The following is a 123,197-nucleotide window of genomic DNA, read 5'->3' as shown; positions in this document are numbered from 1 at the left end:
TTCTCATATTGATCATGTCCAAAAAATAATAATATCTGTGTTTAACTATAGCCTGCTTGGGGAAGGTTGAGAAGGATGAAAGGGGAAAAAAGATTAAAGTAAAAAAAAAAAGTGTACAGCAGAAAACAAAGAACAATCTACAAGGAAGCAGAGATGGATATTCATGAATATAATTTCTTCTACTATTAGATATCCTTTCTTGAACTGCAATTTATAGACCTTACTGTTCTTCTGAGCACATGACAATATTCTGTTTTGCTGTATTTTGTTTTCCTTTTCTGCCTTTTCTATTTTTTTAATAGAATATTTTAAAAAATAAGATGGAAAAGGCAATTTTCCCCAAGAAAACCCCATATAGGTCTCAGAGAAGTCAAACCCAACTAAGCAACATAAAAAGTGGCTTTTAAATCAGGTTTCCTGACCATGATCTGTGTTAGACCATACTGCCTTTCCATATATAAAGTAGCAGGTGCTTCACAATTATCTGAAAGGTTCTGAAGGTATTTGCAGATTATTCTTTAAAATATAATTAAAGTGAAGTCTTACTTACATTAACCAAGAAAGGGAAAGAGTATGAGATACTTTCTTCTACCTTCTTCTATGAAAGGCCTCTGAAAATAAATATTTTTCCTGTTACTCTCCTAGATCAGTTGCTTAATATAACAACAATTTATCAGTATTATAACAGTAATTTATCACTGTAGGCAATAAGGATCCATAAAATCTGCTTCTGATTTTTATTTATTTTTCTGTCCAAGCGAATCTAGGGTTTTGCATTGGCAGGAATATTTTAAGATGATGGATCAACCTATTAAAATTTGTAACAAAGAGGGAGGAAGATTGTGTTGAAACATTAAGGAGTAAGCTACAGTATAATATATCTGCATTATTTATAATGTATCCCACCTCTTCAGCTGTTCCTGTCCATCTCAGGCTTCTCTGTTCATCTTTAGCAGGTCTTTCTGATCCCTGGGTCGTTCAAACTACTGATTATGTTTAATGTTTTGCATTCAAAAACTTAAAGACTCTTCTTTCTCATTTTGCTGTCATTTAGATCATTTTGCTTTTCTTCTTTTTTTTTTTTTTTTTTTTTTTTTAACATGGCCTTTTTGAAGCATGACAACTTTGGTTTGTCTATATTTAAAAGCTGCAATATAAAAATAATTACCATATTAATCATGGGCACATGTTAAATCACCCCCAGCCCTTAGGAGATATTTGGGGTTAGAATCAATCATGAATGTTAGTACAAATCAATTTGTATGTAGTTGTTATGAATTAGAAAATTTTTAAGCATGTTAAACAGCAAACTTATATGTATGAAATTAACTTTGTCCAGAAAGTGATTTGTATTTAACAATCACTAAAAATGCTATTTTTTCTACTTCTTTAATTGTTCTTTCACATTTTAGCCTCTATATCAGTTTGCTCTATTTCAATACTGAAGAGGCTTTCCAATTTAAGATTTCTCTATTTGAACTCAGTCACTCAGAGCAGGCATACTTTTTAAGAAATGAATTTTATTTCTATAATATTCATATGAGGCTTTAAAACATTCTATCCAGAAATTGATATATTATACCCTATCTCACTTGCAAAAACTGTCATTTTGTGCTAGCATACAATCTGTTACTCTGAGAGCTTAAAAAAAAAATCAAGGTAAAAAAAATCTTCAGAATTTTAATTATTAAGTGTGGAATTATCATTGCTTTTGTAAGAACACATTAAAGCAAAACAAAAAAGTTTAGATATATTCTAATTTAAATGGCATATACAGTAGCCTGTTAATTTATATTGCAAATTACTTTGGTTAAAAATAAGTTGTCATAATTTTTTCTTATTCTCATTCTTTCTTATACTAAGACTTGGTGTTAGCTAAAGATGAAAATGTTGCTGTTTAGTGTTAACACCATGAAAAGAATCTAGGTACTATAAATTATTTGACCTTTCAGTCTCATTTTTAAAAAGTCTTTTTCAAAAAAGGTGATCTTTAAAGGCTGTATGATAGTCAGTTTATTTTACAAATTTCTGGATATATATTCTCTATGTATTGAAGACTTATGAAAGACCTTTTAAAAATAAATTGGTTGCTTCACTTTTTTTTTTTTTTAAATAAATAAGGCACTTTGATTTTTATAATCTTTATATGGCAATCTAAATTGTTAGGAAAAGTTACAGCTTGAGACAAAAGATCCAAGTTCAAATCATGCAACAGACATTAGCTATGTGACATGGGAAAGTTGCAATTATCTATTTGTAAAATGAACATAATAGGGTCTGCCTTCTACACAGGGTTATTGTTGTATAGTTAGTTAAGATTCTTTTCACTCAATTTATCATAGCCAGACCCTTCTATCCTCCATTACCTCTTAACCTGTCCAAGTTCATGATACTATTTATCCATTTCATCTGCCATCCCTTTCGTTTTGCCTTCAATCTTTCTCAACACCAGTGTCTTTTCCAAGGAGTCTCATTTTCTCATTATATGACAAAAATATTTTAGCTTCAGCTTCATTATTTAACCTTCCAGTGAATAGCCTGAATTACTTTCTTAAAAGTATTGACTTATTTGGTCTCCTTGCTGTCTGAATCTCAGAAGTTTTCTTCAGCACTAGTTTCACTGACAGCCAAATGAAATAAAATATTACAAATATATGCAAAATATTTTGCAAACCTTAAAACAGTATAATACAGTTCAAGTATTAACTTGAAACTGCTAGAAAATACCAAGAAGGTTCAGGCAGCACTATTTAAAATGAAAATCTAAATTTTTAGGGTCTTAATTAAAACATAGGGTCTGTCTATTAACACCCAAATTTATTCTGATGTAAATTTATTTTGTTACAATCTATGTAAAGAGCCCTCCATGATATATATTTTCTTTTGTTGTCCTTGGAAAGAATTTAATGAAAGATCTAAAAAAAAAAAAATAAATAAATAAATTCTTGGTTTCCCAAATAATATTAACCTTTTCAGTAGAGCAGCACATTTTAAGCTGGTTGGCATTGATTAGACTCAAAATTCCTGCAGACTTTAAATATATTCTAGGTACTGCCTGTCCTGTCTAAGCATGTAAGTCATACCTGGCAAACATACTGCAATAATAAAGAAAATGATCCTGACTCCAAAAAGCTAAGAGAAAATGAAAATGTCACTTTTTATATCATGAATATACAACAACAATATTCACCACTAGTATCTGATAAACTTCTAAGTATAAAGTGAAATGAGTCTAAAACTTTTCAATTTCATGACTGTTTAACCAAATCAGCTTTCTCCTCAAAAGAAAAAGGAATCCATATCCCACAATCTCATGATCACAATTTCTAAATGGCTATTTTGGTCTTTTTCTTGGCATCACAAGGGATAAGGAAAACTAGGATGATGCAAAAGTTTGATGACCGAGGAAGTAAAGATTGCTGGTTCATTCTTGCAGCTTGCCCATATTAGTTCCAGTTTCTTCATTCTTTCTTGGTAGATTTTAGACATGCTATTTGCAAAATCATAATTTGGAAGAAATAAATGCTTCTTAGATCATACAACAAAGAAAACACATTCTAGAAGGCAAGTCTTCATGTTTGTAAACACGACATTTTATTAGTAAAATGTTTATATCCATTCACAATACAACATAAACCTGGAGTGATTTAACATGTCATTCATTATCATAAAAGTTTGTAGAATGACTCAGCTGAAACAATGAAGTTTAAGATATACCAAATCAACCTTTATTTGCAAACTACCTACAGTATGAGTATAAACAGAAAAATCTTACAGCAATCAAAATTCTGGTTTCTTGGTCAGTTTCTATAAACAACATAGACATCATACTAATGTTTATACATAGACTCTTAGGTCCAGCCTAAGATTAAGACTGTAAAAATAAAGTCTCAAATTATTCATATAAGCTTGGCAACCATCACTAAAATATTTCATCACTAGTAATCGAGCTATATGTCATGCAGTAAAGCAATAGTTGTAGATCTGTGCAGTTTATAGTGCTACAAAGCAACTATAAACAGCTTCTTTTTTCATTATGCTATTATAAAAAGGCACAAATATTTTAATCCTTGCATCAGACTTTGGAAAGGCATAACATTCATAAGAGAAAAAAAGGTTTGCTGGTACAAAGGGCTAACTTTTGATCAACATTTATGGATCTAATTTCAAGACTAATTTTTAGGGGGATATAGCATACTTAAACACTCTGCTAAGAATTAAGCTAATTTTTGATATTTGAAATTACTCTCACTTAACGAGAGAGACTTTAGAAAATAGAATAGATGGTGTGCCATAATTTGGTTTTTACATCTCTCTGAAAAGTGAATTTACTTAAATTAGCCTCTACATTTTCTGACAATGACAGTTGTTTCTTTACTCTTTAGATGGAAGGAGCTGTTAAAAAGCTTACTACTTATCACATAAGGCAGCACAGTGTGGAATGTCAGGACAATAACATGTGTGAAGGTACAATTGACCTTTAGAGGAACTTTCACTGTAAGCATGAGAATGTTAATAAAATAAGGCAAGAAATATTCTTTACACAGAAGGCAAGAGGTAAAATTCTTTAGTACAGAGGAATGCTAAACAATCTTGTGAGTTTCCCCAAAAGTAAAGATCATGACTAGACTTAGGTCAGAATAAAAGGTTTTATATTATAGGACAATAAAGCTCTGTCTACACAATGCCATGACTGTTTGGAAATGAAAATTCTGCCAAGCAGTTGTTTTCTCTTATTGAACATCAACAATTAGTTATGAGAATTGTTTTTCTGGACAATTTACTTGTTATCCTGGCTAAGGTGCACAAGTAGAAACTGAAGATTAGCAGATTATATAATTACACATACTAAAAAAATGATAGAAGTTAAAAAAAATTCACCACCAAGAACAATAGTTGGACCTGTCCTTTCCATCAGCAAATGGTAAAATATATATGTATAATATACCCAGTTTTATTATAAATTTAGAATATTAAATAAAATATATATTTGACCCTATGATCACAGGGCCACAGAATATCAAAACTGTAAGGGACATAAAACTCATAAATCAGATATAGATAGAATTAACAAGTTTTCAAAACATGAAATTAAACTTAGGTAGTTTTGGGAAGTATTCATTTTAACCCCAAAGTTTTGTAAATTTAATGAAAGGATCAAAGATAGGTTTATTATGCTACATTTAAAGAACAGACTGGATTTCTAGAAGTTTTGAGATCCTTCTTTGGGAAGACCAAGATATTTTGAACCTTTATAAATTTATATGGTTAAGATTTTTTGGGAACACAGTTATGTTTCCATTAATACTACAATATTTGTAAAGTAAATTTCTCACCCTAAAAGCTGATAATTCTGGTTATTTCCTCTAACTTTTTCTTCATATAATTTCCTTCATAAATTACTCAAGTACACAAATCAAATCTTGTGATAATATAAGAAAACAATGAGTATTTCTGTCAAATGAGGAAATATATTTAAATTAATTTTCCAAATTTTTTAAGAATTAAAAGTGGCATTTTTGAAGGCATTTATAGGATCCTAAATATTTGTAAAATAGAGGTAAGCCCCGAAGTAAATTCTTAGTTACAGAAAGAATCTCAAGTATTTTGTTTCAATTTAGAAACAAATATTTTGATGATGTATTAGGCACGAATATGTTATTAGAAAATGAACTTGTTAACTATTTTTTTTAAGTTTGTGGTTTCATTTGAATATTTGAATTAATTTGAATTAATTATCGTGATAAATAAAATATGAGGGACATGGATGGAGATAGATCATAAGGATTAAGGCTTTATTTCACTTTTAGGTACTTTGGTTTAGGGGCAACATATCTTTATGATTATCAGTTGCAATCTAAACAGAAAATAAGCATAAGCATATTTCTAATGCTCCAAAATAATAGGCCAATCTATGCTATTTGAAGTTTTGCTAGATTTTGAGAACTGTCTTCTCCTAAAGAGAAGTGGGCAAAAAAAATTCTCAAGAATGTAAAAATTTTGGATGTTTATTTCTCGTTAGGAGAACTTGATCACAAAAGTCTTATTTAGCATTCCTCTGGATATAATGTTCAAAAACTCAGGTCCCTCAAATATATACTTTTATTATCATATGAAACATTATTATGAAATTATCATATGAATAGTTCACATTATTCCATTGCTATTTATTCTAAAGAAGAGGAAATCTTTATTTTTAGAAATTAAAATAAATTTCTGCTAAGTCAGGGTTTGGATGTTTTTTTTTTTAAGAAAGTTTTTTTGACTTTTTTTTTTTTTTTAAACTTTTCTGATCTTTCTATGGAAACACTCATTTTCAAGCTACAAAATAGTTTAAAATGTTAAAAAAAAAATTTGATAATCCCTTGGAAAGGAGTTTTAAATAAATTACCTAAAATTTTATCTTGACTCATTTTATTTTCTGATGAACATAAGATTCTAGATTTTTAAAAAAGCTGGAGTTATGCTGTCCTAAACACGAAAAGTGAATTTTGTTTCTCCCATTTTAATGTTGATTGTTGAGGTAGAGCTCTACTTGCAAGTGAAATGGGAACAGAAGACATGATATTAAGACTCCTATAGAAAAATTTAGATAATTTCAAAGTTTTTTACATTTTTCACATTAGTTTCAGATTAGTCATCCAATAAAACTTAATTTTATGACATCCCTAGGGCTTAGCAGTGTTTGGCATAGAGGAAATGCTTAATAAATGCTTAACAAATTCAACTACTGATTTATACATGTATATATGTGTATATCATATATGTATATTTAAACAAACAAAACAGGCTAAGATTCAATGACTAGTTAAGCATGGATGTGATGAGAATATAATTTTTGGGTTGTTTTTTTTTTTAAAGTCAAACATTTTAACAACATTTAAATGGTGAAATTCCAGAGCAATGCAGTACCTAAAAATAATTGGGATTTTGGTGCTAAGACTTTCCCCCCCAAAAATGTTGAAATGTATAGAACATAGTGGTATGTATATTCACAGAAATATTAAATTTGTTGAGTATGAATTTTTTCCAATAGCTTTTCCTCTGGGAGAAACAGGATTTTAATACTACTTATATTGAAACTCCAAAAGTTATTTACATGCACAAGTTAATATATTGTCACCAATTGCTATTTTAAGAATGTATGTATCAAGTTCTTAGTGTACTGGGAGCAAGAGGCAAGAAAAAAATTCTTCAATATCTGTTTTAATGCAGCCTCATATCGTAAAACAAGCACATAATTAAAGAGCAGAAACCACAATTCTATCTGTTAGGACTCTGACGGCAATTAATTAATAACAACCAGAACTACAACTGCTTTAAAAAGAATAAAGCATTGCCTTTTTACACTTCACATTACGATACGGACTTATTGGTTTGATAATATGTTTAAAGCAACAACATTTAAATAATTCTGCAAATGGTTAGCATAATTAAAAATTTTTACAGTTTCACTTAGAATGCCTAGATCTAGGTCTCTTCTTGAAGATGTCTGAAAATTAGAGTAAGACAAGATTATGAAATATGAAAGTAGTTTTCTTTTTCTTTATGTGAGTAAAGCAAAAAACATTATGCCAAGCAACAAACCACTAATATCTCACACAAAAAAAAATTTGTTCCTTCATAAATGGGTAAGTTAGAGAGAATAGAGAATGATAATCTGTAGGTAGCAATGTGTCTACATACATATCTATTCATATTTTCAAAAAATTATGAATACATAAAGTTAGATGTTGGAATTTCAACTTATTCAAGAAGTATGTGTTTACAAAAAACAAAATAAAACTCTGAATGTTAAAATTTGAATGTGTAACTGCCATTTTCTTTTACAATGTTCCCCTGGAGAGGTTAGAAATTTAGGTTGTGGAATAAGTCCTAATGTTTTCACAACATAGCCCTCTACTTCCATACCCCCAAATTAAAAATTATTTCTAAAAACAATGACTAGTTGTAATAATCACCAAACAAACTGATATTTGTAAATCAGAAAATGTGTAGATTCTAGAGGCTAGCTGTGTTTAGCATTAGGCAGTCAGGTAGGATACAATTCAACTTTTTAAAAAGGAACAAACATACATTTAAAGCAAATTTTTTTTTTAAATCCTCAAAAGCTTTTCAATTCCCTGTCTTTACATGGGAGTTAAAAGGAATTCTATGGCAGGCTGATATGCAATTGTATGATGCTATTTCTTTTTTTTTATACCCAATCTTATGATTTCATTATAAGTAGGATACTCTGAATAAGAAACTCCCTCCCTGTCCCAATGCAGAATGCCATTTTCTTTGCAATTTAGCTTTTCAGAGATCTGCCCAGGACACTGAGAGACTAAGGAATTCTCCCAGGATCCAAGAGGCAGTGTGGATGTATTTATGAGACAGGTATTAAATCCAGGTAATCATGACTTTGAGGCCAAGCTCCTCTCACTATGTTTCCTTTAAATATAGTTGTAACAACATAGTAAAGACTATGCAAAACAGTCTTAATCATTTGTAGTTTGATTTGTAACCATTTAAAAATGTGTAAAATAAACCACTGCCTACAAATTTCAATATCATCTTTGCATGTTAGAAAGGCATTACAAAAATGGACATCATAATTTTTTTTCCCAATGGATAGCTGTTACAGAACATTTTAGGTTCCATTCTATCTCCTACGATTGGAGCATCATATGCAATATTTTGCCAATTTCTTAAATAAGTGGACAGGGAAAAGAGTAAAGAGAGGAAGAGGTCCCTGAAATGCACATGGAAAAGATGCATAAATTTGAAACCATTCATCCTGATAAGATAGGAATATTTTTATATACGGTATAGAAGTAGCAGAAAGTAAACATAGAAATGGTTTGCTAACAGCAGAAGGGATTTACCTGTGTTAAGATATGACATTAAATACTACAATATTATAAACAATGAAGTGCTTTAACATCCTCTATATTTATTTGATGGCAGGAATGTAAAACTTAAAATTTTTTTATCATTCTTTTATAGAAGTAAAAAAGGCAGAAGTGTCACAAAGGCATTCATTGTCTACTCAGTAATCCACCAATTTCAAAGCACAATTTTTATATTTTACTATTTTGTAAGGGCTCACAAAGCAACAGAAATACTAGGGAGAAAGTAGCTAATGTACATAGTAGTATAACAGAAAGTTCCAGTTTCTCCTGAAATTTAAGAGAGGAGCTTGTACATTTTCCTTCCAAGTTTGTTAAATAATGACAAGGAGACATTAGGAAGCTAAATTTAAAAAAAAAAAAATGCTGTCAGAACTTTCACTGTACTGCTTCATTCTGATATTATATATCCCAAAGTCAAAAAGCTTAAAATGTTTGTAATGTTCTAGATAATTTTCTATTAGAATCCATATATACCATGTGTGTACAGAAAGCAATTATTAAAAAATATTTATTGTCTAATACTTATATTGGTAGTTCTGATTTTGCAATTTAGTTTCTAATCCTAGCTGTTTCATTCCTTGTCTTTGACATTTTCCTTTAGTTAAATGACTAAAGATGGAATGACAAATTAGACCAAGAATAAAATTTTCCAGATAGCATAGTTAAATGCTTTATTTTTGGGTTATATGAAAAACTCATTATATCCCTAAGTGGTAGAGAAGATTACCAATAGCATGGTAGGCAAAAATAAAAGGATATTAAAGGCTAAGAGGAACTACTAAAATTAAAGATTCTTAAAACAAACAAACAAAAAAACCGGAAACAAAACAAAACTGGCTTTAAGTTTGCCCCCAGGCTAAAGAATAATTAATTATTACACATATGAGGTAAATGACAGGATTTAGGATCCCTTTCTTTTGTTCTGATCAGGGTTAGAGTGGATGCTGTCAAAGTAGTATATAACCTAATATGCTTACCCACAATGTGATGGGGCCAGCAGATAAACTCTTATAATATTTTCAATTCAAGTGCTATTTATTCTTCTCAAAACATCACAAAAAGTACACTTGTTTCCTCAAGGAAAACTTGAATGGATGAGTATACATAGGCCTCAATGTAAGACTAAATGGGATACTGAATGAAAACCTTTGAATTTTCTATTTATTTACAGAGTTTATAATGCTTTAAGTATGAGTCTCATAAATATAGTATAAAACTTTACATGTGCTCAAAAAAAAATAATTATTTCCCCCCAAAATATTTGGGTTAAATAAAAACATTGACAGCATTTACACTACTGCTTTTTTTTTTTTTTTTTTTTTTTATTGCCAGTCAGTTCTAAATATTTTCAGTTTGCTGTGTTCCAGCTATGTTTTCTACTACTACCATCTTGATCATGAGAGCTTACTTTAAAAGGTGCTAATGATGCATCTGCCTAAACATAAATTATAGTTTACAAAAAAAAAAAAAAAAAAAAAAAAAAGAAAGAAAGAAAGAAAGAAAGGATTATTTAATGTTTTTAATTCATTCCATGTATTCATCCATGGCTAATACCTTCAATGAAAAGTGCTTTAGGGATGGCAGGGGATGAAATCCTTTTCCATCAGTTTTATAAATAACTTATTTTGAGTACAAAGTGACAATTACCCTCCTTTCACTATGAATATGCACTCAAATGTAAAATGGTACAGCTTACTATAGCAATGATAATGGGAAGTAATCCAAGTTTCAAAATTACAATTTCTACAAGGCCTATTCTTTTCCAAGAACCACAAAAGTGCTCATTTTCCCTTTACAAAACATGACATAAAATCTTGATTACAAAACTATTAAACATTTTAATGCTACTATCCATACAATTACAATTCCTCTTCAATAAGGTCAAAATTTCAAATATGTATTCTCTTTGAATACAAGAAATTCTTTACATAATGGAAGTAAACAGATTGAAATTTCACAACTGCTGTCTTCAGGAAGTCAACGATACTAGAAACAATTGGTCGATTTCTGTAGGCTCTCTGTGTACGATGATCAGTCAGGGGAAAATTCAAAACACATATACTCAAAACACCCCCATTAACTTTCAGGACCACCTACTTTATAATAAAGTCTGAACTGCTGAATATCAGTCAACAACAGCTTCGTTTTGGCTCTGAAGGCTGTCTTCTTAATTTGAAGCCTTTACCACTAGATGAGGGATTAGTGTCTGTTGATGGAATTCTTCGACCTACACCAAAAACAGTAAAGACAGGAAATCAGAACTTTTAAAATATTAACTTCACCCTTATGTAAGTAACTAATAACCATCTACAAAAATATAGTCTGAGAGCTTTCTCTTTTTCTAGTTCTTAAAACATAAAGTTAACTTTATGAAAAAAATATTAATTTTAGACAAGAGAAGACCAAAATGAAATAACTTTAAACTATTCATATTTAAGGAAAATTCAAGTTGGGTATTTTCAAAAAATACATTTTAAAGTAATAATCATCAAATACCAGTCAAGATTGCTGTGTTTCTTAGAATCAGAAAAACTGAATTCAATTTCAAAGTTCTTCCTCATCCTAGCTGGAGAGTCTTGTGTTATTTAACCTCTATTTTTTCTTAACCATAAAATGGGGAAATTATCTGCACAATCTACATCATAGGGCTGCTTTAAGGATGAAGTGTAATAATGGATATAAAGCAATTTATACCTCGCAAAGCACAAGTGTTATTCATTAGTGACTAAATAACATTATATATTTCAACTTACTGTGACATTTAAGATACCTTTTCTGAATTTAGACATTTAACTTTTTTTCTTTTTTAACTTTATTAATCCTTTTTTGAGTCCTCATTTTTCATATTCCATCTATTTGCCCTTAATTCTTATGGCCAAATTAAAAAAAAAAAAAAAGTTCAGGAAAATCAGCAACCTATCAATCACTCCTGATAATATATATTAAAAATATATTACTTAGGGGCAGCTAGGTGGTGCAGTGGATAGAGCACCAGCCTTGAATTCAGGACCCCCCCCCCCAGTTCAAATCTGGTCCCAGACACTTAACACTTCCTAGCTGTGTGACCCTGGGCAAGTCACTTAACCCCAGCCTCCCCCCCCCCAAAAAAAAAATATATATATATATGTATGTATATATGTATTACTTTAACAAGTTTTGATTGAAAAGAAAGTTTCTTAAATTGTGATACTAAGCTTTAAATTCTGAATATTTAAGCAAATTCTATACTACTATCCCAAATTAATGTGTAAGAGTTTTTCTCCTTGGTATCTATGTGAGACTTAAGGTCATGAAGCTGATGATATTTAGGAGACATATTCTAGGAAATACAAAATCCTGTTTTGCAATGTCTTTTGAACATACCAAATCTTTGCTATCTAACATAAACATTATTTTTATTGGTAGTTGGGAATTATTTTAAAATTATTAACCTTGTAAGTTTAGATTTTATATCTCAATTTCTTTATAACTTTGGTTATGCACTTTCAACGACCTTGTATAATTAATTGCATTATATTAGCAGTGATAAAGATGGACAGATGACACCTCATGTGACACTAAGGTCAGAAGTGTTTAATACAATATAGGTAGATTATGAGCCACACTCCCAGGTGATTCCAGAAACAGATTACAATGAAATTGGGGAATATTAAAACTCACACACCCACCCTAATAATATTAATTTGTGGTTTTGTTGCTCAATAGTGTAGCTTGCTTAGAACTATTTATATTTGAATTTGACACCACTGATCTAGAGCTTTGGAATCTTTAAGAAACTCACCAGCAATTATAATAATGAAAAACAAAGAAGTTAAACTTATACTTTTAGATTTGTGAATAGAAGAAAACAGAATTCTCTTATCAAAGCAAGAATTTCAAACTAAAAAGACAGATATACTTATTTGCATATATTATACACATTGAGTACAAGAAGACTTACTAATTTCTATAAAGAGTTCATTTATGTTTATCGCATTTTTAGCGCTGGTCTCTACAAAAATTGCATGGATGGAATCAGCATAGTCTTTAGCATCTCTTTCCATTACTTCCCTGAAAAATAATTATAAATGAGGCAAGTTTTATTGAATATTATAAAAGTGCGCTTCACCCAGTAATTAACAAGATTTATAGTTATAGAATGCATTATGAAGACTGATGAATGAGGGTGGTGACTCTCTTTTAATATTTGATCCTCTTGAACTATATCGATTTTACAAATTTATTTTTGTGATACTAGTAATTTATTTAACAACTAAAGACCAGGAAATGGCAATTTGTTTCCCAAATAAGAATCACAGGAGCAAATTAAAAAGTTGTATGAATGACAATCTTTTTGGACCTCAAATTCTTCTCTAAAAAATGATTACTAAAAAATCCCCCTAAAACCCCCCAAAACTGGGCATATTTAGTCTGATGATGAGAACAATTTTATGGAAGAAATGATAGCCATTTTCAACTATTACGTGAAATAGGGATTAGACTTGCTCTAATTGGCTTCAAGTTATAAGAAATGTGGAATTGTAAGAAGCAACATTAGGTTGGACATAATTTCTAACAATAAGTTATTTTGAAATGGACTGGCCAGCTGCAAGAAAATAGAGATCCTAATTCTCCCAAAGATCAAGAAAAGATTGAAGGTCCACTTGAAGGAGATACTGTGGAGCAGCCTCTGGTTGGACTAGAAAGTCTTTCAGATTCTGTGACTAGATGACTTCTAATCATATATGAAACTATGAGAAATAGTTTGTAGATATCTATTTTCTTTAAAAAGGGAGATTAGTGTCCACTTCCTTTATTAATGCAAATCTTTTGGGAAAATAACTGTCACTAAATACATAACTGATTGTGGCAAGTAAATTATTCCTTGTGAGTATCTGTTTCCTCATATGTAAAAAATGAGAAGATTAGGTCCTCTTTAGGGTCCCTTTGAGCATTAAAATTAGAGATGTCTATTAACTCCAGATCAGCATTAACACTATTTAATCAGATTTTAAATGAACTATGCTTACTCATTTCTGTGAAGTATTTTTGCAAAAATTTTATTTAAAGGATTTTAGGACTCATGATAAAAAGTGCTACCTGCTTCCAGAGAAAGAAAAGATGGCATCTTAATACAGACAGAAGCCTGCATACAAGCTTTGTTTTCCTCTTCCTTCCTTCTTTCTGTTTTCTTTCTACTCTTTTTCGTTTGATTTTTCTTCTACAAAATGACTAATGTGGAAAGTTTTACATTACTGCACACAAATAAACTATATCAGATTCTTGTTTCAGGAAGGGCAGGAAAATTTAGAACTCAAAACTTAAAAAAACATGAATGCTAAAATTGTTTTTACATGTAATTTGGAGAAAAAATTATTTAAAAAAAAGGATTTTAGGATTCTAGCTAGGCAAGTATTTAAAAAAATGGAATAAAATAAAAATTGACATATGGGAATTCCTTGCTAATAAAATGCAATTTATTTTTCAACTAAGTTTTCATTCATATAACTTACCGTACGTCAATAAGGTCACACTTATTTCCTGCAATAGCAACAACAATATTAGGTGGCCCATGCTGTCGAAGTTCTTTCACCCAATTCTTTAATGTTGAAAATGTTTCCTATTGAAAAAGAGGAAGGCATTCAGAAGCACAGCAACAAATATAAATTATTCAAAAATTCAAAGACAACCCCTTATATAGACATCATTTATCTAGCATTCTTATTTATAGAAATTATGACATTAAGCAAAACCACATTCCAAGGGCAGTTAGTTTTACAGAAACAATAGAATAAATGTTACAAATGGAAAATTAATTAAGAACATTTCAGCAGGATTCTATAACTTTAAGGTGAAATTCAATAGCATTTCTGCAAAACATCACCACTCAAGACAACTTTATGCTGAGTATGTTTATTTATATCCTTACTTCTTTTGTGATGTCATATACGATTATAGCTGCTGCTGAGCCTCGGTAGTACATTGGTGCTAAGGCACGAAACTGTATGGAGAAAAAAATATGGAAAGCTATTTTAGCACTATGAATTATGAGCATAATATGACAGTGAAGTTTCACTAGGTCTACATTCAATCTGCCCTTAGACAAATGGCCATTTTTGTCATAAATGTCATAATGGAAATTCTGAGAGTAAGTTCCTTCTCCAAAATTTCATTTATGCTTAAGTCACAAATTTTTTGGGCTAATTTTTATTAATCATTTATGTTTGATACATAATATTACATTATTTTAAGTTTTATTTTCTATGAAGTTCCCTCTAAAATATTATATTTTAAAAAACTGTCAAAATGATATGTCTATTTTCCATCCCTACTTTACTTATATCTTCCATGTCTTCATTCCTTTTCAAGCTATCCCCTTGACTTCCTTTATCATTCTCCTGTGCTGTGTAGTTTCATCCTACAATCCCTCCCACACACCTATACACTACCCCTAAGCTTCCTTTTATGTATCATCTTTTTCCATAAATATATCAGTTCTATTTGTATTATCATCCCTACTGTTTAGCAAAGTGCCTAGCACATACTAACTACTTAGTAAGTGACGACTTTCTGACGAATGGAATCCAGCTTGTGATGCTCCAATTGGTATTCTGTCTATGTTGGTCAGCAATTTCTTTAAAGTTAAAATGTGAAATAACCATCAACACATCTTTATCAGTGGATTTAATAGCTCTGAGTAGGAAAAAGACTGGGGTACCCAAATAAGAATAAAGCCATCTCTAGAAAAGGTCAAAGACTTAAACCAACATGAAAATGTCATTAACATTCAGAATATAGTTTGATCTTTAGTTTAAACCTTGAAGAAACTTATACAGAAAATTATATACACAAACACACACACTTACTCGTTCTTGTCCAGCTGTATCCCAAATCAAGAATTTATGCAGCTCATTTTGATATTGGACAGTCTTGGTCATAAAAGATGCTCTATGAAGATGTAATTAAATAATCAATTTGCCATAATAATTATTAATAAACATAACAATAATAAAATCAAAACAATATCAATTATAAAATAATCATAATTATTATGACTGTTTAAAATATAATTGGGCATTCAACAGGTTACATTCTTTGGTCTCAATGCTTAAAAAAAAAAAAAATCCCTCAAATTTTAAAGAGGAAATTAGTAAGATAGAATTTTAGAGCTTGTAGAGTTAGAAGGGACATGAAGTCCCTTCTAAGTTATGCAGTTTAATCTAGATTCCAAAAACAACTTTTACTATAACATACTTAAAGTCATTCAATCTTTGTCTGAAGTTGTCTAATCAGGGGAACCAATACTTTCTAAAGCTGCCCATTCCACTTTTGAATAGTTTTAATTGTTAGGATTTTTTTTCATATATCAAACTTTAGGTTGCCTCTTTCCAACTTTCATCCATTTTCCTAGTCCATCAGAACCAAGAACAAATCTAATCCTTTATCATTTAATGATTTAATGGCTTCTCAAATATTTAAAATTATCACATTCCATCTAAGCCTTCTTTTCTTGAAGATAAGTATATTCCAGCTTCTTGAATTGTTCTTATGCCATGGACTCAAAGTCCTTCACCAACTTGGCTTCCTTACTATAAAAACTTTCTACCTTATATCAAAATCCTTCCTGAAATGTGGTACACATACATTAGAACTATATCTCCAAAAGTCATTAGACTGCTATACCGTATATGACCCAACAATATCACTATTAGACATGTACCCCTGAAGAGTTAAAAATTAGAGAAAGGATTTATATGCACAAAAAATATTTGTAACTATTTATTATGGTCAAGAACTAGAAATAAAGCAGGTGTCTATGCAGTGGGAATGACAACAAATTTTGGTACATATAACTGAATTAGAATACTACTAACATGATAAAAATGTTAAAACATTAAGTTCCATTATTAACAAATTAGAGGAGCAAGAAAGATAATACTTTTCAGATCTACAGATAGAAGAATTTATAACCAAACCAAGAATAAAAAGGATCACAGAAGATAAAATGGAGAAAAACTGAATACATAAAATTTAAAAAGTTTTTGTATAAACAAAACCAATTCAGCTAAAATTAGAAGAAAAACAATTAACTGAGAAAGAATTTTTGCAGCAAACTTCTCTGATAAAGGTCTTTTATATATAAGATAGAGAATTAATTCAAATTTATAAGACTAAGCCATTTCCCAAAAGATAAATGGTTAAAGCATATAAACAGGCAGTATTTAAAGGAGTATGATCCAAGTTATCAAGGATCATGGTGCTCCAATGTATTAAAAATTACTTGAGAAATACAAATTAAATCAACAGTGAGACTCTACTTAATATCCTTGAGATTGGCAAAATTACAAATAGGAAAAAGACAAATGTTTGAGAACCTGAAGGAAAACAATCACACTAATGCATTGAGGATAGAATTGTCAATTGATCCAGTCCCTTTTCATTTTGGAAGTCACTAAACTGTCCATACCCTGTGACCTTGAATTAACACTTTTTGGCCTATAACCTAGAGATTAAACAAAGAGGAAAAGGACCCATATATACAAAAATGCTTTTATGGAAGTTCTGAAAATATGGAAACAGGGGGTGCGCTTACCTTTTGGGGAATGGCTAAACAAATTATGGGATATATTATTATGTTATAAGAAATGAAAAAATGTAAAGTTCAGAGGAAACTGAAAAGACTTTTATGAAATGATATAAAGTAAAATGGGTGAAATTAGAATAATTTATTTCACAATGATATTTGTAAAGGAAATAAATTTTGATCAATGTAATGATAAATTATGAAACAATAAGAACTAAGGATGAAGTATATTACCCAACATCCTTAAGAGAGATGGTGGAATTAAAAATGCAGAAGAGATACAATTTTAAACACAGTCAATATGGAAATCTGTTTTACTATGCATATTTGTTATAAGGATTTTATTTTTACCGTTTTTAATTGTTCAGTAGGGAGAAGAGAAGAGATACACAACAAATATACACATATATGAAATCAGTCTCTCTCCCTTTCCCCCTCCATGATAAATATGGAAAATTAAAAACAAAATAAACAAACAAAAAAAAACTTTGAAATGATAGACCAAGAGAATTTAGAGGATGACCACAATAATATAAAACAAAACAGTAAAATACTTCAGAGATTTGATTGATTCAGTGACCAGTTGTGACCTCAAAATACTTATAATGAAACATTCTTCCTGCTTCTTGGCAGAGATGTTAGAATGGAGTTGCAGAACAAGACATCGATAAGTAAAACAAACAAAAAGGTACAGAAAAAAACAAGTTTAGAAGAGACTTGATGTAACTGTTACGATTATGTAAATTTTAATTGTATACTTAAAAAAAACAACGTAATAGGAATTTAATTTCATAGTCTTTTAAAAAATTTTATATACTATAATGTTTGTGCTTGTTGATTTAAATGAATATAAAAAACTTTTAATGTGCTGGTCACATATAGTTCAACTGGAGAAAAGTATAGCAGGTTTATTACATCTCTATTCCTAGCAGATATATTTCTCTTAACATAGCCAATTACCATTATTTTGGTTATTATATCATAGCATTAATTCAAGTTGAACTTGCAATCTACCACAATCAGTTAAATATTTTTCACCGAGCTGCCGTCTAGCTATGTCCCTCATTCTACCTCACCCCAACATTTACTGAACCCAAATGTAAGGCTCTGTGCTTATTCCAGTAAAATTCCATGCAATTTTTTCTTCTTTTCTAGATTTGGGAACGGACTGCTATCAAGTGTGTCTGTTATCCCTCCTAGATTTGAATCACCTGCAAATCTACTAAATATGATATCTATGTTATCTTCACAACCAGCAAACATTAAACAGTGCCCAACCAAAGATATCTGGGGCACTACAGTTAAGATCTCTAAATTGACAAAGGCCCATCAATGATTTTTTTTGGCAAGGCAATTGGGGAGATTTGTCCAGAGTCACATGGCTAATAAGTAGCAAGTGTTTAAGGCTGGATTTCAACTCAGAACCTCCTGAATCATTGAACACTTAGCTATCCAAAGGGTTACTCATATAAATATAATCAGTTACCCAATTCAGAATTCATCTGGTTATATTATCATCTAATCAATATATTTCCACATAATTCCAGAAAAATAGCATGAGATTACTTTAACAAAGGATTTGCTAAAATCTAGATAAAGTCTATGTACAACATTCTTTCGCTCTATTAGTTTAACTGTTAACAAAAGAAAGAGATTAAGCTTGCATGATCTCGTTGATAGTCATGTAGGTTTGCAACCATAATTTACTTATGTGGATGTTGAATAAGCAACTTATTTTTAATAATATTTTTTTGATATCTTTTGTTTTTACTAACTTTCCTCTTGAATTTCCTTTTATCTTTTCCCTTTGAGAGCCATCACATAGAAGGAAAAAAAAAAATCAGTAAAACTTAAGAATATATTTTTAAAAGTCCAAACATACATGCAGTGTTTCATACATGTGAATTTGCTACCTCTGTAAAGGACTGGAGAGAACTATCTTATCTCTTTTTGAAGGCATGATTGTGTAAATTTTATACCTTTTGTTTTGGATACTTTTGCAGTTATCATTTTTATTTACATTGCAGAGACCTTCATTTGATGGCATTAACTTCAAGAATCTACTTCAATAGAGTACCTTATCCTTAAATGGATGGAAATTGCAACTTTTTTGTACTTTAATGGGCAGATTTATTAAATTGCCATGGTGGAAAAATTCATTACTTGCTGGCTAAAACTTAGTGATGAACCTTTTTAAAAAACAGTTTTGTTGGTTCTCAGATATTAGACAGTGATCATAAAGTTCTTATTTGGTAGAACCATGAGGAATTGTATTCCACTGGAACAAATTTGAAGGACCAGGGGTGACAAACAAACAATAGACTTCAGAAAAGTACTTCAATAGAGTAAATGTTCAATGTATTATTTACAAATTTTTCACTTTCATTTTTGATTTAAAGGAACAAATTTCATTCTAAGGATAATTGATTGGTACAGTTAACAGAAACCAACTCAGTATTTACATTTTGTCTAGAAATTGAGAGCTGGAAACTGCATTCAAAAAGAAAATACTTCTTATAGTTAGAATCTAAACTTTATACACATCATTAAAAAGATAATACTTGTAACCTGGGTAATATGTTTGTTTGTTATATGGGTTGTGAGTCATTTCAGTAATGATTCAGTGTAAACTGTCACTACTGAATCATAAAAACTATTTGCTTCAGTTTTCAATCACTTGTAAGATTTCTCTGCAGGTAGTAACTGGCCATTCTTTATTACTGGAAGACTGACGGAATCATATTTAAAGACGTGTATATACATGTTTTTTCCCTTAAGGATTAAGTAAAGGCAGTCATTTCAGCAAAAGCCAATGGGCTTAATGCTATGCCTTTAATTATGAAGCAACATATTTTGAATAAAAACTAAAACTAAAAATTGGAAATTAAAATTTCTCATGTGAAATATATCAATACTTCAAGGATCTGTAATTCATTAAGTAAGTCTTTCATTAACCCTCTCTCTCTTTTTTTTTTTCTGAGACAATTGGGGTTAAGTGACTTGTTTGGGGTCACACAGCTAGGAAGTGTTAAAATTCATTACTTGCTGGCTAAAACTTAGTGAACCTTTTCAAAAAACAAGTTTTGTTGGTTCTCAGATATTAGACAGTGATCATAAAGTTCTTATTTGGTAGAACCATGAGGAACTGTATTCCACTGGAACAAATTTGAAGGACCAGGGGTAACAAACACACAATAGATTTCAGAAAAGTACATCAATAGAGTAAATGTTCAATGTATTATTTACAAATTTTTCACTTTCATTTTTGATTTAAAGGAACAAATTTCATTCTAAGGATAATTGATTGGTACAGTTAACAGAAACCAACTCAGTATTTACATTTTGTCTAGAAATTGAGAGCTGGAAACTGCATTCAAAAAGAAAATACTTCTTATAGCTAGAATCTAAACTTTATACACATCATTAAAAAGATAATACTTGTAACCTGGGTAATATGTTTGTTTGTTATATGGGTTGTGAGTCATTTCAGTAATGATTCAGTGTAAACTGTCACTACTGAATCATAAAAACTATTTGCTTCAGTTTTCAATCACTTGTAAGATTCCTCTGCAGATAGTAACTGGCCATCCTTTATTACTGAAAGACTGATGGAATCATATATTTAAAGACATGTATATACATGTTTTTTCCCTTAAGGATTAAGTAAAGGCAGTCATTTCAGCAAAAGCCAATGAGCTTAATTCTATGCCTTTAATTATGAAGCAACATATTTTAAATAAAAACTAAAATTAAAAATTGGAAATTAAAATTTATATATATCAAAAAATATATCAATACTTCAAGGATCTGTAATTCACTGAGTATTTCATTGACCCTCTCTCTCTCTTTTTTTTTTTTGGCTGAGACAATTGGGGTTAAGTGACTTGTCTAGGGTCACACAGTTGGGAAATGTTAAGTGCCTGAAACCAGATTTGAACTCAGGTCCTCCTGACTTGGGGCTGGTGCTCTAACCACTGTGCCACTTAGCTGCCCCTCATGAACTCTCTACTACTCAGTTGGGGGTGGGGATGGATGAAAGGGGTTCCTAATCTGGGTTGTTAAAAATACTGTGATAAATGTACTTCAATATTAGTTTTTTCTATAGTCCAATAATTATGCATTTAAAAATACTGTGAGTTGAACACAGGCTTCACTAGATTGCCAAAGAGGTCTACAACACAAAAAAGATTAAGAGGCACTGATTTAAATGGTCTTTAAAGGTTCCTAGTATGGCTAAAAAAAAATTCATCACCCATTCATAAATTGGGGGCAAAGCTTTCTGATCTTAGTTAGCTAAGCTGTTCCTCAGAAGGCAGTCTGGCATAACTTGTACTCAAAGCCCTTTCAGTTTGGGACTGCCAAAGCTTACAATCCACTGGCAATCCCCACCTCTGAGAATCTATGCTCACGTATACAAAATAGTTTTAACAATTCTTTTTTGTAGTGTTAAAAAATTAGAACTAGAAACTAAAATGACCTTCAATTGAAAAATGGTTAAAGTTAGGGTATAGAATAAAAGTAATAAGAAAGATTATTTAAGGGAAAAAAAAATCAGACAAAACTAAGACTTGTTCTTTTAAGAAGTGATTTACAATAAAATGAGCATAACCAACAAAACAATTTTTAATAACAAAAACAATATAAAAGCAACTTTGAAAGACTTAGGAACTCTGATTAATGAAATCATGATTCTAGAGAATGAATAATTATGTATGCTACCTACCTCTTGACGGAGAGTAGTGACAAACTTAAAGAGTATAGAATTAAGACATTTCTAAACATGGTCAGAGAATTTATTTTGCATGAATAAGCCTATGTGTTACTAGAGTTTTTGTTTTTTTACTTTTATACGAGGGTAGGTGTGGGAAGAGGGAAAAAAAATGCTTGTTCACTGAAAAACAAAATTACTATGCAAAAGCCAATCTCCCTCCCCCAAAACCAAAAGCATTAAGAAGCCAAAATCCAGGGTCATCTACAGGCCACAATGAGTTATTAAGGTAAATGTTTAGTGGAGGTTCCAGTATATGATCAAATTTTATTCTCTATCTAAATCATCTTTTAATAGAAAAACAATAAAGGATTTATCTTACTTTAACACAGGGAAAAACTGCAAAGAAATGTAGTAAACACCTTAATTTGTGAATTTGATTACAATAGCTCTATTGCTTTACATGGAGTTCACCATAATGGAAGAAAAATAGTAGAATCCTTTTTCTATAGGAAATATTTAATATTGTAAATAGTTCATAGAATCTTAGATTTTAAGTTGAAAAGGACTTTAAGGAATTCAGTCTAACTCCTTCCCCATCCTATTTTACAAATAAGGCCTGAAGAGGACAGGTGATTTATGTAAGGTCACAAAAGTAAAGTGGCTAATACAGAATTTCAGCCACTTTTCTATCACAACACTGTCCCTTCATTCTTATCTAAAGTTTCTCTTCATGGCTGCCATCTTTTCCTTGTTAACTTTACTGTTGCCAATCATTCAGTCCTTTCCTTCCTACCACATGGATGTGCTTCTGCACACACACACCCTTTCTTTCCTCTTTCTCAGTCTTAGGAGCTGAGATGGTCAAGAGAGAACAAGAGATGAGACACTCAGAATCTCCATGTCTGACACAGAAGAGATCCATCTGCCTCCACCGAGGAGTAAGATCGCATAACCCCCGGAATCTTGGGTCTTCTCTTCTTCCCTCTTGATTAGAAGGAAGACATCCGGGAGTCCTTTCTTCCCAGATACACTAGTTAAGGCCCAGGATTGACATCTCACCAGTTCCTACCTGGCTGTAGCCTTCTTCATAGTATGAGGTTAGGCCCTCACTTTTCAGCTTTTGTTAATGTATTGTCTTTCCCAATCAGAACAGTAGCTCCTTGAGAGAAGGCAGTCTTTTGCTTTTCTTTCATAAATGTTCATTGATTGACTTGTTTCCTCAGCATCTTACCCACAGCCCTCAGGAACAGTTCTCATCTAGCGGCAAAATTTTGTAGCCTGATCCAGAGCTCACTTGAAGCTGAGATTTTAAAAGCTTTCTATAGATGTCATTACTTTATGCTAAGAAATTTAATAGGGATTTTTAGAAAATGAAACTTTTCAAAGAGTTCTCTATGAGCCAGCAAATAGTATTAGTAATGTGTAAATTATGGAATAGGTTTGGAGAGTGAGGTTGCATTTTTCAAGAGTGATAGATATCTTCTAGTTACTTTTAGGAGAACACTTGCCAGAAAGAATATGAATATGTTATGAATAAATCATTTGATTTCCTTTTATCATTGTAAATATTACTACTAATCTGAGGACAGCTAATAAAAATTTTTATTTATGTGCACATCCATACATTGTGAACACATATGTGCAGCAGGAAAGTAGCCCAGATGTCACCTAACCCACTGCCTTTGTTTTATAAATGAAAAAAACTGAACCACAGAAAAGTTAAATACCTGATGACTGGGAAAGCCTAGATTTAAACTCATCAGCACACCAAATCCAGCAGTCTTTCCACTCTTTCATTTACTGGAGTAAGTTTGTTTTATATGAAACTTTCATGTAAGAAAGTATTTTCATAAAGTCAAAAGGATATTCATTTCTACGATAATTTTCAAACTGTGAATATATCCAAAGGCTCTCTGGACCCTGTTCTCTTCTATGCATTCTCATTTGGTAACTTTATCAGTGTTGATGGATTTCATTATCATTTCTATGAAGGTGACTCCCAGAACTATATATGCAATTAATCTCTTTTCTGAACTCAAAATAGGTATTTTGATTGTCTGTTGGACAATTCTACTATAGGAAAATCAATTATGTCTCAAAGGGACTTCATTATAGTTCTGCAAAAGCCCACAATTATTCTAAACTTTTCTATTATTTTCAAGGTCATAACCATCCTTTTAATGTCCAAAACTTCAGAATCACCCTCAACTCCTTACTCTCCCTCATGCTACATATTCAGCCAGTTGCATGTGCCATTTCTATAATCTTCCTCAAATCTGTCTTGTCTCTACTCTGAGTTACCAATCTAATTCAGGTTCCTATCACTTACTTTGGAATACTGCAAACACCTGATAATTGGACTTTCTCACATCACTACTCCATCCTCCACAAATCTGTCAATGTGATTTTTCTAGGAGTTATATCTGACCATGTCACCCTCCTACTAAACCTCCATTGAGTCTCTATTATCTCTAGGATCAAATCTATATTCCTGTTTGGCTCATTTGAAAATATTGGCAACTTGACACCAATCTCTCTTTCCAGACTTACATATTACTTTCTTTTCTACCCTTTGATTTTTGCATTCTATGGACTAGTCTTTTTGTGGTTTCTTACATATGACACTTCATCTTCTGACTATGAATTTGCATTGGTTGTCTTCAAAAATGAGATGCACTTATTTTTTAATTTGTTCTTTCCAGAATTCCTTGTTTCCTTCAACCCCACTGAAATGCCATCTTTACAAGAAGCCTTTCTTGATTTCCTTTCTCCTGGCCTCCCCTTACACCAGTCACTTAATATATTTTTTGCATATGTAAGTTGCATTTCCCAATGGAATATAAGCTTCTTGAGGACAAGGACCACTTCACTTTTGTCTTTATGTCTTCAATGCCTAGCATAGGATGGGCACATAATAAAAAGTGCTTAATGAGTACTCATTTCTTATTTATAAGGGAGTTTCATTAAAGAAAAGGACAGTTCTCTAAATGATTCAAAATGAAAACTGCTTGCTGAATTTTTACAACACTTTCATTCAAAAATATTTTAATATATCTAAAATTGATATTAATTAATTTATTTCTTACCCTATAGTTGGATTGATGTTTGGATCAAAACTGTCTTCTACAAACCGCCATACAATACTTGATTTACCTACACCTGTATCCTGAAAAATAAGAATTTTGTGAGTAAATATTTACTTTTTTTACAATGATAACCACCTTTTTTTGATGAAAGTTTAAATTTCTGATTAACAAAAAAAAACAACAACAAAAACTTTATCAGTGTATATACCAAAGGAAAGTTCATCAAAATTTAGTGAAATAATTAGGAAATTGCGAGACATTTTTAAAAGGTAGGTATTATGTAGCCTATAAATGACAAGATTTTTAAAAAATAACTATTTGTGGAAGAAGTGAAATTTTTTTACGGGTGAAAAATAAATAAAAATTGAGCTCCAGAAACAATCATAGGTAAGCCTTGACTTTTCCCAACTACATCCTATTTAGTAAAAGGTTAGATATAAAACATGTACAAAATGTCTTAGGGACAACTCATCAGACTCCAAATTGCTCCTGTTAGGCTGTGGAAAGTATTCTTCAAATTGCAAATGTGACCAAAAGAGACAGGAAACTGAAAGTTCAACACCAATTATGGATTTCCTGATTAGATAGGAATCACATTTTAAACCCCGAATCTTCACATTTTTTGCTGCACATTAAATTTGTAGTTTCAGAATGCATTCCACAGCCACAAATTCATTTTCTTTAAAAAGGGGCCAAAGAAATTAAAAGGAAAAATAAATCACAACAAAGAACGATTTGGAAACAGGTAGTCCTGTCACTTGCATTTTGTTAAGACTTAATGCACTAATCCTAGTTTATATTAAATTGTTTGGGAAAGTTACTTAAATTTTTTTTTAAGAACTAAAGAATGTGTACTACAGGTAAATAAAATGGTGGGCACAAAACTATGTGATGAGATTCCTTCTCCAGGTGATGAGGAAGTAGGGTATTCATTTTCTTAGCAGGAATTCAGAAAATGAGAACTGGTTGATAAGGTTTCATTTCTTCTCACTGCTAGAGATAGTACTTGTAAAGCACTTAGTCCAATGCTTCATCACATAGGAGACACTTAAATGCCTACTAAAAGTTAAAAAATAAAAAAGAAGAAAAAAAAATGCAAGGGGGAAGAAGAAGAGAAGAGGTGAAGGGGAACATGTACGGGAACGGAGCAATAAAGGTTGGCAGTCACAGGAGTGAGTGCTGGAAGGTGGCAGGTATAAGGCCTGCAGTCACGGGGCAGGGGAGGCTGGAAGGTGGCACGGTAAGAGTTGGCGGAGTCAAAAGGCCAAGTGAGTTGGGAGGATTTCATGTATCAAGGGTTGGAGTCAACGGGGGCTGATGAGGACCATGAGTGGTTCAGAGAAAATGGGGCGGGAGGAGGCCGAAGAACGGGAGGCCGGCAGGAAACCAGGTGTTCCAAGGTGCCATCTGCCTGTCCAGAATGGGGAGCGGTGGCCGGACTCCGGGGGGCGTCCGGCTGGCCTTGGTTTTCGCAGCGAGCCCCTTAAGGTGGACGAGGCCCAGCCGAGAGGAGGCCGGGCTGGGCCGGCGGGGAGGACCAGGCAAGCTTGGCTCCCGCCCCTCCCTCAGCCCCGCCAGGGCGAGGACCACTTACCCCCAGTAGGCAAACTTTCAGCTCCCTCAGCGCCATGTCCAGGGAGCCTGGCCTGCCGCCGTGGCCGCCGCTGCCACCGCCCTAAGGAGGAGAGGGAGTGCCCCGGCCCTGCACGAACATCCCCCGGCCAACCAGGCTCCAGCCCCCGGCAGTAGGGGAGAGGCGGCGTCGGGAGGCCCCAAGCGCCCTCCCCGCCGCCGCCCCGCTGGGGGCCTCTTCAGGCTGGAGCCGCCTCCGCCGCAGCTGCCTCCGCCGCCGCTGCCCCGAGTGAGATGGCCTCTCCTCCTGCGTGGGAGCCGTCCGTCCGCTTTAGCAGCGAGAGCCACAACCGTGCCGGCCGCGTCGCCACCGAGGAGCCGCCGCCGCCGCCGCCATCTTGGGGAGCCCGGCGGGTCACCTGACCTGCCCTCCCACCTCGGGAGCCACCTTCGCCTGCAGGGAGGGGGGGAGAAGGCAGGCCCGGATCTCCGCTTTTCCCAAATTTTTCGCGAGCTCCGGACTGGGAGGAGCCCCCCCAAACTCCCTAGTCCCTCCTCCCCCTCGGCCCCAGCCCGTCGACAGGCTGTGGAGGCGGGGCGAGGGGATGGGTCGGGAGGAGCTGTCCGCTCCTCCCCTACGCCCGGCTCGCCCAGTGGGTCTCCCTCCCTCTCCCCCCGCCCCCGGCCCCCTGCTTCCTTCAGGCCCATTTCAAGATGGCGGGTGAGTGGAGCTGAAGCTCCTTTGGCAGCAGCTGTTGCTACCTATTCCTCCTCCTCCTCGTCCTCGGCTTCCTCCTCCTCCTTCTTCGCTTCCTCCTTCTTCTCCCTGTCCGCCTCTTCTTCGTCCTCCTCTTCCCCCCGCCTCCTCCAACCTCCGCTCGGTTCGGACGGGCGAGGCTCCTGCCGCAGCCCGGTCGTCTCGGAGCCCGGCCGTCCCGGAGTCCGGAGCCCCCGGGTTCCCCCGTCCGCCCTCTCCCCAGCCCTGCTCCCGGTGCTCCCAGCGCCGCTGGTGATCTCTTATCTCTCTTGGTTTTCAGAGATCCCCTTGTATTTTGTGGACTTGCAGGATGACTTAGATGATTGTAAGTAACAGTTCTGGCTTCCTTCCCTCCCTCGTCCTCCTCTTGGTCCCCTGGCCCTCGGAGGGCCCCTCCCTCCCGCTGCCTTCCCTGCAGGTTTTGGGGTGTGATTGAGACGGACGGGGATGACTTCTTCCCCCTCGTTCCCTCTCCCCTCTTCTCCACCTGGATTGTGATGGTGACAGTTTCTTGGTTGATGGAAGTGACGAGCTTCTCACTACTGTCCGGGGTCCTGTTTGGACCTGGAGGCTTGGGGGAGGGGCGTGCACTGGGAGAGGAGGGGAGTCTCCTCCCGACCATTTTGGGGAGTGTACACTATTCTTCCTCTTGAAGGTTTCTCTCCTGCATTCTCCAAGGGGGAATAGGTCGGCGATGAGGGGATGCTCGTGTCCCCTCGCCCGCCTTGTGCTCCCTCGTCCAGCTCCGGGGTGGGACGTGAGCCTTCCAGCAGACGTCCAGATAGTCTCAGCTTAGTTAATGAACTGGGGGAAGGGGAGTGGCTGGGGGAGAGTGGGGAGGCTTCGGTTTCTTGGAGAATTCCTTGTTTGTTCTGCAAAAAGGTGTTTGGATTGCTTTGTGTTTTCCGGGGGCCTTTGGAAGAGTTTTAGACTACGAGTATGATTGAATGAAGAGTTACAATATTGGCAAAGTAATTAGTGATTTATAAAACAGCTCTTGAGAGAAAGAAAGCGTGTGGAATTAGTGTTGGTTTTTGTATCGGAGGCTCCAATCTTGCCTTTGTCCCTCTCTGGATAAATCATCCTAGGCAAGTCACTTTCTTCCCTCTAGAAAGCGATGGGGATGGATTAAAGGCTCGGAAGAGCCCTTCTGGACACCTAATCCAGTGCTTTGGGTCGTTTCTGAATTCTTCGTACCTGCTACTTATGGCTCTAGTGGAATCATTTTAAAGGCAGATCTTGTATTAGAATCTTTGTTGGGAAAATTTTCACACGTGTTTCATAAGGAATTGTAGCTATTTCATTCCATGAAAAAATGGAGAGGTGAGAAAAACATTAAATGCCATTCGCATTGTTAAAAAGTGTTTCCTTTAACAAATACATATATTATCTTCTCTGATGGTGCTTTGCTGTATCTTTAAAGACCATATTATAAATTCTGTTTTGGGGTATGCATGGAATGGAGAGCAGGAGTAACTTTGTAAGAGTATTTAAAGAAAAGCAGTTTTTGTTGATATTCCTCATTGCTCTCTTTGAAAACATTTCTGTCTTTTATAATGGTACCTACTAAGTATCTGAAATTTAAAAACCAATGGTGGTTAAGAAGGCAAATAAAGAAACTTATAAAATAGGACAGACTACATTAACTGGATTCAATATATATATATATATATATAAATATATATTCCCCCATCCCCCCAGGCAAGGGTTAAGTGACTTGCCCAGGGTCACACAGCTAGGAAGTGTAAAGTGTCTCAGACCACATTTGAACTCCTGTCCTTCTGAATTCAAGGTTGGTGCTCTATCCACTGCGCCACCTATCTGCACCCATCCAAGACGCGTTTATGAAGAAGTGGGATAATTTTGTTTACTCATTATCTATGTGCTTTTTAGCATATTTTTAATTAGGTGGGTGCAGTGATATACCTTTTTACTTAAACTCAGAGCATTTAATAGTGCTTACTAAGTATTTGTTGTGTTTGAGATTGCATTTTCTATTAGTCAACTAAATTTGACTTTTTTTGTAGCATGAAATATGAAGACTTGCTTTTTAAGGCAATCATATTACAGAAGTGTATTTTACATTAGCATATAAAACAATCTTATAGAGATAGCTCTATATCTAGTATCATGCTTGGTTTTATATAGGTGAAATGGAGCTTCCACCCTGGAAGCTCCTAAATGCTAAAGACATCCTTTTCAAGATAAAGATGTTTTTGTAATTGGTAGACTAGAACTCTGTACTATGGTCATAAAAAGATGACTTCTGAAAGGTTTTGTGTGAAGACTCAGAATTTAAATTTGTCTGCAAGATGTTTTGTACATGTACAAGTTTTACTTGCACAAATACGTGACATTTTTGTATATTTATGTTTAAAAATTAAATCTTGGATTCAAGTCCTAACATTGGCAAACTTATATGAATATATCACTTCAGTTTTAAATGATTCACTCTAATATTGTTGGAGATAGCTTTTTATGAAGTTTATAATTTGTATTATATGAGTGGCGCTATCAACTGGCAATATTGTTAAGTATGAAAAATGATTGTGCCTACTGTAATAATATCCAGAATCAGGACACAGATTTAAAATTAGGATTAGACAGTGCAATCATATTTGAAATTATAAAACCATAGAATTTTGGAAGTGAGAAGATTCATTCTCAAATAAGATAGACTTTGTGAATAAAACATTCTATTTTAATTGTTCAGTTTGCTCCCAGGTTGTCACTAAGTCGTCAGAATCTGAAAGTAAATGATGGATATAGTTTCAGAAAAATCTAGGAAGAGTTATATAAACCGAACTATAGCAAAATGAACAGGACCAGAACAATTCACGCAATAAGCAGAATCACAAAGATAAAACAATGACTTAGTAACTGATCATCACATTAACCCAGCACAATTCCTGATAGAAACATGTACTCAGAATACAGCAAGAATCATTTTTTCCCTTCTTCTTTTGCTTTTTTCCCCTACCTTCACCCCCTTCCAATATAGACATTTGTTTTAGATAACTTCCTATTTGCAGTGGATTTTCTTTTTCTTATTTTCTCAAAGGGTGGAGGGAGAGAATTTGGAATTGAAAATAAAATAAAATTGAATTTAGAAACAAAAAAAAAAGCTTTAAGAAACAGATTTGTTAAATCTGTGTTGAATTTCCATTACATGACCTTTTACAAATGAGGAAAAATTCTTCTCTGAACTTGTGTTTTAGCCATTCCAGGTAATTCTTTATTCCATTATTCAACAGAGTACCTACTATGTGTGGAAAAACTATAATTGATGATACAATGTAATAACAAACACCTGAAGACATATGCACAAATAAATGATACAGTGGAAGATATATTAAAGTATACCAGAGAAATCTAAGCAGTGCTGTGAGAAATGTGATGAGAAAAATTATTTTCAGTTAGAGCTGAAAAGAAGGTGTTTATAGAGAAAGCAGTATTAGGGAGGGGACTGGACTAGAGCTGCTGAAACACCTAAAAATGGAGTATAGATGTGATGGGTGAAAGACCAAGTATCACATTTTGACTGGAACACTGAGTACATACAAGGGAGTAATATAACAGAAAACTGAAGAGAAAGATTGGAGTCAGATTGTGGGAGATCTTGAATCAAGATTAGAATATTTTGTTTAATATTCTGAGATAAACTAATTAGAGTATTTGAGAAATGTGATCAAAGTATTGCCTTATGAAGACTGTGATCATTAATTTCAAAGACTTTGAATAGGAAAGAGATTGAAGAAAGGAAAAACAGAAGGCAATTACTGTAATTTACAAATGAAGAAGTAAGAGTGATTGTAGTGATTTTGGAAAGGAGATTACCTATAGAAATATGTTTCAGATATAGAATCAATTTTACTTGACAAATGATTAAATGTAGGTAGGGGCTGATGAAGGAAGAATAAAACATACCTTGTTATGAGCTTGGTTAACTGGAATGGTAGTGGTGATATCAGAAATAGAAGATTTGGGGAAAGGGAGGACATTATAAGTTGATTGAATCTGAGTTGTCAGCAGTGCTTTCAATAGGTCTTCTTGTCACAATCTTCTAGATCCAAGCCATCTTCTACTCATCTGACAAAGTGATCTTTCTATATATAGCTCAGGGCTGACCATGTCATTTCCACAATTCCTTAAATAAGTTTTAATGGCACCCTTTTGTTTTTAGGATCAATTATAAAAGCCCTTCATAACCTGTCCCTGCTCTATTTTCTCTTCTTCTTACATTTTATATCCCCCCCCAAATTTTTTTCAGTCCAGTAACATTGGACTTTGTGCTGCTCTTCATACAAGACTCCATCTTCCAACTCTGAGCAATTGCATTGGCTGTGTCCCAGGCCTAGGCTCTCTTCATTTGTCCTTTTGTACCAGGGTTTCTTAAACTTTTTCTATTTGTGACCCTTTTTCTCCTGAGAAATTTTTTCTTGACCCCAGGTATATAATTATATAAATTAGAGAATGCAAATCAAATGTTTGCTGATCAAATCAAATTTTTTGCAACCACTCCCATTCAGTTATGAAACCCACAGTTTAAGATGATTTTGTTTTATACTATTTTATTTGGTGATCTCATCAGCTCCCAAGAATTCAATTATCTGAATGCCAATGATTCTCAAATTTATTTATCCAACCCAAACTCTCTACTGAATTCTAGGCTTTTATCTCCAATTGCCTAACAGATAACTGGACCTGGTTATCCAGAAGACATTGTAAATTCAACATATGCAAAATTGAACTCATTATCTTTCAACCAATTCTCCTCAAACTTTCCTTATACATCCTTCTAGTCTCCAGGACTTACAACCTAAGTGCCAACTCCTCACAATTGCTTGCCCCTCTTCTGTTGCCAAGGCTATTGATTTCTCCTTTACAACCAAATGTCGTCTCTCCCCCTCTCCCCCAATACTGCCATCACCCTGGTGCATGCCTGTATCTCTTCCAGCTGGACTATTTCAATAGTCTTTGGGTTTTATCTGCCTGTGACATCTCTCCCCACTCCAGTTTATGTCTCTTCAGCCACCAAAATGATATTCCTGAAGTCCAGGTTCAACCATGTCACTCCCTTACTCATCAATCTTCATGGCTATCAAGCTTCTCCAGAATCAGTTACATCCTCCGGCATTCAAAACCCTTCACAATCCAACTCCCCTTGCTTAATCCAAAGGTGTTAGTCTCTTTGCTGTTCTTTGAGCAAGTTCCTTCTCTCTGGGTATTTTTTTCCCTCTCTCTCTCTGCCTGGAATGCTCTTTCCTCACTTCCAACTCCTGGCTTCCTTCAAGTCTCACCTTCTATAGGAAGCCTTTCCAAATCCCTCTTAATTCTAATTCCTTTCCTCTTTTGATTATTTCCTATTTCTCCTATAATCTTGTTTATACATATTTGTTTAAGTGTTTCTCATTAGACTGAACTCCTTGAGTTCAAGGGCTGTCTTTTACCTTTCTTTGTATCCCAGTGCACAATGCCTGGTGCATAGTAGGAGGTTAATAAATGTTTATTGACTGATTTGCCAGCAGTTAGGATCCTGAAGCTCTGTGGAGGAATTGAAAGTTAAGATGAAGAAAAGTGCATTCTTCATAGATAGGACAGTTGAAGCCATAGAAATAGGTGAGATCATGGGAAAAGGAAGAGTGGAACATAGTATATAGAGTATAGAAAGAAAAGAAGGTAAGAGAAGGAATTTTGATGGAATGGTTGAAAGAGAATTGAATTTTGTAGTGAATGAAACCTGAAATAACTGAAAAGATAAAGGTTCAAGTTTCTCAGAATATCAGTTTATGTCCTGCCAATTGCAGAACAAATCAGGTACCCAGCCTCCTTTGCTTGGCAGTGGATCTTTCATACAAAGGGAGTCAGATTTTTATTTGATAAAAGAAAACAATTAGGAGGCTATAAATCAAGATTCAAGATTAAGTAACCTGATTTCTAATTGGAGGAAAGATTAGGGGCTTTTGGAGTTGGGAGGGGGAATAAATGAATTTCAAGAGTTGAGAGGGGAGAGGGATCAGATGCAGTTTCCAAAATCAGAAAAAGAGGTGCCTCATTCTCCTTGAAGTGTCTATATTCATTCAAAGGAACAAGGAAAATGTAACATTGACCAATACAGGACTAGTTTTCAGATAAGATATTTGGTTTGCTTGAAATGTATGAATGTGGGAAAGTTCTTACAACAATCTTTGGATCTGACTGGTTTTCGGGTTAGCATAATTTAGTGAAGAGTCTCTAAGAAACAGATAGCCTAGCTTTTCTGCCACACAGAGATATATTCCAAAAATTCAATGATTTTCTCACAGTTCCCTTAATTGAATACAGATTTCTCACAAAACAGAAATTGGACTAGATCCATCATTGAATCCAAAGGGAACTAAGTTAAATCCAGAATTGAATAACAAGATGAAGTCAGAGTGATTTACTCAATTCCCACAATTTGTAGTCAGAGGACCCAATTTTAAATCTACACATTTTATGTATTATCTATATAAACATGAGCAAGCTCTTATCTCTCTTGGACTGTTTTTCTTTATTCGTAAAATAAATGTAAAATTGGTTTGGTAGTATTCTCAAATAGAAATGGATTTTTACTGGCCACATATGAACTTAGAAAACCACAAATTAACATTATTTATTTTGCATTGTATTTTTTTTTTTAATTTTTAAATATTTCCCATTTACATTTTGTAGACTTTTGGGGGGGGGGGCTGAGGCAATTGGGGTTAAGTGACTTGCCCAGGGTCACACAGCTAGGATGTGTTAAATGTCTGAGGTTAAATTTAAACTCGGGTCCTCCTGACTTCAGGGCTAGTGCTCTATCCACTGTGCCACCTAGCTGCCTCTTTCAATTACATTTTAATATAGTTCAGGCTGCACTAGAAAGTTTTGTGGGCACATGGTCTTCAAATTTGATACCTCTAGATTAGGTAACTTATTTTAAGAATTTTTTCAGCTGTAAATTCTGTGATTCATTTTTATTCTATTTAGGGGAGCTTGAACTGAACTATTAACCAAGAACAATAATGAACTATGTTAATTCAAATCCTGAGCTGAGTCCTTTTTTTTTTTTTTTCCTGAAAGTGGAATCAAATAAATTTTTTAAAAATTTAAATCCACTTAGCAAAGCAGAACCTACCTATTTTCTAAATCTATTGAACTAGAATAAATGAAGGACATAAAAATGGTAGACAAATCTAATGTTCCATTTGTTTAAAATCCTTGCATGTTCTGATCAAATGAAAAGCATCTGGAGTTAAGATAGGTTTAGTTAAGAGTCTTGAATTGTTTTACACCTCAACTTTGACTTAGTGACACCTCTGGGCTAACTACTGAATCTTTTCTCATTTACTTTCTTTCCTTCCCTCTTCCTTACCTCCACAGAGGCAAACCATCTTCTATTAAAACGAAGGTAATAATGACCAAAGCATTATAAGAAGTCAAATTTTCCATTGTCTTCCTTTTACTTTTTTTGCACTATATATTTTAATTCCAAGAGGAAACCAGATACTGACAATTTCCTGAAATTTTCCATTTGTTTTAAAAGTAGTATTAAATGGACTCTTTTCATTACAGATAAAGTGTTTTTTTTTTTTTTTTTTTTTTTTTTTTTTTTTTTTTTTTAAGAAAAGTGTTAGGAATAGAACTCTTCATTTAGAATGGCCTAACTCATCTGAGAAAAAAGTGTAAATTGTTGCTTATGGTGCCAATTTCTTATTCTTCATAGGAAAGTTTCTGTTTGGTCATTTAAAGAGTTTCTGTTCCATAATTGAAAGATTTTAGTGATTTTGTCAAGATCGTTAGTCATTAGATTAATTTTGTTCATTAGATTTTTGATATGAGCTAAAATGAAAATCTTTTTTAGATCTGCAGACAGCATTCCTTATTGTAGGGTTGTTTCAAATTTTTGAAACAGTAGGAAAACAAAATAAAAATAGTTGTTATTTTACTTAGCAACACTTAATTTATAAAACTCTTATATGCTGCCTTATATGCTGGAGAGATATTAGGATATTCAGAGTGATGATGTTCACTTATTAGCGACTAGGTAATCTCCTTATATTATATATCAAGGTGGTACTTCAATACTTTGGCTTGACCTAATGAGAAAATAGAACTCATTGGAAGAGATTCTGATGTTGGGAAAGATTGAAGGCAAAAGGAAAAGGGAACAGCAAAGGATTGGATGGTTAATGTCATGGAAAACAACAAACAAGAACCTGAACTGACTTTCAGAGATAGCAGAGGAGAGAATGGCCTGTAGTGCTAGGGTCTGTAGGGTAACAAAGAATCTATCCCTATTGAACAATAACAAGTCTCCTGATAGTCCTTATTTCTTTCCCTCCACTTCCCACCTTCCTGACGGCATATAGACAGGGATCATATCATGTTTGAAACTACTTAAACCCTCCAAGTTCTTAGATCTCAAGTAACTTGAGTCTGTTTCCTATTCACCAGTAGTCTTGAGTTATAAATAATCTTAAGCTTTGGATTCATTGTCCAAAACTACACATTAATGAAGTTGAATAGTGTGGAAATTTCTAAATTTCTTTTGTTGATCATGGATTGAATTGGCATAAATAGCCATAACCATGCATTGAGATAGTAATAGCCATCTATAGTAAATAAAGAATTGTAACATGAAAATACCATATGTCATGCTGTTTGTTATTCACATCAGAGATGTTTAGTTTTTTTTTTTTTTAAGAAATATTTTTAAAAGTTGTTTATATAGAATAGCATGGAGAACAAGAGCCAGACTGGTGATACTTTTTTTTAACTTAAAAAGCATTTATTGATCACCTGCTACTTACCTGGCATAGGAGATACAAAGACAAAAACAGAACAGTGCCTGCAATTAAGTTGATCACATTCTACTGGGAGTTGGGAAGACCATCTCATAAACTGAGAATACATATATTTTACATATTTATGTGTATGTGTGTATGTGTGCGTATATATATACACACACACTTTAAAGGTCATTTAGTCTAAAATTATTTTACATACTGTGAGAGGCAAGAATGGTATTGAGGAAAGAACATTGACTTTGTAGCTTCAGAAGACTTGGGTTTGGGTCTGCCTTTTTATTTCCTGTAATACTCTCTGAACTTCAGTTTTTTTATCTGATGGGCATTGTTCTAAACAATACTTTGAATATAAATAGAGCATGCTATTATGTATATGTCATTTCCAATACAATGTAGTTATCAATACAAAGTCTTCATCTGTTTTGTGCCTTTTGAAAGTGAGTGGTGACAATATGGAACTTATTGCTGAAGAGATTATATTAGACCTGTGCTGTTTGAGCTCTGAATTATTTAGAGAAAAAATAAGTATTTAGATAGTGAATCTTTTAAAAAAATAGTACACCTTTGTTTCTATTATTTTTGTTGCTAAAGACTTTGGTTGATATGAGGTGCCTTATTTTTTTTGCTATTTTAACTTGAACTTTGAATAACACTTTGTTTAGATGAACTTAAATTAGGTTTATTTGCAGAACTCTTTGATAAAATAAGTAAGTAGATTATCAAAAGCTTCATTGTTTTTTATAGGTTCAGATAGTATTTAAAGTTGGATGGAACCTTAGAGACCAATTAAATGGTAATTCAGTAGTAGAATACTGAAGATCAATTTCTGATTTGATGTAGCAATCTAAAGTGTACTCTTTAGCTTCTCTCCTTTTTTATATGAAGAAGATATGAGATTCTCATTTGTCACCAAGCATTTAAGTATTTAATATGTGCCAGGAACTGCTTAGTGTGCTGAGACCTCTCATTCATTGGGAGTGAGAACATGAAAATAACTCAAAACATAAAATCAGTCAGAAAATATTTATTCCTGGCACTGTGCTAAGTGCTAGGAATACAAAGAAAAATAAAAGAATTTCTGCTAACAAGGAGCTTACAGTCTAATGGGGAGACAACATATAAATATCAGTGTACAATGTACAAACTAGCTATATACAGGTTAAATTGGAAATAATACCATTAGAATTTAAAGAGATTGGGAAAGGTAGGATTTTATCTGGTATTTGAAAGAGAACTTAGGGGTTGGAGATAAAGAGGAAAAACATTCTAGAGATGCTATTTGAGTGAAGAACAGCAAGTAGATCAATGGCATTGGACAGATAAGTATATAGGGGAATTTAAAATCCAAGAAGACTGAAAAGATAGGGAGGAAACAAGTTGTGAAAGGCTTTGAATGCCAAACGAATATCATGTTTGATTCTGGAGATGCTAGGGAGCCATTGGAATTTATTGAATGGGCAAGAAGCCTCTGATTTAGGAACAGCAATTTCACAGATGATAAGGGGGGGAGGACTGGAGCAGGGAGACCAAGCAACAGGCTTAGTCTGGATTTGAGGTAATGAGAACCTGCCCCAACATGGTGATAATTTCAGAGCAGAAAAAGACATTATGCAAGAGATATAATAAAGGTAAAAATCAAGAGGCATTAGCAAAACTATGGATGGGGGAGGTAAGAGAGTGAGAAGTCTTATAAGATGCAAGTTAATAACATACAAAATAATAAGCTCATATGTTCTCATTATATATGTAAATTGATAGACATTCTTTCTGCTCTTTCCTTCCCTCCGCCCTTTCTTTCCTTTCTGGCAATCAGGGTTAAGTGACTTGCCCAGAGTTGCAAAACTTGCAAGTGTCTGAAGTCATATTTGAACTTGGGTCCTTTTGACTCCAGGATTCTGTCTACTGTACCACTTAACTGCCCAATAAAACATTTTTTTAATTGTGTAAAGAGTTAATCAATTTTAGATATTCAGTACTGTCGTTTATGCAAGACTTCTCAAAAGAGAAGTTAAAGCTGAATAAATAATTATTTATGTGCATAGAAATGATAATTGAATCCATTTACTAAGATCAAAAGAGATCTGGTATTGAGAGAATAGAAACCTTTAGACAACTCTTGTGGTTAGTGGATATGACTTAAATGAACTTTCAGCAAAGTAAAGTGAGGGAGTGGTTGGGGCACCAGGAGACTTCAGTGTCAGGAAATCCTAGAGAGAAGACAATATTCAGGAGAAGATGTGTTTATGACTTCACAAGAGTCAAGAATGAAGCAGATTGAGAAAAGACCATTAGATCTAGCAAGTAAGAGATCCCTAGTAACTTTAGAGAGCAGTTTCATTTGAGTGAAGAGGTTGAAAGCCAGATTAGAGTTTAAGAGAGAGGAAAGATGAGATAATGGAAACATTTATAAATCTTTTAAAGGTGTTTAGCCAGAAAAAGGGAGGTGAGAGAGAGAAAACAATAGCCAGGATGATCAGATCAAATTATTTTTTTGTTTCTTTGTTTGTTTTGTTTTTTTAGTTTTTTTAAGGAGAAGATTTGGGGTATTTGTAGGTAGCAGAGAAGTACTTGGTAGATAAGAAAATATTGAAGGTTAGTAGGAATCATGTAGGAGAAAATCTAGAAAAAAGAATGGGGTCAAGGGTACATATATAGCAAGGTTTTCTTGGTAAGAAAGGATATATTTTTCTTTATGTAAGACAGGGATGAAAGAGGAGACTACAATCCTTCTTTCCCTAACAATCCTGAGATTTGAAGAATGGGCTTGCTTCTGCCCAAGGAAGATATTATATTGATTCTGCCTCTTCTGGAGACAAAAGCTGACTGTTTTACATTGAGCTGCAAGGGAAACAGGAACAGATGTTTTGGAGGTAGGGAAAGAAAGGAAATAATAAAGACTGAGATGTAGAATCCCAATCAATTAGTAATTTTCTTTTCTAACCTCAGTCACTAGATAACAAAAGGCAGTTGTGGGAGCCAAGGGCTGAAGATCTGACCTAGCCTCTTGCCAATTTTTTACAGGATAGCCTCAGGATTTGCACACCCCAAGGAATCTCTGCATTATTCTACTAAGAGACTTTCCTCTGCCTATTCTTAAGTGTCTTCTTCTAGGTCTACTGAGAGAACCAGTGTAGTGGCCCCAATGGATGAAGCTGAGGCCTTTTGCTTTAAATAACATAAATGACAAATGTTTAAAACTATTATGTTATTTGATAGCGATGGAATTCAGTTCTAATGCTCCTTTGTTGAACTGAGTTTTCTTTGAGTGATCCTCTTAGAGGTATAGGTAATGATAGCTGTTAACTGTGATGCAACAGAGGCAAGGGAATATTGGTCACACAGCTGAGAGAAAACATGGTGGATAGGTATGTGTATTAGATGGGGGACAGTGCTGGTCATAAGTAAGGTATGATTGATTCTTAGGAAGTTAGGAATTAAATTTCCAAATTCCTCATGCTTGAAGTTTTGCCCTGTTTTTTCTTGCTTTGTTCTGATTATTTCTGAAAAGTGAGTTAACTATGCCTGTAAAAGCTAGCTTATGAACTTCATTATAACAGTGACTTTGAAAATTTATGTGCTGGTGCTCAAAAATTATTAGAGGAAAGACTGATATTTTCCACAAGGAAGAATCTTTTAAAAGTTTTTTCTTCTACTGTTAGGAAATAAGAGATCTTGATACAGTATTAATAGAAATAGATTTTCCTAAATAAACTAGATTTACTTGAATTATATTGTTTTCATTAAAAAGTAGGTTGTTTTTTTTTTTTGTTTTTTAAGCACATGTAGGCAATTAAATGAAAACAAGTTTATCATAATAGTTGGATAGAGAACATGTCTTGGGTTCAGGAAAATCTAGGCCCAAATCTTGCCTCTGTCATATATTGACAGAGTTAACCTCTCAATGCTTTAGGTAACTCTTAAGTCTATAAGTCACAAACTAATGTCAGCTTAACTATATCCCTCTGATAAAATCACAAGTATAAATGAAAGAACTAATGCATAAAAAAGTTTGATTTTATAATCTTACAAGCTGAAATATATCTTTTACTTCTAATTTTGATATTTTTAAAATATAAAATGTCAAATGTATCCATATGGCATGAATTTACTGATGTTTCAGAGAATAGGTGTTAACTATTCAATAGTGCACAAGAATGTAGCAATCCTGAGAATATATTTAGCTTAATATTTAGCACTGATCTAAAGCTAGCACTCTCTTAAAATAGTAGAAATTAAAATTCTTCCATATTTTGCAAAGTGTTAACTTTTCAAACTTTGAAATTATTCTTATTTTGGACATCTACAGGGCCTGTATAGGTAGACATCATTCCTGTTCAATTTTATAATTCATGAGGTCCTGCTTAATTACCTTTTTTAAAAGCTAGAATAAAAAATTCAGACATCTATTTCACTTCTAAATTATTCTAATTCTTGGTTTAAAATCTTAATCTTATTTAATGTAATTTGGACTTTATTCACATGAAAAGAATATAATTAAAAAAAAATCTTCCTTTGATTTAAACTGTAGGAGAAACTTATATTTAAAAAAAAAAAAAAAACCAACCGCTCAGAATATAAGCTGCCTAATAATATAAATATGATTATAAATGAATCTCATTAAATTAGACTTCACTTTCAGATGGGGTTCTTTCTGATAGGGGTTGGTATATTATGGTGTAGTAGAAAAATCCATGGAGTCAGAAGATTCATGTATATATTGCTTTGTTCAGGTTATTTTTTTCCCCCTCAGGATTTTGTCATATGTAAAAAATGAGGGGATTAGATTCCTGTGGTCTTAAAATTTTTTTCAAATCACCTAGCTTATGATCTGTTTGTGCTATGAAAATTACCTTTGTAAGATACATTGTTTTTAAGTATTTGGCTGAGGGGGATTCAGTACTGTCTATTGCATATGATAGTGACATTAGGAAATGTGGTGGGGTTTTTTTTTTTCTTGTATAGGTGATTTTTGCTTATCTAATAATTTATGGTTCATAAGAGAGTTGACTAAGGCTATATTCCACCCATGGAACAAAACAGAACAAAATAACTGAATAGTACAATTTCCATGCATACAAATAAGATAAATAAAATGTAAATATAGGCCAACATTATTTATACTATTGTTTTAATATGCTAATTAAAAGAAAATCCATTACATAATATTTAGTTAGCCTAGTTCTAGCTCCTTGAAAATAATTACTTCTTTTGAAATATTTTATAATCTTTTTTTTTTTTTTTACTAATTTAGACATGCTAGTCAGTATACATTTATAGAATATATTTTGTAATCTGAATTGTTAAAGAAGTGACTTAAATATTTTAATGATATTATTAACTGATAAGTAGTATATAAAAAAGTTTTTTGGAATAATATTGTTTCTAACAGCAATTAAATCATGAGTTCCCTCATTAGATTGTGAGCTCCTAGAGTATAAGAACTGTTTTTTTGCTCTGTTTTTTTTTTAGGGTAGGGAAGAAGTATCTCAAATGACTGACAGTGCCTGAGCACAGAGCAAGTACTTAATATATGCTTATTGACTGATTGAAGATGGGCCTTAAATTTTTCTATAAAATGTGGGGATTGGATCTGATAATATGATCTATTAATGTCTATTTCAGTTCTGCTCATTTTACAGATTAGGAACTGAAACAGACAGGGGTAAGTGACTTGCCCAGGTCACACAGCTCAAGTCAGATTTTAATTCACTATCTTCTCTTCCCAAGGCCAACAGTCTATTAACTGTATCATTTAGTAAGGGAAGAAGGGGAGGCTATTGGTGGTTATTTATACTTAACTGATTTTTTTTCTTTGTTATTTGTTCATAACTGATTTTTTTCTTTGTTATGGTGGAGGTAGGATATATCCAGAAATAACTGGAACATAAAAATAAATAATAAAACTTTTTAAGAGCTAAAGATTTTCCAGAGTAAGAGATGGGGACTGTTGTAAAGGATATTTGAATAACATTATTTCTGAGAGTTCAGAAATGTGGATAATTAGGTGCCCTGAGTCTGAGTCTAGCAGATATCAGTTTCAGAGGATTAAAATGCTCTCAGTAATGAAATTCTGATGGTGTAGATATAAATGAGGCAGATAAGGGAGAAAAGAGAATATTATTTTAAAAGGCTGTTGGGAGGGTGTGTTGCAAATAGTAGACATTTACCAAATACTTGTGCATTAGGAATTCATCTTTAAAAGTATAAGCAAAGGCAAGTACAACCCTGATAATGAATACAATTTGATGAATATGATAAATAAGACTTATGACCTTGTAAGAAAGTATTAGAAAGGCTAAAATGTTCTGCAGTCTCTTGGTGCATGTAAAACATAAAAACCATTGCCAGAAGAAAGATAATCAGAAAGACTATCAAATGGGGCAGATAGGGCAATGATAATGAATGACCGCTAGATGGTGCAGTGGGTAGAATGCTGGGCCTGGAGGGTGGCCTCAAGTTTCATCTGTAAAATGAGCTGGAGGAAAAAACCCTAAATAGGATCATGAGAAGTAGACACAACTGAAAGGGATGACTAAAACTATAAGTGGACGATAGAAAGTGGAATGAACCGTTGTTCTGTAAATGCCTGTAGAACAGAAATGATTGGTAGGGAATTAAAACCCAATATAAATAATAAGATCTCAGGGAGTTCAAATCATCAGGTTTAGATGAATTGTAGAGTGGTATATAGTTTAAAGATCAATGGATTTGGAGACCAGGGTTCAAATCCTAGCTCTGTTCCTTAAATCATGTGTGATCTTTAGTCACTTACCTTTTCTGGTCCTCAGTCTTCTTATCTGTAAATGACATGGTTGTACTAGATAATCTCCAGTGATCTGTTCTACTCTAAATCCCATGATTCCATAGCCCAGGCTTCTTAAAGATGTGATTGCTGAACTGCTGTCATTGAGCTTTGAAAAACTAAGAATAGGAGAAGAGCCATAATAGTAGAGAAAGATAAACAATCCTGAATTTCAAAAATGGGAAGAGAATGAATGCTTCAGTTCTCTAAGACAAGTAAGCTTTACTTTTAATTGTTGTCAAAAAGTCTAGAATATATCATTAAAGTTGATTCAAAACTGATTGTACAGTTGGATCCAAAGATCTGTGATTCATATGGAACACTACTAATCTAGAGGAATGTCTCAAGTAGAGTTCTATGTTTGGCTTTGTGCCAAGTATGTTTTGAGTTTAGATCTGTTCTCAGACACTTATTAGCTGTATGATACTGCACAAGTCCTTTAATTTGTGTCTATCTCACTTTCCTCATTGGTAAAATGGTGATTATAATACCACCCACTTTCTAGGTTTATTGTCATGAGAATAAAATTAAATAAAAATTTTAGAGTACATAGCAAATTTATTTATTTATTTATTTATTTTTCCCTGAGGCTGGGGTTAAGTGACTTGCCCAGGGTTACACAGTTAGGAAGTGTTAAGTGTCTGAGACTACATTTGATCTCAGGCCCTCCTGAATTGAGGGCTGTTGCTCTATCCACTGCGCCACCTAGCTGCCCCACTTTGCAAATCTTAAATCTTAAATCTTTTTTTTTTTTTTTTTTTTTTTTTTTTTTTTTTTTTTTTTATTTTAGGCTGGGGTTAAGTGACTTGCCCAGGGTCACACAGCTAGGAAGTGTTAAGTGTCTGAGGCCAGATTTGAACTCGGGTCCTCCTGAATTCAAGGCTGGTGCTCTATCCACTCCGCCACCTAGCTGCCCCCTTAAATCTTAAATCTTAAAATGTTATGTCAGTGCTAGATATTTTTGTGTGTGCACCTAGAGCATAGATATAAATGACATGTTTATTAAATATGGGTATAATTTAAAACTGGCATTTATAAGTACAATATTGGATGACAAAACAAGACTAAAATAATGGCTCCTATGTAATAAAAAATGTAATAGGGTTAAATGTAAAAATCTTATACTTGGGTTTAAAAAAATCAGTTGTACAATTTTATGCAGGAGGTCAGGGTACCTTGTTAATAATATATGTGGAAAAGATCGGAACTAAAAGAAAGCTCAATGTGAGTCACCATTGTGACAAGACAACTTAAAAAGGTTAACCGTGGGTTTCATTTATAAAGGGAGAATGTTCAAAATTGTGAATAGCTTTCTCAAGATGACAGTCCCATTATCCTCTGCCTGAGGAGGACCTAGGAGAATAGATTTAGGATTATAAAAAATGTTAGAATATTCATCTTATAAATGAGGAAACTGAAGGAGAGATCAAGTGAGTTGTCCACAATCATAAACTGGTATCAGAGGCAGGATCACTGGTAGAATCCAGATCTTTCTTACTCAGAAGTTCAGAATTAACCACTTTACCATGCATCCTCTCAAAGAACAATTTAGCAGTCTTTTGAGTTTTTGAGTATTGGGCCTGTCATGTAAAAGAAGGACTAAACTTGTTTTGCTTGACTCCAGAAGTCAGAACTAGGAATCTGAAGTTGTTGAGTGTAAGTTGCAGAAAGGAACATTTTAATTAAGTATAATAAGAAAAAAACAACTTTTAAGTGATTGATGTTGTTCAAAAGTGGAATTAGCTTCCTTAGAAGAGATGAGTCTTCTGGTGGGCTCCAGGAGGAGACTTATATGACTTCTTGTTGAGGTTTTTTAAGAAGATTTTTATTTGACTAGATGAATTCAGAGAGAATTCTTCTCAACTTAAAAGATTCTATTATTAAAGAAAATACTTGTTGTATACCATGGGGCTTGATAATATTCAAGATCCCCATTGTATTTTGCCTGCAAACATTGTAGGTTGTCCCTCAAAGCAGAGTTTGGGATCAGATTGCTATATTTTTAAAATTAATTTTATTTGGAAAAAATAGAATAAGAAAAACAAAAGGAATGCAAAATAAATAAACAAAAGAACATTGTCATGTGTCCATCAGAACATCAGGGAGGGTTCAAAATATATAATTACAAATTACCACATCAAGAAAGTATACATATTAGTAGAAAAATTATATTCATGAATGTCCTGTTTTTTCCTTTACTTTTTTGTAAATTGCTTTTTTGTTCTCTGCTCTGTTCCTTATTTACTTTATTACTTTTCCCCACTTTCATCCTGCACTTCAATCCCAAGCAAGCTGTAGTTTAGAAAAGCAGATTGTTATTTGAACTATATGTTGATATGTACATGGAAATGAGTTATCTAACAGCAACCCAAAGATAAATTTGGACTTTAATTAATCCAGATTCAGCCCAAAGTAGTTATAAGCAGTAAAGTAATTGAAAATAATCCAGATGAGGGACCAACATTCAGAGGGATAGTTTTATAGTATATAGTATATATATATATATATATATATATATATATATATATATATATATATATATATATATATATATATATATATATATATATATATATATATCCAATAGTTCTCTAAATAAAAAAAAAACTTCTAAATAAAATCACAAATTTGAGCTAAATGCAAAATTTCCCCTTAACTATTCACATATTAGAAACAAAAAATTGGGGAAAAATCATATTGTGTGTTTTTTTTTTTCTCCTTCATTTGTCCAAATCCCCATAACTTATCTTTAGAAACAGAGGGTGTTAAACAGCTGGCAACCAAATTCACTTGATCCTTCTTTCTTCATGGTTTCCTTGATGAACTCTGCTTTTTCAATTTTAATTTCTTTCCATAGACGACTTCTTCTTCTTTTTTTTTTTTTTTTTTTTTTTTTTTTTTGGTACACATTTCACCTTTATTGGATTGCTTGCTATCTTGGGAAACAGAGGAGGGAGGGAGAAAAAAAAAAATGGCACATAAAATCTTACAAAAATGAAGGTTGAAAATTATCTTTACATGTATTTGAAAAAATAAAATAATATTGAGAAAAAAATAAAGCTTAAGCTACATTAAAAACAAAAGAGACATGAAGTGGCTCAATGTTACATGGTACAAATAGTTGACAGGTAGAGAATTTTCTTTTATTGGATATTGCACAATATAACTTCCATGAACTTGATAGTCACTTGAGATATACATTTTACCTCTTGTTTTTAATACCTCTTTTGATATCAACACTCAGAGGATGATTAAAGTTATTTCTTTTTTTTAAATTAATTTTATAATTATAACATTTTTTTGACAGTACATATGCATAGATAATTTTTTACAACATTATCCCTTGTACTCCCTTCTGTTCCGAATTTTTCCCCTCCTTCCCTCCACCCCTCTTCTAGATGGCAGGCATTCCCATACATATTAAATATATTATAGTATATCCTAGGTACAATATATATGTGCAGAACCGAATTTTTTTTTTGTTGTTGTTGTTGTTGCAAAGGAAGAATTGGATTTGGAAGGTAAAAATAATCTGGGAAGAAAAACAAAAAATGCTAACAATTTACACTCATTTCCCAGTGTTCCTTTTCTGGGTGTAGCTGATTCTGTCCATCATTGATCAATTGGAATTGGATTAGCTCTTCTCTAAGTTGAAGATATCCACTTCCATCAGAATACATCCTCATACAGTATCATTGTTGAAGTGTATAATGATCTTCTAGTTCTGCTTGTTTCATTCAGCATCAGTTGATGTAAGTCTCTCCAAGCCTCTCTATATTCATCTGTTGGTCATTTCTTATAGAACAATAATATTCCATAACATTCACATACCATAATTTACCCAACCATTCTCCAATTGATGGACATCCATTCATCTTCCAGTTTCTGGCCACTACGAAAAGGGCTGCTACAAACATTTGGCACATACAGGTCCCTTTCCCTTCTTTAGTATTTCCTTGGGATATAAGCCCAATAGTAGCACTTTCCATATACTTCTTAAAGACACCTAAACCTTTTTTTTTTTTTTTAATTGCCTGTCTCATTCTTCCAACACTTTAAATGAATTTGAACATAATATGTAAAATTTTTTAATAAAGTTTTTTAAAATAAAGTTTTGCTGTGGTTGTCTTACATTATTTAACTTCACACAGCAATCTTAGTATGGATATAAATTTTGCATTTATTCTGGAAGATAGAAATGCTTTATGAATTAGATGAATTCTTAAAAGTTAAGGACCGAGGTTCTCAAAAACTAAAAAAGAGCTGCTGAATTTAATAAGATTTTTCAGCTCCAGATCTATAATCCTTTATACTTAGAAGATATTTTCTTCATAACATCTCCTTTATAAATGAGGAGGCTTAAAGTGTTTCAGTTCAAAATATAATTTATTGACTACTGTATATAAGTCATTGTGCTTTTTGTTGGAGTACAAAAACAGATCTTGCCATGAAACTTATATTCTATTAGGATGATACAATATGTTCATAAGTAAATACAAAATATATACTAAGCAATATGAAATAATTTCAAGAAGAAAATAGTACTAACAGCTAGAGATAAAAGATCTTGTATAGGAGATAGTACTTGAGCTGTGCTTTAGAGAAAGCTAAGTATTCTATCAGGTGCAAGAAGTTTGTTCAGGATGTGGAGGCCATCTTGTACAAAGCTTCAGAAATGGGAGATAGGTGGAATATTGCCTGCAAGAAAAAGGTAGCAAGCTAATTGGACCTCAAAAATAATGCATAAAGGGGAGTGATAGATAAAAGAGTGGTGGGAGTCTGATTGTAGAGGCTTTTCATGCTAAGCCAGAGATAATTGTATTTTAGCCTAGAGGCAACAGGGAAACATTGAAGATAGGTGGAGGAGGAGGGGACATGGGATGGCATTATGGTCAGATCAGAATTTTAGGAACATCAGTTGGCAGTTATGTGGAGGATGACTGGAGGTAGACCGGTTATGAAGCTGTTATACTCATCTGATAGAAATCTGGACTAGTATAAGATAAAACATTGTATAAATGACAAGAAAGGGGTAGATGTAAGAATTAAAAGAGGTAGAATCTGTTAAGACTTAGTAACTGATTGGATATGGGAGTTGAAGAATAGGGGGAGGATCAAGGAAGACTCTTAAGGTTGCAATACTTGGGAAGGATAGTAATATTAGTTAATCATCTAGCATTTATTAAATGCTTAAAATGTGCTAGCCACTGTGCTAAATGCTGGGGATACAAAGGAAGGCCATATACACAAAAATCAGTTCTTTCCCTCAAGGGACTCACAGTTTAATGTGAGAAACAACATGCAAACAGCTATATATAAACTAGTATACTCAGGATAAATGGATAAATTAGGAGTAGTCTCATAGGGAAGATGCTAAGATTAAGAAAGACTGAGAAGGACTTCTTTGTAGAGAAGATAGGACTTTAGCTGAGATATTAGAGCAGCCAGGGAAGCCAAATGACAGAAATAAAGAGGTGGAGTGTTCCAGGCATGGGAGTTCAAAAGATTGGAGTCAGGAGATGAAGTATTTTGTTCAAGGAAGTAGGCCAGTGTCACTGGATTACAAAATATATTGAAGGGGGAATAAAGCATAATAAGCAGCCAGGAAAGGTAAGAAGGGGTCAGATGATATATAAAGGGCTTTAAAAAACAAAGAGGATTTTATATTTGATCTTAGAAGTGATAGGAAACCACAGGAGTTTATTGAATGTGCTATATGGTCTGTGCTTTAAGATGATCAATTTGACAACTGAGTTGAAGAGGATCGAAGTGGGAGAGACTCCAGGGGTTCTCAAACTATGGCCCATGAGCCAGATGCAGCCTGCTGAGGACGTTTATGCGGGCTGCTGGGTTAAGGCAAATGGGCTGAAGGGTGGAGACAGAGTGTGAGCTTTTGTTTTTACTATAGTCCCGCCCTCCAACAGTCTGAGGGACAGTGAACTGGCCCCCTATTTAAAAAGTTTGAGGACCATTGCAGTTAGGCCCTCGGCTGACATACGATATTCTAGGCCTTAAATCATGAAGAGGGCCTGTACTAGGGTAGTTACAATACCGGAGGAGAAAAGGAATGATATACAAGAGATGCTATGAAAATAGACATGGCAGCTTTAACAACTGATTGGCTCTAGGATGGTGGGAAAGAATGAGTAGTGAAGGATGACATCTTTCTTTTGAGGGCCTGGGGAAAATTCTGAAGGATAGGTTTGGAGAAAATACTAGTTTGGTTTTAGATTTTTGAGACATAACTGGGACATATAGGTAGAAATGTTAACTAGGTATTTGGTAATATCAGATTAATTTTCAAGAAAGAGATTGGGCCTAGACTTGTTAGATTTGTGAATTTCTTACATAGGGATGAGAGTAGATGATATCAACAAAGGAGCAATTATAGACAGCAGAGGCCCCAACATAACTTGGAGGGAAGGCATCATACTTGGTAAGTCAGAGGAGGAAGATAAATCAGGACAGGTCATAGGTAGAAAGAAAAAGCAGCATCATGAAAGCTGGGGGAGAAGAAGATATACTGAAGTGTCCATAGCTATAGCCACTCTGCAACTTGTCCAGGATCATCCTGACTACAAAGCAAAGGCTCCCCTGCACCCCTTTTTCACTTAACCAGGCTTGCCTATGTTTTCTTATATGGTTGATAAACAGATTTTTTTTTTTTTCCTTTCCCTTTAAGTTGGGTTTGAAGATTATGGGCCAGATTGTGATAGCATGAGGATAACTGCCTTCTTGGACATTCCGGGACAAGATAATTTGACTCCACTAGCTCGATTGGAAAAGTATGCCTTTAGTGATAACATCTTTAACCGGTAAGAATCTCTCTGGAAAGGGAGATTGGGGGTGTATGCAGGGGAAAATTCATTATTTCATTTTATTGTGTTTAGTTTCTCCTTTACACACTTTCATTTAATTGTATATATATATATATATTTTGTGCTTGTTCTTTACCGAATTACCTAATAAGATAGGAAATAAAAAGTGCCTGAATTTCATGGTGTTTAGATAATTAATATTGTTAAATGGATTTAAGTATTTAGAAAATAGATTGTTTAATTGAGGTTGAAATATCTTTTTAAAACATGGTATTCTTTCCTTTTAATTTACTTGATAAACATTTATGTCCCAATGATCTTTTGTCTATTTATGGTGTTGAGCTATTATATTCCTTCTTTAGACAGATTATTGCAAGAGGACTGTTGGATGTCTTCCGGGATTTCAGTAATAATGAGGAAGATTTCTTGACTGTCATGGAGATAGTGGTCAGACTGTCAGAAGATGCAGGTTTGTGAAATAATTTATATAAATTTTCAACTTACTTGAAATTTTAGACTAACTAGATTAACTAAAATTCTCATTTTGAAAATTATACTTATTAGTTTTAAATTATTCAGAATCTTCAGGCAATCATTAAGTTAGACTTTGAAAACTAGAATCATAGGATCATTGAACAAGAACTGGAAAGGACCTTATAGAATATCTATGCCAACTCTCCTCATTTTTATAGGTGAGTAAACTGAGGCCCAGAGAGATTGTGATTTGGTCTTACTTTTTTCCCATTAATTAATTTCAAAAATAATACTGAGGACCTTATCTGAATTTTAATAAGTACTGATTTTCAGAAAATAATAAATGATGATATTGTTATTTGCCAAGGCACATACCGGTTTTATTTGTTTAGTTTGTTCATTTATTGATGGATTTGCTAAACTGTTACGAAGCAATAAAGGGTGTGAAACAAAGTACAATGCCTATTGGACATGATTTTTATGTTTTACCTATTTTATTCTGATCTGTGACATCTGAAGGTAAATCTTAAGTGGAATTTTCATCTCTTTTTCCAAATCCCATGTATATAGTATAAAGAAAATGGACTCTGTCTATCTGCTTATTAATACATGTCAATCGGTTATTAACATTTCCGAATGAGTCATTTTGGGAAAGAAAAATCAGAACAAAGGAGAAAAACCACAAAAAACCAACAGCAATATAGTGAAAATTAGGCTTTAATTTGCATTCAATTTTTTTCTCTGGATGCAGATGGCATTTTCCATCTACTGTCTATTGAAATTGTCTTGGATCACTGTATTACTGAGAAGAGCTAAGTGTGTCATAGTTAATCATTACAGTCTTGCTGTTACTGTATACAATATTTTCCTAGTTCTGCTCACTTCACTTAGCAGTAGTTTACTTTCCAGGAATTTCTGAAGTCAGCCTATTGATCATTTCTTATAGAACAATAATATTATATTCCATTCATATATCATAACTTATTCAGCCATTCCCCACTTGACGGGCATCCCCTCAGTTTCCAGTTTTTTGCTACTACATTTTGCAAATGTGGGACTTTTCCCTTTTTTCATGCTCTCTTTGAGATATAGACCCAGTAGTGACACTGCTAGATCAAAAGGTATGCACAGTTTAAAAGCCCTTTGGGCATGGTTCCAAATTGCTGTTCAGAATGACTAGATCAGGAGTTCTCAAACTACAGCCTGTGGGCTAGATGCAGCCTGCTGAGGATGTTTATGCCACCCGCTGGGTTATGGCAAATCAGCTGAGGGGCAGAGACAGAGTGTGAGTTTTTGTTTTTACTATAGTCCGGCCCTCCCACAATCTGAGGGACAGTGAACTGGCCCCCTATTTAAAAAATTTGAGGACCACTGGACTAGATCATTTCACAACTCCACCAGCAATGCATTAATGTCCTGGTTTCCCATATTCTCTCTAACATTTATCATTATCTTTTCCTGTCATCATTAGGATAATGAACTCTATATAGAAATAATTTTTTTTATTAACTCTATATGATTTGATTTTATTCCCTGGAAAGTCATCAAAATATCAAGTGTTTTGAAATAACATCTGTATCTGTCTTATCATAGATAAGATCTGTCTTATCTATGATATCTATCTTATCTCTGTAGATATACACACATGCATGCACACACATGATATTCATCTTTTGGAATCTGAATCCTGCTTCATAATTTGATCATTTTGCTTTGAAACATTCAAATATTCCAAAATACTCTTTTTTGAATGCTTTAAGGATCTGTGGCTATTCCTTTCATTAATTTATGTTAAATAACTTCTCCTTGACTTAGTTTCTAGGTCTTACTAGATTGCTCTGATCAAAAACATTCTTTCTTTGACCAGCTAAGTAGTGAACCTCAATTTTGCTCTGCTGACTTTCAGGCAATATAGTAAGTCTGTAAGCTTTTTTCAGCTTACAATGATAAAATATTTGAAAATCTCCAAGGTCATTTTCATGCCATGATAACTCAGAGGAATAGGACTTGGGGGGGGGGGGAATATTTATTAAGTGTTAGTCATGTGCCAAGCATTTTAGCAAGTGCTAAGGATTGCAAATATAAAGCAAGACAGCTTTGTATTTGCTCCTCAAGGCGTGTACCTTACACTGAGGTTATATAATATTCAGAAATACATAAATCCTATATGTATGTTCACTTATGTACTTGTACATACATGTGCGCACACACACACACAACACATAGAAAATAAATACAAAGCAATTGGAGGAGGGAATATTAAAAAGCAGGGGAGCAGGAGTCAGGAAGGGCCTCATGAAGGAAGGGACTTTTGATCTGAGTCTTGAATGAAGAGAAAATTACGGGTTACTAGAAGTGGAAATGAGAAGTAACTTCTGTTGCAGAACAAATACATGCCTATTTCCCTTTACCATGTGCTTCTGTGGCAAGTTTTCTGGTGTCCTGGTTCTTGTTATCTCCTGAGTTTGCATAAGTTTATTCTCAAAATTTCTCTTTTCAGGTCATCTGCAAGCATGTGCAATTTTTGTGTGCCTTTCCTCCAAGGCAATAATTTCCGGTGTTGGCAAGCAAAGACTGTGGACACAAGCTTCTTTTTTTGATTAAAATCAGACCTATTTTATGCTATTTTGTCTTCCAAGTAGGAAAAATAAAAGGAAATGAAAAATAAACCAAAAAATCAAGATTGTCATCTTGACTTAGTGATGGGGTCAGCAATTGTTTAGTAAGAGGATAGTAGACTACTGTCACCGAGATTACGGTTTATGTTTTATAATTTGATCAAGTTGATTAGAAAACTCATCAAATTGAGTTTTAGACTCTTTTGGTCGATCCCTCTTAAAGACTTCCCCCATTTAAATATTTGGAGCCCAGCAAATCCATTTTGGGTCTTTGGAGCATATTGGTCCATAGTCCTAATTGTAGATATACATTTAAAAGATTTAATTTGATAATTTAAAACTTTAAAATGGATTTTCTTTTAAATTAGTTACTATTTATGAGGCCTTTATAATGAATAGAATTGTAAAAATAACAGATTAATAAATTATAGGAGGATATGTTTTTATGATTAATAAGTATTCTCATAGGAAATTTATAACAACCTATAGATCTTACACAGGTAGTCAGTTGTAATTTTTTTTTGCATGTTGTTCCAGTATCTTGCATATTGTCCAGTTTGATTTATTTATGCTTTGAAACTTTTACTTAGCTTTTAAGTCTTTTACTAGCACAAATATAAACTATTTTCACCTACAATGTTTTGGTTTTTTTGATGAAGTGTTGTAGGAAAGTTAGAAGTTCTAAATGTATACTATATCCAGATCTTATTTTATTCTCTTCCTCCCCTTCCCTCAAGGCATTTGGAGTTAAGTGACTTGCCCAGGGTCACACAGCAAGTGAATATTAAGTTTCAGAGATAGGATATGAACTCAGGTCTTCCTGAGTCCAGGGCTGGTGCTCTATCCACTGAGCCATTTAGGTTTGCCCTTGTTTTATTCTAAATGTATATTCCTTTTGTTTGTTTGTTTGTTTCATTGTCGCAGAGCCTACAGTACGGACAGAGCTGATGGAACAAATACCTCCCATTGCCATTTTTTTGCAAGAAAACCGACCAAATTTTCCATTGGCCTTCTCTGAATATCTTATGCCCATTGTTGTGCGATATCTCACGGATCCAAACAACCAGGTTTGGAAAATTTTGAGTCTTTTTGTCCAATTTTGTATGGTGAGCAAATTAATTATACTAAATTCTTTGAGAAGAGTTGTACCTTCTGTTATTCGGTGTAGTAGCTGTTAGCCTTTTTGGTTGTGTTAAGTAACTAAAGAATTAGTCATTCCATTTATTCAGGATCCTTCTAATTATTTGACAAAATAGATGTTTTTAATAGGTTCCTTCTAACTGTACTACACACATGTATACATCACCACGTCTAGGAAAAACATCTTGATCTACAGTTTCTTTGAGGTACTTTCTTCCTGTGTTCTGAACCCACTACTTTTATTCTTCCTTCATTCATTTATTCTTTAACTTCGTCATCTGGCTTCTGTCCTCACAATTCTATTGAAACTGCCCTCAAAATTGTGTTGATTTGGGGAGGGTTTTAGTTGTTACATTTTAAAGAGCCAAATCATACTGAGAAATTGGGAGCTCATGAGGATTTTGAGTCACTATGCCTAATCCCTTTATTTTACAGATTCATTGGTCCTTGTGCTCTCTTTAAAATTTGAGATTACTGACCACCCTTTCTTTCTCTTCTTCTTGGCCTTTATGACATGTAGTTCTGCTCTTTACTGCTCTTTCCTGGCATCTTTTTCTCCTGCTATTCTCTTAACTGTATCCAAAGGCAAGCCCTCTCAACTTTTTAAGTGTTCTTTATTTTGGAGAACTTAAAACTCCATGTCCTTAGCTCTCCTCTCTATTCTCACATTACCAGACCCAGTTCTTCTCCTGAGCTCTAGTTGGACATCTACAAATGCCTATAAGATACTTCTACATTCATGTCCTGTCAGTATCTCATCCTTAAGTTAACACCAAATGAATTGCTTTTTTCCCTGAAAAATTCTAATTTCCCCATTTCTGTTAAATTTCAATCAGGCTTGAAACCTTGAAGTTAACTTTGATCCTTTTTCTCTCACCACCCCATATTGTTTGATTACCAGCGTCACTTGTCACACCTTCTAATATCTTTTATTCTCTCTCTTTCTGTTCTGGAAAACTATCATCACTTCACACCAAGATTTATTGCAGTAGCTTTCTAATCAATTTCCTTGTTTTTAATCCTCTCCCTTCTCCAGCCCATCCTAAACACAGCTCCTGATTAATCATCTTAAAATCCCAATTTGATTATATAGCTTTTTTGTTTAAAATTTTAATATATGTGACCTCTATGCCATGAATGCAAAGCTTAGATTGATAAATAATATACTAGATTATAAAGAAAGATTAGGAATACACATTTATCTCAGTTTTGCTTAATCTTTTTATATTTTCAACTTGTTTTCCCACTTTTTTTGGGATGGGGTTAATTTCTTTTAAGTCTGTTTTTATCTAATGTGTAAAGTACCACTATATATTTATTTTTATTTTTCTAAAATTTTTTATGTTTCAGATTTTATGGGGTCTAAGCTCATTCATTCTATAGCCTTCATGATTTTACAACTTAATCACTTTTCACTTCTTTTATATGTCCCTCTCCACCCCCAGTTTTACATTTCCAATTTAAAGAGACCTGATTTGGATTTTTTTGTTTGTTTTCATTTTGATTTTGGTCAGTTGACATATGGAAATTGCTTCTTTGTTTTAGTCCTTTTAATTATCCTTCTCTAGCCATATTCTAATTTCAGCACATCTTTTTTGAATTATAGCAACTAGAGTGCTATATTTGGTGTGAATAGAAGGTTAGAATGCTAATCTGATATTGTTTATAACTTTATGTGAATAAGGAGAAGAAAACCTTTTTTGAAACAATTTTCCACCCACTCTCCCCTATTCCCCCCCCTTTTTTTTTAAACTATTCTAGGTTAGGAAATCAAGTCAGGAAGTACTGTTAATTCTATTGGAACAGGATCTAATTTTTCAAAATGATATTGAAAACAAAGTCTGCCCAATACTACTGGACCTATCTGCTCCAGACAGTGATGATGAATATAAAGCAGAAGCTGTGAATGTAAGTAAATCCTGATCACATATTTATATGGTAACATATGAATATTCACTTCACATATTTATATGGTAATTTGTATAAAGAGACTTTCACAGTCTGAATTTTTTTTTTTTGCTTAATTAATATTTATCAAATTTTCAGCAAGTGACATTCCACAATTTTTAATTTTATTATTAAAAATTAGCATTTTATTACTGAACATCATTTTTTAGTTTGTTTTTAGTTTTAATTTTTTGCTTTGTTTTGTTCTTTTGTGGCACTAGCTTTTTTGTAAAGATCCTCAATCTATTTGTGAGGAAAAAAAAATTATTCATTGCCCTAGAATCTTGAATTTATGTTGGAGGGTAGGGTTTCTAATAGTAATGTTCTTGAATGGAGGGGGGAAATATGCTGCTACCAACTATGATGACATCTGTACCAAGAATGACAAGAAAGCTTGGAAAGAGGAGGTAAAGTGTAGCATTGGTCATTCAAAAGCCTACGATGATAAAGTCTCATGTTCTGTTAATAAATTATATTTGACTTGTATATCAATGGTGTTTAAATCAATTATAGAAATAAAGCCAAAGAATAAATCTTATAAAATGTCTATATCTCGTGAGAAAAAATTCAGAGTATTGATTATCGAACTCCATATTAATGAGTTAATTATATGGCCTTTGAAAAGATAAGAATGATATAGATTTGAATAGTCATGTTATCATAGTTATTAAAATATAATTATTATTTAAATTAAATAATTATGATGTCAGTTGTAATTAATAAAGAGGGAGGTCTTTGTTTTCTATATTTGAAATGCCTTGTAATGTATATGATACTTAATTGAAGAAGTTAGCCGTAGTTTTAGAGTTATTCTTGAAGAACTGAAAAAAGCCTTATTTATGAGTTTGATAAGATACAAAGAAAAAAAATCTTTATCAGATTTGAAGGGGCCAAATTAGAAAAGAGAATTTTGTTCAAGATTCTAAAATATTATGTATCATAGAACAACAGCTTCCCTAAAATTTTGCATATGATTAAAATACAATACAGCATCAGAATACTTGACTTATATATATATATATATATATATATATATTTTTTTTTTTTTTTTTTTTTTTTTTTAATGTTCATTTTCTTCAACCATAAGATTAAGGATTGACTTTTTTTGACAAATTTATATTTGTCATTATATTTGTATATTCCATAAGTTTATAAAAAAAAGTTTCAAGGAAATATGATTATTAACTTTTAATTCTCAGGTATCCTAGAGATCCCTTTAGTACACTTTTAAAGCCATTAATTACTTTGATTCTTTAAAATGAAACTGGGTATTGTATTTATAAGAATATTTGGCATATATCCAATAAAACTTAGCTATTTAACTCTCTCTTCTGGGCATCAGGCAGGTTTCTAGGATATTCTCTGATAATGAGATATGTCTTATCATGAAGACTAATATAATAAAAAGTAAGCCTTATGGCCTTTTCACTATTTTGTCTTATTGCCAAATAATATATTATCCTCAATAAAATTCTTTTTGTTTTTTTAACATACAAGTATTGAAAATAACATAATGAGCTTATAATAATATTCTTTACAAGAATCATTCATCATATAATTAGCTATTGTTTTGCTTGGTAAAAATAATTTTAATTTATTATCTATATATACAAGTGTCAATGTGATTGAAATTCATGTAAAATCCTTTTAATAGTGAACATATCTGTGTTTGTAGAATGATTAGTGTTATATATATATTTTTTTAATTTGGCCTAATTACAGAAATATTTAGCCTTGTGAAAGTCTTGTTTGGTCACACTTGTTTTGAGTGCTTACAAGGACCTTCATCTTAAGCTGTTTAAGTCCTATTTTTCATTAAAGACCCAACTCAAATGCTATGTCATCCATATAGTCTTGACAGATTCCTCCAGTAATGATCTTTTTTGATTTAGACCTCATATATTCCTTAAATTGTACTTTTCATGCACTTTATTGAATATCATTTTGGCTAGTTATTTGCTAAGAAATACCAGCTATTAACATGTACCTCATTGTTAGCTTTCCAATAAATATTGAAAATTGTTGCAGTCAATTCAAATGAGATCTTATCTTAACCTTGGGAACTATTAATCTAAGCTTGACCAAATATCAAGAGAGAAAGGAGAAGAGGGCTGCTAGATTAAATAAAACTAAAGAATTTCCTTTTTTCCTCTTTTTTCCTTCTTTTATACATTTTTGCTTACTTCAGGGAGGCAAGTTTTTTTTTTTAAATTTAGTTGTAGAATTTCCCCATTATCACTGAAGGTTTCTCCTTATATTAATAGTAAGCTTACATGTCAGTATTTTTTGTTGTTATTAGAAAATCAGCAAACATGAATATTTACATAGACAAAAAGATTAGACTTTGAAGTTGTCAATCTATTATGTAAATTGTTTGTATAAATTATATGCAGATAGTTTATATGTGTGTATATGTGTGTATAAAAGTAATGTGGAGTTACCATATCCTTCCTGTATCCCCTTTCTTCTGCTTTCTTCTTTGAATTTTTTAAATGTTTCATTTGTGCTTTTAGTTTTCTTTGCATTACTGCCAAATTCTCTGAATCTCGACCCTAACTTATCTCTCTTCCTATAAAGACCCTTTATTGTAAAATTAGCTGATAAAGCTGTGTTACTTTGGTTGTTCCTGAAAACGTATGCCTTGTTTTGCCCCTATAGTCTAAGATTCTTTCTCAAGAAGTGGGAGGCATGTTTCATCATTAGTTTTCTGAAGTGATTGATTATTTTGTTGAATATAGTTTTATAGCCTTTAGTCAAATATCAGACCCAAGAGAGTTATAAAAGATAGATATGAAAGTATAATTATAAGAGACTCAAGAAAGTTAAACAGTTTACATGCATTTATGGGAAAATGATACCTGTAACTACTAAGAACTTTATCATTACTAGGAAAGTGGGAATCAATTATATAGGGATGACTTCCAAAAATAAAATTGGACTCTCATGTCAATGAAGGATTCCCATCTTCCTTCACCAATTATCTCCCTTGATCCTTAGGAGCATTCTTTACTAGAACTCTTGTAATTTCAGAGTTAGGCTGCCTTTCTTTTATCCTCTTTTAGTCTTTCCCTCCGCCGCCTCAGTAATTCTCTTTAAGGCTCTTTTTTTTCTAAGAACATACAAGTCACCTTACCCTCATTGCTAAATAAGGGTAATCACACAGTCTTTTCTTTTATCCTGTTATACCTTCCCTGTTTATGGACCCTCCTATGGTGTGATGTAGTCCCACCAAAAAAAGAAAGCATTAATTTACCTATGAAAAGGATATATTACCAGGTTCTTTCATTATGCCCGAAGTCCACCTCTTCATTATCACCTCTACTGAACTTTCCCCTTATGTTGTCTTATGTATTTAGAAAGAGTGTTAATGATTTCTTTTGCCACTTTTGTTTTTGCTATCCTTGGCTTCTGTATTTATTCATTCCTCTTACATTTCTGTTGTTTGGGGTTCTAAAAAAAATAATCTTTTCATTTTTGGTTTTCTTACTATGTTTTAAATACCTCTTTATTTTTCAATGTCTATCTTTTCCATTTATGATTAAGCTCGAATTTACAGGATATGTCATATGTCCAATTTAGCCATTTGTCTTGTGTTTTTAGCAGCCTTAGTTTTTTTCTGAACATGTTCTTAAAAGTTCTTTTAATTAGTATTTTATTTTCTATCTTCAGAAGGTCAGTACAATTCCTCATATATGTATATATAGGGATTTATATAGTATTGATAGAAATTTATTATGATGTCTTTACATATAATTTTTCCTTCCTTGTCTAACTTTAATTCATTTCTTTTTATTGTTGGTTTGTTTGAGACCATGGTTTCTACTCCTGGTTTTGTCTAAGTTCACCTGAAATAGATTTTGTTCTAGCTCCTCCATGTGAGTAATGCCACTTTTGAAATCAAGAAGATCTTCATTCAAATCTGAACTCAGATTTGTAAAACAAGGAAAATAATCAGAATTACTTACAGAATTATTATGAGAGGCAAATGAGATATTTATAAAATGCTTAGCATAGTGCCTGACACATAGTAGATTCCATATAAATTCTTATTCCTTTCTTTTCATTTTAACTTCATATGAATCTGTATATCAAGTATGTTTCTTTTAAATAACATTATTGGATCCTAGTTTTTAGATCTCTTTTGTTACCCTTCTCCATTTTTTGGGTGAATTCAATATCATTCACGTCCATAATTGTGATTGTTAATTATTTATTTCCTTTCTTGTACACGTACTTTCCCCCCCCCCCCCATCTTTAATATTTATAGAGAAAGGGGGAAGAAAGGAAGAAAGAGTCTAATTAACACAAATAATATATAGTGGAACTGTTTTTAGTTCTCTGCCCTTTTCTATTTCACTAAGTCCAGATCACAACCTGTTTCTTACCTTTATAAATTTTAATCTCCACTTTATGACAAAATCTCTGAAGCTGATGTTCTTTGCTTGTATATCATTCCCTCCTTCACTCTATTTCTTATACCACTCATCCCTGTATATCATTCCCTCCTTCACTCTATTTCTTATACCACTCATCCCTTTCCCTGTCCTTAACTGTTTCCCTCTTGTGTTGAATGTATCTACACCAAACCCTTTGTATGTGAATGTGTCTGTATTTTTAGCCTTTTTCTATCTGGTTCTGTAAAAATGGAATCATGACAATTTTTCTTCCCATTCCTTTATTTTATGTTTGTATGCTTCTTCTATGCTCACCACTTATGCAAAATAATATTTCAACCCGTAGGCCCTGGCACATGATAGATGCTTAATAAATACTGATTGATTGACTGAGTTGATTACATCTTCTCTCACCCCCTGCTTCCACAGCTTCCTCATTTACCTAAACTATATTAACTGCAAAAATGTATTCCCAGTTTGTCGCTTCCCTTCTAATCTTGTTTGCATTCGTTTTGTTTGTACAAAGGCTTTTTAATTTAATGTAATCAAAATTTTCTATTTTGTGATCAATAATGATCTCTAGTTCTTCTTTGGTCACAAATTCCTTCCTCCTCCACAAGTCTGAGAGGTAAACTATCTTATGTGTTCCACTAATTTATTTATGATTTCGTTCTTTATGCCTAAATCATGGACCCATTTTGATCTTATCTTGGTATATGGTGTTAAGTGCGGGTCCATGCCTAATTTCTGCCATACTAATTTCAAGTTTTCCCAGCAGTTTTTGTCAAATAATGAATTCTTGTTCCAAAAGTTGGGATATTTGGGTTTGTCAAACACGAGATTGCTATAGTTGTACGCTATTTTGTCCTGTGAACCTAACCTGTTCCACTGACCAAATAGTCTATTTCTTAGCCAATACCAATTGGTTTTGGTGACTGCAGCTTTATAATATAGTTTTAGATCAGATACAGTGAGGCCACCTTCATCTGATTTTTTTTTTCCATTAATTCCCTTGAAATTTTTGATCTTTTGTTCTTCCATAAGAATTTTGTTATTTTTTTCTAGGTCAGTAGTTTCTTGGGAGTCTGATTGGCATAGCATTAAATAAACAGATTAGTTTAGGGAATATTATCATCTTTATTATATTTGCTCAGCCTATCCAAGAACATTTAATGTTTTTCCAATTATTTAAATCTGACTTTATTTGTGTGGAAAGTGTTTTTGTAATTTTGCTCATATAATTCCCGACTTTCTTTTGGTAGATAGATTTATAAATATTTTATGCTATCAACAGTTGTTTTGAATGGAATTTGCTGTTGGATTTTGTTGGTGAGGTATAAAAATGCTGAGGATTTATGTAGATTTATTTTGTATCCAGCAACTTTGCTAAAGTTGTGAATTATTTCTAATAGCTTTTTAGTAGAATCTCTGGTGTTCTCTAAGTATACCATCATATCATCTGCAAAGAGTGATAATTTGGTTTCCTCATTACCTACTCTAATTCCTTTAATCTCTTTCTCAACTCTTATTGCCGAGGCTAGCATTTCTAATACAATATTGAATAGTAATGGTGATAGTGGACAACCTTGTTTCACTCCTGATCTTACTGGGAATGGTTCCAGTTTATCCCCATTACATATGATGCTTACTGATGGTTTTAAGTATATGCTCCTGACTATTTTAAGGAAAAGTACATTTATTCCTATACTATCAGATGTTAGGAATAGATGTTGGATTTTATCAAATGTTTTTTCTGCATCTAGTGAGATGATCATATGGTTTTTGTTAATTAGGTTATTGATATAGACAATTATGCTGATAGTTTTCCTAATATTGAACTAGCCCTGCATTCCTGGTATAAATCCTACTTGGTCATAGTGTATTATCCTGGGGATGATTTTCTGTAGTCTTTTTGCTAATATTTTATTTAAGATTTTAGCATCAATATTCATTAGGGAGATTGGTATATAATTTTCTTTCTCTGTTTTCAAGATACCTGGTATCAGTACCATGTCTGTGTCATAAAAGGATTTTGGTAGGACTCCTTCAATCCCTATTTTTTCAAATAGTTTATATAGCATTGTTGTTAATTGTTCTTTAAATATTGATAGAATTCACATGTAAATCCTTCTAGTCCTGGAGATTTTTTCTTAGGGAGTTGATTAATAACTTGTTTTATTTCTTTTTCTAAGATGGGACTGTTTACTTCTTCTTCTGTTAATCTGGGCAAGCTATATTTTTGAAGGTATTCTTCCATTTAGTTTAAGTTATTGAATTTATTGGCATAAAGTTGGGCAAAGTAACTCCTAATTATTGCTCTAATTTCCTTTTCATTAGTGCAAGTTCTCCCTTTTCATTTTTAAGACTAACAATTTGATTTTCCTCTTTCCTTTTTTTAATCAGATTTACTAAGGGTTTATCTATTTTGTTGGTTTTTTTCGTAGAACCAACTCTTAGTTTTATTAATTAATTTAATATTGTTTTTACTTTCAATTTTATTAATCTCTCCTTTTATTTTTAGAATTTCAAGTTTAGTGTTTGGGGGTTTTTAATTTGTTCCTTTTCTAGCATTTTTAGTTGCAAGCCCAATTCATTGACCTTCTCTTTCTCTATTTTATGCAAGTAGGCCTCTAGAGATATAAAATTTCCCCTTATTACTGCTTTGGATGCATCCTACACATTTTGATATGATGTCTCATTATTGTTATTTCCTTGGTTGAAGTAATTATGTCTATGGTTTGCTGTTTCACCCAATTATTTTTTAGTATGAGATTATTTAGTTTCCAATTATTTTTTGGTCTATTTTCCCCTGGCTTTTTATTGAATTTAATTTTTTTTTGCATTGTGGTCTGAAAAGGATACATTTACTATTTCTGTCTTACTGCATTTGAATTTGAAGTTTTTATGTTATAGTATATGGTCAATTTTTGTATAGGTTCCATGAACTGTTGAGAAGAAAGTGTACTCCTTTCTGTCTCCATTTAGTTTTCTCCAAAGATCTGTCATATCTTACTTTTCTAGTATTCTATTTACCTCTTTGATTTATCTAATTCTGAGAGTGTAAAGTTTAGATCTCCCTCTATTATAGTTTTACTGTCTATTTCTTCTTGCAATTCTCTTATTTCTCTTTTAAGAATTTAGATGCTACACCACTTGGTGCATATATGTTTAATATTGATATTGCTTCATTATCTATGCTACCCTTTAGCAAGGTATAGTGCCCTTCCTTATCTCTTTTAATTAGATCAATTTTTGCTTTTACTTGATCTGAAATCAGGATGGCTACCCCTGCTTTTTTGACTTCACCTGAAGCATAGTAGATTCTGTTCCAGCCTTTTACCTTTACTCTGTATGTATCACCCTGGTTCAAGTGTGTTTCCTCTAAACAACATATTGTAGGATTCTGGCTTTTAATCTATTCTGCTAGCTGCTTCCTCTTTATGGAGGAGTTTCCCCCATTCACATTTATGGTTAAAATTACTAATTCTGTATTACTTGCCACCTTGTTAACCTCTGCTTATGCTTTTCTCCTTTCCTTCTCCCTTATCCATCTCCTCAGTATTAAACTTGCGAGTTCTCACATCCCTCCCTTTTTAGTATCCCTTCCCTTCCTCCCACCCTTAGAGTTCCTCCCCCATCTTACCTGTTTTCCTCACGATTTCTGTATTTCCTTCTGCTTAGCTTACTCCTTCCCCTTTCACTTTTCCCCTCCCATTTTTCAATTGGGGGGGGGAGGGAGAGAAATTTTTCCTTAAATTGAATATGTCGAATATTTTTTTTTAAGCTTATTCTGTTAAGAGTAAGATACACACTATGTTCATTTCCCTCCATTCTTTCACTCAGATATAATAGGTTTCCTTTGCCTCTTCATGAGATTCTGTACCCCCACTTTACCTGTTTTCTGGTACAATTTCCTTTCCACCTCTAGTTTCTAGAATAAATTATACATGTGTTCTTTATATATATATATATATATATATATATATATATATAAATATATATATATATATATATATGTATGTATCTTTATAATAGAAATATAGTTCCCAAGATTTCTTTTTATCTTTTTATGTTTCTCTTGAGTTCTATATTTGGAGATCAAACTTTTTGTTTAGTTCCGGTTTTTTCATTAGAAATAGATGAAATTCACCTAGTTCACTGAATGTCCATCTTATTCCCTGGGAAAAAATGCTCATTTTGGCTGGGTAAGTTATTCTTGGCTGCATATCAAGTTCTTTAGCCTTTTCGAAATATCAGATTCCAGGCCCTTCGATCCTTTAATGTGGGAGTTGCTAGATCCTGAGTAATCCTTATTGTGGCTCCTCTATATTTGAATTGATTTTTTTTTTCTAGCAGCTTGTAGTATTTTTTCCTTCATCTGATAGTTCTGGAATTTGGCCACTATATTTCTTGGGGTTTTTATTTTAGGGTCCTTTTTAGTAGGTGATCAATGAATTCTTTCAATGTCTATTTTACCCTCTGTTTCTAAAACATCTGGGCAGTTCTTTTTGACAGTTTCATGGAAAATAGTGTTTAGGCTCTTTTTTTTCATCATATTTTTCAGGGAGTCCAGTTATTCTTAGATTGTCTCTTCTGGATCTATTTTCCAGGTCTGTTGTTTTCCCAAGAAGGTATTTGACATTTTTTTCCACTGCTTATTTTTTTGGTTTTGCTTGACTGATTCTTGGTGTTTCCTCGAGTCATTCAATTCTAATTTTTAATGAATTATTTTCTTCACTCACTTTTTTATGTCTTTTTCTAATTGTCCAATTGAGTTTTTAAGTGAGTTGTTTTGTTCTATGGGATTTTTTTCCATTTCGCCAATTTTATTTTTTAGAGAGCTATTTTTGCTTTTTTTGGGGGATGGGGCTGGATGGTATTACTGAGCTTCCTCTATAGACTGTGGAGGACAGCAGTGAGGCACTAGCAGAACAGTGATGGCTGTGCTGCAACTGCACTCTTAAGACTCTGAGAGCGTGCTGAGACACTCTGTGTGGGTGTGGCCAAGTCCGGAGAGACCCTAGGTTTTTGGGGTTAGAGTCTTTACCTCCTGTGAATATAGCTTGTTTGCTGATCTACTGGCTTGCTGCCAGGGCAGATTAGTCTCACTGTGGTAAAGCTCTCCCCACAGAAATGGCTGAGATCACACCCCTCCCCCCTCCAGTCTGCTCAGTGTGAGCTGCCTTCTGTACTCTCACTGACTGCTGTGCTGCCGCTGCCTGCCTTCAGTCTGCTCTCCATCTAACCATCCCTACCTGTGAGCAAAAACAGACCTTTTCTGGCGAATTTTGAGGTTATCTTCTGTTGGTAATTTCTTGGACTTTTTTAGTCAAGCACTAATTCCGAGACCTTGTCATGAAAAAAATATTCTGAGAGCAAGACAGAGCTTAAATAGATGTGTATGTCCTTTCCGCATCTTGGCTGGAAGTCCCCTATAGCTTCCCTGCTATCTTAACCTGAAGTTTCCTGGATACTTTGAGACTTCTTTCCCAACTATATCCCTGACACTTATTTCTGGGGAGATAAATAATAGTCATGTGAACAATTATAATCTCTCTTCAAGTTATGCAATGTCTCTTTGTCTAGATGCCTTCTTTTTATTTATTTCATTTTTCCTTATATCAGGTATATCTGTTTGTCACCATACCGTAAACTCTTCTAGTTTGTCTTATCACCCCCATAAGAAACTTGAACTCTTCTATTATGCAAGAACTTAATCTCCCCCTCCCTCTACCTTCCAGTTCCCCATTATATATGGTTTTCCTCTATTTAAATTATAAATATTTAAAATTATTAAAATATAAATTCATTAAAATGAAATATAATTAAATATAAAGTCATTGAGAACAGGAATTGTATTGCTTATTTGTATTTATATTTCAGAGCTCAGCTAAGTAAGTATCTGGCATATATTGAGTGCTTAAAAATTGTTCTTTGTATTTATACATCTTGAAAGAAGGATCTATATTAGGTTTGCCTCTTCATCCTTAGAAACAAGCATAGTAACTTGCAAAAATAGTATGCACCTAAATTATTTTAATATTTGTCAACCATAGGTCTATTTTTGTATTGCTATTTAACCTAAATTGTATATAGAACCCTTCCCACCCACCCCCAAATTTGGTACTGTTTATGGTTAGATGATTAAAGTAGCTTGCAGTATTCCCCTTGTATGGTCATTACTAAGAGAATAAGCAACCATTTTATTCATTAGCATAATTATTCCATACTTACTCTCCTTTTCTGTCTTTTCTCTGAGTCTTCTTCTTAAATATATTCTGCCCAGCTTGGAAAATGTTGCCATACCTCCAGAGAGAGCCTATTTATTAATTTTTCCATTCTTGTTTTAAATTAAAAATTAGTTTGATAATGAGGTTAACAACTTTGGTGTAAAAATCATTTGTAAAAATTAAAAATTGTGTTTTTTTTAATTTGTCAAGTAATTATGAAGCAAGCAACAATTTTTATTTTTATGAATAATTTACATATCAGTTTAGTGTCAAACTGATTCTGTGTTTGAGTTAAACTCTTAAGTGTAATAAACAAATTTTTATACACAGCTGTAGCATTTTTCCTTATAATTAATACTTATTTCTGTTATGTTTTACTATAAATTAGGTAATAAAGGAATTCTTTTTTCTAATTGAGTCTAGAACTATATAAACAATTCTCCATAGGTAAAGTAAAATTGTTCTTGTAGGCAGAAAGGTTATTTGCATTCTGAAATTATAATTAACAGGTTTTTTTCTCAATAGAATTTTCACATTTCTTGATTTAAAACTTTTGTGTTGAAGCTAATTTTTAAAAATTAATTTTGTGGTTACACATTATAAAGAATAATATGTGGAGGGGCAGCTAGGTGCCGCAGTGGATAGAGCACCAGCCCTGAATTCAGGAGGACCTGAGTTCAAATTTAGTCTTAGACACTTAACACTTCCTAGCTGTGTGACCCTGGGCATGTTACTTAACCCCAGCCTCAAAAAAAAAAAAAAAAAAAAGAAGAAGAAGAATATGTGGTTCTGATAAAATATGTAAAAAATCATGTCATAAAAATAGCCCCAGACTCCAAGTAGTATATCTTGTTAACAAAGCTACTGCATTCACTATGTTCTTAGTTTTGAGCATCTTAAAACTGTAATGGAATAAGTTTGAGTGAGTATGATTAGAGGGAGGGATGAATATGATATTTTTTTAATCTCCTCTTTTTTCTTTACAAATAAAGAATACTTATGATATTTAAATAATTCTTTGAGTATAGGACCTTTACATTAATTATATTAATATTTTTATTGAAGTATCTTTGGCCAAAAGCTTATAGAATTTAGAGCTAAAAGGAATTGTAGATATTACCTAGTTAAACTCCCTTAGGAAACTAAGGCAGAAATAAGATGAGTGACTACTATGATATCACACGAGTAGTAAGAGCAATGGAACTGAAACCCGTCATCTCACCCTAAATCCATTGCTCTTTTCTTCTATACTATTCCCATTTTCTAGACAAGAAAACTTCAGGCTGAAAAATGTGTTCTCTAAGTTTTAAAAAGATGAGGTCTATACATTAGTATTAATATTCTGTACCTTTTCGCGGGAATTTTTCCCCATAAAAACATATAAACAGGGTCAGCTAGGTGGCACAGTGGATAGAGCACCAGCCCTGAAGTCAGGAGGACCTGAGTTCAAATCTGGCCTCAGACACTTCCTATCTGTGTTACCCATGATAAGTCACTTAGCCCCAATTGCCTCAAGCAAAAAACAAAAACCACAACGTATAAACATATAATTGTTTAAAAATATTAATATCTAAAATTGGGATGTGAAGCTTAAAAATTGTAAGTTAGTCTTTTTTTTTTTTTTTTTTTTTTTAACTTTATTTGGACATCTTGTAGAATATTGAGAATGTTAAAAGTAAAGCACTGAATCTGGAGCCAGAAGACATAGGTATAAATACCTGTTTTGCCACATAACTGCTTTGTATGATCTTGGGCCTGTCACAGCTGACCTTTCTGGGCCTTGGTTTCCTTATCTATGAGGCAAAAAGTTTGGATTATATGATCTCTAGGAATATATTCCTTCTAAATCTAAAAATGTTATGATTAAAAAGCAGGTTGGGAAGATCTTTAATTTTAGTTTGATTTCAAAATTTAACAAAATATACTGGCAGTATTTATGGGCTAATAGGTGCATGTTGATTTTTCAAATGATTTTTATTTTATTACTTTTTATAGATAATCTGCAAAATGGCTTCAATGCTAAGCAAAAGCACAGTTGAACGCCTGCTACTTCCTCGATTTTGTGAATTGTGTGGTGATGGGAAGCTCTTCCAAGTTCGGAAGGTTGGAATATCTAGTTATGAACATAATTTATATTAGATTTCAAATTAAATTATTCTGCAATTTCTTGACTGAATAGACATGAATAGAAATGATCTGGTATGAAAATAGATTGATCTTTTAGTAGAATGTATAATCTATATTTTATCAGTTTTCATTGTAAATTATTAGAAATAGGAAGATGCCATTTTATGTATATGGATGAGATCATTGTTTGAGAGCATTTTGTGAAAAGGAATTTTTATTCGGTATTGCATTCACCAAATGCTATGATGGACAGGAACAGCTTAAACATGATATTTGGAGATTCCTAGTAATCTGTGTTCTTAGCCCTTTGACTCTTCTTGCCTCATAGCTTCTTCATGAAAATTTTGTTTCTTTTCTGAATCTCGAACCAGGCTTTTCAAATCCACTTTGCTTATTTGACAGAGCCTCTGGATTTACCATGTGTAGGGAATATAAGGGCTACATTTTGTCATTATTGATGACAGTGCATGTGAGATTCTATGGGAAAAGAAGGTTATATTTGTACAAGTCTTAACTATTCTTTGGTTTGCTTTTTTTTTTTTTTTTTTTTTTTTGGAAGGGGCAAAGTTTAAATTGGGAACATCTACGTACCTATGTATGTTCAAGTTCTTCTGTCAGAAAAAAATATACTCTTATTTATTTTTCCTGCTTGCTTGTTTGCAGTTTTAAAAGCCAAAGAAAGTAAATTTAAGCCAGCGAAAAGTAACAGGTAATACCTTTTCCTTATCTCAGGTCTGTGCTACAAATTTTGGGGATGTCTGTAATGCTGTTGGACAAGAAGCTACCGAGAAATTTTTGGTATGTGACATTTAAATAAAAGTAATTTCTACTTTAAAATAAATTTTTTATTTATATTGCACTTAATTTGGAATATATTTAACTTTTAGTCCAAAATCCACATTTATCAATTTAAAAAGTTAATATTTTCATAAGCACTTAATTGTTACTGATAAGTAGAATATATGGATCTTGATGACAAAGGCACTTAACCTTTGTACTTCTATCCCTAGCACTTAGAATAGTTTGTAATAGGTGCTTAACAAATGCTTTGTAATTGATTGTGGTGGGTGTTTTTTGTCCTTCATTTTGAAAGAGGGCCATGATATCAGGAAGGTAATGCCTTGACTTGTGTGTGAGTTGAATTTAAGTGAGAGAAGGCTGTGTGGTCATTAGCCTCACTTTCTCCTCCAGAACCATCTGGGTCCAGTGGCAAGATATAGATCAGGATAATTTGATGCAGTGGAAAAAAGAAATACTATCCAATAGAATTTAACATTGAATGAATAGAATCCTTTTCATTTCAAATTAATGTTAATCTTTTTTCTTTTATCATCTTAATAAATAATAAATAAAATAATTTATTTAAAGAAGGTTATTTGTGTTTTATTTTAAAAGTCAGGGAATATCCTTATTGCCTGACTTTGGAGACAATGTATGAAAGTTATCTTTGTATCCAATATATTTGAATGAAACAGAACAATGGACACCATAAGTTAGCATTATTTCCAGAATTAAATGTATTTCAGTATGATAGTTAGGAGACTGAAAAAAAAGGTGCCTAACAAATAATCATTGTGGATATTTTTTAAAGGATTTTTTTTTTTCATGATAAGATTAGGTAAATCATGACTAAAATTAGTAATGAGAATATCTTCTAAATTGCTTTTTAATGATACTGATTTTTGTCATGAATTTTTTAATTTAAGAAGCAGAAATAAATGCAAGTAATCTCTTGCAAAAAAGTTAGTTTGAGTATTTCTATTCCATTTGTTTTGGCAGATCCCAAAGTTTTTTGAACTCTGCTCTGATAGTGTTTGGGGAATGCGGAAAGCTTGTGCTGAATGCTTTATGGCTGTGTCCTACACAACTTCACCTGAAGTTCGAAGAACCAAACTGTCTCCTCTTTTTATCAATCTTATCAGTGACCCTTGTAGATGGGTGAGTTGAAGGAAGTACAGATTAAGAGGGTTAAAGCACTATGTAAATATTTGACTTAAGTTTTTCATAATTAAAAACTAATCAGAAGGTATAGATCTTTAACCTGGCTTCCAAATTCATGGCTATGGCTTCTATATTTTGGGAAATTGAGCCATATATTTTCTTTCAGCAAAATCTGTCAAAAAAATTTCCACTTTAAAGGTGATAGTATGCTTACTGTTGGCTTGCTTTCTACTTGATTTTAAGTTAGCCTTTTGAGGGTGTTCGTAGAAGGAATATTTTGCCACCTTTTAAGAACTTGTTAGCAAGTCTCATACTTAGCATAGTGAAGAACAAGCTTGTCTTCTTTCCAGTTTTTTCAATTTATCTCATTTCTAGTATGATACACATATGTCCTTACTGAGGAATTGTTACTGATGATTCTTATTTTGAAAGCAAGTAAAAAGAAACAATAGAATATCTTTTAGTTTTAAGCTCTTGAATGATGGTTTGATAGGTGTTTATAGTGCATTCTTTTCAGCAGTAAAGGAATTTAAGACATTTGTATAGGCCATAAATTACCTAAATCTAAAGTTTTTTTTCCCCTATTTTTAATTTATCTGTGTGCCTTTTCTTTCCTAGAACCCAGTTAACTTATCTTGCAAAACATGAAGTTTTGATAGTGACCTCTGGTCTTTTCTAGCTCTAAGATACAGCAAAGATATACATTTCAGAAAGAAATGAAAATATTAATTAAGGAAGTAATATAATTTTGTTATAATAGTGTACCAATAGCTGTTATGTTAGAGATCTTGGGAGATAGGAGAAAGAAGGTATAAAGTTATTTTAAAATTATTTTTCCCCCTTGCACTTAAAGGAATAAGAATTGGACTACTTATTTCACCTTGGATGATTTAGGGAACACTTATCCTGCTCCATAAAACATGTTAAATTGAGTTGAATGAATCTGATAGGAGCCCTAAGCAAAGATATCTAGTATGCAGGAATGAGGTCACATTTGTTCCTTTTTTCTCATTTTTGTCTTGTTACAGGTACGACAGGCTGCTTTTCAGTCTCTTGGACCATTTATTTCTACCTTTGCAAACCCATCTAGTGCTGGTCTTTATATTCGAGAGGATGGAACCCTAAGTATCCGGCCACCATCACAAGATATAACTCCAACTTCCGACTCCACAAGTAGTTGTGTCAATATTACATCATCTTGGTAAGCCCAAAGTGAAAAAAAACAGCTATTGCTTCAAGTTTGTTTTCTGTATAAATAGTCAAGAGTGGCTATGACATTGTTTTTGTAAAATGCATAATTTGAGCTTTATTTATTTAGAGAACTATATTAATTTTAGTGAGATACAATGTGACTAGGTATATAGAGGGTTGACCCACAGTCAACAATAGCTGTGTTCAAGTCCCACTTCTGATTGTATGACATATGTAGTGGTACTGTGATTCTGGACAAGTCACTTAACCTTTTAGTGTTCCAGGAATCTCTTTAAGACTTTCAGTTGCATGTTAGGAGGATTGATAGAGGAGTTCCTCTCTGGAAGCTTGCTACACTAATGAAATCACAAGTCTGATTAAAAAAAATAATAGATGTATTGAAACAAAACCGCTTTACTATAAGTAACAGTGATTACATGTTGTAAGTTTACGTGAAATATTTATGAATATGAGATCTGAATAATTTAGAAACATATTTTCGCTTTCACCTTTTAGTTCTAGGAAAGCCTATAAATAATATGAATATAATAGTAAGAGCCCCAAATGTCCTGGAAGATTGTAATATGTGTTGAGTTATATACAAAAGTGACATTTAAAATTAGATAACTTAGCAGTCTGTTTTACATATTGATGGTGGATTATTTCACTTGTAACTCTTTTGCAAGTTTTGCATCCTAGCTCTCATATTACCTTAGGCAGACACTTATAAGATGACTGGAGTTATTGATATATGCTGTGCACGTAAGCTTTTTAGAAAAATTATGATTTAATCAACTATTATTATTTTATTATTATTTTAATGTAAGATAGAGATTTGTCACTGTCAAAGATCTATGATTTCATTAGTGAGGGAACTTCAAGTTGTCATTCATCTGTTACTTAGTCTTAGAGATTTTCCTGAGGTACAGAGATGTTAAACCATTTCCTTGTCTGCCAATAAGTTTCAAAGGTATGGCATTTGTATCTAGGCTTTTCTTTTTTGCAAGTCCAGCATTCTACCCACTCTTCCCTTCCTTCTTTCTCTGATAAGAGCATAAGATGATTTTAGGCAAAACTTTCACCCCATTCTTTTCTAATCTTTTGTGAGAGTCTAGTAGCATATGTTTGATTATTTAGAGTTTGATATATTTAATATCTACTTTAAATGTATTTCATATACTCAATAGTGTGTGTGTGTGTATGTGTGTGTGTGTGTGTGTGTGTGTGTGTGTGTGTGTGTGTGTGTGTGTGTGTGTGTGTTCCCCTTGTTCTTGGCCTAAAGAGATCCAGCAGTGAAATGGGAAAGAGAACTAAGGGGAAGAAGACAGTCTTTAGTGGATAGATATTTCAGTGCTGCCAGACATATGTGCTTTGCAGGGTATTAAGTTGTTTATTTGTTTGTTTTTCCTCCTTCCCTCCCATTTTCTTAGTTCAGGAAATCCTGAACACATAAAACCAGATCCATTGACTGAAGGAACATCAATTGAAAGTAGTAATTTCCTGCATGTTGAAAGTTCGCACGTAGGTGAAATGGAAAAGAGAATGGCCTGTCCTGCTAGTGCTGAAGAGGAGTTGATCAAAAGTTGCCAGAATGACAATTCTTGTACAATCAAAAATGCTAATGATAGTCAAGTAAACAGCTGCCAGGGACTGTGTAACAGAGCCTGTTCAGGAAGTTCTGAGGACATATTCAATAATTTTCTTTACTGGCGCACACCTCTCCCAGATATCAGCCAGGATTTAGAACTGCTTCAAACCAAGACTGAGCAACAGGAAGAAGGATGCTGTATACCTGACACTGTGTGTAAGAATTGTGTTGCCAGTAGTGAAATAAAAAAAGTGTTGGAAAGTTTACAGGAACATATGATGAATGATCCAGATGTCCAAGGTATAAGTCAATAATTGTGATTTTGTCTGTATGGAATGTGTGAGTACATCTTCCTTCTTTCTATATGAGTGAGTGTGTGTGTGTGTGTGTGTGTGTGTGTGTGTGTGTGTGTGTGTGTGTGAGAGAGAGAGAGAGAGAGAGAGAGAGAGAGAGAGAGAGAGAGAGAGAGAAAGAGAGAGAACGAGAGAGAGAGAGAGAGAGAGAATGAATATGAGTATGTATGTGTTTAAGTGTGAAGAAACCAGCTCAAACTTATCACTGCCTAGAAAGTGTATTGTTGTCTTTGTATATATGAGTCTGTGAGAGGATACACATATTCAGTTTGAAATCAGTTATAAGGGTAAAAGCGTGTATGTTTTGACAGTATTATAGAATTTCTGTTTTTAATAGTACATTGATCACTGATAAAGAGAAGCTAGGTAAGAGGGTTCAAATTGATATAGTAATTTATACCTTACAAAGTACTTTCCTTACCAGCAGTCTTGTGAGCTAGATAGTATTATTCTCTTTACAGAACAACAAATAAGGTTTAGAGATATGACTTTTGCCCATAGTCAAACACCTAGTAAATGGCAGAACAGGAATGTGAACTTTGTATTTCTCTCTGTAAACTTAATATTTTTTCAACTATCATATGTTTACCCTTTTATAAGTATTCCCCTTTATGAATATTGCTTCTATTAATAATCAGGATTGGGGAATTAATTTTGAAGTCTCTATGTTCACTATCAAAACTCCCTACATTATCTAAATAATTTAGTTTTTTTATTTTTAGATTAGAGAGATCTAGGGAAAAAAAACCCAACTTTTTCATGTAGAAAGAAGTGTTTTTTAATTATTGTGGTTTTAGGGGATTTTATGAGAATCCATAGATTTCCTTTCTTTCAAATTTATAAAGGAAATAAGCTAAATGTAGTTATATTATCTTTAACTGAAGAAATATCAGTGAAAAAATATATTTTTGTTTTGTAAATGTTTGGATCTGTTGAATATACTTAGAAGAAAACAAGTTCTTTTCACATAACTACACATTTAATTATGGATAGAGTGCCTGCCAAAACTAGGATGACCTGAAATCAAGTGTGACTCTGTGATCTGTGATCCTGGCTCTGTGATCTCTTAGCCTCTCACTGCTCTTGGCAGTTTTTGGAGCCAGAGTTCAAAGAAATTTCCTTCATTGGGGAGTTCTCTTTTTCAATGAAATCAGCATCATTGCTAATCTCTATCCCTAAACATTTTGACTCTACATCATAGAAATACAAAAATAAAATTTTAGGAAACATTTTATAACTTAGAAGAGTTTGCAAAAAATTTTTGTATTTATTTTTATAGAAAGTTGTGCAAAACATTTTGATTTTGTTGAATAAAATGTGTGTGAGTAGATAATATAGTCAATATTCTGATCTTTCTTGCAGAGTGACAATGGGCAAGTCAATAAACTTTATGAGCCACTGATTCTTCATTTTTTAAAATGGGAATGAAAATACAACTATTTTCACAGGGATATTTTAAGAAAAACATTTAGTCAGTTAAGCATGACATAATTAGGAATTGTTGTAACGTATGGAAGAAGTGATAACATGCCATTTCTGCTTTACCAGAAATGAATACTTAAGCACAGAGAAGGAGGCTCAAACTCTACCTATCAAACCCCGAGTCTGTTTTGTTTAAGCAGAAATGCACAAGCATAACAGAGCACATCATCTGGCTCTCAAAATCAGGAAGTCTTCCTTTATTCCTAAGGCTAAATAAGTTTAAAATGCACACACATATATTTTACATATGTATACATTGTATATTTTGATCTTGAAACAACCTACCTATTTCTGAAATTGAGTCAAATAAAACATTAACAGTTGCTTAAATCTTTTCTGTATTATAGCTCAGGTTCAGGTGTTATCAGCTGCACTTAGAGCTGCCCAGCTTGACTCTATGGGTGATTCTGAAACTAAAAATGTAGAAGAATCCCATGAGGAAGTATCCAGTTCAGAGCCTAGCTCTACTACTGAAAATCAGAACACTGTCTCTTCCATATCATCCCAAAATGAGCTGTTGATGACCAGGGTAATACAAAGCACAGTGAGTATCTACACTTTTTCTGAGTAATAAAGAGAAACTATAAATCTGCATTGTATTAATAAATCTCACTTAGCAAAATAGCAAAGTTGTATTGTTGAGGTCATTTTTAGGATAACTCTCAATAATCACTTAGCAGATAACCCTGGATGTGTTCTAGAATATAAAGAGTTAGAAAGGCAAGTTATAAAACAAACAAACAAACAAAAACCCCCCAAAAAAAACAACTTTCCTCTACAATTGATTTGAAAACAATTATTTTGTTTTGCTTTTTTGTTTTCTAATGGGGCTGGCCACATAAATCATAAGTCACAGCTAGTAGCATTTAAGAGTATTAAAAATAATGGGTGAATTCATTGAGTAATTAGAAGGTAATTCTAGCAAATGTTCCAGGATCTAAATACTTCAACAAGCTTGGTGAAAACTGAAAATGGCATGAGTATTTTCATAGGGGAAAGATTTCAGTGAAAAACAATTATCATTAGCACTCTGAAAGTTTTTGGCCTGAACCAGTGAACCTGGTAGTGCTTCTCCAAAATTCCCTTTTGTAGAACTTTCCTGGTATAAAAAGATAGATCACTGTTAACTTCTCAGGACCACATCAGCTCCACTCAGACCAGTCTGATCCAGGATATTTACTTGATTAACAGGATAGAGAGACACCTCAAAATCAGAACTACGGTAGAGCAAAACCAATCTATTTCAACAGACATATTCAAAGGTCTAGTATTGTACTGAGGCTCTAAATTAGCTTTCACCTGTTTGTCAGAATGTGGTTTTCAATAACTTATGCCAAAGAAGGCTTTTCTTTTTTTTAAGTATATCTTTATGACCAAGCAGAGGCTTATGAGTCCAGTTTTTCAATTTTTACCATTTTTTTTTTCAGTTAGTTACTTTATATCAATGATATAACTGATCTACCTGTCTTGTATGCCAGCTCTCTTAGATTTTTTCTTTTGACGTTTTTATAAAGGAAAACCATTTGAAAATTGATCATTTTAAAAGCATATAGTAGTCTTTTAAAAATAGCCCTTGATTAGTATGAAACTGTGGTTTCTGGTTTCTGACTTAAGGTTAACATTTCCCAAAAATAGGTGTAAAAGCCCATTTTGTAGGTAAAATTAGCTATAATGACCAAAATGAGACTTCCGAATGTAAAATTTCCTTTTGCATTTATCTGGCTGGAAAATATAAGTATTCAGACTTCTTTTATCACACATAAAAATTAAAATGATTGGTTCTTCAAAAAATTTAGGTGATTTGAACTAATTACTTTAAAAAATTTTTAAAAATTGAAAGAAACTTGGTAAGGGACATAAAATTGGTTCCTGAGTCAGCTTGTTAGAAAATTTAGACTCCCTATTCAGTTTTAAAAGATTCTTCTTGTTAATAATAAAATTTTTCATAAAGAAAGATAATTACTATGGGAGTATGATTGCAGAATACTTTTGAGGTTTTAGAACATTTTTGCAATAGCTGGTGTCACAAGAATATATACTGTAAAAACTATTGCATAATATAAATTTTCATTTTTATTCTCAAGAGAAATTACTCTTGAATGACAAATTTTGTTGTTTTGGGCCTTATTTATCTTAGAGAAAACTAGAATTTAAATGATCATTTAAAAATATTTCTTTTATACAATAAACTATCAGGAAACATTTCAAGAAGATTTGGGAGTTGAAGCTTCTCACGTTGTATTTCAAAGTGAATTGAAACAATTCAGTTCGTTTACTATTCCCCAGGCACTGTTAGGCTGAAGATAAAAAGAAAAAAAAAGCTAGTTACTATTCTTTCATCATTTTTTTTTGATGAAACTTCTATCTTCTTCAGGGAAAAAAACATGATAAGTGTATTATGAGTTTCCTTTTACCATATTTAAGCTGTGATGTCAAGGTTCATTATGCTACGACAGTATGAAATTGTAAATATAAATAAGAAATTACCATTACATTTGAAGAGGAAAGTCATTTGATTTAATGCAGGATCAGAGAGTAGTATTGACATTTTAATTATTGCAGCTTTTGTTAACATAAAGATTTTATATTCAAAGTACACACACACATAGGAGGGGTGTGTGTGTGTTTGTGTGTGTGTGTGTGTAGCAGAAATCAAGAGAACACATTTCTTACTATACCATTTTTATTTGAAGAAGGATGCCTGTTTTCTTGAGAAATGGCTGAATAAATTGTGATGTTTGATTATGATACAATATTATAATTTTATGAGAGATGATAAGCAGTATGCTCTCAAATAAACCTGGAAAATCCTCCATGAGCCCAAGCAAAGTGAAATGTACTGTACAAAGTAATAGCAAAGTTGTAGGATGATCAGCTCTGAATGACTTTGCTATTCTTAGTGATACATTGATCCAAGACTGCTCTGAAGAACAAAAATTGTCAAATAACATTCTAAGGTTGTTAATTTTTTTAGAGTGCTATTTTATTCATCATTAGAGGTCTGTTAATGGAAGAATAGTTTGAATCCTTTTTTTCTTTTTAAGGGCAAATTGTAACATGTAAGTTCAACTTTTTAGGATTCTGAAAAACATCTTAATGGAACCAGTGAACATTTGCAAAAAGAACAAATATCTGACCCAACCCCATTTGAAGATGATAAATCTAAGTTACAGGTTAGTAAAATTATAACTATATGCTTTGAGAAGAAAATAGTCTACATTTAATTATTATTCAATTAACATTCATTACCCATTTTGATTTATAGATTCAAGTAGCCAATTGTAACTGTTTTCTACTTTAAAAAAAAGGATGAATAAAGAAAATGATCTGCAGAAATGCAGCATAGTATTTTAGTAAGCAAAAAGGAGTAAAGACAGTTTGATAATCTTAAATTTTTATCATGCTTTCTATTCGGACCATTTAAAATAATTTTTATTGATGTGTTGATAACTGACTACCCTACTGAACTGAGTGATTGGCTACTTTGTCTTCTGGGCCAACTTTTTGAATGAATTTATTCCATAATTTGTTGTACTTTTTCTTCTTGGTCAGTTGTTTTCAGGGTATTTGACTTTTTGTTATTGTGTTTGGGGTTTTCATAAGATAAGAGTTTTCTTCTCTAGCTAATTTCTTTAAACTGGGGTCATTAAATTGTTTTGATGATGATAAAAGCAAAAAGAATATTGTCCTCTATGATGATAACTTACTATCTAACAGTATTTATTTATCACCCTGTATGTAGAGTTAAAATTTCTTAAATTTTGTTAACAAAATGTGTTAAAATTTGAGCATTTAAAAATAAAGCTGAAGACATATTATATATAGTATGGGATGAACTGACTTTAATTAGTGCTAACCAATTATTATAGTGTACATATACTTTTCAGATGTTTTTCTAGTTTTAAATTTGGAATAAAAATTAGCAAACAGTGTCTTGAACTTTCAGCCAAACCAAAATAAATGAAATATTTGCTAGGAAATAAATAAAATCTCCAGTGTAGGACTTTCTGGTCATGGAAACGAATATGTCTATTCTTCCTATGAAATTTCCCTAGGATTGGCCTTGCATATTATGAATCATTTGTGATGTTTAATAATATATTTTAAAAATCAATTCTGGGATAGTCTTTGTAAGTTATTTTTTTCTTCTAATTTTCTAGGATATAATACCTCAGCCATTATTAGACCAGTACTTGTCAATGACTGATCCAGCAAGAGCTCAAACTGTTGACACCGATATAGCCAAACATTGTGCTTACAGTCTCCCTGGAGTGGCTTTAACTTTAGGGAGACAGAACTGGCACTGTCTGAAAGATACATATGAAACACTGGCATCAGATGTACAGGTAAATGTAGAATTTACAGAAGAATATGCAGGATTCAATTTCAAGAACATTACATCTTTCAATTAAAATATTTTTTATGGCTAACATATGTAAATAAAAAATTAATGTGAATTTATATGGTCTGCAAAATTATGCATTCAGATAGAGGATGAGAAATTATATTTAATTTTGTTCCATGAAGGTAACTTAAGTTAAAGTTTATAGTATTTGATATTCATTTTATTACTTTTATTCCCTATATATAGTGGAAAGTGCGTCGGACACTAGCTTTTTCTATTCATGAGCTAGCTGTAATACTTGGAGATCAATTAACAGCAGCTGATTTGGTGCCAATATTTAATGGATTCTTAAAGGATTTAGATGAAGTACGCATTGGAGTCCTTAAACATCTCTATGATTTTCTAAAGGTAGGAAGAAGAGTATTTTTTACTTTGAAACTTTTTATATAAAATATCAGGAATACTTTATATCACTAAGTAGTTAAATTTCTTTCTTGAAACTTTGCTTTCCTAGAAAATTTTGGTGTTGATAAAAAACCTGATAAAAAACCTTAGTGGCCATTTTATGGAAAAGGAAACTGAGATGCAGACTTACCTCTGGTCACTGTATAGTGCCATAACCTGATATAAAACATATCTTCTGACTTATATGTTTCAATTCTTCTTACTGTTACTCAAATTAGGAAAAAAAAAAAGATTTTTAACAATAAAATTCAAAGATAATTTATTTTGAAAATGTACTCAGTAAAATGCATTTCCCTTAACCCAAATAATTAAATAGTTCTTTTTTTGTGAACATTATTATTCTGTACAAACTTAAGAAAAACATTCATGGCAATGTTTTAAATATATTTAGGTGTTATCCATCAACCTGAACAAGAATTAATGTGTCATAATTAATGCATTGAATTTAGAATCAGTGCACCAGGTTTCAAATTCTGATCATGCTAAGTCACATATGTCACATAATCTTAATTGGTCTTAGTTTTTTTAATGGTAAAATGAGAAGTTTGGATTAGATTATCTAAATTCTAACTTTAAATTCCATATGTGTGTGTATATATGTGTATATATATATATATATATATATATATATATAAAATTAAAGCTTTTTATTTACAAAGCATATGCATGGGTAATTTTTCCAACATTGACCCTTGCAGAACCTTTGTTCCAAATTTTCCCCTTCTTCTCCCCACTCTCCCCTAGCTGTCAAGTATAAATCTGATATTTGAAATTAATAAAAAGTATTCATAACTACAGCAGTAGTTAGTTAATATTTATTAACTATTGCTATGATATATGCTACAATGGAAATGCAAATTTTTTTCCCTGAGTAATTTAGTGGTTTATATGTAAACATGTAATAATGTCTTTGGAAATGTCTTTTTTTTTTTTTCTTTTAGTTGCTTCATGCAGACAAGAGGAGAGAATATCTTTACCAACTTCAAGAGTTTGTAGTAACTGACAATAGTAGGAATTGGAGATTTCGATATGAATTAGCAGAGTAAGTAAAAATTGCTGATGTGCATGAAAAGGTAAATTTAATCTGAAAAGCTCTTAATTTTGAAGCAGTTATTTAACTTAACCACATATTTTAATAATAATCTCTTCTACACCCATTCTCACCAATGATCTACTTTTGCTTACAAATCTCACTGAAAGAAAAACTCATTATCTCTTATGGCAGGCCCTTGTACTTTTGATAGTTCTTATCATTAGGAAATATACCCTTAAATCAAGTCTAAATCTACTCCTCTGCAATTTTCATCCTTTCCAGTTTTGTCCTTTCATACCAATCAGAACAAGTTCACTCCTTCCTTTATGTGCTAGCTATTTGAAAACTTGAAGATGGTTATACTCTCTTCCAAGCTTTCTGTTCTCCAAGCTAAATAAACTCTATTCTTTCAACCAGTTGTCATATATTTATATTCTCTAGTCTTTTTTCCATTCTAGTTGACCCCATCAGGACATGCTTCAACTTTTCTATGTTTTTCCTAAAATGTGGTACTGACAACTGATTGCTGCATCTTTGGCTCATCAGGGTCCCAAGTAATATAAATGTAGTTCATGGTGACATGAGCTTTTTTAGTTACCATATCACACTCTTGACTCATTGTATATATAGGGAACTAAAACCTCAAGGTTTTTTTGTTTTTGTTTTTTTTAAACAACAAAGAAGGCTTCGTTATACAAAAATCACTTTGCCTTAATGTTGACTTTAATTTACTTCAGCCTATTCAAACATAATAGAAAAGATCTTTTTTTTTTTTAAATAGAAATTTTTCTAGTGTCTTGTATTTTGAATTTGATTTATATTGCCCAAATGATTTAGATTTATCCTCATCTAATTAATTGTTGTCCTTATTTTGTTAATTTGTAAGCCCATCATTTTTACTAGTTTTATATCTTATGTTTTCTAAGCAATACGTGTTTTTTTTTAGTAAAGTTATACTAGTTTTTGTTAAAATAAACAAATAATTTAAAATTTCATTGCAAATTTTAGGCAGTTCTTCAAGACTACTGTGGTGCTGATTTATATGTCAGTAGCAAGTTTCTCACTGAGAGTTGATTATATTGCTGAAATCATCCTAGGTTTGGGAAATAAAAAAACAAAAAAGCTAAGCCATAAGATACATTCTTTTTGTTGGAGATGCTTGATAGATGTTTGGATCATGGAAATGTGTCCCAAGTTAGATTTACTTCATTGGATACTAGAAATTTTCATTATAAAGCTCTCTCTCTTTTTTCTTTTTTTTTTTTTTTTAATTTAGAATTTTTTTTCCCACAGTATATATGCATGAGTAATTTTTTTTTTATAATATCCCTTGTATTCATTTTTCCAAATTATCCCTCCCTCCCTCTACTCCCTCCCCTTGATGACAGGCAATCCCATACATTTTACATATGTTACAATACAACCTAGATACAATATGTGTGTGTAAATCCCGTTTTCTTATTGCACATTAAGTATTAGATTCCGAAGGTATAAGTAACCTGGGTAGATAGACAGTAGTGCTAACAATTTACATTCACTTCCCAGTGTTCCTTCTTTGGGTGTAGTTATTTCTGTCCATCATTGATCAATTGGAAGTGAGTTGGATCTTCTTTATGTTGAAGATATCCACTTCCATCAGAATACATTAAAGCTCTCTTTTTAAACCAAAGAAATTATATTTGTTAGGTTGTTTTCTTATTAGTAATGGGAAAGGATTCGTTCTTGTATAATTGAAGAATTTTATAATTTATAATTTTATAAATGAAGAATTGTCATTAGCATTCTCAGAGTGTTTGGCCTTGTTACTGGATAGGATTGTGTTAATAAGTTTAAAAAAAAATGACCCAGTATGATAGAAAGATAAGGCGTTATGTAAACATATAAAACTATTTCTCACAATGACTTGTCTTATTGTCACTAAAAGAATTAATAAAGATGATATTTCAAGTAATTTTTTTTTTTTTTTTTTTGGTTAATCTTTTCAGTAGTGTTCAATTCTTTGTGATCTTTTTGGGTTTTCTTGGCAAAGATACTACAGTGATTTGCCATTTCCTTCTCCCAACTAATTTTACACATGAGGAAACTGAGGCAAACAAGTTTTAATGACTTGCCTAGGAGTTAAATTTAGTAAGTGTCTGAGGTCAGATTTGAATTAGGTCTTCGAAGCCTGGCGTGTTATCTACTGTACCATTAACTGCCCTCATTTTGAGTGATATTGTAGCATAAAAATTACTTTTTTAAAGTGTCCACTGGTTCTAATGATATGAGACATTAAAGAATTCTCTTGGTTTTGTGTACTTTTGAAAGATTAGGTTTAGTTTTCACATTTTGTTTGTAGACTTAATATTAATAGAACAAAAAAAAATCAAAAATAGGTAGTTACAAATGTTATGAAACCTCTATGACCCCTAGTGGTGATATTTCATAACTTCAGTGTAGCTTTTCTTTAGCATCACCTTATTAATAATTCCTTTCTTTATTACGATTGATTTGTCTCCTGAAATTTTGAGTTTTGATGTTAACAGTAGCTTTTCATCCCATATGATCTCTGAGCACAAGATACTTTGTGATTTTTAAAGAAACTAAAAGTATCTGAAATCTTTATCCTATGCTTGATATTGAAGATTTTTGTCCAAAAATTGTTCTTTGGAGGTCATTGATTAAGTCCAAGGTATTCTTCATTCTCTTACAGTGTAACTCGAGACAGGGATTTATGTTTTCCCATTCTCCTATATTCCCATAGTTGCTTTTCATTTTTCCTTCTGCTAGCTATTTGAAAGATTGACATTTCTTTTCACACTTATTTCTCACTCTTGAAAATATTGAAAGGTTTGGAACCAGATTTTCTTTTCTTTTTTTAAAATTAATTAAATTTTATGTTTTCAGATCCACATTCTCACTCCTACTTTTCCTACCTCCCATCCCATGTGTCTGAATGTCAGTCTATAAACATACACAAATATTTCTCACTCTGCATTCTAAGTCTGTTGTCTTTCTGGCTAGAGTGGGTAGCATACTTTATCTTGTGTCTTCCAAAGTTGTGTTTGATCATTGTATTACTCAGAGTTCCTAAGTCTTTCAAAGTTGTCAGTCTTTACAGTATTGCTGTTGTTTCATAAAGCATTCTCCTATTTTTGAGTAACAGATTTTCTTAGCCAGCTTTGTTTTGAAAAAAAGTAGCAAATCTTTCTCTTTTACTTTAGCTGAATCTTGCTCATTTTAAATCCTTTATGTGCTTTGCCAAACATGAGTAAATATAAGAGTAGTTTTAATTTCTTTTGAAAGAACATTAAAGATATGAGATTTCATAATTTTAATTTTGCCTTTAATAGAGAAACACATATTTCTCTTGGGCATGAAAAATTTTTAGACCTAGCTGTCCTGTTAGGATTACTAGGTGAGAACTCAGGTTGTCTAATATTATCTATACAACACCATACAGAAAAAAACTTAACTAAACAGAAGAAATAGGCAAGCTTTTGACATGTTAGAAGAGAATGTAATTGGTTTTACTTCTTGGCTGCTAACATTAACAGTATCCAAAAGGAGGCCGTTGATTATAACCATATTGTCCATACTGATGATGGTAGTAAGGTTCTTGTCTATGCTGCTGATAGTTGTTACCCCAGGGTCTTCCATGCCACTGATTAGATCCATTGCCACTTGGCCAACCTCGCCTGCCATCCCTTCCCCGAAAGTGTCTGTTATCTTGCAACCGATTGCCTCTGTTCCTTTGATTACCACTAGATCTACTATTCCACTCTTCAACAATTGGAGGGGAATATACAGGGCGTTTCAGGTATTCTTGATACTCTGTATCATCTTCTGTGAATCGATTGGCAAACATCTCTTCAAAATTTGGAACAGCATCAGATGTGTCAGTCATCCTGAGAATCTCCGGAGCCACTTCCGGTGTTCGTCTGGGCAACAAGGAGACTTCCGGTTGAGATCTTCGCTGAACGCGTTTCCGCTTCCGCTTGCTCGTAAGAGGTGGTGTTCGAGACCCGGATGTTGGTCTGTCAATCCGTGAATTCCGCATTGTGTTAAGTTCCTTTGATCCAGTAGTGTCTCTATTAGGCATGTAGGTCATAAATCAGGGGAAAGGACCCCCAGGTGTAAAAATGTTTGTGGCAGCCTGTAGCGAGCTGTCGTCTCCAGAAGCTGCTGGATCGCTCTCTGGGAAGAGATCTGCTGTGTCTTCTACTCAAATCTCTCCGACAGATTCTTCTTCCTGTAACGAACGTTGTCTCCAGGCAGTTGCTGTTAACTCTTGTCCAGAGAAGTGACTTCCCTTCCTGCAGAGAGCCCCGTCAAGCCTGATGCAATGCAGAGTCTTCTTCTATCTCTGGGTGTCCTCTCTTTTATTCTCCCAGAGAATGGGCGTGGGATAATGCAAGGGCTTCTGGGAAGAACCACTTCAGCCAATGAGTTTGCTCCTTCTATCAAGTCAACCTGAGTTCTCACCTTGTAATTGTCCAACCTGAATTCTCACCTTGTCACTATCCAGACAACCTGAGTTCTCACCTAGTAATCCTAACACTGTCCAACTTTTCAGTGGAATTCAGTTATTTCAAATCTTCCCCTTATAACTTGTCCAAAAAAAAAAAATAAAAGTAAGAGAAATGACTAGATAAGAGAAATTATTTCTGAAAGATAATCTAGTTTTTCTCTTTCAGACAATTGATCCTGATATTGGAACTCTACAACCCCAGTGATGTTTATGACTACTTAATGCACATTGCCCTAAAACTATGTGCAGATAAAGTTTCTGAAGTTCGATGGATCTCCTTTAAGCTAGTAAGGGGGAAAAAAAATTTCTCTCTATAAATTTTGATTTTCTTCTGTACTTCTAAAAGTACAAATATTTAAGCTTTTTTTTTTAGCTGCCACGATTTGTACACTCCATACAGAATGTCATTTTGCAAAATGCCTTTTTGTAAAATATATTTTTCATTAATAGGAAATAAAAAGAAATCACTTGATATATTTATATCAATTAATATTCTTTTAAAATTAAATTGATTTTACATTAAAAATAGTTTTGAATGAAAATGGGTAAGAGAAACTCATATGGAAACAATATTGTTTTCCATTAACCCATATCAGTTAAACAATAATGGAAAATGATTTTTGAAGTAGTAATTTATTAATATTTTGACAGTAAAGAACCTATAACAATTATTCAAGTGTAAATGCTTATAAACTTGAAAACAAAAGATATATATTTCATATATGTCTGAGTATATTTTTACATTTACATATATGTGTGTGTATATACATATGTATATTTAATTGATGTTCTTTTTTTGAATTTTCACTCTTGTGGAGCATTTTTTTCCTTTCAATGTCTTATAATTTAAAAGAAAACTCTTCTACCATGCCTGTAATTAATTAAGAGAGAAAAGGATATATAAAAACTTTATATTTTTAAGGTATTTATTTTTTTATCTTTTTTAAAGGTATTGCTAAAACAATTTTGTAATCTGTTCTCTTTTAATCTTTTCCCAGGTTGTGGCAATTTTGCAGAAATTCTATTCAAACAATGCAAGTGCATTGGGATTAAATTTTATTAATGAACTCATAATAAGATTTCGACATTGTCCCAAGTGGGTTGGAAGACAAGCATTTGCATTCATTTGTCAGGTTAGCTTTCATTTCTTGATCCTCTATGTACTAGTATTACATGTTGGTAACTTTTTCAGAGTAAGAGAGAATCATAGTTATGATTCTATTAGAGTTATAAAGAACACTTTAGTAATAATACTACACTGAGGCTTACTAAATTGGGCTAGGAGTTATGGCAAATTTGTGACTATTACTATTTTATGCATTTCTGTATTGAATTTAGCATACACCTTTATTTGATTTGAACTCAGAGTCCCAAATTAAAGCCTTTACCTTTTCAATTTGAGGAAGTTAGTGATTGTCTTTATCAGGAAATTTTGATGATAATATTTAAATATAACAGAGCTATACTTAATTTCAGAAAAACTTCTATTGCTCAAGGAATTATATATTCTTGCCATGTAAATGTGGAATGTAAGTTGACACTCTACAAAACTTTATCTGACACTTTTAAAGGTAAAAGTTCATTTGAAAGGGAAAAGAGAAAATAGCTTTAAGAATTTGCCTTTTAACTTTTTTTTTTTTCCATAATCATAGATCAAAAACAAAAAAAGTTAGTGTAACTGGGTACCTGCCATGGTACTAGATCACTTTTATTTATAGTGATCAACTATATATAATAAATTTGGATGAGTTAGTAGTTGAGCATTATGATGAGTTAATAGTTGAGCATTATAATTCCCCATAGTATTATTATTTTTTTTTTTTAAGAAAGAAAGATAGCTTAGAAAGAAACTTGGCGTAGAAGTTCATAAAGAATTAGATTCTCATTCCAGTTGTACAGCTTATTAATATTTGACCTTGGAAATTTGCCTCTCTTACCTTTGGTTTTCTCATTTGTAAAAAATATACAGTATGTATGCTAGAGTTTCAAAGGAGTATTATGACGATTGAATGAAAATGTAAGGTAGTGTTGTTATTATTATACATTGTACATACTAGTTTATTTTGGTGCATTTTTATGAATGTCAATGTAAATAGTAAAATATTTCTAGAAAATGATTTTTTATTTAAAATTTTTTCCTCAATATTTTTCCAAATACATGTAAAGATAGTTTTCAACATTCATTTTTGTAATGTCTTCCCTCTTTCTCACTTCTCTCCCCCCTCCAAAGACACCACACAATCTGATATAAGTTAAATAAATATGTGCTGTTCTTTTCATCATATTTTCATATTTGTCATGTTGATGAAGAAGAATCGGAAATGATTTTGAAGTATTAAATTAAAACACTTTCACAGGCATACTCAGAAGAATTTCTGATTTGCAAAAAAATTTTTCATAAAAAAAATTGTGGATTGAAAATATAAAGTTGTATTAACGGTATGGATTTCTTATGTGTATAAATTTTTTTTTCATAGGCAGTAGTAAGAGAGGAATGTATACCTGTAGACCAGTTTGTGGAACATCTACTTCCCAGTCTTTTAAGTCTTGCTTCTGATCCTGTGCCAAATGTAAGGGTTTTGCTAGCCAAGGCCCTGAGACAAACACTACTGGAAAAAGGTATGTTAAATTCTGGAAGAAAAAAAAAATTTAGTGACTTAAAACTTCTTACAGAGGCAGTTTGATATAGTGTAGAGATTGTAGGATGAGAATAATCTGTGTGAATTTGGGCAAATCATTTATCTTTCTGAACTTGAGTTTCCAATTTGCACTATCCTATTATTATTATTATCACTATTAAAGGTTCTTAAGAATTTTAAATGAAATAATAAAAGGGACCCATAAAGCATTATATAATTATAGGTTAATGCCATTGCATTAATATTCTCTGTAGATTTTGTTTTGTTGTCATTCAGGCATCTTATTTTATTGTGTGACTTGTTTTAAATCAAAGAGAATATTTCATTTCTTTAACAGAAGCAAATGTCTATATTAATGGTTATCAAAAATAACAAATAAGGTTCAGTTCTGTGACTGGGGAATCATTCCCATTGATTTTAAAATTTTAAATCTAAAGTGAGCAATAGGAAAGTTATCTTGAACTCATTTCCACCATCCACATAGGATTTAGTGAAAATACATATGCATATTTTTTACAGGGTCTCCATCTTAGTCCAGTCTGACAGTTCAGGATCCATTTCTTGGCTCAATCCCACTATAATTGGAATTGGAGCTCTATTCTCTATTTCTGATTTGGGCTAATTTGCTTGTTCCTTAGAAAGCCTAGAGAGACTGCATCTCTGCATACAGGAGATTAGTAACCTGATCTTGTACTTCGTGTGGACCTGATTGACTTAGCTCAGAACTCTTAAACTCAGTTGTTTTGTCAGTCTCACATAGGGATTATAGGTGTGTATTATCACATATGGCTAAAACTGCCTTTGTAATAAACAAAATCCAACAGATTTATTAGTCTTTGCCAGGACTTAGACTAGAGTATTTAAGATTGGGGTAGAGGGGAAATGAAAGAGGGAAAGGAATATTAAGAATGACATGTTTCCTCTTTTCTTGGTGCCAGATTGAATCTTCTTTTGGAAAGTTCTGACCTAGGAAGCCAATTAGAATTTGAGAAAAGTTATTAAGAGAACTCATGAAATTAGTGGACCTCCAATTCTTGGTTTTTCAAAGAAAAAGTTTTCTTTTGTTCTGAGTTGCAATTTCAAAGAATATATCCTACATCAAAATATGATATATGGCTAACTTGATAAAAAACTATCACTTTCTTTTTTTTTCTAGCTTATTTTAGAAATGCTGGTAACCCTCATCTTGAAGTTGTTGAAGAGACTGTCTTAGCTTTGCAGTCAGACAGAGACCAGGATGTTTCTTTTTTTGCTACCCTAGAGCCAAAACGAAATATTATGGACACAGCTGCTCTAGAAAAACAGAATTAATTTGCTTTAAATCTGAATTATGATTTTTCAGCCTTCATATACAGTTTATGGTAACAGTGAAGAAGGGGAACTGTTTTGTATCTTCCTGAAGAGAAAAGATTTCTTATATTCTTAACATTCACTAAATGAAAACTGTCATCTGCAGCAACATATATTTCATATTGAATGGTTACTTATTTCAGTTACGCTGTGCCTGCTATGCTTTTGCCCTCCCCTTAAACGCTTGATTTTTGTTTAACTTTTTATGAAAATGAGCCAATACTGTGTAGATCCTTTGTTTGATACATAACCAGAATCTTCATACCATCAGATTGCCTGATAGTAATTTTATACCATATTATTTTAAATTATTTTTCATAATAAAGTAGTTTACTACTAGCTTTAAAGCCTGAAGTTTAGTAAACTTGTATATTTTGATGCACTGATGCCCCTTTTTAATATAGTTTATGGTGTTGCATTTTATTTTACCTGAAATATTGTACATATGTGAATAATTCTTGGCCAGAAGAAGATATGTTAATCCAATGTCAACCTCATATCACTAAAACCTTATATAAATACATCATTTTCATTTATATTCTACTTTGTTGTTGCAAATTAGGTCAATTTGTGTTTGCTTTTGAATATACATAATATTTTCTTAAATGTACTAAAGAGAATATATGACAACTTTTTATATTGTAGTTTTTATTCTTATAAACTGTTATTTGAACTTTCTTAAGCACTTAATTATTTGTCACTCTTGCTGCTAGAACTTATATTCAAAATGTACATTTTGGCTATTACTAGAAATATAAAAACTATATAAAATCAATAATTGTTCATTGGTTATACTAACACATTTAGGAATGTGAAAACAAAATTTCTTATTGAAATGTACGGTTACTAACTGGTCACAGTTTATCAAACTTTACAGAAGTAGGAAACTATCTAGGTAGCTAACACATCAGGATACCTATTACATGTATAGTGATCATTGCAGTGGAAAGTGGACAGGGAGGAGAAGCAACATTTTATCCAAAGTTCAAGCATATATGTGCAGTTATAGAATAAGAGAAAAATATATTTGGACTAGTTTTCATTAGATGATTATCCTGCTTTTTATGGTCTTTTTACTACAAAAGCTGAAATTTAAGTACATGTATGCCTATGTAACTTTTTGTTTCTTTTTCTGTTTGAAAAATGAAATGTAAGCTAAAGATAAGCATTTCAATTTCTGTTTTAAGAGTGACCTGTAGAAGGAGTTTAAAATTAGTGCTATATTTCCCTCATATATATTTGGATAGCTTTTTTTGAAATGACAGAATTTTTTTGGCATATGTGGCTAGTTTTTCTGACCCTTTTTTTAGGTCATTATTTAAAAAATAACAACGAAACCTAAAATTCATTGCGGAGATTAGATACTATTTTGGGTTAGGTAGGGAATAAAGTACATGGATTAAAATGTCAAACACATTATTGACTTTTGATTTGTGGTGGGACACTTTTGTCAAGTACAGTTAGTACATTAAGCTACACTTTTAAAAAAAATAAGAGCTTTCAAACATCCAGTAGAGCTAGTTAGTGTAAATAGATGGAGATAACAGTTTTACTATATAACAAACAATTTTGATTACTTTATTACCTAGAAATTAAGATTGTTACATTAAGTGAATTGTTAGCCTAGCAGCAAGTAGGATTTGTTCAACTGGAATTTTGCATTTTGTGTAGGATTTAATTTTATATAAAAGTCTACCAGATTATATTTTAGTGTTTAGAATTTTGCATGGTAGACCACATATTACATGCTTATAGAACTTCTAAGTAAAGACAATGTTTTGGTAGGTAATTTAAGCTCTAAAATTCCAGTTGTACATTAAAATTTTTCCGTGACAACATGAATGCCTCTCCAATGCAAATTTTTTTTTTTTTTTATGACTGAAGTTTCTCTGCAAAAAGTATTTTTTGTAGTTTTAATATCTTTTCTAATGCTAATATTTGAGTGTTTTTAAATAACTCAGATTTTCTAAATTGTTCTCCCTTTGCTTTCCATTTTATTTTTTCTATCATTAAATTTTAGCACTGATTATACTTTTTTTTAAAAAGTGTACATAGATACATATTTTGAGTGTTTGTAACTGATCATCACTTATAATCTTCCTGCTTCTATTACTAGTCTCTTCTTCAATGACTCACTAAAAACATAAAAATTCTCACAGTTGAATGTGTTGTTAAATTAATAGGCCATTTTCTAATTTTTCCAAAATGGAAATTTTCCATTGTTAAATATGGTTTTCTTAAGCACCTTTTCAACTTCAGAAATTCACTACCATTTAAAACTTGATGGGTTTTGATATAGCTTTCTAAATTTATGTAAATGGATATCTGCATGCATTAGAAAGGGGGGAATATAGAACTTTCTAACATCAGGCAATGTGCAGATCTGCTGAAGTGGCTCATCTTTCTAAGATGTCATTTTTTTTTCCTTCATCCTGGAAATATAATTTTTAAGCATGACTAAGGCAGCTCTTTTAGACAAAGTATATTATGATGATTTTAAACTGTATTTACATGTAATTCCTCAAGATGGTTTACTTTGAATTATGCAAAAAAAATGTACTTTAAATACACATACAGCAAAGGTACATTTTCGTAACAGCAGCAAGAATTTAATTTAAATTTTACTAGCTAAGGGACATGAAATTAACATTAGTGGTGCAATATTATTTGGATACTGTAGAAAATTATCAGGCACTTGTAATCCAAAGCATGTTAGTTATGTTGCTGAGAATTCAAACTCACTGTTATCTATGTTATGTAAATAATATACACATAGCATCTAACAGGATTGCCCTAGTGACAGAAAACAGTGTTTTAGAGCCCAAATAAGTGGGGACACTCTGGAAGTGCCACTGATTGTCAAAATATAGAATCTATGTAACTTTGTATTTATCTCAATAAACCTCATGATTGTTTTCTGAAATGTTTTTTTTTTTTTTTTTTTTTTTTTTTTTTTTTTTTTTAATATTTTAACAAGGTAATGTGGGAAGATATCAATGGATTTGTTGGGGCTTCTTCAGGTTCAAGATGCAATTAACATTGAGGGACTCACATTCTGACCTGAAGATAGCCCATTGTTTTTGAGATATGAAAGTTGCATTAGGCATTTGAATGAAGGCCCTTTCTAATCCCTATTTTGTGAAAGAATTTTAAAATAATATAAAATGAATTGATTTTAGACATGTTTCTAATTTTGCATTTTTAATCTACCTTTAAAGTATCAAACTTATTTTGTACTAAGAAACCAATCAACAAGCCTTTTAAGAGACCTTTGATTTGTGCCAGGCATTATGGATTTGAAAAAAAAACAACAATGAAAATCCCTGCCTTCAAGGACTTTACATTCTATGGAGGGGAGAATATGTATACATGTAAATATATATTTTAAAATATGTGTACTCCATGGCTCCAGTCATCCTCTCACTCCAAGGGACTAATGACTCAGGCCTAATTCCATCTTGTGGATCTTATTCTAACCAAAGCAATCAGACTTTCTTTGGCTCATTGATGTTCCTTCCTTGGTCAGGGAAATCTCCAAAACAAAACTTAGGTATAAAGTTCATGCTTAGATTTCCCCTTTTGTGGGTAATTGAATATCTCTATATGTGGATAACAATGGAACTCAATGGATTATATAGGACATTATTTCTTTCATCACAGAAGATCCATAGATCAAAGGCATGCATGAAAAAAAAACACCAGGAAATATCAAAAATTCAAATAGTTGAAAACTGCTACTAGCTTCTTCATATTTGCTTTAAAAGAATAAATGAAATAACTACAGAATCTCAAAATTGGAAATTACCACAAAGGTCATTTACTCCAACCCCTACATAAACTATAATTCTCTCTACAATGTTGTTTTTCAACATTTATTATGCATTCACTTTACATATTATGTACAGGAAACTGTTCTATTCCATAAAGGCTTCTAGGTAGCACAGTGGAGAGAACACTGAACTTGGAATCAGGAAGACTCATCTTAAGTTCAAAGCTACCCTCACTTAGTAATGCTGGGAAATGCTACTTAATCCTGTTTGCTTCAGTTTCCTCATCTTTAAATAAATGGAAAAGGAAATGGCAAACTACTACAATGTCTTTGCTAAGAAAATTCCCCAAAATGAGTCTCATACAACTGAAATGACTAACCCCCCCAAAAAAAAATTGTCGGGGATTTTTTTTCTTTAAAACAAATCTTCAATTTAAGATCATTGGATATTGAGCTCATAAGAACTTTGGATTCCTTATATACAATACAAGGAATGGACTGAATGATCTCTAAATAGATGCCTAGAGGTGAAGGGATTTGTCCAAATATAAAGACACTATTTTGAACCCACATCATTTGATAATAAAAGCAGTTCTTTTTTTCTTTCATGACAGTTTTGAATGCTGCGTTTTACACTCATTCATTATATGACAATTGACCTTGGGTAAGTCACTGCTTATCAGAATTATCAGGGAAAAAATTAGCAAATCCTGAAAGATACATAAATGCATGTGTGTATGCATACATGTATGTATACATATGTATATATACACATGTTCACACACAATATACATATTTGCGTGATTGCTTATAATAAACTCTGTGCCTCAGTTTTCCCCATCTGTGAACCTGCTGCACCAGCCTCAGAGACTTGTTGCAAGAACTGAAAAATATATGTAAAGTCTTATAAAATTTTAAAATTCCTTAGAAATGGAAGTTACTATTAAGGTTATTAATAATAGATGATATTGAACCTCTCATCTACATGACATCCCTCCAAGTATTAGACTGATAAAAATCTTAAATTGAAATAAGGATTAATTCATCACATTATCCAATTATCAGAACTCGAACAAAACTTTGATAGTTGTTGATAGACTGTCTTCCAAAGATGCATATATCTAACTTAATCAATTCTCATTCTGTATAATTCCTATCTATACATTACCTTAACATTTTACTCAATATCTTGGAAGCCTTTTTTTTTTTTTTTTTTTTTTTTTTTTTTTTTTTAACATATGGGAAGTGATATAGCACTTGGCCCATTTGTTCATGTGTAATTCTCAGTCCAACTGTTAAACCTCATTCTTGTTATATGGCCAACTCATTAACATAAGAAAATCTATCCATCTCTCCATATCTAAACGATGTGTAAAATAATTTTATATTTGTATTTATATAATTACATGTAAATATTTACACATTGTTTACAAATATACAAGCATATTATGTACAAATGTAAAATTAATGTGAAATTCAGTTCTTCCAGAAGTCTAGTCATTAGTAATATTGGACATGGATCTCATATTTAGTGTACCAACAAACAGCAACATAGTTAAATTGTTTATTGATGGTAAAAAAAAAATTTGATTCTTAGCATTCCATGGTCCCCTTTTTCTACTATTCTATCACCATTGATACAGAATTGGAGGCTGACACAGAGGCTTTATGGACCATTTCGAATTTAGTTTTTTCTTGGGTTGTCATAGACTGAAGGATTCATTTTTCTCTCTCTCCCTCCCTCCTTTCCCCTCCTCCTCTCTCTTTCCCTTAAACATACACACACATATGCATAAATATGTACCTGTACATACATATATACACATATGTTCAAATCCACTCTTAGACACTAACTGTGTAACTCGAGGCAAGACTCTGCTTCAGCCTTCTCATCTGTAAAATGAGCTAGAGAAGGAAATGGCAAACCATTGCAGTATCTTTGCCAAGAAAATCCCTAATACAGTTGTGAAAGAATTACAAATAATGAGATGAATGAACAACCACCTCTCTCTCTATATATGTATGTATATATGGAGAGAGATAAAAAATGGCACTGATTTTGGGGACAGCTTGTATATCAATATTGAACTCTAGATAACTTATACACACACATACACATATACCAATATGAAATATATGTATGTATATCTGACATATAGTTAGATATATACAAAGGTGCTTATATAAATATAAAAAATTGAAAAGAATTATAAAAAAAATGAGCAGGTATGTGTGTCCATTCCTTATACAAAGGCTAAATGAAACTTTCAGAGTTATATGACAAGAGGAGGTTAACCCTCAGGAGTTCAAGAATACCTCCATTGTCCATCTCTACAAAGATAAATATATCATCTCTTTAACAATCACAAAGGGGTGTCTCTTCGTCATTGCTGGGAAAATTCTTGCCAAAATCGTCCTTAATAGGCTGAGCTTTGGGGCAGCTATGGTGGAATAGATAAAGCACCAGCCCTGAAGTCAGGAGGATCTGAGTTCAAATTTGACCTCAGATACTTAACACTTCCTAGCTGTGTGACCCTGGGCAAGTCACTTAACCCCAGCCTCAGGAAAAAAAAAAAAAAGGCTGAGCCTTCGCCAGGCTCTCTGCAGGTAGCCTCAGAAAGAGCTGAGATATGATAGATATTGTTTATTGCCTGACAAACCACCATGGAGGATGAAGGAGGAACACTCATAGACTTGAAGTATTTTGTGTTTTTCTTGGTCAAAGAATCCATCTTCCTGTCTCCTCTGAGTATAAGGAGCCCTCTGAGCTTAGAGGTAGCACAGGGCCTGGCCTTGGTATCTAGTGCCTTCCCAGCTCAGTGGTCCCCGGGCTAGACAGGGCTTTTCTCCTAAATCCATCCCGACTTCTAATGGGAGGATCAGCGATTGGCGAGCTCCAAGCCCTGATGCTGGTTGTCTGGGTGACCTTGGGTGAGTTCTCGGTCTGGACCTCGGTTCCTCGGCTTTAGGAACGCCTGTATCAATACTGATCATCTCATGCTTGGAGGGTATATTGTGAGCTCAGGAGCACCTGCGAGGGAAAAGCCTTGTTCCAGTTAGCAGGGGATTTTATTTTGGCCATTACATCAAACAATTATGACACGGTGCAAGCACTTAAGTGAACTCTACAAACGTTTTATGTGTTGAAGACTTGAGAGACAAAAAAGAGCATCCCTGCCCTAGAAAGGCTTACGGGGGTGGGTGGGAAGGTTGGGGGATTCTTTTGGATTATTTAAATTATGTTGATGATGCTAATATGGAGACAGATGGAGATGGAAGGATGGCCCAAAAGATGGCTTACGACGCCACGTGGTTCCGACGCGGCTCTGTTCCAGCAACTCCTACCCCTCCCAGCCCCCGTTTGGGTCCCCAGCAGACGTATGCCCTAGTGCTCTCCTCATAAGGCCCCAAAAGGGAGAGGGATCCCGTTGCCGATAGCAACGCGGGCGGCGCCTAATGTATTTTGCTCTGCGCAGGCGCGGTGAGTCCCAATGTAGACTGAGGCTGAGGCCCAAGCTCGGGGTGGGGGGGGGGGCTTGGGGTCGGGGTTGGGCTCGGGGTCGGGCGTGGGTTCGGGGTCGGGCGCGGGGGGGGTGGGTTCTCGGGGCCGCGGCTGCACTTGAGCACTGGGATGCTGGATCAGGGACCGCTTCCCGGGACGCTGCAGTTCTCTCCGAAGCTCCCGCGAGCCTTCCGGCGGGGGCGCTCGCCCTGGAGACTTAAACATTCTTCGCAGAGCCGGTGCCCCAATTTAATCTGTAAATATTTCACTCTGCGCGTGCGCCTGGAAGAGACTGGAGAGATGTACCGGGTGGCCGGCTGCCACGGCGACACTACCATTCGGGAGCTGAAGGAGAAGTTAGATCTGATGGCCGGGATTCCCTTCCACTTCCAGCGCCTCTTGTACCTGGACCAAGGTGTCGCCTCGCGTGCGGCCCGCCCACCGCTGCCCCTTCTGGGGATCCACCCTGCATCTCCCCGCGAGCATCCCCATCTGTCCCCACGTCCTGCCTGAGCCCCAGGCCCCTCTGGCCAGTCTTCACGATCTGAGGCCCCTCTCGCCCGGTTTAGAGTCGAGACCCCAGATCCTGCTGCTTTTTTTGGGGGGGGGGGGGGATTAGTGTCTTAAGTGTCTAATCGGACCTCACCATCCTGGTCAAGTTCAGGATCCCAGTTCACACGATGGCTTCCTTCGCCCTTAGTGCCTCATACATTTGAGGACCATGATTTTCTTCTTTCCTTGTTGCCAGAATTCTAGGAATCTGAGTGCACTATCCATCTCCCCGACTCGAAACAAGAGGCTTCAAGGAAGCATGGAAATTTAAAAAAAAAGTCTTTTGGCTCCAAATTGGGCCGGGGGAATTTGAAGAGCTGATTTTTGCAGGGATAAGGATGCATTGGAGAGAAAGATGGATGGACTGCAAAGTAGTTTTGCCAAATGTTTCATATATGTGTGTGTATATATATATATATATATATATATATATATATATATATATATATATACATACATATATATATGGTAAAACTACTTTGTCTTTTAGATAATGAAATTAGATGAAAAGTTTTTAAGAAGCCCTATAGGAGAAATTTGAGTTTTATATTTTAAAACCAGTGGCATCCGTTTTGGTTTCAAAACTTTTTACTTTGTTACTAATATTTTCCCTAAGGTGGTCTTTTGATTCCAGTAGTATGGAAATGATGCCAGGACTCAAAAACTTTGGTAAAATTCCTCTTCTAGCACTGCATCAGCTTGGAATGTACTCTAAGCATTCAAATGCTTATAAAACTCAAAAAAAACTTTGGCAAGGAGGAAGCATTTACTCTTGATTAAAACAATTCAACAAACATTCACAAAATAAAAGAATACTTCCCATTTTCCCATTTTCTCCAGGAGTTTACATGGGGTACAGAAGGAAAGGCCCTTGGATCCTTTGAAGGATATTGATGCTAACATGGAGGCAAAATGGCCTATTGACAAAAGTACTGGACTTGAAGTCCAAAGGCCTAGCTTTGAATTTAAGTTCTACCACTTACTAATTGTAACTTTGTGATTATGGACAAGGCACTTAACCTTTCTGATTCTGTCTCCTCAGCATAAAAGAAAAGGAATAATAATTGTACTAATTTCACAGGGTTGTTAAGTGGAAAATTCTTTGTAAACTTTAAAGTGCTATATAAAAAGTCTTTTTGAATCTTAACATATTAAACAGTCAATTATCAATTTTAAAGATTCATTAAAAATACAAATAATCGTTTGATTGTACTATTTTTCCCCTTATGGGGAATATCAAGCAGTCTTAATATCAATCTTACTATCTTGTTTTAGAGTTTTTGTGAAGGGATAGGGTCTTTATTCAGTTTCATGATTATCCTCTGACACTATAAACAGGACCCTAATTGATGAGTGTTCTAATTAATTACCTGTTTAGAAACATTAGCCCAAGTTCCTGTTAACATATACTATAGATAAAGTTTTCATTTATAGAATATTGAATCTCATTCTTTTCATTTTGAATTTATAACAATTGTATCAGTACTGGATTGATGTTTATTTTTTTGCTACTTATGAAAAAGCAGCTTGATACTTAGAAGAACATGGGGACGTAGTTAACTTTTAAGAGAACATTTAATAAAAATTGCATTACAGTTGAAAACAACAGTTCAAGTCCAAACTGTATAATATACAAGTGCTACTCTGTGACATCCACATGTTTTGATGACGTGATTACATGATCTACATGCCCATTACAAATTCATTCCAACATTAGTCATATTATTATATTTGGGTTAGCCCTTGTGAGCATTCCATTAACATGCAAACATTTTTGAAAAATGCAGCATTCTTATCCCATTAGCAGCTAATAATTGAATAATAGTTTACATTATGTGTAAAATAATGTATAACAGTACAATATCTTTGAATAGACCCACTTTCAAAGGAGTCACTTCATATAATGATTTTATTGACCCTCTGCATCTTTCCATAGTATGGTTGAAAACTTTTCTTTTAAAATTGTCAGTTATATTTTATTAGGCTTTTGTTACTGGTATATGAACCAAATTACATTTTTAAAAAACCTGTAAGTAAAGTAAAGTTGACTTGTACAAATCCATCAGGTGAGATTTGTTTACAAAATTCAAATTTTTATATCAAATATCTCCTTAGTTGCTTAGTCTGATAAATTTATATCTAATATCTTATTTTTTTGTGGGGGAATTTTCCTGTAGGAATTTTGATGGATGATTCCACATTAGGGTACCATGATGTTGTTCCTGGTGGAATTGTTTCATTGTGTATTTGGCATCAGGATGGATGGCAAGAACTTGTTATGGCTGCTGTGGAAGGGGACGCTAGTAAGGTGTTTTCATGCTTCTTTAAATGAATGTTATTCTTTATGAATCAAATGTAAATTTTAGAGAAGTATATTTTGAAGTTTTTTCTTAAACATTTACATAAATTAAATACAGAAGAATGTCTTCCTTGTTTACTAAATGTGACATAATATTTCTTTTCTAATTCTTGATTTGAACTGTTTTCCCTTGAGCACCCAACAAGTTTTCTTCACTTTCTCAAAACATATCAGTATTTCCTACACATTTACATAGTATTATGCAAATTAAGACAGGTGGTATAGTGGATAAAGCACTGGGTCTGACAAAAGAAAAATCTGACTTAAAATCCAGGTTCAGACACTAACTCTGTGACCTTAGACAAGCCATTTAATATCATTTGCTTAAGTTTCCTCAAAATGAATGAGGACGCAAACACCTAATTCTTGTAGTTGTTGCAAGGATCCGATGAGATAATATTTGTAAAGCATCTGGATAATATTTGTAAAGCACCTTATACATAGTAAATGCTATTTAAATTCCAGTGATTGTTATTATTTTTAGTGCCACTTAATTCTTTTCAGAGTATTTTCCAAGTTTTCATTTAGGGCATCATGCCTTTTTATTGTCATCACGTACTTTGTTTTGTATAGAAGATTTAACATTTCCCCTAATAAAGTGTTTCTGAACTTAATTAAGTATTCTTAGTTTTTAATATAATTTACCTATTACATGGTAATTCCATTTTTTCTTGTCAGTTATCTTGTTTAGGTGTTACTGAAGATTCTCTATACAGAACTCCACATTCTTTATGTTTAAGAGCAGAAAAATATAAAGAGTGGATAGCTGACAGAGCTTTTGTAGCTCTGTATATCACAGCACATAGAGGCCATGCTGACGCTGTACGTTTTCTCCTAGAAAATGGTAATACCAATACCTCAAAAGCTTATAATTTATCTTCTTTAATTCTTAGTATATTCATAAGACTTTCAAGGAGGAATGATAAACATTAAGTATCTATTATGTGGCAGGTACCATGTTAAGCACTTTCCCGATATCTCATTTGATCCTCACAAGGATCTACCTCTAAGGTAGATATTATGATCTCCTTTTCATACTTGAAACAAAGAATAAGATATGAATATTTTGGTGGTTCTATTTTATATATCCTGTTGTTCAGTCATATTTTACTCTTTGTGAAACTGTGGACTATAGCTCAACAATACTGTCCATGGGATTTTCTTGGTGGTTTGCCATTTCCTCCTCCAGTAGACTAAAGCAAACAGGATTAAATGACTTGCCCAGGGTCACACAGATAGTAAATGTTTGAGGCAGGATTTGAACTAAAGTCTTCTAACTCCAGGAATCAGTGTGCTATCCACTGAGCTATCTAGCTGCCTCCATCTTAATATCCTATTAAATCCTATTAATATCCCATTAAAAGTCTACCAACTTTACACCTTTTTAACACTAATAATTTTTTCTAATCTTCTGCATATACTTCACTTTGTATGTTGCAGAGTAGCTTTTGAGACCTTGGGATTCAGTACCTTCAACCCAACCCAACTTCAACTTCATCATCTCAAAATATTTTGATATTTTTAAGCAGGGAATTTTTTGTTTTGTTTTGTTTTTGTATTTTTAGCACCTAGCACAATACTTGACACAGTAGATATTTAATATGTGTTCACAGATTGAAATAAATTCCCTAGCATCTAGCACAGTGCCCTATGCAAACCTTATGCACTTATTGAGTAAAGTTAGAGCTCAAAATTTAGCTTTGCAATAAATGTATAAGCTTATGTATCATTTTATATTATAATTAATTGTATTAGAGATGAAAAAACCCAATGCAATATCAATTTAGACAAATGGTCTAGGCTTAGTGGTAAGACCATGCCAAGCAATCCTTAACCATTCCAGAAGTGGAGGAGTAGAATTGACGACACAATGAAGCAGAGTGTGTTTTCCCAAGACTTATTTGCTGTATAATGGTCTTGAATTTTTGTTTTTGGTCATTTTTTCAATCATGTCCAACTTTTGTGAGTCCGTTATGGAATTTTCTTGGCAAAAAAAAAAATAAATACTGGAGTTGTTTTTCATTTCCTACTCCAGTCATTTTACAGATGAGGAAGTTGAGACAGACAAGGTTAAATGACTTGCTTGGGTTCACATAGTAAGTATATATATTCACATTTTGAATTTAGGAAGATGAATTTTCCTGACTTAAGGCCATTGTGCCATCTAGCATATCTAGCATCTAGGATCTTGGATGCAGAAGGCCTTGCTTTAGAGCCTTGCCTCTCACACTTAATAATTTCTCCACCCTAGACCAATCACACTATGACTTCTGATTTCCTCATCTCTAAAATAGAGTTAATTATTTTTGAACTGACTGTATTAGGGATTTATGAACAGAAAGTACTTTATAAATTTAAAGAATCATATAAATAAATTATAATTTTTTAAAATGACTGTAATGAGCATAATAGAAAAGGTTCTTGGATTTGGAATAAGGACTAGGTTTCTATCATATGAGTGATCTTTGGCAAGCCACTTCATTTCTGGCTCCAATTTTCTTATTTGTAAATTATGATTTAAAAATCTTATTATCTCAAAGATACTTCCTACTTCTAAATTCTGTGAATCTATCATCAGATGATAATTTTTTTTTCCATCCACTTAAACGTTGTAGACTTCCATAATATCAAAACTTTTGTACATTACTATTCTAGATTTTTTACTTTTTTTTTTTTTTTTTTTTTTTTTTTTTTTTTTGCTGAGGCAATTGGGGCAAATGACTTGCCCAAGATCACACAGCTAGGAGGTATTAAGTATCTGAGGCCAGATTTGAACATTTGAACTCAGGTCTTCCTGACAGGGCTGGTGCTCTAACCATTACACAACCTAGCTGTCCCGGATTTTTTACATTTTAAGATAAAATAGGCATTTTCTTAACCCACAAGACTTTGATGCATTTGAAATTTTGGTCATATCTTAAGTAGAATTTTCCTAGTTGTTTTCATAGTGAAACTGACTTAAACTCATGCAAAATATTCTAGCTGACCTTATTTTTTTTTTTTTTTTTTTTTTTGGAAGGGATGAGAAAGATTACTGGTGACATCAGCATTATAAGAACCTATATTAAAATTTTTAAACACTACAAATGAACAAAAACAAAATCAAATGTGTGCCTAGTTTATGTGCGTTGTTTTTAAGCATTAAATATAAAATATTTATTGACTATACCATTCTCCCTGACACCTCCCCTATACATACCTCAATATCTACTGTCAAGCCTTCTACAGAGAAGACTCAAATTGAATAGAATTCTGCATAATTGGTACTTTATTCTCGTTATTCAATTGTTCAGTCATGTCCAACTCTGTAAGTCCATGGACTATATTTGTCCATGGATTTTTCTTGGCAAAGATATTGTTAGCCATTTTCTTCTTCAGTGGATTAAGGCAAAAAGAGGTAAAGTGCCTTGCCCAACATCATATAGCAAGTAAGTATCTGAGACTAAATTTTAACAAGTCAGCCCTTCCTGACACCAGGTTCAGCACTATCTCCACTGAGATACCAACCTAGCTATCTTTTTGTTGTTTATTATACTCCTATTAGGTGTCCACCTCACTAGAGATGAGACACCAAAGCAGCAGGCCTGTGACTTCTATGACTTGGCCCTATCTGCAAGGAGCTCATAATTTTATTAAGAAACACATTTATTAGTATTATAATTTTGCTAATCTTAAAAGAAAGTATTTTAAAAGAATTTGCATACTTGTTCTGTCTTTCCTGTTTTTCTAGAATGTATGTGCTATTTTGCATCATGGGTAAAAAAGCCAAACAAACAAACAAAAACAAAACTCTGCTGTATGGCCTATTTATTTTTGCAGGTGCTAATTGTCTGGCCAAAACACCAGTGGGCAGAACTCCTCTTCATGTTGCTGCAGCCATGGGACATGTCAACTGTATAAATCTCCTTCTTGATTATGGAGCACCTCTCGCTGAGAAGGACTTTAAGGGAGAAACACCAATAGAAATAGCACGCCGCTTCAAGCGTAAGCGGGGTACCCAGACACTCTACCTGTATCACGTCAAGTTGAAAAGAGCAAATCTTGGATTCTTCAAATCAAAACCTCGTCCAATACCCTTCTGAAAAGGGCAATGTATAAAGTCTTGAGTCTCACTCTCAAAATTTTGAATGCCCGTGTTTACTTTGGGAAATTTTAAAAGTTCAATCCAAGATGGTCCCAATGAAAAAATGGAAGAAGTCCAATTAAAGAGAGTTATCATTAAAATAGACAGATCCTTAGAGGCCTTCTGCCTCTTTCCACACCTTCATTTTACAGATGAGAAGATTGAGGCTGAAAATGGTTGAGACTTGCCCAAGATGATCCAGATATTAAGAAGCAATATAGTGGGGAAAAATCATGGACTCAGTCAGGAGACCTTGTTTTGAACCTCCGGCTTTACACTCCTAATAATTTGATATGGACAAGCTATTTAAACTTTCTGGCCCTCAATTTCCTCATCTGTAAAGTGGTAATAAAACCCACTCTATCTATCATGAAAGGTTTTTTTTTTTGTTTGTTTGTTTTTTGGAGGAGAGGGGGGGACCAAACACATCAGGATTAGAAATCAGGTTTCCTGATCTCTCATTTCACCTGCTGTGACACTACTCTCTTAATTTGGTTTAAATATCAAAGGTAATTTGGCTATGCATGAGAATGTCAGAAGCATGTTGATTGTAGTAGATTTTTTTATGTTCTGTTCAGCTATAGAATTTCATTTTGTAGTCCAACTTCTCAAGCATATAGTTGCACACAAATGACAAATAGTGTGTTACCTTGAATATTTTTTGATGCTGTTTCTATGGTTATCCTATAAGGCTTGGGGGAAGGATATAATAAACAATTACCTTATTCCCCTATCGACATCGTTTAGTAAATGGAAGTAGTACATTAGTTATTTTGAACATTATTATTGCTATAACAGCTCCTTCTGCTATTTACTAACAACTCATAAAACAGTGAAAATTGTTTCTCTTTTCTGCATAGGATTTTGTGATATTGATAAAAATTGGCGCATATAGTAGAAACATATACATGTTTCTGTGAGAGAAGCCTCCCAAAAATGTAGAATCCTTACTTAGGGACTAGACCTGTGATTCCACTGATTTGGGGAACTCCCAACATGGGGAAATTCCATCAACCAATTCAGGTATCTATTTACATCCTGATAGTGTCAGTAATGTCAGTACTGAGTGACTTGTGGAAGGTCAGATAGCCAGTATATGTCAGAAGCAAGATTTAACCAAAGTTGTCCTGACTCTGAGGCCAACTCTCTCTCTGCTAAACTCTACTGTTCCTCCAGGATCATTGAAAAATAGGAATCAAACCCATTCTTTCTAAAACAAGTCTAGGGATCTGTCATATTTTGGCAGAATGTCAGTAGATGTAATTTAAGGTTGTCCTTGTGACAAAATATCTTTCAGGATACCTAACAGTGAATTGAGCATAAGAACAAACTGTTATATAAATTGGAGCCCATAAAACATACAATTCCTCAGACAGTTTTGCTGATGCCAGCGGAGCCAGGTATTTTATCTTCCAAAAGCTAGCTTTCTGGGGACATAAACTTTCTCTTTCACTTCTGTAATATTCTTGTAATAGTCTCCTGTAATATCTATCTTCTTTCTACTCCTTCTAGAAGAACATGTCCACTCAGACATTTAAAAGAGAGAAATTATTTTACTGCACTGCCAGAGTATCTTGGGGTTATATAAGTAGGTACAGTAAAAAAGATCCATATTCAATACAGCATGACATAGATTTACACATAGATGATTGATATCCTCATTAATACTCCTTTTCAAATCTGCTCTCATTCCCCTACTAACCAAGAGAGCTGAGAGAAACAACCTTGTTCACAAGCGGGGAGTTGTAAGTAATAACCATCTGTCTTGGTCTCAGGTACACCACTCCAGTTGATCTTATGGAGAAGAAGGAGTCCTGGCACATCTGGAAAACTGTAGAAGTCAAAGTGTGGAAGAGCTTGGAGTCCTTGGTGCTCCCCTGTGTTATAATGCCTGGAACCATAGATGTATATCATGAAGTAAGTAGAGTTATAATTTGCAACACTCCTCCAGCAGTGACTTTCACTACCCTTTCCACTTTCCTCTATAATAGCTCATGCAAAGTCGTGCTCCATTGGCAGGGGCCTAATGTAAATGATCAACCTTGTTTATACACACTTCCAACTTGCTCTCTCTCTTGTCCTGTCCTGTAGCTTATATTCTTAAAGCCAAATGGAAAAAATTAGTGAACCTTAAGAAATTAGCTTCTGCTTGATGAAAGGTGACTATTTCCTAGGATAACAGGATGGAAAGAGCCTTAAAATCTTGTTCCAACACCTAGTTTTGTAGAATGAGTTCCCTGAGATGCTAAGTGACTTGCTTAAGATCAATCAAATAGAAATCCTAGGATTCAATCTCAAGTTTTAGTATTCCAAATCCAATATTTTTCCATTATACTATATTACCTCTACATCCCCATCAAAACAAAATTAGACTTTTTCCAATAAACTAAGGTAAAGTACAAAGGGAACAAATGATTAGAAATAAAGGAGTTGGGGAGGAGCCAAGATGGTGGAGAAGATACACGCAAATTTCTAAGCTCTCTCTTACCCTCAATACCAACTATTTAATTCAGCCTCAAAAATAGCACTGGACTGGTAAAAACCACAAAAATTAGAAACACAACAGCTTACCAGCCAAAGAGAATCTGGAATTTCGTCAGAAAAGATTGGTCCTGAGGGGTGAGGAAAAAGACTGGTGCAGACAGTGATAGAACTAGGCTAGCATATTGTGCAGATCGGGCTGGGGAGGTCTCTGGGATTAGAAAAGCTACAGAGACAGAGGAATCTGGCATAGGCTGATTGCTCTACTCTGCTTGCAAAACAGCAGATCAGCAGAGTATCAAGCCACTTAAAAAAAAAAAAACAAAACGCCAGAAACTGCCTATAGTTACCCCAAACTGGAACTGACTCAGCACAGATCACAGCATGCCTTCTGCTGTCTGGGGCTTTTCCCTGGGACAGTTAAGAATCTGCAAGGCAGTGAGACACAGCCCGGGGCAGCCTCTAATCTGCATAATGGGGGGGCTTGGCCTGAGGCAGTAGAACTTCCATAGCAGTGAAACTTCTGCAACAGTGACTATGCTTCCGGGGCAAAGACACCTCCAGTCTATGTGCTTGAGCTGTTCGCTGATCCACTGCTAATATCCACAGCCTTGGGGGTGGGGGTGGGGGGGTGGGGGGAGGGCTTTGGCCTGGGGTTGTGACACTTTCATTGTTCAGCCTTTAGCCTAGTCGCTAGGCTACACAGCAGGAGTTCTTCACTGGGCACTCCCACAGCCCAGCCGTGCTAACCAGTTCTAAATCACTTCTGGTGGGGGGGAACTCTCTCCCAGAGTACCCTCGTACCTTTGCAGCTCATTCACGAGACAGCTGCCATCCATTCTATCCCTATTCTGCACAGGAAGTTGGTAACCTCCTTACCCTGAAGGTAGACCCCATAGGTTTTTAAAAATGAGTAAAAAAATGAAGAGAACAATTGCCAGCTTCTATAAAGAAAAGGAGCGGGTTTCCAACCCCGAAGTGACTAACAGCAAACAGTTTCCAGATAATACCGTGAAGAGGGAATGTTACCTGGCCCCCATCACATAACTCTCTCCTAGAAGAGACTTATTAAAGACCTGAAAAGAGAGAAGAAAAATGGGCAAAGGAAAGAGAAGCTATATTAGAGAGTAACAACATCCTGAAATTTGAATTGGAAAAGATAAATAATTCATAGGAAGTGCAGGGAAACAAAATTTGTGAATTGGAAAAGGTTAAAAAATCACAGGAAAGTAGGATCTGTGAATTGGAAAAGATAAAGAATTCCCAAGAAAGTAGGATTTGTGAATTGGAAAAAGAAAATAACTAGGATTTGTGAATTGGAAAAAGAAAATAACTCACTAAAAAAAATAGTGAAATGCAAAAAAAAATCCATACAGCAAAATAACTCATTTAAAAACTCAATTGGGCATATAAAAAAAGAAGTAAAAAAAGCGAATGAAGAAAATAAAAATCATTAAAAATCAGGACTGAACAAATAGAAATGAATGATTCATTGAAACACTAAGAATCAGTCAAGCAAAACCAAAAAAATGAAAAGCTGGAGAAAAACATCAAATATTTACTGGGAAAATCGACAGACCTGGAAAATAGCTCTAGGAGAGATAATCTGAGGATTATTGGACTTCCTGAAAATTATGATGAAAAAAAAAAAAGAGCCTAGATTCTATTTTACAGGAAATCATCAAAGACAACTGCCCAGAAGTAATAGAACCAGAAGGTAAAATAGGCATTGAAAGAATTCATCAAACACCTTCTGAAAAAGACCCCCCCCCCAAAAAAAAAAAAAAAAAAAAAAAAACACGGAATATTGTGGTCAAGCTACAGAATTATCAGACTAAGGAAAAAATATTGTAAGCAGCCAGGAAAAAACAGTTCAAATATTGAGGTGCCACAATAAGGGTCACTCAAGATCTGGCTTACAGGATCGAAGGGCCTGGAATCTGATATTCTGAAAGGCAAAAGAACTAGGAATGCAGCCAAGAATAAACTACCCAATTAAGTTTAGCATTTTCTTCCATGGAAGAAGATGGACATTTAATGAAACTGATGAATTCCATTTGTTTCTAAGAAAAATACCAGATTTAAACAAAAAAATGTGATTTCCAACCACAAGACTTAAGAGAAGCAGAAAAAAGGTAAAAGAAACACTTGAGAACTGTATTTCTGTTGTGGATATACAGAAAGTCCACGTGTATAATTTGGTTTTACTGATATAACATAAAAAAGTGAAGTAGAAATGGAAAGGGGATAGTGTCAGAAAATGGGAAAGGGGGAGATATAAAGGGGGAAACTACATCCCAGGAAGAGGCAAAGAAAATTTATATCTGAGGGAATTTAGAGAGGGGAGGAACATTGTGTGAATCTTACTCTCATCAGAGTTGGCTCAAAGAGTAAATAATTGACATATTTGTTTTTCAAAGAATTCTCTCTCACCTCATTAAAAGGGGGGAGAGGAAAAGGAAAAAGGAAAAGAGTAATAAAGGAAGGATACAAGAAAGGGGAAGGAATTTAAAAGGAGTGGGGAGGGATAATAAAAAGGGAGGGCTGCGTGACACAAGTGGGGCCCATAAGTTTAATACTGGGGAAGGGATTCAGGGGGGGACAAGGGGAAAAAAAGAATAATCTGGGGATAATATGATGGCAGGAAATACAGAATTAGTAATTTTAACTGTAAATGTGAATGGAATGAACTCTCCCATTAAGCGGAGGTGGATAGCAGACTAGGTCAAAAGTCAGAACCCTACAGTATTTTGCTTAAAGGAAACACATTTAAAGCAGGGAGATATTTATGGAGTAAAGGTAAAAGGCGGGAGCAGAATCTATTATGCTTCAAGTGAAGTCAAAAAAGCAGGGGTAGCCATCCTTATCTCAGATCAAGCAAAAGCAAAAATTGATCTAATTAAAAGAGATAAGGAAGGAAACTATATCTTGCTAAAGGGTAGCATAGACAATGAAGCCATATCAATACTAAACATATATGCACCAAGTGGTATAGCATCTAACTTCCTAAAGGAGAAGTTAAGAGAGTTGCAAGAAGAAATAGACAGCAAAACTATAATAGTGGGAGATCTCAACCTTGCACTCTCAGAATTAGAAAAATCAAACCACAAAATAAATAAGAAAGAAATTAAAGAGGTAAATAGAATATTAGAAAAATTAGGTATAATAGATCTTTGGAGAAAACTGAATGGTGATAGAAAGGAGTATACTTTCTTCTCACAAAAATTGACCATATATGAGGACATAAGGATCTCAAAATTAAATGCAGGAAGGCAGAAATAGTAAATGCTTTCTTCTCAGATATGATATAATAAAAACTACATACAAGAAGTTAGGGATAAATAGACCAAAAAATAATTAGAAACTAAATAATCTCATCTTAAGGAATGATTGGGTGAAACAGCAAATTATAGAAACAATTGATAATTTCACCCAAGATAATGACAACAATGAGACATCATACCAAAATTTGTGAGATGCAGCTAAAACGGTTATAAGGGGAAATTTTATATCTTTAGAGGCTTACTTGAATAAAATAAAGAGAAGATCAATGAATGGGGCTTGCAACTTAAAAAGCTACAAAAAGACCAAATTAAAAACCCCCAACTAAATACTAAACTTGAAATTCTAAAATTAAAAGGAGAAATTAATAATATTGAAAGTTTAAAAACTATTGAATTAATAAATAAAACTTAAGAGTTGGTTTTATGAAAAAGCCAATAAAATAGATAAACCTTTGGCAAATCTGATCAGAAAAAGGAAAGAGGAAAATCAAATTGTAAGTCTTAAAAATGAAAAGGGGAAACTTTCCACTAATGAAGAGGAAATTAGAGCAATAATAAGGAGTTACTTTGCCCAGCTTTATGCCAATAAATTTGATAACTTAAGTGAAATGGATGACTTCCTCCAAAAATATAGGCTTCCCAGATTAACAGAGGAGGAAGTAAATTGCTTAAATAGTCCCATTTCAGAAAAAGAAATAGAACAAGCTATTAATCAACTCCCTAAGAAAAAATCCCCAGGACCAGATAGATTTATATGTGAATTCTATCAAACATTTAAAGAACAATTAGCCCCAATGTTATATAAACTATTTGAAAAAATGTGGAATGAAGGAGTCCTACCAAACTCCTTTTATGACACAGATATGGTACTGATACCTAAACCAGGTAGGGTGAAAACAGAGAAAGAAAACTATAGACCAATCTCCTTAATGAATATTGATGCTAAAATCTTAAATAAGATATTAGCAAAAAGACTTCAGAAAATCATCCCCAGGATAATACACTATGACCAAGTAGGATTTATACCAGGAATGCAGGGATGGTTTAATATTAGGAAAATTTTTAGTATAATTGACCATATTAATAATCAAATTAACAACCATATGATCATCTTAATAGATGCAGAAAAAGCATTTAATAAAATCCAACATACATTCCTACTAAAAACACTTGAGAGTATAGGAATAAATGGAGTATTATTAAAATAATCAGGAGCATATATTTAAAACCATCAATAAGCATCATATGTAATGGGGATAAACTGGAGCCTTTTTCAGTAAGATCAGGAGTGAAACAAGGTTGCCCACTATCACCATTACTATTCAGTATTGTATTAGAAATGCTAGCCTTGGCAATAAGAGTCGAGAAAGAGATTAAAGGAATTAGAGTAAGCAAGGAGGAAATCAAACTATCACTCTTTGTAGATGATATGATGGTATACTTATAGAACCCCAGGGATTCTAATAAAAAGTTATTAGCAATAATTCACAACTTTAGCAAAGTTGCTGGATACAAAATAAACTTACATAAATCCTCAGCATTTTTATACATCACCAACAAAATCCAACAGCAAGAGATACGAAGAGAAATTCCATTCAAAACAGCTGTTGAGAGTATAAAATATTTGGGAATCCTTCTACCAAAGAAAAGTCAGGAATTATATGAGCAAAATTACAAAACACTTGCCACAAAAATAAAGTTAGATTTAAATAATTGGAAAGACATTAAGTGCTCTTGGATAGCCTGAGTGAATATAATAAAGATAAACTAATCTATTTATTTACCAATCAGACTCCCAAGAAACTATTTTAATGACCTAGAAAAAAATAACAAAATTCATATGGAAGAACAAAAGGTAGAAAATGTCAAGGGAATTAATAAAAAAAAATCAAATGAAAGTGGCCTAGCTGTACCTGATCTAAAACTATATTATAAAGCAGCAGTCACCAAAACCATTTGGTATTGGCTAAGAAATAGACTAATTGATCAGTGGAATAGGTTAGGTTTACAGGACAAAATAGTGTACAACTATAGCAATTTAGTTTTTGACAAACCCAAAGATCCCAACTTTTGGGATAAGAATTCATTATTTATAGTTTCCTGTTGTCTCTCAATTATAATCCTTCTCTGAGAGGAGGTTTCTTGGGAGGCTTCTGGAGCCTCCAACCAGAACGAAGGTGGAATCTTGAATCCTTCTTCCTGAATCCTGACTGTGAATCTCCTTGAACTTCCCTGAAGTTCTCCTGGGAAGTCTTGTCCTTATCCCAATCCAAACTGCTTCCTTCCCAACTGCCCTCCTCTTTTATCCTCCTAGAGAATGGACTTGTGGATACTCCAGGGGCTTGTGGGAACTACTTACAACCAATGAACTTGCTCCTTTTAAAGGTGTAAACTCCTTTTCAGAACTCCTTTTAAAAGTGTGAAGTAAAGGTGTGAACCCTGAGCTAGAGAATTGTTAAGTACCAACTTAGCACATAGTAAGAACCTAACACTTATTTGACAAAAACTGTTGGAAAAACTGGAAATTAGTATGGCAGAAATTAGATATGGACCCACACTTAACACCATATACCAAGATAAGATCAAAATGTGTCCATGATTTAGGCATAAAGAATGAGATCATAAATACATTAGAGGAACATAGGATAATTTATCCTCTCAGGCTTGTGGAGGAGGAAGGAATTTGTGACCAAAGGAGAACTAGAGATCATTATTGATCACAAAATAGGAAATTTTGATTACATCAAATTAAAAAACTTTTGTACAAACAAAACTAATGCAAACAAGATTGGGAAAATATTTTTACAGTTAAAGGTTCTGATAAAGGCCTCATTTCCAAAATATATAGAGAATTGACTCTAATTTAAAAGAAATGAAACCATTCTCCAATTGATAAATGGTCAAAGGATATGAATAGACAATTTTCAGATGATGAAATTGAAAGTATTTCCACTCATATGAAAGAGTGTTCCAAATCACTATTGATCAGAGAAATGCAAATTAAGACAACTCTGAGATATCACTATACACCTGCCAGATTGGTTAAGATGACAGGAAAAAATAATAATGAATAATGAAGTGACTATGGGAAAACTGGGACACTGATGCATTGTTGGTGGAGTTGTGAAAGAATCCAACCATTCTGGAGAGCAATTTGGAACTATGCCCAAAAAGTTATCAAAATGTGCATACCCTTTGATCTAGCAGTGCTACTACTGGGCTTATATCCCAAAGAAATACTAAAGAAGGGAAAGGGACCTGTGTGTGCCAAAATGTTTGTAGCAGCTCTTTTCGTAGTGGCTAGAAACTGGAAAATGAATGGATGTCCATTAATTGGAGAATGGTTGGGTAAATTATGGTAGATGAATGTTATGGAATATTATTGCGCTGTAAGAAATGATCAGCAGGAGGAATACAGAGGGGCTTGGAGAGACTTACATGAACTGATGCTGAGTGAAATGAGCAGAACCAGGAGATCATTATACACTTCAACAACAATATGAGGATGTATTTTGATGGAAGTGGATATCTTCAAAAAAGAGAAGATCTAATTCAGTTCCAATTGATCAGTGATGGACAGAATCAGCTACACACAGAGAAGGAACACTGGGAATTGAGTGTAAACTGTTTGCACTATTGTCTTTCTACCCAGGTTGCTTTTACCTTCTGAATCCAATTCTTACTGTGCAACAAGAAATTTGGTTTTACACACATATATTGTATCTAGGATATACTGTAACACATTTAACATGCATGGGAGATTGCCTGTCATTTAGGGGAGGGGATAGAGGAAGGGAGGGGAAAATTCAGAAAAGAAATGAGTACAAGGGATAATGTTGTAAAAAAAAATTACCCATGCATATGTACTGTCAAAAATTATAATTATAAAATTAAATAAAAAAATAAATAAAAGAATTAACTGAGTCCTAATATCTAAGCCCAATTTTAATATATAAACAAAAATTGGCCAGAAAACTATATATTTTCTATTTTTTTCTTTTCTCCTTTCAGCCTTAGTGGATACTAAGGAATGATACTCAAACTAGATAGATTTTGGTTGGTTCCACTAGTGGAATCTTTAGTTCTTTTTTCCAGAAAGAACAAAAAACAAAACCTAATCCTGGAACATTTTGATTATCCTACTTTCTCCTACTCCATGATTCCCAATCTTATTGCTCTTTGGATGTGGATTCCTTAGTCATCTTGTTTTGATGAATGCAAAAATGCTTCTAATTTCCACAGCCACCCTGATTCTTCCAGGTTCTTTCTGTCCCTTAATTTGCCCCCTTAATATTTTTATTAATATTAGACAATTTTACACTGATCGAACAGCCTTCTTCATGCTAGAGCGCTGAGCCTTGAAAATCCTACATTTGTCCCTGCTTATCTCTGACCCTGTTCAATTTGTCTCAGTAAGATTCACCCAAATTTCAAGGCTTGCCTCTACCCTTCCATTAAGCTTGACTTTTTCGTTTATTATAAACTCACATAGGATTATAGAAGTGAATGAACTCCAAAAGATAATCTAGTCTCATCTCCTTTTAAGGAATGAAATAGGCCCAGAGATGTAAAATGACTTTACTAAACTGACATAGCTAATTAGTGTATGTATAAGACACAATACCAGGCCCCACCACCCTGTCATTATATTGCTCTACTGTTGTACTTTATGGTACAAATATTTTGTACACTTTAAATGATAAGATGACTTGAACATCAATGTACTTCCAAGGCCTAGAAAGCAAAATGAATTTCTAGAAAATATAGAAATATAGTTATGTCTGAACTGTTTTCTTTTATTTAAAAATTATTTCCCCCCTAAAACAGGATAGTGTGTTTATGAACATGGAAAAAGTAACTTTAATTTTTTTTTTCTCTCTTAGATTTGAAATATTTTTGACTGAAGAAGAAAATTCAATTAATTTGACAGAAGAATGGACAGTACTACAATGCATTGTGGAATCTGCATTCAGTTATTGAATTTTCCAGCAGAGGGCATTGTAGGATCAGTCAATATTCAGATGAACACCGGTTTTTATAAGTGCATTTTAAAATGCTATTAAGTATTGCCCTTTATGTAACATCTTAAACTTCAAAAGATCTGCATGAGTTAAAGAACTTATTCTTGGGAGAAAATATGCATTCAGTGGTTTTACTAATACTGATTGAAGTGTGTGTTTTAAAAATGCTTTAAGGGTTACAAAATACTTTCCTTATAACCACTCTATGAAGCAGATAATATGATATTACTATCCCCATTTTATAGATGAGGAAACCAATGCTAAGAGAAGTTAAATGAGGTGCCAAGGGTCATCAAGTTGTGGTGAGTTTGTAACACTATAGATGTTTCATTATAAGACTAAGGATTATTTTTCTTCTTTACACTTTAAGGATAACTTTTTTCACCCCAAGTTTTAATGTTGCAATGTAAGTTTAAAATTTTTTTTTAACAAAGGATGAATATGTGAGTAGGCATATTGAATGAATATATAAATTTATGTTTTAAGTATAACATGGACATAAACATATACATGAAAATCAGAGGTTTTATCTATGATATTTTTATTATTGAAGTGCTCCTATAAGGTACAAGGGCTAACAGAACAAGTCCCAGATGGCATAGGTTCCTGTTTGAATAGCCTTCAAACTTCAACATTTAGATTACTAGGCCTTGTGACTTAAACATGCTTCTCAGTTACTTGACCCTTATGGTATCTCCATTGAAACCCTTTTCTTCTTCTTCCAATATAATCTATTAGGTTTGGTTAATTCAATTGTTTATAACTCAGTGCTTATGAGATTAACCCACTGAATCATAGTAGGAGCCCATTAGCTTTCATCTTTTTCCTACCTACATTTCTAGACCTGTCAGCCTTCTTGCAAATGTGTTCACTTGAAAATATGTGACACTATAGAGGGATTAATATAATTCATCCTATTATGAAAAAACTACATAATTTAACAAACTTTACTGAAAATGAGTCAGTAGTACCAGAAAACATCTTTGGATATTAAGAAAGGTATCTAATTAAGAGTATCTTCATTAGTTTACTGTAACATACATATATTCTTATTCTGTTTGAAATATATCATTATTTGCAAAAAATGGCAGAATGAAAACTCTATTCTGATGAGGATTTTTTCCTGTCTTTCCAAATAATTCTGCCAAAGACTCTTCATTTTTGCTTAATTGAAGATCTTAAATGAATATTGTTAGAATTCCAGTAGTTACATGACACGTCAAAACTTTTTCCTATGAAAAACATATGACTTATAAAAGTACATATACATTTATGGAATAGATCCACACATAGAATATATAACATTTGTATATATATGTATTCTCATACACATATAAGTATATGTAAGTGTATGCATAAGATTATGTATAATCTTGATTGTATCCAAAGAAAAGTTCTGGTAGAACTTTGATCCAAGATCAATTTCTTTTAAAAGGGAATAAAATCTTTCTTATTGCTTTATTGTCATTAATATACTTCTTATGCTCAACTTAAAAATAATTACAAAAATACATGTAAATCAGTGACTCAACATTTATCAAAAATCTATTGTTCATTTGTGTCCAACTCTTGCTGACCCCATTTCAATTTTTTTTTTTTTTTGGAAAGATACTGGAGTGGTTTGCTATTTCCTTCTCCAGCTCAATTTACAAATGAGGAAAGTTAGGGAAAATAGGGCTAAAGGACTTGCCCAGGGTCATGCAGCTAATAAGTGTCTGAAGCAGAATTTGAACTCAAGAAAATGAGTTCTCCTGAGTTCAGGCCTGCTACTATATCCACTGCACCACTTAGCTGCCAATGAGTGTGAATGTATTTAGTTAGCTTTAAAAGATAAGTTGAAAGCATACAAGGAATAAGAAAAGTAACACTTGGGAAAAATAGGATGGCAGAAAATACAGAATTAGTAATTTTAATGGGAATGTGAATGGAATTAAGTCTCCCGTGGATAGCAGACTGGATTAAAAGCCAGAACCCTACAATATGTTGTTTACAAGGAAACACACTTGAAATAGAGAGATACATACAGAGTAAAAGTAAAAGGCTGGAGTAGAATCTATTATGCTTCAGCTAGAGTTAAAAAAAAAAAAAGTAGGGATAGTAATCCTGATCTTAGATCAAGCAAAAGCAAAAATAGATCTAATTAAAAGATAAAAGGAAGAAAATTACATCTTGCTAAAAGTACCATAGATAATGAAGAAATATCAGTACTAAACATATATGCACTAAGTGGTATAGCATCCAAATTTTTAGAGAAGAAGATACGTGATTTGGAAGAAGAAATAGACAGAAAACTATACTGGTAGGGGATCTCAACATCCCTCTTTCAGAATTTGGATAAATCTTAACCACAAAATAAGAAGTTAAAATGGTGAATAGAATTTTAGAGAAGTTAGGTATGAGAGACCTTTAGAGAAAATTGATTGGGGCTAGAAATGTACTTTTTTTTTAAGTGGTAGATGGCACCTACACAAAAATTGACCATGTATTAGGGTATAAAAACCTCACAATCAAAGGCAGAAAGGCAGGAATAATAAATTCATCATTTTCAGATCATGATGCAATAAAAAGGGCCATGGAAAAATAGACCAAAAAGTAATTGGAAGCTAAATAATCTAATCTTAAAGAATGAATGGGTCAAACAACAAATCATAAAAATAATTAATACTTTCATCCAAGAGAATGATAATAATGGAACAAACATGCCAAAACTTATGGAATGCAGCCAAAGTAGTTCTTAGAAGAAATTTTATATCACTACATGCTTACATGAGTAAAATAGAGAAAGAGAAGATCAATGAAGGGAGTATGCAACTAAAAAAGCTAAAAAAAGAATAGATTAAAAACTCCCAATTAAATCTGATTGCTTGCTGTCTATGGGAGGAAGTGGGGGGGGAAGGGAGGGATAAAAATTTTAAAACATGAGGTTTTGCAAAGGTGAATGCTGAAAACTATCTTTACATGAATTTGGAATAGTAAAAAGCTATTTTCAAAAAGAAAGAAAGATAGGTTGAGATAGATTGTAAAGGATTTTAAATGCCAAACAAGAGTTTATATGTTAATCAAAAGGCAATAGGGAGTTACTGAGGCTTATCAAGCCAAGGAATGGCATTAGTAAGATTTGTGCTTTAGCAATACTAATTTGGCAGCTAGAAGATGATTTGAAAAGAGATAGACTAGATGAGGGGATCCCAAAGAGGAGTATATGAAATAGTCTGGAAGGTAATGAGAACCTGAAAAAAAGGCTATTTGTCTATGAGTAGAAAAAAAGAGAATTGAGTCAAGAAATGTTGAAATGGTAGACTTAATAAAAAACTTGATAATTGTCTATGGGAGATCAAAGTGATTGAATAGTAGATGACTCTTAAATTGCAAGCTTGGGTATTTAGAAGAATAATTATACCTTTGACATAAATAGAGAAGTTAGGAGGAGAGGAATGTGTTTAGGGAAACCATCAATTAGTTCTGTGACATGAGTTTGTAATGCTTATGGGACATCCAAATATATGAATATCAAATAGGGATTTGGAGATTTGGGACTGAAACTCAAGAGAGAGAGAGAGATCAAAATTGGATATGTAGATTTGGGAGTCATCTGCACAGAGATGGTAATTTACTCCCTGATTGCCGCTGAGATGAACATCAGAGAAAATATAATAATATATACTTCACAAAACAGCATTCACCTTTGAAGGAATGCAATTGGAATTACTATGGAAAATTGGAACTTCACCTCAGAAAGGAAGACAGAGAAGTAATATCAGAAAGGAGGTGATGTTTTTTAGCAGATTACTTTTCAGAAAACTTAAAAGTATCATAGACCGTTACTGAAAGGCATGAAGACACATGGACCCTACCCATTTCCATTTATTCATGCAAGTTTGTTCCATCTTTGTAAAACTTTTCCTTGGGTAAATAGCCATTAAAGAGTCCCCCTGTTTTTTTCTAAACATCTTTTTTGTATACTTTTTAAGCTTATTTTAAAATTTGCAACAGGAAACATACTTAAGTAAAAATAATGATGTAGAAGGGACATATCTGAATGGACATCTTGAGAGCCTGTGCGTTTATGAGTCAGATGCAAAAAGGAAGTCTTCCTTGCCATAGAAAAGATGAGCTATAAAAGCAGTCTCAAGATTTGAACAACTGAAGCAACGGTAAAGCTAGCAAAAGGTGCCTCTTGAAATATAATGAAAATCAAGTGGTCATTTTTCTTCTCTACTTGTCAGGAAATTTAAAGAGGATAAGATTCTATTGAATTTCTGTCAGATGGAAACTAGAGTGACGATCTTATCCTCCTTATTGAGTACCAGACATCAATGACTCATTCATTGACACTGGAAGATAAATCTTTTGAGCAAAAACTTTTTTTTTTCTTTCCCTAAATCCTTGGGTTGTGGATAGAGGGAACTTTCTAGTATCCTGTTCTTGTCCAAATTCAGATAGAGGGACTAGTTCTGATTCTACTACAAAAATATAATCTATATGGTGATAGATCTTTTCCCATTAAGTAGGAGTATGGTGGTGAATGGGAAGTGGGAAGATGAAGAACTTTAGCTTGCAGCTTTCAGATCCTTGGTAAAAGCTTTCTTTTCTAATGCAATCCTGAAGTTAACTATTTTAATAGTCTAAAGGAAGCAATCACACCTTTGTGAATGGAGTAAGCACAATGAGTACCTAAGAGTAGGATGAAAAACAAAATTTTGGCCTCCCATTCCTACTTGCTCTCACCTAGGATGCAGCCCTGTATATTCCACAGGATGGAGAGTGGTACAGTAGTTGAATCTCAGATTACTTCATGAATATTTGTATACATAAATCAGGTGCCTCTGCGGGTTGAATCCCTGTAAGTATTGATTGAATTTGTTCCTGATAATAAACTGGAAGAATAAATTGTTGTGAATTAAGGCAGATACAGAGTATGCTGCTTATAGAAAACATTTAAATTTAATGCATTGACCATGAAAGGAGAATAGTTTCACAACTACACAAGTTTGCTGATGAGATGAAATAGGGAGAGGGCAGCAACTACAGAGGAACAGAACAAACACATTCAAAATGATTTGGATAGAACAGGATTATGGGCTGATAAGTGACTTATGCTGTTCATTTCAGAGCAGTGTAAGGTAATGAGGTTGGAAACTGCAGGTAATCAGAGTCTATGGCCAAAAAGAGAACTTCACAGAGCACAGATAAGATCTTGATGTGAAGTAAAAGTAATGAACACTTAACAGATTTAAGGAATACAGACTTCCAAATGAAAATTTTCCTCTGAAGATAACTTACTAAATCAACAAATCTGAAGGTATTATAAGACACCTACTACTTCAGATTTGTGCTACACATTATGTTGGGAATACAGAGAATTATAAGACAAGCCTTGGCTTTCAATATGTCTGCTAGGGAAGACATGAAATAATAGGAAAGAGTACAAGATAGGCAGTTTGTAAGCAAGGGGTAAACGGTGGACAACAGCTGTTAAGTATGGGTACAATTAAAAAAAAAAAGGGAAATTGAAGGCTGATATCAGACTTCCTGTGAGAAGTGGAACTTCATCTGGTCTTTAGAAGGATAAGTAGAATTTGAATCAACGTAGTAGAGAATGAAAAGTTTTTCAGGTGAAGGAAATAATAACATGAACAAAGGCTGAAAGGTTGAAGTGAACAATGACAGGTTTCTGGGATAATGTGAAAAGGGACTCCATCTGATAGCCAATTTTAAGCTACTCAGTTACCAGAGATAAAGACCTAAAACAGAAAATGAGTTAAAAAGGATAAAACAAGTCATATCTAGATTAAAAAAAAACTCTCCTTTACAAATATGACTCATTTTGTGGTTTTGGTGAACTTGAACAGTGGAAAGAGAACCAGTTGGCCAGTCAAACCTGGACTCTAGTCCCAGTTTTGTGACTGGGGTAAGTTAACATACTTTCTCTTAGCTGCAGTTTTCTTTTCTTTCTTTATTTTTCCAAAGCTGCTTATAATTCATATTTTCAGTCATTTTTCCATTTAAGAAATTTGCTATAGAAACATGAATATAGGTAAGCACTAAAACATCCAAAAATTGATATAAAATTGATCTTTTATAACCTTAACATGAAAGATAATGATTTTATTTCAAGGATCTTGGCATGACTGTCTGATCTGAAAGCCTGTTGGAAGAATGAAGGAATGCTTGAAATTCTTGTTTAGAATTCCATTCCCTTCAGTCTTTTGTGGTTGGTTTTAATTTTTAAGTTTGGTATCTTTTGTTCCCAATTATCTTCATTTGGGAATATTTATCCTCTTTCTCTTCTAGCCAATTAATCAATTGCCAATAAATAAACATTAAATGTCTACTATTTACCAAGAGCTATACTAAGTGTTGGGAAAAAGGAAACAATCTCTACTTGTGAATATATAGAATAAATATGAAGATAATACATATAAAACTAAACAGTTATGTAGAAAAGTATTTTTTGGGGGACCCTAGCAGTTGGAAAGATAAGGAAAGGCTTTATAAAGCAGATAGTTCTTGAGCTTCTTCTTAAAGAAAAGGAGAGGGGAAAGTAAGGAAGATATAGAAGTATGGAGACAGGAAGAGGAATGTGTGTGAAGGATATATGAAAGGTCATTTTGACTAGAAGTGACCCATTCCTTGTATCAAATATCAAAAATTAGTAAGGGGGAAAATTCGGGAAAGTTAATCAACACATCAATTAGAAGTGATATTATACACAGTATTATGTACTCATAGTCTGTCTCTGCAAATTGAGGGACACACATTGTCTAACCTCTTCTTTAGAGATAAACTGGCTCAAAATAACAAAGCATGCAGTTTTCTAAAATTATTATCTGTTTTTCTTCCTATTTATATTTTCTTCATTCTTGAGAGGCAATCTAAGATAGGAGTTTTTAGCTTTTTTATATCATGGACTCTTTTGGCAGTCTAGAAAAGCCTATGAGCAGCTAGTTGACAAATTCTTCCTGAGTTCAAATTTGGCCTCAGACCCTTCCTAGCTATGTGTGCCCCCCTGGGGAAGTCTCTTAAACTTGTTTGTTTCAGGAGAAACAAACAGGGAAGAAGGAAATGGCAAACCATTCTAGTATTTTGCTGAGAAAAAACCCAAAATGAGTGCAGGAAGAGTCAGATGAGACTGAATGACAACAAAGCCTATGGACCCTTCCTTAGAAAAAAATTTTTAAATGCATAAAATAAAATACATAGTGTTGTGAAGAAAACCGATCATTTTTAAATATGTGGGAGGTTATTTTTTTTTAAAGCTTTTAACTTTACTGACTTTCTTTGTATCCCTTAGCACAGTGTCTGGAACATATTGATAAAGACTTGTTTTATTCCCTACATACTTTTTTTTTTTTTTGGTGCTGTTGAACAGATCCAGGATTTTGCCATCTATAATTGATTTATAACCTAAAAACATGGGAGGTAGGTCTTTGTCCTGTGTTCATTAGTTGATCAAAAACAAAGTCAACACAAATGATCAGAGCAATTACAGCATGTAACCATAATCTAGTCCTAACTGCAGTTCTTATCAATATTCTTTGTATTAGACCTATGTTCAGAAAATGTCTGGTTGCTTGCCTATAAAGGAGGTATACAGAAATTAAGATCAAACACTATAAACAACATATAATATAGGGGTTTTTTTTAGTTAGGGAAAAGGGGAGAGCTTCAACTGAGGTTTGGGTTTTAAGGTGAACTATGTGTTTTTTAATAATGAAGGATTTGTGGAGTACGGTATAAATTGTCCATCTTTTTGCCACTAATGCTCCTCTATTCCTATGTTCATATACCTTGCAGTAAATAAAATAAATTCAAGTTATAAATACTGTATTTGAATGAGCTTTACTCAGCTTTTTATCAGTAAGCTGCAGTACTTGCTGTAGCAGCATTTTCCTTATGAGTTTTTGGAATAGTAGGCAGGGATGGCAGGATCTTTTCCTTTTAAGTTGGTTAAGTTATGAATTATGCATGTATTGTTGTATTGTAGTGATAAAGAACATAATTTTTTTTGAAAGGTGAAGAATTGGAAAAGCCCAGGAATTGCCAGCATGACTTTATTTTTTTGATTTCACAATGTACTGTCCTGTGTGGTGCCAATAGCCATGGTAATAAACGAAGTAAAATCTGACTTTGCATTTTATTATTTTCTATTTATATCTTGCAAAGTGCTTTATGCTCATTATTATTAGTTATGCCCTACAAAAACTCTGCAAGAAAAGTTGTGTTAGTGTCTTCATTTTCTGGATCAAAAACTGGATAGAAGTCA

At 33.3% G+C, this 123,197-nt stretch overlaps 4 protein-coding genes across 10 annotated transcripts; 2 read left to right on the top strand and 2 right to left on the bottom strand.

Annotated features, from left to right (window-relative positions):
* Window positions 1-10,400: 10,400 nt before the first annotated feature.
* Window positions 10,401-27,349, bottom strand: RAB22A (RAB22A, member RAS oncogene family). Of its 2 annotated transcripts, none has more exons than XM_074288687.1 (7): window positions 26,849-27,349; window positions 25,255-25,334; window positions 15,740-15,821; window positions 14,803-14,874; window positions 14,387-14,493; window positions 12,835-12,944; window positions 10,401-11,121 (listed from the first exon to the last, which is right to left on the bottom strand). In XM_074288687.1, exons 1-7 carry the CDS (start codon window positions 26,882-26,884, stop codon window positions 11,024-11,026), a joined length of 585 nt encoding a protein of 194 aa, XP_074144788.1. In that variant the 5' UTR covers window positions 26,885-27,349; the 3' UTR covers window positions 10,401-11,023. The 2 variants fall into 2 exon arrangements, with proteins under 2 accessions (XP_074144788.1, XP_074144789.1); XM_074288688.1 differs by lacking the exon at window positions 10,401-11,121 and adding an exon at window positions 11,665-11,746 and having other exon boundaries at window positions 12,793-12,944; window positions 26,849-27,348.
* A 94-nt stretch (window positions 27,350-27,443) lies between these two features.
* LOC141555648 (serine/threonine-protein phosphatase 4 regulatory subunit 1-like) lies at window positions 27,444-92,763 on the top strand. Of its 6 annotated transcripts, XM_074288683.1 has the most exons (20): window positions 27,466-27,547; window positions 27,864-27,908; window positions 49,878-50,010; window positions 50,376-50,482; window positions 54,030-54,172; window positions 56,007-56,153; window positions 68,812-68,919; window positions 69,676-69,741; window positions 70,723-70,881; window positions 71,913-72,085; window positions 73,506-73,963; window positions 75,846-76,042; window positions 78,576-78,671; window positions 79,659-79,844; window positions 80,090-80,251; window positions 81,250-81,350; window positions 86,018-86,138; window positions 86,850-86,984; window positions 88,329-88,470; window positions 89,647-92,763. In XM_074288683.1, exons 1-20 carry the CDS (start codon window positions 27,541-27,543, stop codon window positions 89,799-89,801), a joined length of 2,841 nt encoding a protein of 946 aa, XP_074144784.1. In that variant the 5' UTR covers window positions 27,466-27,540; the 3' UTR covers window positions 89,802-92,763. The 6 variants fall into 6 exon arrangements, 5 of the variants coding, with proteins under 5 accessions (XP_074144785.1, XP_074144784.1, XP_074144787.1 ...); XM_074288684.1 differs by lacking the exon at window positions 27,864-27,908 and having other exon boundaries at window positions 27,444-27,547; XM_074288686.1 differs by lacking the exons at window positions 27,466-27,547; window positions 27,864-27,908 and adding an exon at window positions 39,724-39,758.
* Window positions 84,752-85,564, bottom strand: LOC141555650 (RNA guanine-N7 methyltransferase-activating subunit-like protein). Its single transcript, XM_074288689.1, has one exon. It carries the CDS (start codon window positions 85,429-85,431, stop codon window positions 84,871-84,873), a length of 561 nt encoding a protein of 186 aa, XP_074144790.1. The 5' UTR covers window positions 85,432-85,564; the 3' UTR covers window positions 84,752-84,870.
* A 4,445-nt stretch (window positions 92,764-97,208) lies between the features above and the next one.
* Window positions 97,209-115,046, top strand: ANKRD60 (ankyrin repeat domain 60). Its single transcript, XM_074288680.1, has 6 exons — window positions 97,209-97,526; window positions 99,841-99,971; window positions 100,701-100,866; window positions 103,842-104,006; window positions 105,921-106,062; window positions 114,794-115,046. The coding sequence occupies exons 1-5, from the start codon at window positions 97,241-97,243 to the stop codon at window positions 105,980-105,982; spliced, it is 810 nt and encodes a 269-aa protein (XP_074144781.1). The 5' UTR covers window positions 97,209-97,240; the 3' UTR covers window positions 105,983-106,062; window positions 114,794-115,046.
* The last annotated feature ends 8,151 nt before the right edge of the window (window positions 115,047-123,197 follow it).

The sequence above is a fragment of the Sminthopsis crassicaudata genome, chromosome 2 (genome assembly GCF_048593235.1).
Source record: "Sminthopsis crassicaudata isolate SCR6 chromosome 2, ASM4859323v1, whole genome shotgun sequence".
Taxonomy (NCBI): Eukaryota; Metazoa; Chordata; class Mammalia; order Dasyuromorphia; family Dasyuridae; genus Sminthopsis; species Sminthopsis crassicaudata.
This window is presented reverse-complemented; position numbering and strand designations above follow the sequence as displayed.

Bases quoted from the DNA above. Each gene is read 5' to 3' on its own strand.
- RAB22A (XM_074288687.1), bottom strand. From the start codon at position 26,884: ATGGCGCTGAGGGAGCTGAAAGTTTGCCTACTGGGG. The intron at 15,822-25,254 runs GTAAGAAATAAA...ACATCTTCATAG, and splicing joins AACATCAATCCAACTATAGG to AGCATCTTTTATGACCAAGA. The intron at 14,875-15,739 runs GTAAGTGTGTGT...TTCTCCATACAG, and splicing joins ATACAGCTGGACAAGAACGA to TTTCGTGCCTTAGCACCAAT.
- LOC141555648 (XM_074288681.1), top strand. From the start codon at position 49,550: ATGAGAGTAGATGATATCAACAAAGGAGCAATTATAGACAGCAGAGGC. The intron at 54,173-56,006 runs GTTTGGAAAATT...AAACTATTCTAG, and splicing joins TCACGGATCCAAACAACCAG to GTTAGGAAATCAAGTCAGGA. The intron at 70,882-71,912 runs GTGAGTTGAAGG...GTCTTGTTACAG, and splicing joins TCAGTGACCCTTGTAGATGG to GTACGACAGGCTGCTTTTCA.
- LOC141555650 (XM_074288689.1), bottom strand. From the start codon at position 85,431: ATGACCTACATGCCTAATAGAGACACTACTGGATCAAAGGAACTTAAC.
- ANKRD60 (XM_074288680.1), top strand. From the start codon at position 97,241: ATGCTGGATCAGGGACCGCTTCCCGGGACGCTGCAGTTCTCTCCGAAG. The intron at 97,527-99,840 runs GTGTCGCCTCGC...ATTTTCCTGTAG, and splicing joins CCTCTTGTACCTGGACCAAG to GAATTTTGATGGATGATTCC. The intron at 100,867-103,841 runs GTAATACCAATA...TTATTTTTGCAG, and splicing joins ACGTTTTCTCCTAGAAAATG to GTGCTAATTGTCTGGCCAAA.